The following is a 110,628-nucleotide window of genomic DNA, read 5'->3' on the forward strand; positions in this document are numbered from 1 at the left end:
TTTCTAGATATTCGCTTAAAACCTTCAGCAATCCGCCGCTATATTTCTCAATATCAGTGCTTCCTATTGGAACACAGTTGACAATTTAATGTAAATTCCTCGATAGACCTTTAAACAGCCAATGACAGTTCATAATGAAACTCACTGTGAGCCTGTACTGCTCAAAATCTTCCATCTCTCTCTCTAGACCTGTAATTAACCTCCAATCGGATTATGAGAAAAATCAATAACAGACAGACAGATCCGCTGATATGAACTGGTGATAGTATTTCCATAGTGAGGTCCACGTTATAATGGCAGTGTTTGATTAGCAATGGTATTGCTATCCTTGTCTAGCATTCAACAAAGCAGATATCGATATCTCTTTCTCGCTTTGCTCTGTTGCCAGATCTTCTTTCAACAATGTGGAATTAATAATTAATAAACAAAGTATTTCATCTTTATTATGAAAATTCATTATGAAATTATTGAAAAATATAATTTCTTGCTTGACAAAATATAATTGATTATTTTAAACGAGAATGAACAGTCAATATTACATCAATAAACCTGTATCAGCTACCGTCTATAGAAGGCATTGACAAGACAGAAGATCGGCAACGTTGTTCTCCTATCTATCTCCACTGCCATTATAACGTGGACTTCACTATAGATTATGTATTCATTTATTTATCTATTTATTAGGTAAGCACAAACAATACAAAGATCAGAGAAGAAAAAACAGGCTATTGCCCAAAACTTCTTCAATTTCCTAATTTTGTTCCAAATTGTCCAAAATAAAATAAAATGAACTTTGTGAATTTAAAGTTCACAGATGGAATTAACTGAGATATTGCAATTATTCAAATGCTAATGAATTGATTATTATTATTAAACGAAAATCTTTTTAATCAACTTTTTTCACTGCCATTATAACGTGGACTTCACTAAAGATTATCTATTTATTAGACAATACAACGATCGGGAAAGAAAAAACAGGCTATTGCCCAAAACTTCTTCAATTTCCTAATTTTGTTCCAAATTGTCCAAATATTATACATAGTTTATGTCCATTTCAATTCTTACACCAAATCATAATCTAAAAATATAAATTGGAATAAAACAAACAATTTTTAATTCAGATAGATTGATATTGAAACTTTGGTAAAAACATGGAACAAACTTTAAATTAATTATTATTATTAAATGAAAATCCAAATTAAATGCGGCAATTCACCCCGAAAACTTCTGCTACTGCAAATATTGACAACAGGGTAAACAGCCAGAGTAAAATTCGACCGGCAATTAGGAGGTACTGGGTTCGATTCCCGGGCTGACAAAAAATGTTTGAATAGTAGCGCTCATCGAATTTCCACCTACCTGTTAACCCTGTTGTCAATATTTGCAGTGGCAGAAGTCTTCGGGGTGAATTGCAGCATTTAATTTGGATTTTCGTTTAATAATGATAATTATCAATTTAAAGTTTGCTCAATGATTTTACGAAAGTTTTAATATCAATCTATCTAAATTTGAAATTGTTTGTTTTATTCCAATTGATATTTTTAGATTACGATTTGGTGTAAAAATTGAAATGAAAACATAACCTATGAATAATATTTGAAACTAAATTAGGAAATTGATGAAGTTTTGGGCAATAGCCTGTTTTTTCTTTTCCGAATTGTCTGTGCTAACCTGATAAATAAATGAATAATTTATAGTGAAGTCCACGTTATAATGGCAGTGAAGAAAGTTAATTAAGAAGATTTTCGTTTAATAATAATAATCAATTCATTAGCATTTGAATAATTGCAATATCTCAGTAATTTCCATGTGTAAACTTTAAATTCACAAAGTTCATTTTATTTTATTCAATAGACAATTTGAGACGTAGCAGATCTGAAGAACTCCCTCTCCGGGTCATTCATCAAGCTTTTACACGAGGTTCGCGTGGATCGAAGTGGCATCCATTCAGTTGCACGCTTTACGACTGGTTCAGCCCTGAACTTGCCCTTGTGTCCTACGGAAGTCGTAATTTTGGGGTCTTTTGGGATTTCGGTCAAAGAAGGGTCGTTGCCCACTGAATCTCCTTGTCCTTGGTTCGATACCCGTCGAATGTTTCCACTTTTCTGCGTTTTCCCCCACAAAATATTCGTTCTCGATCTCCCCAGACGAAAACTTGCCCTACGAACCGATACACCCCCTCAACACGATTTAGGGGGTTGATCAACCCCCCACTCTCGATTTGAACAACCCCAACCCCCTACAATTAATATTCATACCGTCACGTGGCCGTGTGTTTGATAAACATCCCTTTTTGCCTCCGTTCGGTGTCATAAAAATTTAATAGGATTTTCGATTTATGTGTTTACAGAACGTATTGTGAGGATTTCCGTGTCCGTTTATGGAAATAAACCAAATTCGAATATACATCATGAAGCAACTGTATAGAAAAAGCATACAAAAATAATTCTTGTGAATGGTCATTTGAAATTGGGTTTATCAATTCACTTTCAATACAGGAAGAACTTAGAATATACGTAATCCTGATTCAGAGTAAGAGTAGATAAACCATTCATTTGTGATTGCTTTTATCATTTATCATCCGATAGAAGAGGTGTTTGAAATGTATGTTGGCCTTATTCAGAGAGTAGATAACCTATTCATGTTTTGTGATGTCCGATAGGGGAGGAGTTTGTAATGTAGCCTACGTTGGCCTTATTCATAGAGTAGAATGATAACCTATTCATATTTTGTGATGATGATAGAATACGTTGTCATGTACTTCTTTGAACGTCTCGACATGATAATCAGAAACTCTGCCCATATTCAGGATTCTATTACTGGTCATATTCTATTACATCTTCATGAGTTTATTACTCAAGGATTTGGTAATTCGAATTCCAATTTATTGTAATAACATCTCATAATCATCTAACAAGCAGATATATGAGATTAGCCTCAGAAACATGGAACGAACACAGGAAAATTAACAAATAAATTAAATCACTTTTTGCTTTTAGAAATAAAAGATGGCAGAACTGCCGAAAGATCTCGTTGTCCAGTGAGTGATTAATTCATTTATTGTAAAATATCTGACTGCTAAACTGCGAGATAAATTACTTTTAACATGAAGAGGAGAAACCCATTTCTCCCTCCACAGTTTGTAGCGTAGACACAGACGGACATCCTGCGCACAATTGGATGCGCCGTGTCATTTTGCTTCATGTTCTTGTGATGAAAACATCTCTGTAACATACACAAACCAATATACCTGCTATTGCCAGCAATAGATGGAGAGGAGTGTTGCCGCGTCGCGTTACAAAGCTCTCTCACTCAGACACAAAAGAAGGAGAATGCTGCTAGGTAGTGGGAGTGATTAGTGGAGGATAGAGCATCGGACCTCTCCGTCTTCGACAAAGAGCCGTGTTAAAAGTAATTTATCTCGCACTTTAGTCGTTTTTTCTAAAAGCAAAAAGTGATTTGATAATAAGCAGTTCGTGATGGAAAACAACATTGAAGGAATAAATTAATTGAAAACTGATCATCTAGCACTGGAAAAAAATCTTCAATAGGGAGAGCTTCATTAATAAGTTATTGCTTTTTCAAAAACTCTCTAATAACTTCCTCAGATCGGTAATGTTTCTTCGATCCTGCGACACTGTAACATAGATCTTTTGTCCTAGGCCACAGTAAAATTACTTTCCGTGCCCTATTACCATAGGTAAGGAACGTATTGCTTTCCAAAAAAAATTAAGGTTTAGGGTTTCAAGTTTTCTATACGTTTCAAGGTCCACTGAGTCCAAAAACGAGAATGAACAGTTAATACTGCATCAATAAGCCAGTATAAACTACCGTCTATAGAAGGCATTGACAAGACAGAGGATCTGTTTTCCTATCTTTTTCCACTGCCATTATAACGTGTGCCTGTGGCCCGGTTGCACAAAATCCGGTTAAATTTTAACCGTGATTAATTTCATGAGAACCAATTAGAGAAGGCCTTTCTGATAAGATGCCTTCTCTGATTGGTTCTTGTGGAATTAATCACGATTACCATTTAACCGGTTCCTGTGCAACCGGCACTGTAGGTATCAATCATTGGCAAAACTACTATAGTGCGGTCCACGTTATAATGACAGTATTTGATCAACTTTGGTTTTGCTATCCTTGTCTATCATTCGACAAAGCCGGTGGTACTATCCTTTTCTAGGTCCACAACGATGACAATTATGTTTTTGACAGTGTTTAAATATAATTAATCAATGCAGAGAATTGGCATCACTATTCTTCTATCTTTATCTACTGCCATTATAACGTGGACCACACTATAATTATTTATTTATTTATTTATTTATTAGAACAGTCACAAACACAATATTTGGAAAGAGAAACAGGCAATTGCCCAAAACTTCTTCAATTCCTTGATTTTGGCACATAAATAGTCCAAAGTGAGGTTAAGTTAAAAATTTCTGTTTTCACCAAAGATTAACACTCAGAGAATACGTATTCGAGATATGACTGATGAATTTTGAATTTTGGAGGGTTGATGAGAGCCGGGAATAACACTAAACAATCCGAAAGTTTCAATAATATTGAAATAAACTTGAAAATTTTGAGCAGAAAAATTAAAACCACTATCACTGCAACTATCAGCTGATTTTTGATATAGTGTTATCATCATTATCATCGGTAGCATCATTATAAGCGTTGAGGAGCTAGAAAAGGATAGCGGTATCAGCTTTGTCGAATGATAGACTAGGTGGCATGGAGCTCCCCTAATGATTACAGCAGCATTGGGGGGGGTTTCCTTCTCGTCATGGTCGGCGTGACTCATCTAATGCAATCCAGCGTACAGAAGTGAGAGGGCAGATCAAACAGTGCGACAAGTGTGAAATAGGTTGATGCTCGGTCACAGGCTCCCTCACTCTCTCACACATTCTCTCTCTCACTCTCTCATACACTCGCTCTGCCTCACACCCACCCCTTCACCCACCGAATTGCACTTAACAACCACCTATAGTGATCCCTCACTCACTCTAACTCTCTTACAGGCTCCAACACTCACTCTCTCGTACTCTCACTCACTCACTCACTCTCTCTTTCTCTCTCTTTCTCTCTCTCTCTCTCTCTCTCTTTCTCTCTCTTTCTCTCTCTCTCTCTCTCTCTCTCTCTCTTTCTCTCTCTCTCTCTCTCTTTTGGTAGAGAGTTAGTGGGGAGGATATTTTTAATATTCTTTCCGAAGAATGGACATTGATATGTCCAAAGCTCCGCCAATTTATGTAGATGCATAACAATATGATTATTATCTATAGTTATTATATTACAAATTGCTTTTTCATATCATATACAGTTCATAATTATTTTCTTAGTCTATATTATGTAAATTCATCTATAATTTTGCTGTATTGTAAGCTATTGTATATAAGTGTATAAGCCAGTATATTGTAATCTACATAAATAAAGTACTCAATCAATCAATCAATCAATCAATCTCTCTCACTGTCTCTATATATCTCCCGGTCTTGAATTGATGGGAAGGATATTATTTTATATACTTCTTAGAGAATCGACAATTATTTGTTGAAACACCGCCGATTTATGAAGTTACATTACAAGTTTATATTACCGTTATTCTAATTTCATTTAATCTCTATTCTCATTGATTAATTTTTTATACTTTGTAAAATTCGTTGAATAATTAGCATTACCGTCACTTAATGGAAATTAGTGTATAAGCCAGTAAATATTGTAGCATACATAAATAAAGAAACCTAATCTCTCACTTCTTTCCTCACACCCACACTTTCCAACCTGTTCTCTCTCTCTCGCTCTCTTCTCATATATTATCGTTATTCTAATTGCATTTAATCTTTATTCTAATTGATTAATCATTTATTATGTGTGAAATTCGTTGAATAACCAGCATTATCGTCATTTAATGTGAATAAGTGTATAAGCCAGTAAATATTGTAACATACATAAATAAAGAAATCTAATCTCTCACTTCTTTCCTCTCACCCTCACTTTCCAACCTGTTTTCTCTCTCTCTCTCTCTTTTCTCTTATATTATCGTTATTCTAATTGCATTTAATCTTTATTCTCATTGATTAATTATTTATTATGTGTGAAATTCGTTGAATAACCAGCATTATCGTCATTTAATGTGAATAAGTGTATAAGCCAGTAAACATTGTAACATACATAAATAAAGAAATCTAATCCAATCTAATCTTCTTTCCTCTCTCCTTCACTCACCATCTGTTCTCCACCTCTTCACACACTCTATCTCACACACACTATCTATCCTTCTCTTCTGCCCTCCCACTCCCTCACTCTCTCACTCTCTCTCACACACACCCTCCATCTGTACTTCCTCCTGTTATCTCTCGCTCGATGCCTCTCCCTTTCTCTTTCTCTTTCCTGCTCTTCAAACAGTTCATTAATGCTGATTGAATTTTTATTGCTCGTCCATTTTATTGCCATTTACCCCTGATTCGTCACGTGTTTATTCAATGCTCATATCTCACCCACAAGCTGAATGTTAACGTTTTTCATTACATCCCTTCACCAGTGTAATCAGTTATTTATTTTGAGCCACTGATATTTGACTAAGTGCCGGTTGCACAAAAGCCAATCAGAGAAGCCGTCTTATCAATAAGGCTTTTTCTGATTGGTAGTCGTGAAAAAAATCACGGTTAAAATTCAACCGGTTGCACAAAAGCCGGTCAAGTTTTAATCGTGATTAATTCCATCAGAACCAATCAGAGAAGCCATCTTATCAAAAGTGCTTTTTCTGATTGGTTCTCGTGGAATTAATCACGGTTAGAGTTTGACCGGCTTTTGTGCAACCGGGCCTGAATGTTTGTGTTTACAAAAATCTTTTCAACAAACATGAACCCCATCCCGACACGTGTACACTTTTATCTTTAAAAATTCACGTTTAATGGAAGAACGTGACTCTTAATATTTATTGCCTATCTTCCAATATTTTTTGTTTCATCTCGCTCTTTGATCATTCATGACTTTCATTTTTCAACCATTTATTATATTCAATGCATATTTCCTCACAGTGAGGTCCACGTTTTAATGGCAGTGGAGAAAGATAGAAGAACACCCTTGCCAACTCTCCATCTATAGAGGATAACACTAATACCAGTATGATGTGGTATCAAAATGTTCATTTTTATTAAAAAATTTTATTCGTCAAGAAAATAAATTATTCACAAAAAATATCTGTTTTTGAAAATGAAATAACTTTTTCAGAAATTGGTATTTCGAGAAAATTGTTTATTCAATCAACAATAGCATGGATATTCCTCAATGAACAAATAATGTGTTTCTATAATCAAGATTAATATTATGTACATTTCTAGATTGTTAAAAAACGATCTGACAACTTTGCGGAGGTGGTAGAGGATAGCGCCATCTGCTTTGTCGAATGATAGACAAGGATGGCAACACCAATGTAAATCAAATACTGCCATTATAACGTGGACCTCACTAGGGCATAGAAATCTATAATCAATCCTTCTTTATCAATATAAATACCTGAAAATAATATTTAATGAATAATAAACAACCCCTCCTACTCTCTTATATTGAGCCTCAGTGGTTTTTCTCATCTAAATTAGAAATTTTTTTGTTGTTATAGTGAGGTCCACGTTATAATGGCAGTGTTTGATTAGCAATGGTATTGCTATCCTTGTCTATCATTCAACAAAGCGGATAGCGCTATCTCTTTCTCGCTTTGTTCTATCGCCAGATCGTCTTTTAACAATGTAGAATTAATTATTAATCAACAAAATATTTCATCTTAATTGAAAATTCATCATTGAAAATAGCTATTTATGTATTAAGAGCGTAATGCGCGTCTTTATCCCTCGCGCAAAACAGTTATAACGCGATGCGAAGCGGAGCGGGATAATTTTGCAAGAGCGATAAAGAAGCATTACGCTCGAATTACATACAAAATTTTTTCTACAACTGCCCAACCTGTTAAATTACTTAATATATCGGTGGAGTTACAATTGCCAACTTTTTAGGTTAAGATCTGACTTTTTGGCGAGCTGCTTACCATCAGCTGATTGGCGAGCGTAAAGAAACTCTTCTGCGCATGCGCGAAGAAAAGAAAATTTGCGAGCGTAAAGAAAATTTACTGCACATGTGCGGATGGTTAGCGAGCGAAAAAGTAGATTCTCCTCAGAAGTAAGCTGTTTTACGAGGAGAATTGAGTATGTAAATTCGTTTTTTACACGCAGTTGTAGAAAAATAATATTTAATGAATAATAAACAACCCCTCCTACTCTCTTCTCTTACATTGAGCCTCAGTAGCTTTTCTCATCGAAATTAGAAATTTTTTTGTTGTTATAGTGAGGTCCACGTTATAATGGCAGTCAGTGTTCGATTAGCAATGGTATTGCTATCCTTGTCTATCCTTCAACAAAGCGGATAGCGCTATTTCTTTCCCACTTTGTTCTATTGCCAGATCGTCTTTTAACAATGTAGAATTATTAATTAATCAACAAAATATTTCATCTTAATTGAAAAATATAATTTCTTGCTTGATAAAATATAATTGATTATTTTAAACTAGAATGAACAGTTAATATTACATCAATAAACCTGTATTAGCTACCATCTATAGAAGGCATTGACAAGACAGAGGATCGGCAACGTTTTTCTTCTATATTCCTCCACTGCCATTATAACGTGGACATCACTACGGTATCTTCGTGGGAAAACACTTGGAAGAGTACCTACCCTCCATCTTTGATGATTGATTAGAAAAGACACACTGTCAACTATGGACCCTCTAAAAGCTTTACAAGAAAGGAAGAGAGAAAAGGCTGAGTTAAAATGTGAGAAGTACTTGTTATAACATGATGGGAAAGGAGTTTCCTATATCTTACAAGGCTCTTCATTCTCTCAAAAATTTTAAAGTGATACTCAAGTGCGTCTGGTAATCCAATACTTTATCTTGTCATGAAACACTCTGTTTTAGTAAAATGGAGAGAAAATAGTGTAAAGTTTCAGCTATTTTGAATCATTTAGGAATGTTTCATTTCGTCAAGGAGAATCGTTTACAATTATTATAGAAATGAGAAAATAAAGATTATCATAAAAACTGCCCCGTTTTGGAAAGCCAATATTCTGACTTCAGCTGTTCAAAGTCTAGAACTTAGCTAAATCCCGAGTTCAAAAGCCGTCCCTTAATTGTACTTGCATTAGAAATATTCAGGTTACTGTAAGAATGTAGAGTTTTTTCGAAGTACAGATTTAAATATGGATGGAAAGTGAAATTTAATTTTCCTCCACCTACTGCCTAAAGTACTTACTTTACTCCACTTTACGTCACTTTTTCGCTCTCGGTAGTAAAAAACAGAAAAACTACCTAGGGAGGAAAAGTGACTCCATTTAAATAACATGGGAAGCATCTCTATTTTAAAACTTACATTGTAATAGGTTAGAAGGTCTAAGCTCAGATGAGAAAGCATAATAGAGGTGTATGTCATTGAGTCGACTGAATTCAATACCACAACCAGAAATTTGATCAACTCATGAAATAAATATATGTTTGTATGATATTATATCCTTAATATTAGTAGGCCTAGATGATAAAAATTTATACAATTTTAAAAATATTTTATTCTATTCAAAATACCAGCCAACAAATATTTTTGATCTGCAATTTAAATGATCTGGAGTCAGCCATTTTTGGTAGACGCCCAGCTGATATAATTGTTACAGCTTTTGCCGATAGATAGCGCAATCGGCAGTGCCAATCAGACGACCGGTTTTTGGGTTTCAGATTTTAGGTTATGTTGTTAGGAAACATTGTCACCAATACGTAAGTTATTAAAATGATATTATTTGCAGTTTCTATAAAAAAATGTAGATGGAGGAAAAATGTTGTGTAAATCACGAGCGAAAAATACGTTTTCTCCCTCAGGAAAACTGTTGCCCTCGGCTTCGCCTCGAGCTTCAAACTTTTTCCCACAGGGAGAAAAAGTCGTACTTTTCACTCTAGATATACAAATAACTATTTCACAAGCTCTATAAAATTCTCGTTACTTATTTGTAACTCTTCTATAGCAATGTAGACCCTTACTTTTCCAAGTTGTGTTGATTCATTTAGATGTCTAACATGTTTAATTTTGGATTCAACTTGAATCTTGAAGGTACAATCCTACCTGAAAATGGAAAATGAGATGAAAACATTTTTGTCAGTCAATGTAAAATGTAGAAAAGACAACTAAATAAGAAAATGTGATCCAAGAAAAGTATGTAAAGTTTGGAGAAAAGTTTGAGATAAATTAGATTCTCTACTTCATAAGTGGTTAAGTGGACATAACTGCCCAAACTTCACCACATCATCAAAAACTCATTCTATTCTATTCATAACTACTATACTTTTTGAATGGAAAAAAAGACTAAGAAATTGTCAAAAAACCACTGATTTATTGATAATTAGAAAGACCTTACTATACTTTTGACGTTATTAAAACTAAAGTTTTCAAAATCGCCCATTCAACTCAAACGTTAAAAAATCTTGAATTCAAGGAAACTTGACCAATGTAAAGGCAGCTTAAGCACTGAGAATTTAGTAGGGTAGAAAATTAGATACATTATTATTTTAAATTATGCACCGAATTGTGTTTGCATCATGTGAAGGAAAAGAACGAAGGAACATGCTATTGCATGCTATTCATCTTACATTATTCTATCCAGTAATATCGCGTACTGGCACGAATAATTCAGCTCTTGTTGTGCAAATTTTAAGCCGACATTATTCCCCTTTAAAACATGCATGCACGCTATCTTCTCAAGCAAGACAAGCTTCTTTCGATTTTCGCTGCCCAGTTCAGATAGAAAGTTCAGATTTTCAGTTCAATACACTGAACTTGAAATCTCAACTTTTAAAAAAGTTCAGTAAAATACCCAAGGAACGATTCATATTATTTAGGAGTTCTTCTTCTTCTTCTTCTTCTTCTTCTTCTTCTTCTTCTTCTCTTCTTCTTCTTCTTCTTCTTCTTCTTCTTCTTCTTCTTCTTCTTCTTCTTCTTCTTCTTCTTCTTCTTTCAATCAGGGATTAGGCTATTTCCTTTTCCGACTCACATTCAGCTTGTAATTAGAATAAAAAAATAAATAAATAAAATCTATAAATTAATAACATCAATATAATCTAATCTAATATCATCATAAGCATCACTACAATCTACTGTTTTTATTTTATAATAAATATAATGATCATTGCCATCTTTTTCGTGGCCTGCCTATGTCTCTTTTGCCTACCGGTTTATACTTGAAAATTCTGTGAGGAAGCATATCAGCTGACATTCGTTCCACATGCTCTTGCCATTGCTGACGATAAGATGCAACTATCTCATTCAGGCAGAAGATATTCAGCTCTTTCCGTATATCCTCATTCCTGATGTGATCTGCTCTGTCACAGCCCTTAGTTCTGGGAAGAAATCTCATCTCAGCTGCCTGCACTTGACTCTCAAGTGGCTTTGATGTTACCCACGATTCACTACCATAGAGTAGTAGTGGAGCTGCCATTGTCTTATAAAATTTCATTATCGTGCTTGTGGTAGCTTTCTTTCCCAATGTCCTACTGATACTTCCACAAATCATTTGGAATCTTCCTACCTTCTTCTCTACATCCAATTCATCTTTATAACTAATTTCACAACCCATATAATTATGTGAACTGAGACACCTGCTCCAATACCTTGTTGTCTATCACAATCTTCGATCTTATTGGGTACTTTCCTTTGAAAGCCATGATTTTGGTTTTCTTCTTTGATATCTTGAAATTATATTCTTTACAAATTTCATGCAGGATATGAACTGATTTTTGGAGGTCATTTTCGTTTTCCAGTACAACACACAAATCGTCTGCAAACAACAGAGCATTCAGGTACACACCTTCACCAATATCAATTCATAAATCTACTTTACATTTCCATTTTCGGAAAATGTGGTCCACATATTATCAAATAAAGTGGGCAAACTAGAAGTGGGCAAATAAAGAGTTCGTCCCTGTTTGATACATAATTTTAAAAAAAATTATAAAAGGAATAAACTCTATTTATTTTGTAGTTTTACTTCTTTACTATTTTGAGAGCAACAAGTTTGTACCTTTAAATTGCAATTTAAATGTTATATTGAATTAGGATAATTATACAAAAATATTATCTACAGATATGTTTTAAAGAGGTGCTACCTTTACTATAGTGAGGTCCACGTTATAATGGCAGTGGAGAAAGATAGGAGAGAACAACCTTGCCGATCCTCTTTCTTTTCAATGCCTTCTATAGACTGTAGCTGATACAGGTTTATCGATGTAATATCAACTGTTTATTCTCGTTTAAAATAATCAATTATATTTTATTAAGTAGTCTTTCAGATCTACATAGGGACTGGAAAACAGCTGCTTTCTGTGCAGTGTGGCGAAAACGTTTTAATCATACAAATGGGGAAATAAAGGTGATCATAAAAACTGCTTCTACGCCCCATTTCGGAAAGCCAATTTTCTGACTCCAGCTGTTTTAAGTCTAGAGCTTAACTAAATCCCGAGCTCGGAAACCAGCCCTTAGACTATTCATTGATAAATGCTAGGTTATTCAAGTTTGAAAACCATGTTTTTTATATTGAACAATTTATTAACAAGCTGGGTTTACACCAAAGTTATTAACAAAATGTTAATAACTTAATCCTTACAGATTCTATTAGATTGAACGGAGCTTAACAAACACATATGTTCATAATGATAAGTTATGTTGAATCTAATAGAATCTAAAAGGATTAAGTTATTAACATTTTGTAATTAACTTTGGTGTAAACCCAGCTTTTACGGTCCATTAATAGAACATTTTACAGTTTCACCAATACGGCACTCATTGAAAACGAGGTTGAAACAGAACGAATTTGTAGAGAGTGTAAAGGAAATACTCAGGAGATCGATGAAACGAATTACAGAACAGCGCCGCGATTATCGAGTCAACTCGTTTGTAGGTAATCGAATGTTTTTGAAAGCAACTTCGTGAGGAAGGTTTGAAAAGGGTTTCTTCAAAGTTTGCAGAGAAAGATCTCCCGTTCTTCAACCCTTTGAAACCATCGCTAGGGACCTAACACACTCACACATACAAAGGACTGACACACAAAAAAGAAGAAGAAGGAGAAGAAGGAGAAGAAGAAGGAGGAGGAGGAGAAGAAGACAAGAGAAGAAGAAGAAGAAGAAGAAGAAGAGAAGAAGAGAAGAAGAAGAAGAAGAAGAAGAAGAAGAAGAAGAAGAAGAAGAAGAAGAAGAAGAAGAAGAAGAAGAAGAAAAAGAAGAAATAGAAGTAGTAGAAGAAGAAGAAGTAGATGAATGAGATGGAGAAGAAGAAGAGAGAAGACTGACTTACACACACATACAAAGGACAGTCGAGTTTCTGGGAAGAATACAAAATCAGAGCGATCCTTTCTTGAAACTGATCTCCGAAGAAGACTTGGGTATAGGATGAGTATAATACCTGTTGTGACTCTCAAAACATCCCAAGTTGTAGAGCTTAGAACACGTTCCACTGTCTTAAGTTAGTCAAAGGACACTAGAGTTTCCCGAGATACTCTTCTAGTTTGTCTCGATAAATAGGAAAAGTTTCTGATTTCAAGCTGATTATAGAAAAAGTGGATTGATTGAAAAACGTGTTTAGACATATTTATTGGGTTCCTTTCATGGAAAATAAAAATTATTCATTATTTTACTAGAAAGTTTACTCAGGTTAACGTTTCTAATCTTTGAGACAATGAACTTCAAAAACATTTCCAAAATTACCAAACAAACAAACAGAGATTTGAACAACCTGGCATCTACAAACTGAAATGTAATGATTGTAATAAACTGTATATTGGACAAACTGGACGTGACTTTCAAACAAGATATAAAGAGCACATCAGAGCTAATAATAAACAACACAGCCACTCAAACTTTGCAGACCATATTATATCAACAGACCACACATACACCGACATAGCCACCAATCTTGAAATCCTCCATATCTCACAAAAAATCAGAAAACTCAATGTATTGGAACAATACGAAATTTACAACCACACGAAACAGTCTCCTAAATGATCTAATAAATTTCTCTTTCCACACACTCTTTGACAAAATAGTCCACAGTTCAAAATTAACGCCCCACTAAGTATCCACCAACCCCCACCACAACCTATTCCTCCACCTTCATCACTTACCACACATAACCTTGGCATCTGAGTAAATTCCCACAGTCTGATGATGACCAACAACAGGTCGAAACGATCGTCACTACAAAAGTAAGTGCATTTCACTCCAAAAGTGTTTTTTTTTTCTAAATTCAAGTTTAATTTTAACAGTGAAAAAGCATGGATATACAACAGAGGAACTGGTTCCTCAAGGGTTCATTTTTAGGTTACCTTCGTCCTTTATCAGTGAGAGGGTTACTAGATCATGATTGAAATAATTAAGTGATACCCTTCATTCAATTGCAACTCTACTAAAGTGACAGTGGCAGTGTTTGATTAGCAATAATATTACTATCCTTGTCTATCATTCAACAAAGCAGATAGCGCTATCTCTTTCTCGCTTTGCTCTATTGCCAGATCGTCTTTTAACAATGTAGAATTAATAATTATCTAACAAAATATTTCACCTTAGTTATGGAATTATTGAAAAATATAATTTTTTATATTTAAAGGGTAAGAGTACCCTTTCCGGCCGCTGAATTTCAAGTGTGCTGAAACAGCTGATCAAAAAACTTTTCATTATTTGAGTTTATCATTCAATAATTAAAACATTCATAAAAATATCATCTTATTGTCATTTGAAAGAATAAAAAAGTATAAACTCAACCTCCCACATAATTAATTTTAGGTTATTTAGACAAATCAGAATAAAAAATAGAAATACTTGGACAATTTCCTGATATTCAGATTACCTCAGATTTGCTAGAGCTATGACCTTCCACTTTTGCTTTCGGAAGTGCTCAATAAACAATTATTCTCATATATATTGTTTATTTTTCTGTGTGGCGAAAAATAGCGTTCGCACCACGGGCAAAAATGTTTTTCCGGCTCTCAATCTTTTCTAGTCCTCGGCCTACGGCCTTGAACTTGAAAACCGATTTCGAGCCGGAAAAGTCTCATTTTCGGCCCTAGGTGCGAAATATACTATTTTCCTTGACAAAATGAAACATTCCTAAATAATTCGAAATAGCTGAAACTTTACACTATTCTCTCTTTATTTTATTTTGTGGTCAATTTTCCAGTTTTTCGAAATTTAATTTAAACGTGGACTGCGACCACGCCCCGTTTTGGAAAGCCAATTTTCTGACTACAGCTGTTCAAAGTCTAGAACTTAGCTAAATCCCAAGCTCAGAAACCGACCCTCAATGTATGTATATTATTTTTTAATAATGAATTATTATTTTTACTTTATAGGGAACTAGCCGTCAGGCTCGCTTCGCTCGCCATATCCGTCTAGCCAGGGGGCTCCGCCCCCTGGACCCCCGACTGGATTGTCCAAGAATGAGATTAGCAGGCTCGCTTCGCTCGCCTGCATTTTTATCATGTTAGGACAATCCAGTCGGGGGTCCAGACTAAAAGTCTGGCTGAACGGATATGGCGAGCGAAGCGAGCCTGACGGCTAGTAATATAATATTCCCAGGATTGAAGTAGCAGTGCCCAATCAATTTTTCCTCGATAAATGCATTTAAATCTTCAACTTGGTGCCAACCTAACAAAGTCAACTCAACTTAATGCCAACCTGACAAAATTATTAATTTAGTTGCCAGTTAACAACTGTTTCGAAGAGGTACTCTATCTATATAATAGTTCTATAGTAACATATGATATGGAAATTTCAATTATAATTAAGAGATTGGGAGAAGAAGAATATACATGCTAAAAGACGAACTTTAAACCCTTAAAAACAAACCTTAGAGTTAAAATATTGCCAAAAGATTTCTTAGTGCGCCTCTAAAGGGTCAACTGAACATACCTACCAAATTTGAACGTTTTTGGTCCGGTAGATTTTTAGTTATGCGAGTGAGTGAGTGAGTGAGTGAGTGAGTGAGTGAGTGAGTGCCATTTCGCTTTTATATATATAGATAGAAGATGGACAGGTGAAACTTTCCAATCATTGTGATTATTCAATTATTATCCATGGATTATAGTTTATCCATTAATGAGCTGGAAATATTTCTTTTCGAGTTATTCTATTTCAATCTATTCTTTGAAAATAGTTGTGATAATTAGTTTAAGAATGAAGCTTTCTCATTTCGCCAAGTCCTTCATGCAGTAGTGTTTAGAATAATAAATGTAAAAAACAACATAATATTTTGTAACATTCTCCTGAAATTTTCTCTTCTTTCCAAATAGATTGAAAACGCCATTTTATGACTGAATTTGAGAGTTTTTTCCAGGATGGACTTCCTTATGAGAACCTCCAGCATCATAATTCATAAGTGACCACTTTGTGGTTTAAAATAGTAGAATAAATAAATTACTAAAATAACTAGTAGTTCTGTGAACGGTAGACCTCGCGCAGTTATAAACCGTAGCCTCCTCTTATACTGTCCATCAGAGTAAATCCTGTCTTTATGTCGTGTCGACGAGATATCGGTGTGAAAACGGCTAATGGCTGTTGGGGTTGGTGTATCAAAAATGCTAACATCAAAAGCTAATCTCCTTCAAGACATACTGGCATCAGGACAGCCCAAGTTCAAAGCAGAGAAAGTTCGAGAGACAATACTATGTTATTTTAGTTATTAATTGCATGCATTATTGCACGCAATCAATAGTTCATTTATTTATTCATTTATTCACAATGGAGACCACGGGTTTCTCCAAATATGTTTCCTTAACAATAAAAATTGTACAGATACAAAAGAAAAAAAATAATAAATATAATACGAACTTATGCAATGATAAATAATACAACAACAAAAGTACCACCTAATTCAAAAATTAAAAATACAAAGATTTCAAATACTTATGAAAAAAAGTAAAAATAAAACAAATTGGGAATTCAAAATCCATATTGAATTATATTAAAGAATATAATAACAAATAATGAACAAAAATTTTATCAATAGAATAAATAACATTCATAATATTTGGACAATTTAAAACTAAATTAGGAAATTGAAGAAGTTTTAGGCAATAGCCTGTTTTTTCTTTTCCGATTCTTATATTTTTTGCTAACCTTATAAATAAATAAATAAATAACTGAACGACTTCCCAAACCATAAGCACATCCACACTGAACATCTGCACATCCAACTATTTATTTGATCAGATCATGCTTACACAAGATTTAATTATCATATAACGCTTTCCGGAATTTAGCGCGAGAAAACCAGAAGACATCTAGACGCCTAGACAAGCTGTTATAAGTTCTTTGCATCCTATTTAATAGTGCATAAAAATTCTAAGGAATTTATAGTCTACACAGCTGCTGATTTTTTGCCAAGTTACATTGAGATATTGAATTTGCATGCGTCATGGCATGCGATTTATAATCCACTCGACAGCTGATTTATGATGAATAATTCTATAGTCTGATTTTTACTCCAATATTGGCGTATGAAGGAGGCTCCTTTTTCCATTTATATTATCCTTGACATGCAAAATTTCCAAAAACCTTGTATATACGTCGACGCGCAATTCAAAAAGGAACAAACCTGTCAAATTTCATGAAAATCTACTACCGCGTTTCGCCGTAAATGCGCAACATATAAACATATAAACATTCAAACATTTAAAATTAAGAGAAATGCCAAACAGTCGACTTGAATCTTAGACTTCACTTCCCTCGGTCAATTAATAAAATAGTAATTGTTTCAAATTTTTGAAGAATTCACTGGATACAATTATCTAAGAAATTGCTATTGAAAAGACTACATTTTACACCACTCTCTAGTAACTATTCTGAGATGTGATAGGACATAATATTATAATAATACGATTATAATTTATTAATCTCTTATTCTATACCTCTCTAATATTCCTCGGAGTTTTAGGCTTGCTCCAAGTTCCTCATACTAAGGCAAAAAAATTAAGGATTTATAGTGATATGTAAAACTCATAGGCATGACAATTTCTCAAGGACTCTTTAAGTCTTCCTAAAATCTGTTGGATTCACAGACTCCATTCTATTATAAAGAGATATCTTCATGAATTCAAACCCAGAAAGCACGTGGTGTAATATCCAGAGCCCTTGGTGGTCTTGGCTTATACCACAGCCTACCTACCACTGCTCTGAAAAAGAGGGGAGAGCAATATATCTCAATGCTGTCTTAATTCGGTCTGGAGGGAGCACAACTCCCTTACTTGCTATCTCTCATTTCCCCCCGCCAACAACTCACTACCCTCTATAATCACTACTCTTGATGACGGAGAATTTTCATGTCTCTCCCACTCTATCTCTATCTTACTAACTTTGTTGATGACGGGGAATATTCTCCTCTCTCTCTCGAACCTCCTCGCTTATTCTCTCTGTCACTCTATACTCTATATCTCTCTTCCTCACTCTCTTGATCATTCACTTTCTGTCTCTCACTCTCACTCTCTCCCTGACTCTCTCATTCTCTCTCTTTTACTCTCTCTCTCTCCCTCTCCTCCCGGAACAGTAGATTACACCGACTTGAGTCTTAAGTGTACATTACGATCTGAATCTTTCCCATACTCCAAGATCAATAGCAGTGGAACTGTTGGAAAAACTACGTTTTAAATACCCATTTTGTCTCTCGTTCATTGCTAAAATGTTGAATGCTGTCTATCTACAAGACTTGACCTATCTCGGACTATGTGTAACCTTATCTAAATTTGGGAGAGGAATAGCACAAGGTTTCATTATTTTTTTCTTTCCCTATCATTTTGATGATGTAATTATTGTATCAATCAATAAAGAATAAAGATAAATTTTTTTTTTTGTTTGGATAGTACCGTAATAATAATAAAAATAATAATAATATCATGTGACCTGGCTGGCTCAGGTCTGGTGTCAGAGTTTTCAGGTCGCAACTGATCAATTTCAGGGCCTCTGACATGACCTAACGACTGCTTTTTAGGCCGCCGGGACCGACAACTTAACGTGTCCATCCGAAACACGATAGTACAGTAAACTAGATCAAATGAAGTTCTCCTTAAAAAAAGTGTGCTACTGTTGAAAGAATTACGTTTCAAAAATTCATTTTCTCTTCTGTTGATTGTGGAAAATCAGCCTGCTGATTTTTGTATCTGGTTTGAGTAAGAACATAGAGAACCAATAGCGTAAGTAGATATCCCATGGTATAGGGCTTTTATGTCGCAACTTTTACTGTTATCTCAAGCCGATTACTGTTGATTATTGTCGAATTTTACTGTTTTGTTGGGGTGAGAGTGTATGAACGGCACAATATGAGAGACTACCAGTGTCACACAGCTTCACGGGAAAGAATTACATGAGCTATCGGCTTGAGATAACAGTAAAAGTTGAGACATAAACGCCCTATATCATGGGATATCCACTCATGCTATTGCTACTCTATGGTAAGAATCAATTGATGGAGTTCAGATTCTCTACTGTCAAGATCAATAATTATTATTAAAGTAAAACTGATAGAGAAACTAAGTCTAGGATATCTAGCTATTATGCCTTCTTTCGGCTGCTAAATTCAAGCCGATACATTTTTTTTTCAAGTTAGATGATATTTTTTGAAGCAACAATAAGGACCCAACCTAACCTATCCTTGATTCTTTTCAATAATATTATGTTGATGTAATGAAAATTATTATCGTTTAAAATTACTTTAATAACTAACCTAACCTAACCTTGATTCTCTTCAATAATTATGTTGATGTAATGAAAATAATTATCGTTTAAAATGACTTTAATAATTAACCTAACCTAACCTTGATTCTCTCAAATTATGATGATGTAATTAAAATAATTATCGTTTAAAATGACTTCAATAATTAATAATCGTAATTCAAACTGAAAATGACAAATCACAGTGTGTGATGACCATTTTTCATTTATTCAGTTATATATTTATTGATTTAATGATGCATCATCATTATTCATTGAAATAATTAGGGGAGGATCAACAGGCATACCCCTAAACTGTTGAATTTTGATCCATACAATTGTCCAGAAAGTCGATTATATATTCCCAGTTTATAAAATCTAGAAAAGAATTCATTCACTGAGTGTTAATAAACTATATTTCTTCATTGTTAAAAACGATCTGGCAGCGTCACGAAGCTAGAGAAAGACTGTGCCATCTAGTTTGTCAAATGATAGACAAGGATAGCAGCACCAATGTTAATCAAAAACTGAATTTATAATGTGGACTTGATTGTAGTAATGTTGCACTGGACAAGGGAACTTGATCATTTTCAATAATCATTAAAATTATTATTGATGCTATTATTAAAATTATCTCAGTAATCATTTTAATAATCAGTAGCCATAAATATAAGAGTGAAAATTGTGTTTTCTATATTTCTATCCTTCCATTCCTCAATCACTCCATCTCTATCCATTAATTTGACCACAAATCATGCAACTGTGATCTAAATTTTGACTTTTTCTTTCTGTTTCAGAAATGATCTGGCGCACAGATCTGGATTTCCTGCTGGGAGAACGAGACCGTCTGGTGCTGAGCTTCATGATCACCCCTCCCGCCCTCGCGTCTGCCACCTCCAACACCTCCTTTTTACCCTCCACTCCCCTCTCCACAATGCCGCCCCCCGCCCCTCACTCACTGCCCCTCAGCATCAAGCATCCTGTGCGGGAGATCGCTATCAACGGTCAGTTATTTCTAATTACATCTTCATTGTAGACTGTGTGTTTAATCATAGATAAAAAATAGCATAAGAAGATATTCCATGGTTTGTGTTCCAAAATTCAACCTGATTTTTGCTAACTCAAGCCGATTACTGTCGACTACTGTATATTATTACTGTTTTAGCCTGGTGAGAGTGTAAGAGAGGTATAGAATGAGAGATTACTGTAAAGAGGTCGTTATAATGACAGTCTTTGATTAGCAAAGGTATTGCTATCCTTGTCTATCATTCAACAAAGCAGATAGCGCTATCGCTTTCTCACTTTGCTCAGTTGCCAGATCGTCTTTTAACAATGTAGAATTGATAATTAATTAACGGAATATTCCATCTTAATTAATATTATGAGATTATTGAAAAATATAATTTCTTGCTTCATAAAATATAATTGATTATTTTAAACGAGAATGAACAGTTAATATTACATCAATAAACCTGTATCAGCTACCGTTTATAGAAGGCATTGAGGATCGGCAACGTTGTTCTCCTATCTTTATTCACTGTCATTATAACGTGGACCTCATTATAGGTAGTTTGTGTTCCAATATTCAAGCTGATTTTTGTTAACTCAAGCCGATTACTGTCGACTACTGTATATTATTACTGTTTTGGCCTGGTAAGAGTGTAAGAGCGGTACTGTGACTAGGTAGTCTACCAGCGTCACATAGCTTCAAGATAATAGGCTCACGCTAACAGCGAAATTTGGAATACAAACGCCCCATACCATGGGTTATCTTCATATGCTATATCTCCCTTATGACAAAACTAAGAAAACAATTTTTAAAAATTGTTTTGATCGGATCGATTAATCAATTGGGATACAAATTTGTTACTTTCCATTTTTGATTGAAACGTTATTGACCATTGTTTACTTTGGGATAAAGTGGGCCTAATCGAACATATTTATATTATTATTGGAAAAGCTGATTTAATCCTAAATAATGAAGTTCACTTTCCTCAATTTGAATAGAACAATAGTTGTAGAATATTTTTGGAAGTTTTGCAGATTCGAACTTCTTCTCAGAGAAATTAACAGAAAATTTCACGTTTATTCCAAATTTCAAATGTTATAGTTGAGGGTAAAAGCTTCGATCCTTTTGATCAAGAATTCAATAAAAAATTATTCTTCATTTCTATTTGTGTGAAATTGACAAAGACTTATCCTTTTTTTTAGTTATAAAAATTGAGTGACTGTCTCGTTCATATTATTGAACAATGTACAATAGTGCAGAGCTTCAACCACAGTTGTTGAGGCTGTGCAAAGGCTAAAAATAAACTCTCTACTCGTGATGTTTTTCCAAGTTTTTCGATTTGTGTATCATCAAGCTATCAAAATTGAAAAGTTTTCTCAGGAAAACATTTTTTTCCGATCATGACTTTTCGAGATGTGAGCGCCTAAAGTTTAAATTTTTGGGACAGTACATTTCAAATTTGGTAAGAGATAAATCCATGAGATCTAGTGGATGAATTCTTCGTGGTATTGTTGATATAGAAAAATAAAAATTTTCTGAAAATATCAATTTTTGAAAAAGTTATTCAATTTACCAAAGATAACAACTAAAAGTTATTTTTAGTAAATTGAATAACTCTCCTAAAAATTGATATTTTCAGAAAATTTTCGTTTCACTAGATCAACAATAACATGAAGAATCTATCCTCTGAAGCTCATGGATTTATCTCTCACCGAATTTGAAATGTTCTGTCCCAAAAATTTGAACTTTAGGCGCTCATATCACAAAAAGTAATGATCATAAAAAAATGTTTTCCTGAGAGAACTTTTTCATTTTGATAGCTTGATGATATACAAATCGAAAAACTTTGGAAAATATCACGAGTAGAAAGTTTATTTTTAGCCTTTGCACAGCCTTAAGCTATTTAAGTTCATTTTTTCCATCATGATACTATTTCTATATAATAATTCCATCGTAAGAATATTTGTAAAACATGTCAGTGTTGTAAATAAATTTCAATTTCAATTTTCAATCTCCATAATTATAATGCTGTTGCTCAACGTTAGCGGAATATCGCTAATACTTTAATGTATTGTATTGAATTTAAAATTCTGATTGTATTACATTTTTTGGGCTGACATGTAATGATACAGAGGCTGTAATTAGTGTCAAATAATTTGTTCAATAGAACATGAAACATGAAGATCAAAGTGTGAACTACAAGACTTGACTTTTTTAAATTTGGGAGAGGAATAGCACAAAAGGTTGCCTTATTTTTTCCACTCACATTATTTTGATGATGTACTTATCGCTGTATAAATCAATAAAGAATCAATATTTTTAATTCTCAATATTCAAATGTAGAGGCAACCCATTTGTATAGTTTATATCAGCAATGTACGAATTAATTGAAATTCATAAATAAATAAATTCTATTATGTTTCAGATGAAACTCAATGGGGTCCTGTATCGGCAGAGATTGTAAACTTCGCGATAGCTCTAGTAGTTTACACAATACGTTACCCGGCCGTGTTCTGGAATACGAACAAATGGTTTGGCATCCTATTCTCCATTCAACTACTCGTCAACAGCTGTCAGATATTGTTGGTCTACGCTGGAGTATGCGTCATCTACAAGGTATAGTACCAATAACAGAATAGTAGATTAATTGAAGAAGTTTATTTGGGCTGGCACGTTTTTTTTTTCATTTTGCAATTGTGTTTCAATGTATGGATAGATAAATCTGAGACCAAAGTCGAAAGAATAAATATATAAGAGAGGAGAGGAATACTTGCTGACTTTTGTTACTGAATCAAAGTAACTGGAATCATAGAGAAACGATAGCATAAGTAGATATCCCATGGTATAGGGCGTTTATGTCGCAACTTTTACTGTTATCCCAAGCCGATAGTTCACGTAGTTCTTTCCCATGCAGCTTTGTGCTGTGTGACACTGGTAGTCTCTCAAATTGTGCTGTTCATACACTCTCACCCCAACAAAACAGTAAGAATAGAGAAGACACGTTCCACATTTATCAGGATCAAGAATTTACTGACATCAAGAGACATCAAGCTTGAACTCCGAATGCGTCTACTTAAATGTTTCGTGATTCCTGTACTATTATATGGTGTGGAAGCATGGACATTGAATAGATGGGGTGAGGAGAAAATAGAAGCAAAAATAAAATAATAATAATAATATCGAGTGACCTGGCTGGCTCAGGTCTGGTGTCAGAGTTTTCAGGTCGCAACTGATCAATTTCAGGGCCTCTGACATGACCTAACGACTGCTTTTTAGGCAGCCGGGACCGACGGCTTCAAGTGTCCATCCGAAACACGGGAGTGGCCCGAGATAAATATCTTGCCCGGGCTGGGATTTGAACCCGGGCCTCTGAATCATAAAGCCAGCATCTGATCCACTCGACTACGGCTACTCCTGAAAAAAAACTAAGAGAAGGAAACAAAAAGAAAATCGAGAGGAAAATACAAGCCTTTGAGATGTGGACCTATCGCAGAATGCATCTGATAATCTCGTACACCGATCATGAAGAGGTTCTCAGGAGAATGGGTAAGAAACTGCAACTCATTGGTGAAATCAAGGAGCGCAAATTAAGGTACCTGGGTGACATAATGAGAGGACACAAGTATGGAGTATTGCACCTCATTATGCAAGGCAAAATAACAGGTAGGAGGTCAGTGGTGCGAAGAAGGTATCTTGATTGCGCAATTTAAGGGATTGGTTTAAGTGCACCTCAAATGAACTTTTCAAGTCAGCTGTAAGCAGGGTGGAAATTGCCATCATGATAGCCAACCTACGCCAAGGAGACGGCACATGAAGAAGTCCCCCTATTTTTCTCCACTGCCATCATAACGTGCAGCTCACTGTACAAAGACCCATTAAATAATTGCATATTATTCCATCGAAGAATTCATATTTTTAGCATGAACTATCATATTTATTTGCCAGTACAATGTGTTTTCGAGTTTCAATGTATGAATATGAGTGTTCCACCAAGGTTGTAACAGCCGTTGACCATAGATTCTACTCGAAATTTCTGACAAAAACTGTTCAGTAAACATTTTTCCTATCGATCTTAGTTTTCGAGATATATCGATATTTTCAGAGTATGCCTACTTCTGGTCATTAAATACTCAATAACTCGAAAACTACTGGTCGAAAAAAGTCATATCATTGTAGAATGTTAATATTGAACGATTAAACTGTGAATATTGTCAGAGAGAAATCAGGTGATGGGTGAAATCACCACTTGATGCTTGCTGTTTGTGAATTTCCTCATTTTGAAGGTGTTCATCCCAGATATTAGCAGTTTTGAACACTTTATCATGGAACTTACCTTTTCGAATTCATACTCATTCGAAAGCTTATGAAATGGAGAAGTTTTTGAAATATTGAAACCACTATAATCACCCGGAGAAAAACCGAGAAAAAACGGTTTGAAATTTCACTTTGAATTTGAAGAATAGCATTTTTTCAAGTTTAAGTCCTAATACAAAACTACAAAATATCTTACAACAATTAAAATTACATTAATCTTGTTTGAATTTTTTTTCTTCAACAATACCCTTGAAATTGAAATTCGACCAGTAGTTTTCGAGTTATTGAGTATTTAATGACCAGAGGTAGGCATATTCTGAAAATATCGAAAAATCGATATATCTCGAAAACTAAGGTCGATAGAAAAAAGTTTACTGAATAGTTTTTGTCAGAAATGTCGAGTAGAATCTATGGTCAGCGGCTGTAACAACCTTGGTGGGACACTCTGTATAAATAAATCAGAGACCAAAGTCGAAAGAATAAATATATAAGATAGGAGAGGAATACTTTGCTGTCTTTCTTACTGAATGACTTTGTTATGCCAAGTTGTATATTTTATGAAAATAGCCATGAAATGTATTATTTGTTGTGACAATAAATGGGTTCCATTTTGATGTTTTCAGGTTCACGTGATTGGGCCGACTGAAGCCCTGCCTTTACTGCAGCATCGCTCCACCTTATCACTGGGTATTCCACAGCATTTTCTGCTGAATGCCCACATCACACTGGGTCTATTCCTCATGTCCACTCTACTAGTCACACTCTCCAGTATGGTGCTCTATCTCTATGGCTATGGAAGGTAAACATTGTCTACATACAATCAAGGTACCTAGAATAGATTAGAATGTATTGCATACAATGGTTTGATATCAACGTTAGTAGACAGAACATATTTGTCTACTAACTTTGGTTTGATACCATTCTAAATTTGGACAAAGCCTGAAAAAATAATCCAATTATTGCTAAAACACAATAGTTTAGATAACTTTTGACGGTGACGGTGAGAGGGCTCGTTTAAAATATAGATTGAAAAACTTATTGGAGAGATACGGAATTTTCCAGTTTTTTTCAGATCAAAGTGATGAGAAATATGGTTGAACGGAAAAATAAGTTAAACAAAACGTAAAAGTATAGCTAAATAATAAGTTAAGCCAGAGGTATAATAGACGTAATAAAATAAACAACAAAATGTATAGAAGAAGGAACCCGTGACTGTGTCTTGAATTTTAAATTTAAAACTAATTACGTTTAGATACATAAGGTACCAAATAAAACGGTAGAATTTGACAATATATTTGTGTTTTTATTTCATTAGACATTTTTTGTTGCAAATATCATTCAGAATGTATGGTCTTCAGCTGTTATACATTTCATGGGACACTGTATAAATAGTTGGAGGTGTCAGCAACTTCTTTCCTTTAAAATAATGTCCTAAAGTAATTCACTAATAATAATAAATAATAAATAAATAATTTTCTTTCCATCATAAATTTCATTTGTCATTCATTTTAAGTTTTGGAAATTATATGACCACTTTGACAAGTTGTGTGGTCAATTTTAGTAATGCAACTGTAATTACTGAATGATTGTAAAGACGTTTTTTTTTTTTGAGTTTAGTTCATCACTTTACAGACATTTTAGCGCACGACGTCTGTAGCATTCTGTAAACTTTAATTACTATCCCTAATTACTAATACACTCATTACATTTAGTTACTTTATCCAATTTATTTCTCATTATTCGACCATGTTTGTATCATTGAAGAGAAAATAGATGAATCTATAGTGAGGTCCACGTTATAATGGCAGTGGATAAAGATAGAAATACAGCATTTCCTGTTCTCTGCCTTAATTAATAATATTTCTACATTGTAACTTATCATCGTGGGTTGAATGGAAGAGGGGGCTTCTATCACCTCAATTTCGCCTGCATCACTTTTATTGTAAAGTGTGAATAAAAGTCATTTATCTATCTATCTTGTCAAAAACAGATTTGGCATCGTTGCAGAGCTAGTAAAGGATATAACAGCCTACTACCTGCTTTGTTAAATGATAGACAAGGATAGCAACACCAAAATTGATCCAACACTTTTTGTGTAGTTGAGAAGTTGATATTGTGGTAATTATTCATATTGAATGAAAAAGTCTAAGAAATTTTCAAAAAACCACAGATTTATTGATACTTAGAAAGACCGGTTTCGGTTATCACACCATTGTCAATCTCTGATAAGTTTATAAATAGTGAGTAGGTTTTTTATTTTGTATTCGAATTTTTCAAATAAGTGCAATATTTCTAAAGTTTTTAATTTATTGTGATTCATATTCTGTGATTCATTTAGAGTATACAATCAACCTTCAAAATTTTAAATCATAATACCTGGACCTAAAATCATGGACGAAGCAGTGTGTGATTACATAACCTTATCTCTTGGACAACATTAACATTTTATCAAAATTTTTGGAGAGAAATAGTACAGGCTCAGCCTAGTTTTTCCTCTAATGTCATAATTGTATTATGATTATAGTGTTTTATACAATAAATGAATGAAATCTGTGGTTTTTTGACAATTTCTTAGTCTTTTTCATTCAATTACTCAAATACTGTCATTATAACGTGGACTATATCAGTACTTATTGGATATAAAACAGAGAAGTATCTTTTGGAATGTCAAGATAACAGATTTGAAGTGAGTCAAAAATCAAAAATATTCAATTGAATTTAATAAAACAAATATAACTTGTAGCACCCTTGTTTATTATAAAAACTTAAAATATTTGAACACGACTAGTTTCGGTTTTTAAAAACCATCCTCAGGTTCTAAAATGAAACTAGTCGTGTTCAAATATTTTAAGTTTTTATAATAAACAAGGGTGCTACAAGTTATATTTGTTTTATTAATTTAAAAGCAGCCCATTTCAATAAGTGTTTTAATTGAATTTCTATTTCATTGTATGAATTGAATTGAATTTTATTTGTACGTTGTCCGGCAGGCTGAACGCATTCATGAACCGGCAACGTTCCCGCAACGTGATCACCCTGGGCTCCGGGGAGGGTAGCGGCCACGGCTGGGGGTACTTCTCGCACTGTGCCGCCCTCAGTGTGCTGGTGGCACTGGCCGTGTGCCAGGCACCCCTGCTCTACGACTGCACCATCGTCTATAGGGGTAGTCTCAGCAGTGCAGTGCTCGCCTGTGTTTGTGGCAGCTGTCGTCCATCTTTTTCTATGGGTTCTTCTCTGGCTTGCACTCACTCTGAAGCAACATTGGGTCAGTATTTTATGAACTATATTGATTCTTATTGGTGTTTTCATACAATTAAATCAAAATAATAGCATTGGACCTTATGAAAGTGTTCACATTCATTCGCAATTCGCATCTATTCCTATGGGTGCTGCTTTGGGCCTTTGGCTAGCACTCACTCTGACGCGGCATTGGGTCAGTATTTAATGAATTACATTGTTTCTTATGGGTGTATTCATACAATTTAATGGAAAGAATACCATTGAACCTTATGAAAGTGTTCACATTAGTTCGCATTATATTCCTACTGGTATTATATTCCTACTGGATTTTGGCTGGCACTCACTCTTAAACAACATTGGGTAGGTATTTTATGAATAATTACATTGATTCTTATTGGTGTTTTCATACAATTGAATGAAAATAATAGCATTAGTCCTTATGAGAGTGTTCACATTCATTCGCATCTCTTCCTATGGGTGCTGCTTTGGCTAGCACTCACTTTCAAGCAGCATTGGGTTAGTATTAATTTTATAAATTATATATTATTTCTTATTCATTTATACATTGATAGTTACAATATCATTCATTGTCAACTATGAATGATTGGGAGAGGAGAGCAACAGGCTTAAAGCCCAAAACTGTCTCTTTCCCAAATTTGGATAGAAATTGTACAAAAATAGATTATGTTTGTGTTATATTAGTGTGCTCATAAAATTGAATGGAAAAAGACCATTGGACCTTATAGGAGTGTTCACATTCGTTCGCATCTTTTCCTATGGGTGCTGCTTTGGCTAGCACACACTCTGAAGCAACATTGGGTCAGTATTTTATGAATTACATTGATTCTCATGGGTGTGTTAATACAATTTAATGAAAAGGATACCATTGGATCATAATGAGAGTGTTCATTCACATCCGTGAAACAGATGGTGTTAGTTAATGGAATAGCATTAGGTTGGTATTTGAAGAATTTTATTGACTTTTATAGATGTGTTCAAACACATGAAATAGTTGGCACAAAAAGAGTATACCATTAGATCTTATAAGAGTGTTCACAAAAAGAAATGAAAATGATACCATTCGTTCATATGAGAATGTTCATATACGTGAATAGAAAAGGATATAGTGAGATCTTATGACAGTGTTTTCACACGTTAAGAGATATTTTTGACAAAATATTTGACGAAATGGTTTGAAAAATATTCACCAAATACAACAACAATTAAAATCCAGTTGCATCACTCATTAATTCAAAAAACCACTAACTTTTCATGTTTTCTTCCCGCAGCTCTTCAAACTTCAAGAGGACAGTGTTAGGAGAAATTTTGGCAAAATATTTGACGAAATTGTTTGACAAAATAACCATGAAAAAATACTACAGCAATTCAAATCCAGTTGTATCAGTAATTAATTCAAATAAGACACTGACTTCTCACTCTTTCTCCCGGCATATCTTTAAGCTACAAGCGACACTGACCTCTTACTCCTTCTTCCCTCAGATCTTCTTCAAGTGACAGTGTTGGAAGATATTTTTGACAAAATAGTGTGACAAAATATCTAACAAATACAACAATTCAACTTCAGTTGTATTAGCATTGAATTTAAATAAACAACTAGCCTTTTACTTTTTTTCTGTCAGATCTACAAGTGACTTCGGTCTTCAAATGACGGTGTTGACAGATATATTTTTGAAAAAAAAACTTCTAACAAAATACTTATTTGACGAAATTGTTTGACAAAATATTTAACAATTCAAATCCAGTTTTATTAGTCATTAATCCTAATAAACCACTGACTTATTATCTTTTTTCTTCAGGGCTACTTTTAATATAAATCTCAGCACCTCATATCTCATCTCAGTATATCATTAATTTCCGAAATATGTTGTGACAAAATAATTTAAAATGATACTGAGACTTATATTTTTATTTAAACCAATGACGTTTTACTTTTTTGGCAGATCTTCAAGCTCCGCGTGACCGTGGGTCGTGCCGCAGTTAGATCAGCCAGATCGATCCGCCTGGTGACTGAAGTGGATCTGTTGTCGGCGACTGACGCGACTGCGCCGCTTCTGATAGTCGGCAACGGACGCACCTACACTGTTGCCGAGACTTCGCCCAAGAAGGCCATCATGACTGTCATCCACAAGTCCATTCAGGACAAGCGAGGCAAGACAGGTACTGTATTGAAAATATTGGAAATAAAATTACAGTATGGAATGAAACAACAGCGGCGCTAGCCCAAAACTTCTTCTGTTCCTAAATGTTGTTCAATAAAATGTAGATAATGATGGCTGTAGATAGAATCGACTAATGGTGAAGATGAAAAGCTTTCGAGTAGGTGATGACAAGCGAGGAAAGACTATGGATAATCATTACTGTTGATAGAATTGACTTATAGTGAACATTAAGACTTTCAAGTAGGTTTGGAAAATTTTCTAGTTTGTTTGAACTCCACTCAAAGCTTGAATAAATTGTGTAGTCAAACAGAAAAATGTATAGGCCCACTGAAAAATGTAAAGCTAGAACGGGTAGTCACTCAGAAAAATGAAGTATGACATTAGTTATTATTATTATTATTATTATTATTATTATTATTATTATTATTGTCATTTGTTACGTGAAGCCACATATCTGAGCAGAGCTCAAGTGGCATGTAACATGTCATGAACATTTTTCTATGCAAAGTGCATAAACTCAAAGTATGAAGGCACCACAACATTCCTCCATTGTATAGGGACACGCTTCCACAAGTACATTGGTAATTGAAGACAAGAAAAGCCTATGACTACCACATAACCGTATTCTTTCAGGTAGACAATTGAAGAGCTTCAGTCCCGAATAATATGGTCCTTTTTCCAAAAGTGTCAGTCTGTGAGCGGGGTACTGATATACAGCTGAACTCTTTGCTCTTGTGCTATAGCCATGGCAAACTACATTTCCTTCAAATCTCTCTGAATTTCTGAAGACAAAATTTACAGTCTCAAGGAAGTGCAATGCTGGGACCGTGAGAAACCTGTATTTTCTAAAAATGGGCCTACATGAATTGGATGGCCGCAAGCCCTCCAAAACACGAACAGCTTTCTTTTGCATCTTAAATATTTTATATAAATTATTTTTACTATTCCCCCCCTTTTTACTATTAGTAAGGCCCATAGACGGCTTAAATTATATATTCAGGCGGTGGGACCTTCCCGCAAGGGACTCCCCACCAACAAAAGCCATACGAATTTACTTTTTACTCAGAGAAATGCATACAGTGGAACCTAGATATAGTACAACCAGTTATAATATATTATAGTATCGTACATCACCTGTTATAATACAAATCTCAAAGTAGTAACTACATTTTTTCAGCGGTTCCTTGAGATGAAATCGAGGCGCCACTGAAATCAAAATAATTGTATTGCTATAATTTGTAGTCATGCAGATGAGAGGTTGTCACTTTTATTTTCAGGTCTACTGAGATTTTTTTTTCATTTCATTTCATTTTTCATCCCACTGACCACCTATGAAAGGGGTATGAGGATTTGTCAATTATAATCTATGTCGTCAATTTTTGCATTCCATAATGCAAAAAGAATTCCTGGCTGGAATAAGGACAAACCTGCAGCAACTCCTCCCTCACCTTAATTCTAAACTGCTCACCTGTAAGAGCCATAATGCGTGTTGACAATGAATTATAAAGCCGAATTACTGCACTCTTTATCCCCCCCTCTCATACATACTAGTTCGATGAATGTCGTCTCTGAGGTTCTGTCTATATTTGGTATTGTATGAGTGGAACAACTCTCCTATATTGAACCTATCTTTATTCTTATCAATAAAACAAAGAGCCTCCAAAATATATACACCTGGTAGTGGGAGAATATTTAACTCTTTGAAATAATCTCTACAGCTTGCTCTAATAGATTATTGAAACACCTCATATTATAAAAACCCTTTATATTTAATCAAGACGCAACTATAGTGTGTTTAACATTATAATGGCAGTATTTGATTAACATTATTGCTGCTATCCTTGTCTATAATTTGACAAAGCAGATAGCGCTATCCTTTTCTAGCTCCGCAGAGTTGCCAGATCGTTTTTCAACATAGATCTTGAGAGTATCAAATTTAATGCATGTAAAGGTTTATAAAAATATATTTAAAAGGTCCTTCTATAAGACCTTGATGCATGTAAAACAGAATAAATTGGTTGGTTCAATAGATAATGTTTAAATACTGCTCCAATAGTTGTTTTCATGATCTAAATAGAATGAAAAAAACTAATCTTATTGATACTTTGAAAGACCGGTTTCGGTTATTACACCATTGTCAATCTCTGATAAACAGATATTGACATTGTTTATCAGAGATTGACAATGGTGTAATAACCGAAACCGGTCTTTCAAAGTATCAATAAATCTGTGGTTTTTGACAATTTTTAGTCTTTTTCATTCAATATGAATAATTACCACAATATCAACTTTTCAACTACACAAAAAATCTAAATACTTATTAATTTGAGTGAAATATATTAATATAATCTATATGCTAAAGGAAAGTGAAATTGAGTACTAATAAACCATCAATCGAGTTGAGTTTAATCTACAAAAAATTTGAGTCTCTAATAAATGTTTGTTTTTTCTGTTTTAGGAGAACACAGAAGCCAGTCACGTGATTGGTTGGAGAAGGACGACGAGCAAATCTATTGGCTGAGGCCGAAGCCACGATCTCCCAAGAACTCTCCTGATTCGTCCACATCGACTCGCATCGATTGGATCAAAAAGCCCGCCCCAACCAAGCACAAAGTCACTTTTGATCCATCCTCCAAGTAAGCACTTCATTTATTCTTCAGCTGTTACACCTTTCGTGGGATATCCTGTATATTGTGATTCTGATTTAAATATATTGTTTGGATACGTAAGAGAAGTCCACAACAATTTTTCAATTCGAAATTTCCCTGTGCTAAATACATAGTGCCCCAAAAACCTCGTATTTTCGGTTCATTTTCCTGTTCTCAGCTATTTCCCCCAAATCCAGTCATTGGACAGAAAAATTTACTCTCTCATGTGACCAAACAATATTATTTATATTAAAAATCAAAACTGCAATATATAGTGCAAGCACCAATGATAAGATAAGATAAGATAATTTATTTTTGTCAAAGAACAATTACAAAATTGCATTAGACAATGTCAGATAATTTAAAAAAAACATTACATTAATAATTTGGGTGGAGACCCACTCAATACAAATTTATACCATCTAGGTAACTCATAAATAAGAAATATAATCTTATACACATACTAGTAGGTCCTATAATATACAGTATTTTATAGGACAAACATTAATTGAAGGAGTTTTCATAAAATTCAGTCAAACTATAAAATGGGTTGTCACTTAGGAATTTGTTTATTGTCTTTCTGAAACTAGGATAAGGTAGATCTCTGACATATGATGGCAAATGATTAAAAAGTATTATTCCCACATTAAAATGGCTTCTCAAAGTCCTTGATAGCCTTACTTGAGGAATATGTACATTTCTATAGCTCCTCGTATTATGATTGTGCACATTAATATTACAATCAAGGTTTCTTTCCTTCAATTTTATATACAAAAGCAACGTATATATATACAAACAAATGACAGTCATGACTCTAGTTTTGACAAATAGCGGTTTGCAGTGAGCTCTCACATTTGAGTTAGTTACTATTCTTATCGCTTTTTTTGCAGAACCAAAACTTCAGACACCCGTGAACGATTTCCCCACAGAATAACACTGTAACTCAAGTGGGAATGAAACAAAGCACACATTTAAAACATTTAATACACATTTAAAACATAGTTGAATGGAACATGATATTTTAGAGTCTTCAACAAATATATAGAAGGGTAAAATATATAATAGGGTCACATGTATATAGTTATTGGACTATAATAATAGTGTCACATAATTCACAAAAGAATACCAGCAAATACAACACATGAAACAATAAAATGAGTAATCAATATTCAATTTTTATTTTGGAGCTACTAAAATTACTGAAACACAACAATAATTATTATAAACTACATTTTCAGTTTATCACAACACAACTAGTGTCTACTCTTCAACAGTTATTTGAAGTGTAATTCACTCTATGAGTGGTTGATAATTGTTAATTTGTTCCAATGAGAAACATTACAAAAATGTTATATTATAATCACACATATAACAAAATAGTTCCAAATTCAATTGAATAGGGTCACATGACCCTATACATACAATATTTGAATTCAAAGAAATAATACAAATAATAATATTATAATCATTCCTGGGAGCAAGTACAAAGACAATATTGTACCATGAAAAGAAAATATTATTTTATATCTACTGTAGCCTACATGTTGAACCTCTGATATCCATCTAACTACTTTAAAATGTTTTCTTTAAGCTTTCAAACTATTATTGTATGTTTTCTCATAGACATTTCTGATCATTTTAAAGAGCTGAGGCTTTACCTATCTTTAAGACCTTATTAAACTACCTTTTTGTATGTTTCTTCTCATTGAAATTTATTTTTCTCTACTATTTTAGGAAGCTAGAGAGAGATGAAGATGATGACGGTGACTATGCAAGACTGAGAGAGTTGCCACTCCTCACAGCATCTGTTGACCCTGGTGATGACACTGCTTCAGAAGATAATAAGGTATGTAACTCATTTTATCAATACAAAATAATTCTAAAACTATGAAGATGCTGAGAATAAAAAAACTATACATATCCCTTATTGAAATTATTTACATTGATGATAATAATAAAGAGGAGACGATGACGATTTTAATAACCTCTAGTACAATTTGATCAAAATATTCTTAATGTTCTTGTTTTATGAATATACTGAATATGGAAAGCTGTTTCCCAACATACAATGATTTATCATTGATATACTGAATATACTATATACTATAGAAGAAAGCTAGTGTCTTTAATGTTGAGGTGGTATAAAGATGATAAATTTAGGAAGCTATATAGCCTACTTCTTAAAATGTATGAATACAGGGCTTCTTTCTTGTATTTATAAAATAGAATTATAGTATCCTTTATGAAATTGAAATTATAACAAAATTATTTTTAAAATTATAACAAATTATTTGTATCCTTATTCTATTATTTTATCAATTTCAAAGGGTACTATAATTCTATTTTATAAATAAAATAGCTATATACTAATTCGACATTTTACAGATAAAAATACATTTTGATCTGAATGGAGATGACAATAATTATGAAAATATCATCATTGGAAAGTTACCGTTTCCACAGCTTTATACTGGTGAACTGGCCTCTGATTCTTTTTGCTTTTCCTTACTCACTATCTTTAAGGCTTCTTCTAACCATCCATATATTAAAGTTATACAAGCTTTCTTCAAACAGTTTTCTATTCGCATAAATTGATTGAAGCTTATTTCGATCAGTCTCTATACACACTAATCAAGCTTATGCTAACTACTTTCCCCTTCACTAAAAAAAATCATTCAATTTACTTGCAACCATTTCATTGTTCGAATATAATTATCTACTCTTGTTCATTCCAACTTGGGCCCTATCGCATGAGAAAAAACAAGCTGGTATTTTTGTAATTTTCTATTATAATATCCAGTTGACTACAAGTATTATAAGTTTGTATTTTCTCATACAATAGGCCTCTACTGTCCCAGTCTGGAACCCCGAATTGGTCAATAAATCAGACAGTAAATGGCATGCTTCAACTTATTCTGACCATTTAAAAAAAAAAACATGAATCCACTCTAACCAGTTTTTTTCTCGCTCATGAATCTATGTGAGCGTATTCTAAACAGTTTTTTCTCACTCATAAATTGAAATTATCTTTATTCTTCTTCTTAGAAAGTACAAACAATACACAATATACATATACAAAACTTGAAGAAGGTTCCTCACATGGGCAATCCCGGTGTGCGAGGAAATCTATTGAAGCTATACAAAAAAATAGAAATCCAAGAACCCTTTTTAAAATTGTTTAGTGACAACAAGTTTTGGCTATATGATGCCATTATCAAGTCTTAATGATACTTTTTATAAGGATTATAAGACTAATCGATAATAATCATAAGACTTGATAATGTCATCATATAGCCGAAACATGTTGTCACTAAACAATTTTGAAAAGGGTACTTAGATTTCTGTTTTTATTTATATTCAAGAGTAGCCCGCCTAGAGGAAAAAGACAATCTATTGAAGCTTATACTAAGCAGTTTGTTTCTCACTCATGAACCCATTGAAGATCATTCTAACCACTTTATTCCTCATATGAATCAATTGAAGCTTTTTCTAAGCATTCTGTTGCCCACTAACCGAGATCTTGTCTTGCTATATGTTGCCAAACTGTTACCCACTAACCAAGAGCCTGTGTTGCTATGTTGCCAATCTGTTTTCCACTAACTGAGAGCCTGTGTTGCTGAGTTGCCAAACTGTTGCCCATTACTGTAACCGAGTTGCTATGTTGCCAAACTGTTGCCCACTAACCGAGTTGCTATGTTGCCAAACTGTTGCCTACTAACCGAGATCTTGGGTTGCTATGTTGCCAAACTGTTGCCCACTAACCGAGTTGCTATGTTGCCAAACTGTTGCCTACTAACCGAGATCTTGTGTTGCTATGTTGCCAAACTGTTGCCCACTAACCGAGTTGCTATGTTGCCAAACTGTTGCCTACTAACCGAGTTGCTATGTTGCCAAACTGTTGCCTACTAACCGAGATCTTGTGTTGCTATGTTGCCAAACTGTTGCCCACTAACCAAATGCTTGTTGCTTTGCATGGCAGCTATTGGAGTGTGTACAGATGGGCGTGGTCACGTATGCGAGCACCAATCGCGACCTGCTACTCCCTGGCGGCGGATCGAGGGACTACGAGGATCCCAGTCCCCTCCTCACCCCCGACAGGGATGACTTGCCTCCTCCTCCCAGTCCTCCTCCGTCCAACCCCTCCCCTCCTCCACCACCGCCTCCTCTGGCCAACCCGGGTGCGGTTAGCGTCGATACTCCAGTAAGATTTCCTCAAATTTTCCAAGTATTGTCATGTTGTAGAGACTTGAGATTAATAGATAGAGGTTTGGATAGATAGATCGTAGTAGATATCAATAGATGTTGTAGAAACTTGAGATTAATAGATAGAGGTTTGGATAATAATAGATAGATTTGTAGATAGCGATAGATGCTGAAGAAACTTGAGATTAATAGATAAAGGTTTGGATAGATAGATATCTAGCCTGACAGATAGAATAGAATAGAATAAGATTCATTGTAACCATTTCTGAGGTCCACGTGCAGCTAGCGTGGATACTCCAGTAAGATTTCCTCAAATTTCCAAGTATTGTCATGTTGTAGAGACTTTAGATTTATAGATAGAGGTTTGGATAGATAGATCATTGTAGATATCGATACCGGTAGATGTTGTAGAGACTTGAGATCAAGGTAAATAAATATGATTTTATTGTCGTTAAATTCTTAGAACAATAGGCAAAGTCAAATATTAAATACAGTAAGACAAAAGATAAAATCAAGTTTTACAGCAACTATACACACAAAATTACATTACTGAGTCTCAAAAATAATACATCAAATAAACTGTAAGTCAATTGGATTTTTCAAATACATTAATAAAATTCATTTGAATACACAAAACATATTCCTTACAGCACAACTTGACCCTTTTGAACAATACATAAATACAAATAAAAACCTCTTAACTCTAAGCAACAATATTATTTCACTCTCAAAGAACTCTACAACACTATAAAAAGGATTTATCACGAGCCAATTCAATAATCTCGTCTTAAATTTTTTCTGTCTTTAATATTAAATCTGTAGGTAATTTATTGTAAATTTCTATACCAAATGTATCATTACTTTTGGCTGTTTTGGATAACCTATGATAGGGATCGAACATCAATCGTATGACAATTTCTTGTGTTATAGCTATGAGTTTGATGCCTTGATTTTAAATTGGATGAGTTTTTTTAACATGCCACAATACTGTATAAATGTAAAAATTCACTATTGTCATTATTCTAAGCTGGACAAAAAGAGGCTAACAATGTGCTAGTCTATGAGAATCAGTTAAAACCCTGACCAACTTATTTTGCAATAATAAAATATTTTCTGCATGACTATGGTATCTAAAATACCTTGTATTATATACCAATGAATTCTAGATACCTTGCTTGAGATTAATAGATGGAGGCTTTGATAGATAGATAGATCTAGAATGCCTTAATTAAATTAATATTGACATATCTTACAGGCTTAATGATGAAAGATTATGAGTATTTCACCTGCTGTCTATTATTCTTAGTGAATAAATAAATGAATAGTAGAAACTGAAGTTCAAGTACGGTATTTTTCCAAAGGTTCTTTCTTCAAAGTATCACAAATCTTCTTGCATGTATCACATCCACTCTCTGTCTTAACACTTTTAGACAATTTCATCTAAAATTTCTGTATATTTTTCTCCAGATAACTAGCTTTTTGTATAACTAATAAAATTTGCATGTATGTGGCTTGGAGGTTTATTAATTTGATCCCAGTTCCTCAATTTTTACTTCCCAAATTACTCTGTCACTCTATCTATTTTGTTTCTCCTTTTTTATTCATTTAAACAATGAGTACATTATCAAAATGATAGGGAAAGGAAAAATAAGGTAGCCTTGTGCTATTCCTCTCCCAAATTTAGATAACACATAGTCCGAAATAGGTTGAGTCTTGTTTTCTTGTAGTACTTCAATTCACAAAATTTTCAGTCCTCAAGTATTTTCACAAAGTAGATTTTCAAATTTAGATGCTTCAAAACTAAACATAGAAGAAATATTTCACATTATTGTAACTAAAAAAGGAAATATTCACATATTAAGAGAAGAATTACTGAATTTTTTATCTTTTAAAGCTTTAGCTTATTATAATTATTTAAAGTTTAAGCTTATTATATTATATGTATGGCCATGGCAGTAAGTAAGTTTATTATAATCTCTTTTTGCATTTACTAATAGGACTTTCTTGCATGCTGCTTGACTTGTGGGTTTCATTAAATAATATTTCTCAACTATTTTCAGTCCCTACAAATCGCATCAATAGAGCCTACTAGTATTATGATGTTACCACAGGATTTAGGTTACGATACATAAATGTATTAGCCTCTCTGATTTTTCCAATAGATCTTCCAATGCCCTGTTAAAATACAAACTGTAAAATACAATGTTGTTGCTTTGATAAAATACAAACTAATAATACTTATTAATTACTTATTAATGGCTTTGTATGAAATGAGCGCTGCTATCCAGAAATTGTCAGTTTGGTGTAAGAGTAAGCATTCCTGACCGGCAATTAGGAGGTACTGGGTTCGATTCCCGTGCTGACAAATAATTTTTGTATAGTAGCGCTCATCGAATGTCCATCTAGGTGTTTACCCTGTTGTCAATATTTGCAGTAGCAGAAGTCTTCGGGGTGATTTACAGCATTTAATTGGGATTTCGTTTGATAATAATTATAGCACGTTGTTTTGTGACCTGTGCGTATAAATGGCATGTATAAATGAGAATAAAAATCGACTAAGTACTCTTTTTAAAATTTTCTACTCTCAACATGTTTATGATAATGGAATCATAGCCGAAAAATGTTGTGAGTGAACAATTTCAAAAAGGGTACTTGGATTTATATATTTTTTATGTTATATTCAAGAGTAACCCTTATAGAAAAAGTACAAATCTCATGTATTATTCAAACTGATATCACTCCTTAATTGTTGACCTGTGAATGGGTAACACCTGCTCGTTCTAAGTGAACTTGACTAATGTAAACACTACTTTCTTGGTTGACCTGTGCAGGCTACTCCACGCTGCTTGAGACGAGCCGACTCAGGTATGCCTGGGGAGGAGGGCCTGACCCCTCGCTCAGACTCGGTGAGCACTGAGGCATCCGGCAGTGGGGGGTCCCCACCTGACAACAGTGAGACATCCAGCGGCGTCCACTCCAGCTCCAGTCGAGAGTCGGCGCAACAACAACAGAGGCGCTCCACAAGTGTCGACGATCTGGCAACTGATGCTGCTAACAAGGTTTACGATCATTCACTTCATTTCATTTCATCTACTGACTTCCTACGAAAGAAATATATATGGATTTGTCAAATTTATACCACAAGAAAATATGTGCTATCTTCTTAACCTTCCAGCAGTCGCGCTGTTGTAAAAAGTACAACAGTGTCAGTTTTCTTGCTGCACAAAACCATTGAGTGATCCATGGTCTAGTGGATAGAGTGATTGCGTAGCAGCATAGAGATCCCGGGTTCGAACCCTCTCACAACCAAAAGTTTTTTAACCAGATCACTCCCGTGCTATCGGATGGGCACGTTAAACAGTAGGTCCCGGCTGAAGTATGACAGTCGTAAGGCCCATTGACGGCTCAAATTATATATTCAGGCGGTGGGACCTTCCCGCAAGGGACTCCCCACCAACGAAAGCCATACGAATTTACTTTTTACCATTGAATGGTCATGGTGTCAGTGGATGAGTCACCTATGCATTCCAAAACTCTCCCCATCACTCCACTGAGTTGCAGTATCAACCGAGCAATGGTTCAGTCTTTAGGTGACATTTAGTCGCGACAGTGCATGAGTCGCACCGTGCATAAGATAGGGAAAGACTGTACACGGGGAGTGTAAACCAACCAATAACACAGAATTGATGGCTTTGCTTGGTGTACCTTATATTGGGCTATGAAATGGTAATCATTCAAATGTTCATAGGCGTAAAATAATCCAAGAAGATGGAGAAAGTAATTATACTATTAATTAATATGTTTTGACAGTAAACAGAGTACAACCATAGAGAAACGATAGCATAGATATCCCATGGTATAGGGCGTTTATGTCGCAAGTTTTACTGTTATCCCAAGCCGATAGTTCACATAGTTCTTTCCTATGCAGCTGTGTCATGCTGGTAGTCTCTCAAATTGTGCCGTTCATACACTATCACCCCAACAAAACAGTAAAAATTGACAATAATCGACAGTTATCGGCTTGAGATAACAGTAAAAGTTGCGACATAAATTTCCTATACCATGGGATATCTACTTACGCTATTGTTTCTCTATGGTACAACTGTGTCAGTTTTCTTGCTGCACAAAACCATTGAATGGTCATAGTGTCAGTGGAAAATTAGATGTTGTACAAAATACAACACGCGACTGCTCGTGTGATTGAGTAGGGCGCGACTACCGGAAGGTTAAACCTCCAACTTGAAGTTTGTAATATTCATTGAACTCCTCCACTGTATATGCACCAATTTACAGCAGATCCCTTCTCAATAAAATTCTAAATTTCCTCCCTGATAATTCTTTCAAGTGAGATGGCACTCTTTTGAGTGAGATATCACTACTTATAGACTCTATGTTGAGAAACTATATGACCATAGTGAGGGACAGAGCGAGCTTCCATACGAGGAGCTCCAAAACAACGTCATAACCCACTTATAGTCATTTGGCAGCAGCATTTTATGAAGAGGGTTCTGGTAGGCTGGTTCACTGGTATGACAAATGCCTCAACCTTCACGGCAATTATTTTTTCCTACAGTTACGTTGAAAAGTGGCCATTGCTGCACTGATTACAGAATGCAAAGAATCACTTTTCCGCTCTAGTGCGGGAAAAATTTTTCTGCACTCCAGATTTGCAACATAGCAACGCAAAATACTTAGTAGGTTATATGGAGCAACAGTGCAGCAAAATCAAAATGAAGTTGGTAACAGTGACTGCTGTGGCTGCTATAGTGAGCAGACGTGCAACGAAGCACAACGCGCTAATTATTATTTATTATATATTATAACCAAGGACAACGAGGACTTTAGGATTTTAGGATTAAGGTTTTTATCATTAATAAAATTACACAGAAAAACATTTGATGGATTTCAGGCAATTTTACCCATAATTACCCACTTTTCATACCCAATGGTAACTGTAGGAAAAACTTAATGTGAAATACGTGCGCAAAGTTCCTCTGCTGCACTCAACAAACCATTCCGCCCTCGCCTACGGCTCGGGCGTAAACGTTTCTTTCGGTGCAGCAAACTGACACTTTGCGCACTAGTTGCACAAATAACTATTAAGTGTAATCATAAGTGTGAGAAACGTTTATTGAAAGTATTATTTTTCTGAAAATAAAAATCCAAGTGCCTTTTTTTTAATTGTTTACTCACAATAGAGTCTAGACTTGCTCACAATAGAGTGAACAAATTCAAGGAAAAGGTACTTTGATTTTTATTCCTATTCAAGAGTTGCCCTGGTATATTCGTCTTTCATTTATGACCAATCGGAGGATGGAGAAATGACACTCTCAAATTTTATAATAATCTTTTCATGGTTGATTATATTATTAATATATTTCCTAATAATAATAATATCGAGTCACCTGGCTGACTCTCAGGTCTGGTGTCAGGTCGCACCTGATCAGATTCAGGGCCTCTGACATAACCTAATGACTGTTTTTACAGAGCCGGGACCGACGACTTTACATGTCCAACCGAAACATGTGAATAGCCCGAGAAAAATATCAGGTGATGTACTGTATATTCAATGATATATTCAGACGATGAGGGACTCCACGGATCCCAAGAGACTCCCCACCCTCAAAAACTATACAAATTTACTGTTTACTAATATTCATTTTGTTTTATTCTTTCACTATCACACTGGAAATCTCATTTTTATTTCTACTATCACTCTTCAAATCTCACTCCATCTTTGTTTAGGTCCAGCCACAATGGAGGAGCTTCTCGCTGCAGCGAGGGGTCCAGCCTCCCCAGGCACAGGATATCGTCCACTTTGGCCAGGTGCGCATGAACGGCAACGCCACTGCGCATGCGCCGGAACCCATCTACGGCCCCTATCGGCCGCACCAGCCGGCCGAACCCATCTACCGGCCGCACCAGCATCTGCTCGGGCCCCACGGTCTCCTAAAGAGTCCGCCGGTTATCAATGAGGTGGCCGAAGAGGACACTGTTGTCATCAGGAGGCGACAGGTACAATTAATTGATTAATATGGCACGGTTTCTAAAACACTCATTAAATCTTAAGAACTATTAAACCTGTAGAATGATATACAGTATAATAATACACATTAAACAGTCCATCATATTCAATAAGGGTCCTATAGTGAGGTCCACGTTATAATGGCAGTTTTAATTAACAATGGTATTGCTATCCTTGTCTATCATTCAACAAAGCGGATAGCACTATCTTTCTCTTGCTTTGCTCTGTTGCCAGATCGGCTTTTAAAAATGTAGAAAATTAATAATTAATTCAGAGAATCTTAATTATGAAAATTCATTATGAAATTATTGAAAAATATTATTTCTTGCTTAATAAAATGTAATTAATTATTATAAACGAGGAAAACAATTAATATCACATTAATAAACATGTATCAGCTACCATCTATAGAAGGTATTGACTAGACAGTGAGGAACGGTGAGGAACGGCAACGTTGTTCTCCTATCTTTCTCCACTACTATTATAACATAGACCTAACTATAGAAACCGGGTCCACGTTATAATGACAGTGAAGGAAGATAGAAGAACAACGTTGCCGATCCTCTGTCTTGTCAATGCCTTCTATAGACGGTAGCTGATACCGGTACAGGTTTATTGATGTAATATTAACGGTTCATTCTCGTTTAAAATAATCAATTATATTATAGCCTATTAAGCAATAAAATATATTTTACAATAATTTCATGATGAATTTACATAATAAGGATGAGATATTTTGTTCATTAATTGTTAATTTTACATTGTTTAATGTCGATCTGGCAACAGAGCAAAGCGAGAGAGAGATAGCGTTATATTATCAGAACTTTTTCAAAAATTCAAAAAATGTCTCTTTCCAAACTAAAATATTTTATTCCCCATATCGTTCATAACTAGAAAAGTAACATTTTCTGTAAATTCGATAACTTTTTTATTTTTGCATTAATCGCGAAAAAACGCATATTAGAACAAAGACAATGATATACTGAATGTATTAAAAAAAACTCCAATGGAAAATTCGAAACCGTTTATGATCTGGAAAGAAAACGGAGTTAGTACTTCAACAACCCATAACTCGCTTATTAGACCACTAAAAAATTCCAGTTACCACTTTTTCTCACTCTTATAATGATCATAACAATAATTATATTGAAAAAAATTATTCAACTTATATGAAAAAATCTGGTGTGGCGCACTCACACAACTTTCCTCGCCGTTATGAAAATTGATCACCTAACGCTACGGTAGTGTGCCCGTGCATCTCAAGTCTACTATTCAAAGATTAGAGCCAGCTGGTGACAGGGTAATAACGCTGGAGACACACGAGGTCTGCTATCTCTTCATAGTGAATCATTTAATAGAATCAACAGTTGCCAATAGTTTGCAATTGGATAATCACATTTTCTCGATTTTCGAGTTTATTTTTAATTTCAGGTGAAAATGTTACTGGAAATTAATTGTAGAGATTCTCATGCTCAATCTATTCCACTCGAAATTTTTTGTTTAAATTGTATCTGAAGCTTGATAATTAAGAATCTAAAATCAAACTTTGCATAGATAAATCAAACTTTGCGCAGTTGATAGAGCTTATCGATGACTATTTCAGGTATAACTTTAATCAAAATCGTTGGAGCCGTTTTCGAGAAAATCGCGAAAAACCCTGTTTTTGACAACATTTTCGCCATTTTAGCCGCCATCTTGAATCGCATTTGATCGTAATTGTTCGTGTCGGATCCTTATATTGTAAGGACATCATGTTCCAAATTTCAAGTCATTCCGTTAATTGGGAGATGAGATATCGTGTACACAGACGCACATACACACACACACACACACACACACACACACACACACACACACACACACACACACACACACACACACCACACACACACACACACACACACATACAGACCAATACCCAAAAACCACTTTTTTGGACTCAGGGGACCTTGAAAAGTATAGAAATTTAGAAATTGGGGTACCTTAATTTTTTTTGGAAAGCAATACTTTCCTTACCTATGGTAATAAAAAAAAGTGTTTATTAAAAAGTGTACCGAACAGCCTCAAACTCTAAAACAATTCCAAAACCAGTTCTGTACCTCATTTCATTAATCATATATGAATTTCCAATGTTGTAAAGAAACTTTTTGAACACTCTATATAGTTCCCACTCAGACTGGCTGAGTGAATATGAACGTCTCATATTATAATAACTCATGTACCGGACATATTATATAATATTCTGACTGTACCGGACATGTTAAGAAATATTCCTTTAATCAGGCATCCCTCCAAAAATGTCACACTGTTTCTTCTATCTTCCTCTCACTCTTTCTTTCTCTATTTCTCTTTCATTCCTCTTTCACACTCTCTCTTTTAGAAAAGGAAAAACACTGATACTGATATTTTGGGAGTCTAGCTTTAATGAATAAATAGGCAACGGGTAATTTGTTGATAAATTGTTTTCAAAAAGATTGAACTAGCACAAATAATTTGTATTTTGCTTTGGTCAAAAAATAGCGGAGCAGTGAAGGTAAAGTGTATCAGAGAAGGTTTCTGAGAGTGTTGAAAATAATGCATGTGTCATATACATATACAGATGCAATGTACAGATTTACGTGCCGCGAACATGAGCAATTCACTTTTAATCAGCTGATGCCAAGCTTTTTATATCTGTATCTTACCGTTTCTGTAAAAATACAGATATAGTCAGCTGATTAAAAGTGAATTACTCATGTTCGTGGCGCATATATCTGAACGCACCTTAATAATTATGTGTCATGGATATGTCTCAGTTGTCATCTGAAGGCGAATAAATAACTTGATAAATGAATAGATAAATATATGAATAAATGGATTAAGGAATAAATAAATCAATTGATTTTCGAATCTCCTCATATGAATTTGAACTATTTTGAATTTTTTATAATCTTCCTATTTTCTATGTATTTGATAACTCTCTTGCTCCTTTACAGTGCATTATTATACTGTGTATTAATAGTTTACTATATTATCTTGTGTTGGTGATGGCTCTCTTCTCTCTTTCCATAACACACTTAAACCATAAAATTATTCTGAGATTGATACATTATTTTGGCTACTCTTTCCAGTTCAAAACTTATAATCTTTCAATTTTCCAGGTATTTGTTATTTTTTGACTGCACTATCTATTTTCAGCTTGTATTGATGATGGTTCTCTTCTTCTAAGATATTGTTTTCTTTTCATTTAGATTCTCAATCTTTAGACACAGTATACATCTTTAAACTTTACAGTTTCTTCCAGTTGTCTATGTAGGTATCAGCCTGGTGTTTATGAGTATTATTTTACTCATTTCACATAGAAATCTCGAACAGTTTTAATTTGAAAACCTACAGTTTTCTATGTACCGTAGACGATTTCTTTGACGTTATTTTCTCCAATTACACATTATTTGTAACTGATACAATGAATTGTCAACACATTTCATTTAAAATCTTCCAGTTTTCTATGTATTTGTTTGGAATTTTATATCATTTCATTTCAAATTTATTTTTATTTTAACACGGTGGTGGTCCTTTCTCAAACACTAAGGCTCGGTTGCACAAAAATCTGTTAAATTTTAACCGTGATTAAATGCCTCGAGGAGAAACAATCAGAGAAGCCTTCATTCAACTAGATAAATAATTTATTGTCAAAACCATAAAAATGTCATAACAACGTCATCAATCTTAAAGTTATATAAATATAACATTATATAAATATAACATTTCATTTCCATTTCACATTCCACAATTATCTTAGAATATGTTTAGGAACGTATTTTCAGTATTTTAAGATAGTCCTTTTGAGTTTTAAGGGCTATGATCAGAGTTGATCATAGTGGGTCACCCCAGGACACCATATCATGGGGGAAACACTAATTTGACAATTCCCCAGTCAATAGACTGTTACAAAGAAAAATCTTGACTAAACTAACTGATAACTTAAACTTCTCTTATGTGGCATTCAATCATGGTTAAAATTTAATAGACTTTTGTGTAACCTGTCCCTACACTTTCACACAGCAATTGACCTCACTGTCTTATGTTGACACAATTTCAGTCTTATGTTGCCACAATTTCAGTTTTATGTTGACACAATTTCAGTTTTATGTTGACACAATTTCAGTCTTATGTTGACACAATTTCAGTCTTATGTTGACACAGTTTCAGTCTTATGTTGACACAATTTCAGTCTTATGTTGACACAATTTCAGTCTTATGTTGACACAATTTCAGTCTTATGTTGACACAATTTCAGTCTTATGTTGACACAATTTCAGTCTTATGTTGACACAATCTCAATTCATTTCATTTTAAAACCTTTAGATGATGAACATACCGGAGGAGACAGAGAGCGCATCTGCCTTACAACACCACCATAACCAACAAAAGCAAATGCACCTGCAAAATCAACACAAAATGTTGCACCAACAAACCCAGCACATGCTGCACCAACAAAACATGTTGCACCAACAAACCATGTTGCAAGATCAGCGCTACAACCAGTATTGTTCCCAGGGGCAAGCGGAGACGTCGACAAGTGGCGGCCACACAGTGGTCGCAGTGGGAGGACTCGAGCCACCGTTCGGCCGCTCCACCAACATGCGGATGACATCATTCACCGACCGACCTGTGACGTCACACACGGACCGTCCAGCCACACTGCCCCACTACCCTACACAGAACATCGGTGCGGCCTATCCACACTGCTCCACCATGCCGCTGCCGGTGTCAACCGGTTCTTTGCCGCCCGGTGTGAACCATGCCGCCTCGTCCGGTGTGAACCATGCCTCTTGTCACTCGTTCCCGCGTCAGCATACTACCATACCGACCCATCACAATGGGGTCAGGTTGTTTAATCCCAACCCCTACACTAAACGCATGCCTTTCACGCATAAAGTGGCGAATGGACATGTAGGGGAGCATCATTCGTTTCCTCAGATTATGAACCTTGTCAAGCATAAAACCGAGAGGGACTCGGCCAACTTTTCGCTCGCGTCTAGTGGGGACTCTGACTCTTGTATGCCTCACACATAGATGTAATAATAGTTGCGTTTCAAGAGTCTAACTTAAGAACACAATCTCTAGTGTATTTTATTCAATTCCAGATTATAATTATATGGGTCTTGAGTCTTTTAGGGCAAGTTTCCGAGCTCGAGATAACTTCTAGACTTTAAACAGCTGGAGTCAGAAAATTGGCTTTCCGGAACTGGGTGTAGTCACAGTCCACGTTTAAATTGAATTTCGAAAAACTATAAAATTGAACACAAAATAAAATAGAGAGAAAAACGTGTAAAGTCTCAGCTATTATGAATTATTTAGAAATGTTTTATTTCGTCAAGGAAAAACGTTTCCAATTATAGAAATGAGAATAAAGATTTATTTTGCTGCAACTATCTACTGCTTCTACGCACCGTTCTGGAAAGCCAATTTTCTGACTCCAGCTGTTTAGAGTGTGGAACTTACCTAAACCCCTTGCTCGGAAACCGGCCCTGAATTTTCAAAGAGTTGAACCTCAAGATATAATAATCTCTATGCCTGGTTGCACAAAAGCCTGTTGAATTTCAATCATGATTCAATGCCACGAGAACCAATCAGAGAAGACTTCTTTGAAAAGGAGGCTTCTCTGATATGTTCTCGTGTCATTCAATCACTGTTAAATTTCTACAGGCTTTTGTGCAACCGATCCTTTCGCTTTTCTGAGATCTCAAGATCATCTAAATGCTTTGTAAATTTGAAAGAGACTCAGCTAATTTTTCGCTGGGGTCAATTATTGAGGATTATGCCTCATGTATGCTTCACATATGAGTTTAGAATCATTATTTCAAGAGTCTTATTTCGAAAGACTAGAGTCATCTATCAATATTGAGCAAACTTTCTAGTTTTGATTGATCGATTTATATTCCAAGTACAGTATTCATATTAGAAATATGGGAGGTCATAGCCTACATATGTTATTGCAAATATAATTGCATTGGAGAAAAAATACAGAAAAAATATTATAATTTTTTTGGTCCTGTATAATGAATATTGAAGAGACTGCTACAGTACCGTATCCTTTTTGAGACTTTACATAGGTTTGAAACAAAACAATAATGAAAAAATTCAAGGGTTTGATTTTGAGGTTCAATAAATGAATTTTAGGTAATCACTAATAAATATTTAAAGGGTTTAATTTTGAGTTTTGATATGTGTCTAATTTGCCAATTTATCATGAATCTAGCTAAACCTAGCCTACTCTGGGAATGTAACATATTTTGATTATCATAAACAAGCTGTAGTACCTATCTAAATTCTTGAGTAGGCCTACTGTATCCATATCATTCAAGTTAGTACATATCATGAAAAATATTCAAATGCATTTCAACGTGAAAGATATCAGAAAATATTTCGAATTGATTTTTAAAAACTATTCAGCTATCAATTATTGGAATTACACTATATACTAATAAAAAATATTATTGGAATATTAATAAAGGAACTTTATTACAAAAAAAAAGATTACGACTACCTAAAAATTGAAATGAATATAATTTTATAAGTGAAGCATAGATACTTGAACGAGTTCCATAAAAAGACTTTATTATTGAATTTTTAATATTAGCCTACCTATTCAAATTACAAGGGTACCTCATTGGATCAATTTTAAATATTCTGAAGCATGGAGTAAACCTTTTAAAAGTGACGCAATTAGCCGAAGTATTATGTTGTGCTTTAAAATACGGTCCAGTAATTGATATATTTGGACTTGAATAATTTAAAACTTTTATTGATTGATGTGAAATCGGCAGTTTGATTGTGTAAAATGTTTCACTTGTTGTGGAATGTGTATTTTTAACTGAACAATAGACCATTTATATTGATATTGTACCTTTTGGAACAATAATTATAACAAAACTCTGTTAAAACAAGGCTTTCGCTTGTGAAAAAGGAAACGTTCTATGTCATGCTTTTCATGCTATTCTTCCTCTGAAAGATGTGATTGTAATAAGATAGTCTTGATAGGCACCCCTAGTGAAAAAAGTGGCGTATTGAGATTTTTTACAAACAAAACTCACACTTTCACAAAATAAAATATGTATTTCGAACTTGATAATGTAACTTTTTCAGTGTTACATTAGTTCTGTAATTGATACATCAAGTCTGATTTTGAGTCATGTTGTAAATTTTAAGCTATGACTGCAAAATTATTGTCGTTTTTTCTCAAGATCTTTTCATTTTTTTTCTATTCTTCATTAATTCATACAATTAGTACATGATAGGGAGAGGAAAAATAAGGTAACCTATTAAGGTAGCTATTCCTCTCCCAAATTTAGATAAGGTTACACATGGTCCGAAATAGGACTATTTAATCATTATAATAATTATCTTCATAGATAATGACAAGTCAGTAGTAGAAATTAATATTCAATTAAAGTGAAAAAACTCTATTAGACTTGAAATTGATTCCATCTGATAGAGCAAACAATTATCATGGTTTTCTACCTTGGTTTTCATACATTTTTCTATAGATATTTGAGTAAATTGATATACATAAGAGAGTATAGGAAAGTTATGGAAGTACGGTATTAATATTTTTCAACTAGTTCAAAACAAAAATTGCCTGAAGCTATTTGTTGATGAGCTTGGCAACTGCCAAATAAATAATCAGAAAATAAAAATAATACAGAAATAAAAATAATAGTATAATATTATTATACTGGGTCATGACGAATTAAAAAAATGGATGTATATATTAATCACTGTATAAACAACATACTTAGCTGATATGAAACATAATATTTGTATGTATAAAAAGCCATATAAAATACTTTAATTTATCTGATAAAATTTAGAGGAATGAATATGAACAATGAATTTATTTCCAATGAGAAAGGTGTGTTCTATCCATCAGTAACTTTGAGCATTTCAATAAATTAAAACCTATCGTATTATTATCAATTTTCATATAATTTGTTTCCTTAAGTTTTTGAATAACATTATCGAACACATGTGCCATTTTTAAAGAAACTTAGGAGTGATGAGGAATTGTTTTCAAAATGATCCAGTTATTTATGAACAAGAGGACATTGGCAAAAATGTTTGACAATAAAGGAGTTTAACTTTTTTAAATGGAATTTTAGATTAGTTTTTCACATTTTATACAGACAATATTTTATAAAATTTCAAGAGAATGTTTTCTACATGGAATTGAACTTGTAGTCAGCGCTAGATAACATTTAGAAGAATGTAGAGTTTTCTACTAAGAAAAAACCATGGTTCAAGTTTTAAATAAGCTGTAATTTATTATAATTTCCAGAGAGTCTAGACAAGACTATTGTATATTTCTATGATTTCCAGACCAGAGAGTCTGAAATTATGTTGTATTATTATCACTAGCGTAAGAGAAACATGTCTCATGAATCTTAAAATTATTATTGTATTTCAATACAATTTTGAATGCGCTAGTAAATTTTGTGTTAACTTTTTCATCAAATTGAAAATAATATTCTACACATAACATCAAAAATATTTTTCCCTACAGTTCCCTTGAAAAGTGACCATTCCTGCACTGATTACAGAACGCAAAGAATCACTTTTCCGCGCGCAAAGTATTACTTTGCGTACTCTTAATACATTGCGTATTATCTTGCAGCCATCCCAATCAGCTGTTGACATTGTTGACGTATATTTTGAAAGCAAATTTGTTCTATCTATCTTTTCAAATAGATAAAAATGAGAACTCATTAAATTTTTTTGAATATTATTAATTATTCATTATTTCAAATAATATTTTTTTCATTCATAAATTGATTGGTTGAAAAATTATTTAGAAATTAAGATTTACTCAAAATTATTCAAATTTTCAAATGAATTGAATTCATTTAATTTTTAAATTGAATAAATTATCGATTATTGATTTTCAATTGGATTATCAAGTTTAAAATTAATTAAAGTTGTTATTGATAACAAAATTATACAGACAAACATTTGATGGATTTCAACCATCATTTTACCAATAATTACCAACTTTTCATATTCAATGGTAACTGAAGGAAAAATTTAATGTGAAATACGTGCGCAAAGTTCCTCTGCTGCACTCAAGAAACCATTCCGCCCTCGCCTACGGCTCGTGCGTAAACGTTTCTTTCGGTGCAGCAAACTGTTACTTGCGCACTAGTTGCACAAATAACTAGTCTGATATGACAACCATAACTTATGGTAAATGTTACATTCTTTTCCCTTTAAAACGTATCGAATTTTAAGAATCTCTCCCATGCTAAGGACCATTTTTAAGAAGAGCAGGAGACTATATTATATCGTATTTCTAGTCTTCACTATCAAGCATAAAGTTATTTTAGTGCAGCTAGTTTCTATGAAGTAATAATTCTAATACTCTAAGGCCCGGTTGCACAAAAGCCGGTTAAATTTTAACCGTGATTAATTTCACGAGAACTAATCAGAGAAGGTCTTTTTGATAAGACGGCTTCTCTGATTGGTTCTCATGGAATTAATCACGGTTAAAATTTAACCGACTTAGTGATGCTTGATTCTGATATACTTTTCCTTCATGTCAGTTGTTACGGTACCAAAATTGTAAAACCCAATTTCCATTGATTAGATCTTGTGTTAACAAGAGGAAAGATAGTATTATATGCTATATTTTTGTCTGTGGCATTGTACACCCTACAAAGTGTGTAATAATTACAAATTTTTTTACTGCCATATCATTCTGATAGTATCAATTGAATGAGTTCAATCTTTCAATATTTTCTATGAATATTTCAGATAATATTGTGTAAGTCATAAACTCATGAAAGATCAACAGTCAAGTATGAATTATTAAGCTCGCAGAAAACATAATTATTATTGAAAAATTCTTGCAAAAACATCACGGTATTCTACACTCATTTGTAAACCTATAGAATAATTTATCAAGATTACAAGTTGATTGATGTTAGGTTGAAATAATTTGATTTGTATAAAGACTGATTAGGTGTACATAATGTTGTAAAGTACGGACCTTAGTTCAAAATTGTATAAACATTCTTGTTCATAAATGGAACCAACAAACATGTGTTTGTATCTGTGTGAATGGAAAATAAAGTAAAGTTGAATAAAATTTAAAATCTGTATATTATTTTTAAGCTATCGAACATTTTATGACTCCTTTTTTTACTTTCCTTGCCCTATTACCATAGGTAAGGAAAGTATTGCTTTCCGAAAAAAATTAAGGTACCCCAATTTCTAAATTCCTATACGTTTCAAGGTCCCCTGAGTCCAAAAAGTGGTTTTTGGGTATTGGTCTGTATGTGTGTGTGTGTGTGTGTGTGTGTGTGTGTGTGTGTGTGTGTGTGGTGTGTGTGTGTGTGTGTGTGTGTATGTATGAGTGTATGTGCGTCTGTGTACACGATATCTCATCTCCCAATTAACGGAATGACTTGAAATTTGGAACTTAAGGTCCTTTCACTATAAGGATCCGACACGAACAATTTCGATCAAATGCAATTCAAGATGGCGGCTAAAATGGCAAAAATGTTGTCAAAAACAGAGTTTTTCGCGATTTTCTCAAAAATGGATTCAACGATTTTGATCAAATTTCTACCTAAAATAGTAATTGATGAGCTATATCCACTGCCACAAGTCCCATATCTGTAAAAATTTAAGGAGCTCCACCCCATCAATGCAAAGTTTGATTTTAGATTCTCAATTATCAGCCTTCAGATACAATTTAAACAAAAAAAAATCAAGTGGAGTAGATTAAGCATGAAAATCTCTACAATTAATGTTTTGTAACATTTTTACCTAAAATTGAAAATAAGCTTTAAATTCGAGAAAATGTGATTATTTAATTGCAAATTATTATTGTTGATTCTATTAAATCATTCACTATAAAGAGAGCAGACCTCATGTGTGTCTCCAGCGTTATTGCCCTGTCACCAGCTGGCTCAAATCTTTGAATAGTAGACTTGAGATGTGCGGGAACACTAGCGTCAGGTGATCAATTTTCATAACGGCAAGGAAAGTTGTGTGAGTGCGCCACACCAGATTTTTTGCTGATTGTGATGCCCACATGAGCTCCAGGCTTTTGCGTGGGTGATAAGAGATGAATAATTGATCTAAAGTTTTAGATGCTGAACCAAAACTTAACAAATTATTGATTCCTTCAACCCTTCACCATGTTCTCTATTAATTCATCACCTTAATTTGAATATCTCAATCAGTATTGACATTGCATATTGATATAGTTCAGTTACAATAAAAGCTCGCACAATGCACCAGCCTTATGAGGACCAAACATTTCTTCCGATTGAATTATGTTTTTTTATTGTTGTTTTCCATCACGAACTGCTTATTATTAAATCACTTTTTGCTATTAAAAAGAACGACTGGCAGTCAGAATTCTGAATTAAAAGTGAATTATCTTTGATCAGGCGATTCGTTATTACATGGGTATACTGAATAGGTATACTCGTTATTTTATACTCAATGAAAAAGATTAAGAAATTGTAAATTCTTTTTATAGTACTACATATATTGGATTGATACTACAAAGTTTACTACATAGGTATTTTATACTACAAAATTGATACAAATAAACTATGAAGTGAGTAAATTACTGTCACTGGGGTGACAATGATTATTGTTACTTGCTGATGTGTGCAAACGCTATGTGTGACTTTATAATAGTATTTATAAAGTAACCTTTTTAATAGAGTTGGCAACTGAGATTTCAACAATTTGTTGCCAGTTTCTTAAATAGCACAGCAACACTCAAAAAGTATTTCTATTAATATAAATAATATGATATGCTGGCTGTTCTATACACACCTATTTATACTGTAGATGGAAACATAAATATATTAATAGTAATTCAAGGTAAGACAATGGTTATCAAACAATAGGGAAATTGTGGAAAAGCATGCCCCTGTGAAATGATAATTTTTATTTAAATAAAGTGGGGTTTGACAACATTTCAAGTCTCTTCAATAATGAAAAAGTGATTGCTTTGCCAAGGGCTTGTCAGAACAAATTTAAAATTTTCGACTTCGTATCTTCGTTGAGACTCTTCATCATTTTTAGATTACTTCGACGTTTAATATCTTCAATCTTCAATCTTCATTTGTATGACCATTAACCAGCCAGATGAGCTGGGTAGGTCATCACGTCAAAAATACAATTTCACACAGAAGTTTTTGACAACACTGTCACGTCAAAAAATAAAACATAATGGCATAGATGGCTAAACACGGTGATGGCCACCGTGATTATGTCATAATTAATTATCCAATAATAAATTATTGAAATTGAATAAATATTCCGCAACAATTCTTCTGGATGAATTAAGTTTTGAATAAATGAAACGTGAATTGGATAATGTTGTTAGGCTTACTCTTGAAGTCCGCTCTAATTTAAATTTACCGCAAAAGTCAACGCTCGATTATATAAACATCGACACTCGACTTTGATCAAAAATATCGAATTGCTTTACTTTCGACTTTTGTTCTGAATGTTCTCTGAACTCTAACCTAAAATTTAAATCCTTGACAAAGTTTATTGCAATCAATCTGACGTTTTTAAGATGATTTAGTATAATTTATGTTTCATCTAGTGAATTTATAGATTTTCTCAATTAAAATGTCAAGATATTCTAATCATTTGATGTATATGACTCCTTTTGAACAACATAAGAGGCTCATCAATGTTTATGTTCTTCAACGAAAAGGAAGCTCTGAACTTCTAAAAAGAAATACGTGAGTATTCTTTTATTAAACTTGTTCTTTATTCATAAAAATTGAAGAGTTGATCACCAATAACTTACAGCTTTTTATGTATTATACATATCAGTATATGCTACTATTTAATTCTATGGTTAGTATCATCAACATAAAGCATCAGGATTCCAGTTAGTTTAGTTGACTAGATATTATGAATTATTGTTTCCATATCATGAGAACTAACTGTTCCTAATCACAGTCATGATAAATGAGCAAGGAATCATGGTTCCTCTCTGTCCAGAAAGAGTTTTGGAGGCGTTTGTGGAGCATCTTTAATACCTTCTGCTTTATCCACACTTAAGGAATTGATAGCGTCATTAAACTCAAAACACTTAATTCAATACATAACCGCACAGATGACAGCGATTCGGTGACCGATTTCAGCAGAAATTTCAAATATCACCCATAAATTTATTTACACTACAATGTGCCGTGTCTTGTCGCAGCGGCTTCTGGACAGTTTACTTGAATGCGGCCTGATTCAACTGCTTCACACCAGGAGACAGCTTGTTAAAGAGTTTCAGGGCAGAAATTTTTTTACTGCCATATCATTCTGATAGTATCAATTGAATGAGTTCAATCTTTCAATATTTTCTATGAATATTTCAGATAATATTGTGTAAGTCATAACTCATGAAAGATCAACAGTCAAGTATGAATTATTAAGCTCGCAGAAAACATAATTATTATTGAAAAATTCTTGCAAAAACATCACGGTATTCTACACTCATTTGTAAACCTATAGAATAATTATCAAGATTACAAGTTGATTGATGTTAGGTTGAAATAATTTGATTTGTATAAAGACTGATTAGGTGTACATAATGTTGTAAAGTACGGACCTTAGTTCAAAATTGTATAAACATTCTTGTTCATAAATGGAACCAACAAACATGTGTTTGTATCTGTGTGAATGGAAAATAAAGTAAAGTTGAATAAAATTTAAAATCTGTATATTATTTTTAAGCTATCGAACATTTTATGACTCCTTTTTTTACTTTCCTTGCCCTATTACCATAGGTAAGGAAAGTATTGCTTTCCGAAAAAAATTAAGGTACCCCAATTTCTAAATTCCTATACGTTTCAAGGTCCCCTGAGTCCAAAAAGTGGTTTTGGGTATTGGTCTGTATGTGTGTGTGTGTGTGTGTGTGTGTGTGTGTGTGTGTGTGTGTGGTGTGTGTGTGTGTGTGTGTGTGTGTATGTATGAGTGTATGTGCGTCTGTGTACACGATATCTCATCTCCCAATTAACGGAATGACTTGAAATTTGGAACTTAAGGTCCTTTCACTATAAGGATCCGACACGAACAATTTCGATCAAATGCAATTCAAGATGGCGGCTAAAATGGCAAAAATGTTGTCAAAAACAGAGTTTTTCGCGATTTTCTCAAAAATGGATTCAACGATTTGATCAAATTTCTACCTAAAATAGTAATTGATGAGCTATATCCACTGCCACAAGTCCCATATCTGTAAAAATTTAAGGAGCTCCACCCCATCAATGCAAAGTTTGATTTTAGATTCTCAATTATCAGCCTTCAGATACAATTTAAACAAAAAAAAATCAAGTGGAGTAGATTAAGCATGAAAATCTCTACAATTAATGTTTTGTAACATTTTTACCTAAAATTGAAAATAAGCTTTAAATTCGAGAAAATGTGATTATTTAATTGCAAATTATTATTGTTGATTCTATTAAATCATTCACTATAAAGAGAGCAGACCTCATGTGTGTCTCCAGCGTTATTGCCCTGTCACCAGCTGGCTCAAATCTTTGAATAGTAGACTTGAGATGTGCGGGAACACTAGCGTCAGGTGATCAATTTTCATAACGGCAAGGAAAGTTGTGTGAGTGCGCCACACCAGATTTTTTTGCTGATTGTGATGCCCACATGAGCTCCAGGCTTTTGCGTGGGTGATAAGAGATGAATAATTGATCTAAAGTTTTAGATGCTGAACCAAAACTTAACAAATTATTGATTCCTTCAACCCTTCACCATGTTCTCTATTAATTCATCACCTTAATTTGAATATCTCAATCAGTATTGACATTGCATATTGATATAGTTCAGTTACAATAAAAGCTCGCACAATGCACCAGCCTTATGAGGACCAAACATTTCTTCCGATTGAATTATGTTTTTTTATTGTTGTTTTCCATCACGAACTGCTTATTATTAAATCACTTTTTGCTATTAAAAAGAACGACTGGCAGTCAGAATTCTGAATTAAAAGTGAATTATCTTTGATCAGGCGATTCGTTATTACATGGGTATACTGAATAGGTATACTCGTTATTTTATACTCAATGAAAAAGATTAAGAAATTGTAAATTCTTTTACAGTACTACATATATTAGATTGATACTACAAAGTTTACTACATAGGTATTTTATACTACAAAATTGATACAAATAAACTATGAAGTGAGTAAATTACTGTCACTGGGGTGACAATGATTATTGTTACTTGCTGATGTGTGCAAACGCTATGTGTGACTTATAATAGTATTTATAAAGTAACCTTTTTATAGAGTTGGCAACTGAGATTTCAACAATTTGTTGCCAGTTTCTTAAATAGCACAGCAACACTCAAAAAGTATTTCTATTAATATAAATAATATGATATGCTGGCTGTTCTATACACACCTATTTATACTGTAGATGGAAACATAAATATATTAATAGTAATTCAAGGTAAGACAATGGTTATCAAACAATAGGGAAATTGTGGAAAAGCATGCCCCTGTGAAATGATAATTTTTATTTAAATAAAGTGGGGTTTTGACAACATTTCAAGTCTCTTCAATAATGAAAAAGTGATTGCTTTGCCAAGGGCTTGTCAGAACAAATTTAAAATTTTCGACTTCGTATCTTCGTTGAGACTCTTCATCATTTTTAGATTACTTCGACGTTTAATATCTTCAATCTTCAATCTTCATTTGTATGACCATTAACCAGCCAGATGAGCTGGGTAGGTCATCACGTCAAAAATACAATTTCACACAGAAGTTTTTGACAACACTGTCACGTCAAAAAATAAAACATAATGGCATAGATGGCTAAACACGGTGATGGCCACCGTGATTATGTCATTAATTAATTATCCAATAATAAATTATTGAAATTGAATAAATATTCCGCAACAATTCTTCTGGATGAATTAAGTTTTGAATAAATGAAACGTGAATTGGATAATGTTGTTAGGCTTACTCTTGAAGTCCGCTCTAATTTAAATTTACCGCAAAAGTCAACGCTCGATTATATAAACATCGACACTCGACTTTGATCAAAAATATCGAATTGCTTTACTTTCGACTTTTGTTCTGAATGTTCTCTGAACTCTAACCTAAAATTTAAATCCTTGACAAAGTTTATTGCAATCAATCTGACGTTTTTAAGATGATTTAGTATAATTTATGTTTCATCTAGTGAATTTATAGATTTTCTCAATTAAAATGTCAAGATATTCTAATCATTTGATGTATATGACTCCTTTTGAACAACATAAGAGGCTCATCAATGTTTATGTTCTTCAACGAAAAGGAAGCTCTGAACTTCTAAAAAGAAATACGTGAGTATTCTTTTATTAAACTTGTTCTTTATTCATAAAAATTGAAGAGTTGATCACCAATAACTTACAGCTTTTTATGTATTATACATATCAGTATATGCTACTATTAATTCTATGGTTAGTATCATCAACATAAAGCATCAGGATTCCAGTTAGTTTAGTTGACTAGATATATGAATTATTGTTTCCATATCATGAGAACTAACTGTTCCTAATCACAGTCATGATAAATGAGCAAGGAATCATGGTTCCTCTCTGTCCAGAAAGAGTTTTGGAGGCGTTTGTGGAGCATCTTTAATACCTTCTGCTTTATCCACACTTAAGGAATTGATAGCGTCATTAAACTCAAAACACTTAATTCAATACATAACCGCACAGATGACAGCGATTCGGTGACCGATTTCAGCAGAAATTTCAAATATCACCCATAAATTTATTTACACTACAATGTGCCGTGTCTTGTCGCAGCGGCTTCTGGACAGTTTACTTGAATGCGGCCTGATTCAACTGCTTCACACCAGGAGACAGCTTGTTAAAGAGTTTCAGGGCAGAAATCCTATAACTGGCTTGTGATCGGTGGAGACATCTCCTATAGTGAGGTCCACGTTATAATGGCAGTGGAGAAAGATGGGAGAAAAACGTTGCCGATCCTCTGTCTTGTCAATGTCTTCTATATACATTAGCTGATACAGGTTTATTGATGTAATATTAACGGTTCATTCTCGTTTAAAATAATCAATTATGTTTAATTAAGCAAGAAATTATATTTTTCAATAATTTCATTACTTGATGAATTTTCATAAATAAGATGAAATATATTGTTAATTATTAATTCTACATTGTTGAAAGACGATCTTGCAACAGAGCAAAGAGAGAAAGAGATAGCGCTATCCGCTTTGTTGAATGATAGACAAGGATAGCAATACCATCGCTAATCAAACACTACCATTATAACGTGGACCTTACTTACTTACTTGAATTCTTCGTCCTTGACCGGGAGAACCGGATAGACTGTGTCAGGGAGTTCAGGGGTCACCCCTCAAACTCTGCGATGGCGGCTGTTCGTGTTTGAGTATAGGGGCTCATCCACTAGTTCTGCCAATGAGTATAATGGCCGTTGTATTAGGCGTTCTTTCAATATTTGCTTAAACTTTCTGACTTCGCATTTTTTTATATATTCAGAGAGCTGGTTATACAGTCACAGTGCTGATATTTCAAAACTTTTTTGAGTTGCTGTAAGTCTGCTTCGAGGTACATCCAGGTCTGCCGCATTTCGAGTGTTTTAGGTACGGTATGTATATTGCCTCTCTTTGTCACGTTGTTTGCTTTGTTCTTTATGAATAAGAGTGAGCAGAGTACATAGTGGCTAATGATTGTAAGTACTCTCAGCTTTTTGAATAGTGGCCTGCAGTGTGCCAGGTGGTCAGAGAATGTGATTATTCTAATGGCCTTTTTTTGTAGCAATAGTATATCTGAGCTGGCTGAAGCATGTCCCCAGAGAAGGATTCCGTATGTTATGTGACTGTGAAATAGCGAATAGTAAGCTGTAATCAAGTATTCTAGAGTGACAACATACCTTAGTTTTTTTAGGAGATGAACTTACTATTGGGACATCTAACAGCTCATGGTGCCTGGTGTTGTGGTAGTGAATGTCACTACGGGCAGCCAGAGTATGCTGTATCTTCTTGACATACACCAAACACAGGAGGATGGAATGGCTGATGACCGTCAGTACACCAAGGCGAGCAAAGATAGGCTTGCAGTGGGCAAGATGGTCGCTGACAGTTAAGATTCTTACAGCCCTCTTTTGTAACCTCAGGATATCAGCTGTGTGACCCCACAGGAGCAATCCATAAATGATGTGGCAATGGAAGAGAGCGTGATACATCATTATAAGATACCTCTCATTCACCAGGCTCCTCATCTTGAGAAGCAAATGCGGGAGAGTCGGCTGGTTACCTGCTGTATATTATGACTGTTACAGCTGAGTTTGCAGTCCCAGACAAAACCCAGCAGCTTCACTGGATTCTGAGGGTCACGCAGTTCTCGTGACAAGCTGCAGATGATCTTTGATCTGCTACTTTGTGTTTTATTGCCAATCGATAAATTAGGACAAGACCCATAGGATCATCTACAAGCATTTTGTCACTATAGTGAGGTTCACGTTATAATGACAGTGTTAAGCTGCGTCCACATGTAGCTGAAGAGCTATATAGCTCTGATTTATAGCAGAGCTATATAAACTTTGAGCTACATATAGCTCTGTCAGCTACATATAGCTCTGCTAGATGTAGCTCTGCTATAATTAACTTTGATGTCATTACTTGTAGAAGAGCTACATATAGTTTGGAATAAACCAGTATTCACTGCTCAGTTCCCAGCCAGATACCAAAGAAGGTAGTTCTTGCAGCAGCCGCTGCTTTCGCCGCATATTTTTAGCACAGAGAAGAGATAGAAGAGATTGGATAAGACCCCTCCCTTCAGGCTAGGAAACTATACAGTGGTATTGACCTTTTAAAAGACCTAAATGAGGATGATAGAGATGACTTGACCTATGAAATTCATTCGCAATACTCAGTAGCCTACCAGCACTCTGACAACAAATGAGTACAGTATAATCTGGTGTAAACCCAGCAGGCACTAAACGGTTGCAAACAACAGTAAACAGCTGCGGCAGCCTTCCTTCAAGTACAGAGCAGCTACATCTAACTCTACTATGAACAAAAATTGACATGTAGCAGAGTTACATATAGTTCAGATTCTCTTTGATGTTTACCGAAAATTTTGGATAGCTCATTTTCTGCTATATAGCTGAGAAAATTGGCTAATACTACGGCTATATAGCAGATCTCCAGTGTCACTTTTTGAACTTGTAGCAAAGCTATATAGCTGTGCTACGTGTAGCTCTTCTATATAGCTCTGCTACATAGTGTAAACCTAGCTTTAGATTAGCTAGCTCTGCTATATTAACTTTGATATCATTACTTGTAGCAGAGCTACATATAGTTTGGACTAAACCAGTATACACTGCTCAGTTCCCAATAGTATTGCTATCCTTGTCTATCATTCAACAAAGCGGATAGCGCTATCTCTTTCTCGCTTTGCTCTGTTGCCAGATCATATTTTACCAATCAAGAAAGAATTAATCATTAATTGATAAAATATTCTATGCTAATGATGAAAATTCATTATGCATTTATTGAAAAATATAATTTCTTGCTCAATAAAATATAATTGATTATTTTAAACGAGAATGAACAGTTAATATTACATCAATACACCTGTATCAGCTACCGTCTATAGAAGGCATTGACAAGACAGAGGTTCGGCAACGCTATGCTCTTATCTTTCTCCACTGCCATTATAACGTGGACCTCACTATAGAACTGCGTGACCCTCAGGATCCAGTGAAGCTACTGGGTTCTGTCTTGGACTTCATCTCAGTTGGAGCAGTTATAATAGTAGGTATAACCATAGAGAAACAATAGCATAAGTAGATATCCCATGGTATAGGGCGTTTATGTCGCAACTTTTACTGTCATCTCAAGCTGATAGTCCACGTAGTTCTTTCCTGTGAAGCTTTATGACGCTGGTAGTCTCTCATATTGTGCTGTTCATACACTCTTACCCGGTCAAAACAGTAAAAATCGACAGTAATCGGCTTGAGATAACAGTAAATGCTGCGACATAAACGCCCTATACCATGGGATATCTACTTGGGCTATTGTTTCTCTATGGTATAACCAGCCGACTCTCCCGCATTTGCTTCTTTTACTTTTACTTTACTTTTTTACTTTTCTTGTTCGTCACAATTACTGAACTGCATTAAGGGAGCAACGATCCCGCAGTATATGACACGTCAAAGTTTAATCTAATATCTACCATCCCTCCTATTTCAACACAACAGATCCCACATAACATACATCAATCAAACACTATTCAACAAGGAAGTCTGCTAACCTGTACGGACACAATACAATAAGGAATTCCCTGAGTGTTTTTTAACTCCTTCAAGCCATCAATTTCTCTTATGTGAGATGGGATTGAATTAAATATTTTCAATCCCATATAAAACGGGCCACCCTCCAGCAGGCTTAGTCTGTGATGTGGGTAAACAAAACCTCTAAATCGTGTATTATGGGGATGACTCACCTGGTTCTCCTCATACATTCGTCTATTTTTAAAAACGAAGATTGCTAAATCTTATACATAAATAGCAGGAGCCGTCAGCAATCTCTTTTCTTCAAAATAAGGTCTGCAAGAGCGCATTGTATTAATCTTATAAATTATCCTAATGGCTTTCTTCTGCAGTATAAATATTCCATTATTCTCTATATTTTTTCCCCAAAAAATAACTCCATATCTCATAACTGACAGAAAATAAGCATGATATACAAAAAGAACAGTTTTTTCACTCCCTACTCTAGCCATTACTCTTAATGCAAACAAGGCTCTATTCAATTTACCAGTGACATGAGAAATATGTAGCTTCCACTTCGAATCACTCTCCACCATCAGACCCAAGAATGTCGTGGAATCAGAAGTTTAAACTCTACTTTGAGTATTCAAGTTTATTCAAAAACTTTTATAGTCTCCTGCTTTCCAAGATGAGGGGCCTGGTGACTGAGAGGTATCTTTTGATGATGTATCACGCTCTCTTCCATTGCCACATCATCTATGGATTGCTCCTGTGGGGTCACTTACCTGGGGCATAGAATAAATGATAAGTTTCTCCGGAAGGGGCTTCTGATATCCTGCGGTTGCAAAAGGGTGCTGTGAGAATCATAACAGACAGGGACATCTTCCCCACTGCAAGCCCATTTTTTCCTAAAACTAAATCCTAGGAAAGTGTAACCATAACCCTATTTCGGACATTTAAAATGTTATCTAAATTTAGGAGAGAAATAGTACAAGGAGTATCCTTAGTTTCTCTCTCCCAATCAGTGCTACTTTGTAAAAATTATAAATAAATAAATAAAATAGAATAGTTATTTGTGCAACTAGTGCGCAAAGTGACAGTTTGCTGCACCGAAAGAAACGTTTACGCCCGAGCCGTAGGCGAGGGCGGAATGGTTTCTTGAGTGCAGCAGAGGAACTTTGCGCACGTATTTCACATTAAGTTTTTCCTACAGTTACCATTGAATATGAAAAGTGGGTAATTATGGGTAAAATTGCCTGAAATGCATCAAATGTTTTTCTGTGTAATTTTATTATTGATAAAAACCTTAATCCTTAAATCCTAAAGTCCTCGTTGTCCTTGGTTATAGTATATAATGTAATAATAATTAGCGCGTTGTGCTTGGTTGCACCTCTGCTCACTATAGCAGCCACAGCAGTCACTGTTACCAACTTCATTTTGATTTTGCTGCACTGTTGCTCCATATAACCTACCAAGTATTTTGCGTTGCCATGTTGCAAATCTGGAGTGCAGAAAAATTTTTCCCGCACTAGAGCGGAAAAGTGATTCTTTGCGTTCTGTAATCAGTGCAGCAATGGCCACTTTTCAACGTAACTGTAGGAAAATGTATGAAGCATGCACTTGCACAAACGTCCATCCAATGTGATCATACCCTTAAGATGTAGATCCACAAAATCTAATCAGCATAATCCGTCTCATTTCCCACTCACATTACTATAGTGAGGTCGACGTTACAATATGGCAGTGGAGAAAGATAGGAGAACAATGTTGCCGATCCTCTGTCTTGTCAATGCCTTCTATAGACAGTAGCTGATACAGGTTTATTGATGTAATATTACCTGTTCATTCTCGTTTAAATGAATCAATTATATTTTATTAAACAAGAAATTATATTTTCCAATAATTTCATGATGAATTTACATAATTAAAATGTAATATTTTGTTAATTAATTATCAATTCTACATTGTTAAAAGATTATCTGGCAACAGAGCAAAGCGAGAAAGAGATAGCGCTATCCGATATGTTGAATGATAGACAAGGATAGCAACACCATTGCTAATCAAACAATGCCATTATAACGTGGAATTTACTATAGGCCATTGACTTGTGGATGGATAAATAGATATACTTATCAAAGTTATCAGCTAATAAAGTAATGCCATATATTTTGTACCGGTATGTAAACAATTATTCATTCAATTTATATTTGAGAGACATTTATAGACAGATATTGATATAAGACATTAAATTATATCTGATAGACCAATGATTTGGCAATGAATAATATGTATTTATCAACTCATCAACACGCAAACATCCATCAATTTATAGATTTTCAAACATTGATTGAAATTTGAAAAATAGGTTTTTTAGATCAAAAGAAAATGCAGGGAGACCTACTTCGTCTGATCGATTTCCTTCAATTCAGAATCGAATGATTCAGCTACTGATAAAAATTCTTCAATTGCTTCTTGTAATGCATCTGGAATTCAGAGATTCAAAGATTAATTTAAAAATCATCAATTCATCAAATATTTAATTGACATTGTATTTTTCAATAATTTAATAATGAATAATTTCATAATTGAGATGGAATATTTTGTTAATCTACATTGTTGAAAGACAATGCCTTGTGTCTTGTCAATGCCTTCTATACACAGTAGCTGATACAGGTTTATTGATGTAATATTACCTGTTCATTCTCGTTTAAATGAATCAATTATATTTTATTAAACAAGAAATTATATTTTCCAATAATTTCATGATGAATTTACATAATTAAAATAAAATATTTTGTTAATTAATTATCAATTCTACATTGTTAAAAGATTATCTGGCAACAGAGCAAGGCGAGAAAGAGATAGCGCTATCCGATATGTTGAATGATAGACAAGGATAGCAACACCATTGCTAATCAAACAATGCCATTATAACGTGGAATTTACTATAGGCCATTGACTTGTGGATGGATAAATAGATATACTTATCAAAGTTATCAGATAATAAAGTAATGCCATATATTTTGTACCGGTATGTAAACAATTATTCATTCAATTTATATTTGAGAGACATTTATAGACAGATATTTGATATAAGACATTAAATTATATCTGATAGACCAATTGATTTGGCAATGAATTAATATGTATTTATCAAACTCATCAACACACAAACATCCATCAATTTATAGATTTTCAAACATTGATTGAAATTTGAAAAATAGGTTTTTTAGATCAAAAGAAAATGCAGGGAGACCTACTTCGTCTGATCGATTTCCTTCAATTCAGAATCGAATGATTCAGCTACTGATAAAAATTCTTCAATTGCTTCTTGTAATGCATCTGGAATTCAGAGATTCAAAGATTAATTTAAAAATCATCAATTCATCAAATATTTAATTGACATTGTATTTTTTAATAATTTAATAATGAATAATTTCATAATTGAGATGGAATATTTTGTTAATCTACATTGTTGAAAGACGATCTGGCAACAGAGCAAGGCGAGAAAGAGATAGCGCTATCCGCTTTGTTGAATGATATATAAAGATAGCAATACCATTGCTAATCAAACACTGCCATTATAATAACGTGGACATCACTGTAGATCTCATGTGGGCATCATCTGCAGAATAAAATTCAAATTTGTTGATTTCTCTACAAACTGTCATCATCTCTCATGAATGTTATAAATGCTTTCAATTCAATAATTACTGACATTTTAGAGTGAGTCGCACTCACTTACTCGGTGCTATCCCACTAGACTCAACTAAAACTAAAGTGCGAGATAAATTACTTTTTCCTCCACCTACTGTCTAAAGTACTTACTTTACTCCCTGAAACCTAATACTAAAGTGTCACTTTTTCGCTCTCGGTAGTAAAAAACAGAAAAACTCCCTAGGGAGTAAAAGTGACTCCATTTAAATAACATGGGGAGCATCTCTATTTTGAAACTTACATTGTAATAGGTTAGAAGGTCTAAGCTCAGATGAGAAAGCATAATAGAGGTGTCTGTCATTGAGTCAACTGAATTCAATACCACAACCAGAAATTTGATCAACTCATGAAATATATGTTTGTATGATAATTATTATATTCTTAATATTAGTAGACAATAAAAATTTATACAATTTTTAAAATATTTTATTCTATTCAAAATACCAGCCAACAAATATTTTTGATCTGCAATTCAAATCTGAACCGCGTGATCTGGAGTTTCAGCTGATATGGTTGTTACAACTTTTGCCGATAGATAGCGCAATCGGCAGTGCCAATCAGACGACCAGTTTTTAGGTTTTAGATTTAGGTTATGTTGTTAGGAATCATTGTCACCAATACGTAAGTTATTAGAATGATTTTATTTGCAGTTTCTATAAAAAAATGTAGATGGAGGAAAAATGTTGTGTACATCACGAGCGAAAAATACTTTTTCTCCCTCAGGAAAATTGCTGCCCTCGGCTTCGCCTCGGGCTTCAAACTTTTTCCCACAGGGAGAAAAAGTCGTACTTTTCACTCTAGATATACAAATAACTATTAACATGAAGAGGGGAAACCCATTTCTCCCTCTTCAGTTTGTAGCGTAGACACAGACGGACATCCTGCGCACAATTGGATGCGCCGTGTCATTTTGCTTCATGTTCTTGTGATGAAAACATCTCTGTAACATACACAAACCAATATACCTGCTATTGCCAGCAATAGATGGAGGGGAGTGTTGCCGCGTCGCGTTACAAAGCTCTCTCACTCAGACACAAAAGAAGGAGAATGCTGCTAGGTAGTGGGAGTGATTAATGGAGGATAGAGCATCGGACCATCGGTCTTCGAGAAAGAGCCGTGTTAATAGTTATTTGTATATCTAGAGTGAAAAGTGCTGTTTTTTCTCCCTGAGGGAAAAGTTTGAAGCCCGAGGCGAAGCCGAGGGCAACAATTTTCCTGAGGGAGAAAAAACATTTTTCACTCGTGATATACACAACATTTTTCCTCCACCTACATTTTTATAAAAACTGCATATAAAATAATTTTTAAAAACGTATTTGACCAAACAATGTGTTACAAAATAATCTTAAACAGAAACAGCTGACTTGTAATCACAGTTCTCCTCCTACAGCACTATCTGTCGGCTAAAGTTGTAACAACAATGACAGCCAAAACTACAGCTATGATGAAGTTCCCGTTTCAAATTTGATTAGTTAATAAGTAATATTCGTTGGCTGATATTTTGAATAACATGGAATAAAAGAAAAAATATATATATATTTTTTAGTATAGTGATATGAAGTTTGTAATAATAATTTCAGCATACAAACATAAATTTTATATATCGATCAAATGTCTGGTTGAGGTATTGAATTTAGTTGGTTTAATGACTACTCTATATGCTTCCTCATCTGAGCTTAGACCTTCTGACCTATTCCAAATGTATGTTTTTAAAATAGAGATGCTTCCCATGCTATTTAAATGGAGTCACTTTTACTCCCTAGGGAGTTTTTCTGTTTTTTAGTACCGAGAGCGAAAAAGTGACACTTTAGTATCATGTTTCAGGGAGTAAAGTAAGTACTTTTGACAGTAGGTGGAGGAAAAAGTAATCTATCTCGCACTTTAGTACTCTACTATGAACGTTTTCATTGGGAGAGTTTACAAGATATTTAGTACTTGCCCAGGGAACTCTACCACTCTACCACTAACTCTACTAATAAAAACCAGGCTTAAAGGTACAATAATTCAATCTAAAAATGAAGAACAGAAATTTCATTTTTCCACTAAAACTTTTTTTCTTACCATGTTTCAGATCCAGAGACAAACGCGACATAGATGTCATTCGCGAAAACCATTGTTTTCTGTGGGAAGACGACGTTGAGCCGAATTCATGGGAGAAAAGACTGGCCAAAAAGTATTATGACGAACTTTTTACTCAAATAATTCATCCATTATGGCACAGTGCTTCAACTGTAAAATAAATCTCGCTGAAGAGGATATCTCAGTGAAGTGTAGTGAGTGTGCGAAAGTGTTCCACCCTGCGTGTACTAGACTGGAGTCCATCGATAAGTTTAAAAAAATGAACTCGCAAGCCAGAGCTGCGTGGAAATGTGCGAGCTGTAAGCAGGATAAAAATAACGCAGGTCAGTCAGACATTACCTTAAAAAAATTATCCTCTGATCTAATAGAGAATCTACGTAAGGAAATAAACGATCTGAAATCCTTCTTCAACTCAAAATTGGGCGACCTGGACACGAAATTGGAAAAGTTAAACACCAAAACAGATGCTATAAAAACGCAACTCAACACCCTCACGGAGGATCATAATTCTTTAAAACTAAAATTTCTCAATCTCGAAAAAGAAAACTTGGAGGATGAAAAACATGTTCAGAGGCTAGAAAAAGAAATTCACGATCTACAACAATATACTAGAAAGGACAATGTTGAAATAGTAGGTATTCCCGAAACCCAGGGTGAGAATTTACATGTCGTCATGAAAGCCGTCGCAAAATCGTTGAATGTGGAGTTCAAGAATGAAGACCTATCTATTGTCCACAGGATGCCAACCGCTAAAGGATCCACTTCCATCGTGGCCAAATTCAGTTCCAGATTGAAGAAAACAGAATGGATCACCGCGGCACGCAAAAAGAAAGGCATCAAATCAACCGATGTATGCGACAAGCTGCCCTTATCAAACGTATATGTGAATGAACACCTCTCTCCCTACTACAAAGGACTACTTGGCAAAGCTAAGAATTTAAAAAAGGACAAAAAACTAACCTTTGTCTGGGTCCGTGATTGCAAAGTTTTTGTTAAAAAATCTGAAAACTCTCGCACTCGGAGAATTATGAGCGATGATGATTTAGTAGAATATAATTATAGTATTTAATTATACAAATGTCCAATATTTCCTAAAAATATTCAAAATTGCGCAGTAGGCTGGTTATAATGGGTTTTTCTTTTAGTGAACTTAAAAGTTTTGTTTTTTTTCAATTTAACTCTTTTCCTCTTCTTTTTTTTTTAATCTCATTTCTGTTATTGTATTATAACTTTCCTTATTTCATTAACGTTACTGATGAATGATGAATATGGCTTTGATGGGGTGATTGATTTGGAATGTTTCGATACGATTGAGAGCGATGATATTTTAAATTTTGATCCTAACTCTCATTTAGATGAAGTAATATATAATGTTGTCTCTTTTAATATTATACACATGAATATACGTAGCTTAAGAAAAAACTTTGATGAATTTGTTTATACTCTTCAAAACTGTAAAATAAAATACGATGTAATAGTTCTAACTGAAACTTGGATGACTGAAGATAATATTTTTGACTATAGCATAGATGGATATACAGTTATAGATAAGCCAGGCCAACTAAATAAAAGTAACGGTTTGTGCATTTTTGTGAAGGAATCGATTGATGTACATTATCTTGACTGTGAAAATTCGGAAGCAGATATAATCATGATTAGATTAGAAGCTTTCAGCTGTCCTTTTACTCTTATTGCAGTCTACAGATCTCCTTCTTCTAATATTGAAGCATTTCTGAATGAGTTGGACACAAGTATGTCTAATGTTCAAAAAAATGAAAATATAATCATGATCGGAGATCTGAACATTGACATTCTGCGGAATAATAATTTATCAAATGAATATAGTAGCCTATTACAAATGTATGGTCTGAGATCTCTTGTTAATAAACCTACTCGCATTTCATGTAATACAAAATCATGTATTGATCATATATTTTGGAAAAATGTGAATTTTAAGGAAAGTCATGTTCTTAGCTCCATACAAAAAACATACATCACTGATCATTTCTGTACAACTTTTCACATAACAAAATCTATCACAAATACAAAAGAAATTAGAGAGATATTTACTAAAAAAATTAATTATACAAAATTGATTGACTATTTAAAACAAGAGAATTGGCAAAATGAAACTAACTTGTATGATGAAAATTTAAATTTAGATGAAAAAATCAGTAATTTCTATGACAAATTAATATTCTACATAGAACTAACCACTGAACAGATAAAATTAAAAATAGAAATAGACCACTGAAAAAATGGATAACTCCAGGGCTGATAAAATCAATCAGAGAACGTGACAAAATGCACAAAAAAATGAACAGTCAACCGTTAATATGGAGCTACAAAATAGGTATAAGACTTACAGAAATATTTTGAATAAACTTATTAAAAAAACAAAATTTGATTATTACAGGACTAAAATATCAATTACAAAGGTAATAGTAAGAAAACTTGGAACTGCATACAGGAAATTTTAGACATACAACGTACACATAAACCACCCGAAATCGACCAGACATTATGAATAAATATTTTTCAGAAGTAGGAAGAAACTATGCAGAGAAAATCCTCAACAGGTCCACACGAAATCCAGTTAACTTACAGTATCCACCTTGTGCAGCGGCTGACACTCCAAAATCATTCTTTATGCATCCAACAAGTTATGAAGAGGTACTAATAATGATTAAAAGCTTAAAACGTAACTCCTCTCCGGGAGTGGATGGAGTAGGCAACATATGTTTGAAAAATAGCAGAGTTCATAGCCAAACCATTGTCAATTTTGTTTAATAAATGTTTCGAGTTAGGCCATTTTCCTTCACATTTTAAAATAGCTAAAATAATTCCTCTCCATAAATCAGGTGACAAAAAAGCTCCCGAGAACTACCGTCCTATCAGCCTTATAAGCAACCTGTCTAAAATATTTGAAAAGATAATAAAAAAACGAATGGTCGAATATCTTGAAAAGTACAAATTTATTGCTGTAAATCAATTCGGGTTTCAGGAGGGTAAATCCACCGAAGATGCAATGACTGAGTTGGTTAGAATTGTAACGGAAAACTTTAAAAACAGTAGAAAAACTCTGGCTGTGTTCTTGGACCTGGCAAAGGCCTATGATACCATTCCTCATAAAGTCCTTCTACGTAAGCTAGAGAGAATAGGTATCCGGGGAACGGTGTTAAATTTATTTAAAAGTTACCTGCATGAAAGAATACAAATCCTTGACACCAGTAAACTGCCCTCGGCTTCGCCTCGGGCTTCAAACTTTTTCCCACAGGGAGAAAAAGTCGTACTTTTCACTCTAGATATACAAATAACTATTAACATGAAGAGGAGAACCCCATTTCTCCCTCCACAGTTTGTAGCGTAGACACAGACGGACATCCTGCGCACAATTGGATGCGCCGTGTCATTTTGCTTCATGTTCTTGTGATGAAAACATCTCTGTAACATACACATTGCTATTGCCAGCAATAGATGGAGGGGAGTGTTGCCGCGTCGCGTTACAAAGCTCTCTCACTCAGACACAAAAGAAGGAGAATGCTGCTAGGTAGTGGGAGTGATTAATGGAGGATAGAGCATCGGACCTCTCCGTCTTCGAGAAAGAGCCGTGTTAATAGTTATTTGTATATCTAGAGTGAAAAGTGCTGTTTTTTCTCCCTGAGGGAAAAGTTTGAAGCCCGAGGCGAAGCCGAGGGCAACAATTTTCCTGAGGGAGAAAAAACATTTTTCACTCGTGATATACACAACATTTTTCCTCCACCTACATTTTTATAAAAACTGCATATAAAATAATTTTTAAAAACGTATGTGACCAAACAATGTGTTACAAAATAATCTTAAACAGAAACAGCTGACTTGTAATCACAGTTCTCCTCCTACAGCACTATCTGTCGGCTAAAGTTGTAACAACAATGACAGCCAAAACTACAGCAATGATGAAGTTCCCGTTTCAAATTTGATTAGTTAATAAGTATATTCGTTGGCTGATATTTTGAATAACATGGAATAAAAGAAAAAAATATATATTTTTTAGTATAGTGATATGAAGTTTGTAATAATAATTTCAGCATACAAACATAAATTTTATATATCGATCAATGTCTGGTTGAGTATTGAATTTAGTTGGTTTAATGACTACTCTATATGCTTCCTCATCTGAGCTTAGACCTTCTGACCTATTCCAAATGTACGTTTTTAAAATAGAGATGCTTCCCATGTTATTTAAATGGAGTCACTTTTACTCCCTAGGGAGTTTTTCTGTTTTTTAGTACCGAGAGCGAAAAAGTGACACTTTAGTATCATGTTTCAGGGAGTAAAGTAAGTACTTTTGACAGTAGGTGGAGGAAAAAGTAATTTATCTCGCACTTTAGTACTCTACTATGAACGTTTTCATTGGGAGATTTCACAAGATAGTTAGTACTTGCCCAGGGAACTCTACCACTAACTCTACTAATAAAAACCAGGCTTAAAGGTACAATAATTCAATCTAAAAATGAAGAACAGAAATTTCATTCTTCCACTAGAACATTTTTTCTCACCATGTTTCAGATCCAGAGACAAACGCGACATAGATGTCATTCGTGAAAACCATTGTTTTCTGTGGGAAGACGACGTTGAGCCGAATTCATGGGAGAAAAGACTGGCCAAAAAGTACTATGACAAACTATTCAAAGAGTACTGCATCTGTGACTTGAGTCTTTACAAAGAAAACAAGGTATGATTATCAGGAATATCTTAATACCGTATTATTATTTCTAAACGAAAATCCAAATTAAATGCTTTAATTCACCCCGAAGACTTCTGCTACTGCAAATATTGACAACAAAGAAAACAAGGTATGATTATCAGGAATATCTTAATATTATTATTTCTAAACGAAAATCCAAATTAAATGCTGCAATTTACCCGAAGACTTCTGCTACTGCAAATATTGACAACAAAGAAAACAAGGTATGATTATCAGGAATATCTTAATATATTATTTCTAAACGAAAATCCAAATAAATGCTGCAATTCACCCCGAAGACTTCTGATACTGCAAATATTGACAACAAAGAAAACAAGGTATGATTATCAGGAATATCTTAATATTATTATTTCTAAACGAAAATCCAAATTAATGCTGCAATTTACCCGAAGACTTCTGCTACTGCAAATATTGACAACAAAGAAAACAAGGTATGATTATCAGGAATATCTTAAATTATTATTTCTAAACGAAAATCCAAATTAAATGCTGCAATTCACCCCGAAGACTTCTGATACTGCAAATATTGACAACAAAGAAAACAAGGTATGATTATCAGGAATATCTTAATATTATTATTTCTAAACGAAAATCCAAATTAAATGCTGCAATTCACCCCGAAGACTTCTGCTACTGCAAATATTGACAACAAAGAAAACAAGGTATGATTATCAGGAATATCTTAATATTATTATTTCTAAACGAAAATCCAAATAAATGCTGCAATTCATTAGCATTTGAATAATTGCAATATCTCAGTAATTTCCATCTTAGACTGGCTGGCCGCTATGGCTTCGTATAAAATGCGCGCTGCTATCCAGAGATTGTCAGTTTGGTGTAAGGGTAAGCATTCCTGACCGGCAATTAGGAGGTACTGGGTTCGATTTCCGGGCTGACAAATAATTTTTGAATAGTAGCGCTCATCGAAATTCCATCTAGCTGTTTACCCTATTGTCAATATTTGCAGTAGCAGAATTCTTCAGGGTGAATTACAACATTTAATTTGGATTCTTGTTTAATAATAGTAATAATTAATTTATTAGCATTTGAATAATTGCAATATCTCAGTAATTTCCATCTGTAGATCTTAATAAGTTGAATAGTAAGGCTACAAATACACTGAAAGCGGAGCGGAGCGTGACGTGGCGTTGGGGAGCGTCGTGAACAATATAATATTAAGTAATAAGCAAAAACACACAGGAAGCGGAGCGGAGCGTGATGTGGCGTTGAGGAGCGTCGTGAACAATATAATATTAAGTAATGAGCTAAAACACACTGAAAGCGGAGCGGGACGTGACGTGGCATTGGGGAGCGTCGTGAACAATATAATGTCAAGTAATGAGCTGAAACACACTGGAAGCGTCTACTCGCAGAGCGGAGCGGAGCGGAGCGTCAAACTTTGGAACAAGCTGGTTTGTTTTTTGGAGCGTCTACGAGCGGAGCGTCAAAGCGTGAAAGTGCAAGTGCCCTACTAATATACATACTAGTGGTCTACTCTTGTACATAACAATGCACTTGTTTCACTAAATTTTCCCACCATCTAGTACACTAGTATATTTAATGTTTGCCCAAATTCCCCTGTAATGTGTATTATTTGATTATTAAAAAAATAAAACTCATCTATTACATTTTGAAATCAAAAGTAAGACATTCATATTCCTATGAAATTTTAAAAATCCATCAATTCTCTCACCATCTAGTAAATGTTGTGGGGGGAAATTTGGTTCATATTTTTTCCCCGTGCTGAATAACACTGAGTCTTAGCTAATATCCAATACTTTAAGCTATTATTCTCACAAAATAATGTACGTTCAAACTTGGACAACGCCATTTTCTAGGCTCTTGACGCTTGACGCTCAGACGCTTCCTGTGTGTATCATGAACGCTCCGACCACGTCACGCCACGCTCCGCTCCGCTTTCAGTGTGTTTGTACCCTAATAGACTCAAGTATGTTCTGGAGCCACTGACAAGCATCTTCTCCAGCAGCATGAACTTCAATCAGCCCTCCATGATATGAGTGTTGTGGACACTCAGATATCAGGTGTTGCATTTATTGAATTTGTCCACATTGGCACAGAGGTCAGAGGTGTATACCCATGCTGTCGTCAGCTCAGCACACCTTCCTACCTGCGTCCTGAACCGGTTAAGGCTGTGCAAAGGCTAAAAAATAAACTTTCTACAGGTGATATTTTTCAAACTTTTTCGATTTGTATATCATTAAGCTATCAAAGTGAAAAAGTTTTCTCAGGAAAACATGTTTTTCCCGGTCATTACTTTTCGAAATATGAACGACCAAAGTTTAAATTTTTGGGACAGAACTTTTCAAATTCGGTAAGAGATAAATCCATGAGATTCAGAGGATAAATTCTTCATGGTATTGTTGATTAAATAGAAAAAAAAATATCTGAAAATATCAATTTTTGAGAAAGTTATTCAATTTACTATAATCGACCAAAAATAACTTTTAGTTGAGCTATTTTTGGTAAATTGAATAACCTTCTCAAAAAATCATATTTTCAAAAGATTTTTGTTTCATTCAAACAACAATAGGCCTACCATGAAGTAATTTATCCTCTTAATTTCATGAATCTATCTCTTAACGAATTTGAAATTTTCTGTCTCAAAACTTTAAGCTTTAGGTGCTGATTTCTAGTTTACTTATTTCTGGACTGAAAAGTGGACTCAATTCAAGTGGATAGCATAACCTATAATTTTCATTCATTCATTCATAACTCTACCTTCATTGTATTATCATTCATCCCATCATCATCTCCTAGGCTTAAAATACTTCTAGAAAGTCGCCTTTGTAAAATAATAAATAGCTCAACAAGTAATGATCGAAAAAAAGGTTTTTCTGAGAAAACTTTTTTATTTTGATAGCTTGATGATTTACAAATCGAAATACTTTGTCACCAAATAAATACAAACCGAATATCTAAACCAAAATATAAACCAAATAAATATCACCAGTTGAAAGTTTATTTTTAGCCTTTGCAGAGCCTTAAGGCCACTCAGCTGGGTGCCAGGGACAATGCCAAGACATATCTTCATAAGCAACTATGTGAATTATTTTATTTTCATAGGCCAATACAAAAATTTGAAACACACAGGAAGCGGAGCGGAGCGTGATGTGGCGTTGAGGAGCGTCGTGAACAATATAATATTAAGTAATGAGCTAAAACACACTGAAAGCGGAGCGGAGCGTGACGTGGCGTTGGGGAGCGTCGTGAACAATATAATGTTAAGTAATGAGCTGAAACACACTGGAAGCGTCTACTCGCAGAACGGAGCGGGGCGTCAAACTTTGGAACAAGCTGGTTTGTTTTTGGAGCGTCTACAAGCGGAGCGTCAAAGTGCGAGTGCCCTACTAATATACATACTAGTGGTCTACTCTTGTACATAATAATGCACTTGTTCTACTACATTTTCCCACCATCTAGTCTTCTTCTTGTGCCTTATCCCATTTAAATGGGGTCGGCATTCCTTCCTCTTAGTCTGCCTCTCCACAAAGCCCTATCCAATGCTTCCTCTCTCCTCCAACCGCTCGACGGTTTGTTCTACCACCTTTTCCACCATCTAGTACACTAGTACATTAATTAAATGTTTGCCCAAATTCCCCTGTAATGTGTATTATTCAAAAGAGAACTTTCATCTATTGCACTTTGAAATCAAAAGTAAGGCTATTCTAATCAATTTCATTCATATTTCTATGAAGTATGGATACCTGAGTGTTATAACAAGTCTTTCTTCAGTAGATATTGGATTTCTCCAATTAGTGACTTTTCCCAAATCAGGCTTCACTCTCATCAAAATATAATCAAAGGTTGAAGTTGACTTTTTTATGTACTCAAAAAATTGGGACTTTCTTAACACATTAAACAGATGGTGATATTCAACAAATAGTCGACGATTTAAGTCAATTTCACTCTGCCCTAGCAGGCTTAGCTAATATCCAATACTTTAAGTAATTATTCTCACAAAATAATGTACGTTCAAACTTGGACAACGCCATTTTCTAGGCCCTTGACGCTTGACGCTCAGACGCTTCCTGTGTGTATCATGAACGATCTGACCACGTCACGCCACGCTCCGCTCCGCTCCGCTTTCAGTGTGTTTGTACCCTAATATGGCCCTTAGTAATCAGCAAGAATTTAATCTAAACATCTAGTCATTCGTTACTTATGCATTTATGTGTTATCAGAATATATATTATACCGTAATATATTCGGTATTCGGATAACATATTCCCGGGCTCGGCAAGCCTCGCCCGGGAAACTATCCTCATACCGTAAACACTAACTTTCTGTGCTTGTAGCGTAATATACTATTTCAATCGTGTATGCACATGGGAGCGGCAAACGATTTTACTATTTTTTTTCATTTGGTCTTAAATGGATGATTTCGTTGATAATTCAGTTGATATGAGAGACGTGTATACTAGCATTTTGAAGATTTTAGTTCTGATTTTAGATAACTGTTCTCAATCAACATAATTTATTTTATCGATTTTCAGGTTGCTATGAGATGGCAGACTGAACCCGAATTGATCTCAGGAAAAGGTCAGTTTGTTTGCGGTGAGAAAAAATGCGCAAATAAAGAGACGTTGAGATCGTGGGAGGTGAATTTCGGATACATTGAACATGGAGAAAAGAAGAATGCTTTAGTCAAATTACGTGAGTATAATTAAACTAATATTGATATAATTTTGAGTATCATATAAAAGGTAAAATAAAAGAAATGTTGTCATTTTCATATAATTTATTCGAGCCAAACTAAAGTTTTAATGCACTCAAGAAATCCTGATGCCTTGATGATGGTGCATTGGAACTTTATTGTGGCTCAAATAAATTATGTAAAACTGGCAGATTTTTTTATTCCACCTTAATTTGGAGAAATTCCACAAAATCTCAGTTCATAGTGTAAATTGTATTATATACTAGCAGGTAACTTGAGCTCCGAAAGCGTCTAATTAAAAACTTGACAAACTGAAAACTTGACTTACTGAAATCTTGGAGAATTTAAAATAGGCCTATAACCATCCTCGGTAAATTAAGAATCTATATGCAAAATTCCAAGTTAATTAGTCCAGTAGTTTAAACGTGATGATGCGTAATTCGTGAATTTCCCATCCCGTACGTGTATAAGCCAATTCTTTCCCACATTATATTATAGACTGGCAGGTAACCCGTGCTCCGCAAGGCACAAGTGTACGATCAGAAACTGGACTAACTGAAATTCGAAGAATTGAAAATAAGCCTATCTGTAAATTGATAATCTATTGGCACAATTTCAAATTTATGTCCAGTAGCTCAGACATGATGTAGCGTCATTCGTTAATTTCCTATCCCGTACGTGTATAAGCCAATTCATTCCTTGATTATTATTTTATATGATAGTTCATAGTACTCCATTTGTATGAAGTAGACTTTCTGAATAGATTATAGTTCTATAATTTTACCTTTTTACTTTCCTTGCCCTATTACCATAGGTAAGGAAAGTATTGCTTTCCTAAAAAAATTAAGGTATCCTAGTTTCAAGTTTTCTATACGTTTCAAGGTCCCCTAAGTCCAAAAACATGATTTTTGGGTGTTGGTCTGTGTGTGTATGTGTGTGTGTGTGTATGTGTGTATGTCTGTGAACACGATAACTCCATTCCTAATTAACCGATTGACTTGAAATTTTAAACTTAAGGTCCTTATACCATGAGGATGTGACAATAATAAATTCAATAAAATTGGATTCAAAATGGCGGATAATTACTAAAAAACCATGTTTTTCACGGTTTTCTCGAAAACGGCTCCAACGATTTTCTTCAAATTTATAACATAGATAGCTATTTATAAGCCCTATCAACTGAAATGAGTCTCATTTCTGGAAAAATTCCAGGAGCTCCGTAATATTATTGAGAAAAATGGCGGATAATCACTAAAAAACCATGTTTTTCACGGTTTTCTCGAAAACGGCTCTAACGATTTTCTTCAAATTCATACCATGGATAGCTATTTATAAGCCCTATCAACTGACACGAGTCTCATTTCTGGGAAAATTGCAGGAGCTCCGTAATATTCTTGAGAAAAATGGCGGATAATTACTAAAAAACCATGTTTTCCACGATTTTCTCAAAAATAACTTGACCGATTTTTTTCAAATTCACACCCTGTATAGTTATTTATCAGCTCTATCAACTGGCATGAGTCTTCTTTCTGGGAAACTAATGAGGGTCCACCCCATCCTTGAGAAATAAACTTAGTAACCTCCTTCTCGTGCATGAGGAAGGTAGGTAGCGCAGTTCATAAAAAGAACACAAAGTCGAGTTATTTCATCTGTAGAACAGCTGTTTCGACGACTTTAAAAAAATGACGACTAAAAAAATCATCGAATTTCACAGTTTACACAAAGGAAAACAATTATATATAAACATATATATTATACAGAAGTCTGATCGTAGTTTCAAATATGGGCAAGGAAAGTTGTGTGAGTGTACCACACCAGATTTTTTGTTAGGGCTACTCTTAAATATCAAGAAATGACAATCTAAGCACCCTTTTTTCTTATTTTTTCACTCACGACATATTTCGACATTTAGGTCATTATCAAGTGAGTGAAATCTTGATAATGACATAAATATTGAAACGAAACATGTTGTGCGTAAGACATTTTTAAAAAAGGGTACTTGGATTTTTATTTGTTAATATTCTATGATTTTGTTATTATAGATACCTCAATAAATGAATTGTAAATCCAAATATAATACTGTTTTGCAGGATTATGTCCACACTGCTCAGAGAAACTGAACTACAAAACGAAAAGGAAAGAAGTGAAAAAGAAGAAACTGAAGCGACTGAAGTCCAACAAAGATAGGAAACGTGAGAAGGTGTCGTCAACTGATGCACAGAGTGAGACAGAAGTAGACCAGCCACAGACGGAAGACACAAATTGTGAGGAAAATGAAGATGCCGAGGCAGTTAGTATTGGAAGCAGAAACCACCTGACCTTGAGGAACCTTCCAGAGATGAGGAGTTTGAGGAATATCTAGAAGAGCTTCTACTTTGAACTGAAGTAGACCAAGGACTGAAATACTCTTGAACGTGACAGAAAACCTGGTACTATAGTGGGGTCCACGTTAAAAAGGCAGTAAAGTCGAACCTCTGTATAACGAAGTCGATTATCCCGACAAAAAATTCGCTGCAGAGAGGTATTCCTTATTGAGAGGTTGTTCTGTCAAGAAAAATGCCACGATCTGATGGATCGTGTAATATCGTATCAAGACGGTAAATAAATGAATATGGGACAAACATTTATTTCCAGAAAACTTGATTTGTACTATTAGTTGAGTATAATCAAAGTAACTCAGTAGCAATATTTTCATCAATTTCATTCATCAAAGTATTTTACTAATTTTCACACTACTATTAGATTGAACACAAAATACGGTAATTTTTCAATAACTTCACTATAAATACTATAATAACTCAACTCTCCTATTCTTAATGTTTTATTTGAAGAAGTGAGTATTTTCCGGTTGAATTCTTCATTTGAATAAAACATCATGATCAATAAACAACTCACATCTATTCAAACAGTCGAACATGTTGTCTGGTACACTATTTTTCAGTTTTAATCCTTGCTTGATAATTTTGAACGCTTCTAGAATTCTTGATCTGACGGATTCTTCTCCTCAGGTTCGTCACAGCTATCATAGTCAGTTCAAAGAATTGAAATGTGTGACAAAAGCAAGAATGGGAAAGTCCAGTCGTTTACCTGCCTGGTCTACAAATGACAAGTTCTTGGAATTCAATTTCCGACATGTGTTTCAACCTCTATTGACTGTCTACCACCCTATCTTCTTCCTACCTGATTTGCCATTATTTTTAGTCTATAATTGACCTTTCTGCTGATCCTTGAAAATGACCGTCTGCTTCCTATACACAACACTACATTTTGTATGTTGGAGTCTAGAGAAAACTGTTGTTGAGAGGCCCGAAATTCGTTAAATAGAGGTAAATAAGCTGTCAAACTCTAAAATGTCATGGGACCAGGTCAAAATTCGTTATGTAGAGGATTTCGTTGAGTGTAGGTTCGTTATAGAGAGGTTCGACCACGGTATTTAGATGAAAATATATCTTCTTCTATATACCGTGGGTTCGACTGTATGTGATTAACATTGGTATTGCTATCCTTGTTTATTATCCTTGTATCATCTTCGTACCATCCTTGTATTATCTTTATCTAGTGAGGTCCACGTTATAATGGCAGTATTTGATTAACATTGGTGTTGCTATCCTTGTCTATCATCCTTGTATCATCTTCCCACAATGAGGTCCACGTTATAATGGTAGTATTTATGTTGCCATTATAACGTTAAGTGCAATGTGCTATTTTATAACATTATAATTATTGTATTACAGTTATAATTATTGTATTTATTTGTAATTATTTTTTATTTGTATTTAATTGTAATTATTGTATTATTACAATTATAATTATTGTATTTTTTATCCTGTTGTCCTTCCAATACCAACTCAATCATTCTTGTATTTTTCTACTGACCTTGATTATTGTCTAGAATTTTCTAGAAGGTGCCATCAGGAAATATAGGTACTGTATTCCAACTCATAAAGAAGCCTTCATCCTGTTGCAGTATTGAATATTTTGATAATTTAGTGGAACTATTACTTCATCAAGACAATGCTCATTTTTAGATCTGTCTGAACCCAGATTATTGTATATTAATGTAACTGATTTTGTAGATATTGTGACAACACATTTCATAAGCGGGCTGGCATAGCTTGAATTCATTCATTCATTTATTCATAGACAATAGATACAATGCAGGTAAAAACAACAGGCATTTGCTCAAAACTGCTTTAAACCTTAATTTTTTGGAATACACGGTCTAGAGGTTATGTAAAAATGATAACATAATTCACACACTATTTTGAGTCCAAAAATGTAAGTACTACAATAATTTTGAATTTATCAGATTAATTTATTTCAAAATACAAATCCAAACCAAAATCTTCCTTCACAATCACAAAAAATATTAAAAATTTCACATTAATCCACAAAATTATACTCATGTTAGAATTCTAAACGTCAAAACATCTGATTCTTGTTTGTCAGATAGCGAGCAGTAATTTTGATAAGATAAGGTACTCACGCAGCTTTAATACAATAAATATTTCATTTCAATTCTGTGTTATTATAAATGTAATAATGTTTCTTGTCAAGTTATATTTTTAATTATTTTTATATCCTCTCTCGGAAAGGTGTTCTCTGAATTACCCCTCTAACTCTATGCTTATTCGGTTTTGCAGAGATTATACTTTCTATCTTCGTCAATTGAGGGTTCATACCCCTCACCTCCACAACTTTGGTGAAGTATCTTATCTCTTATTGTAACGGGACTCTCTCCCACAGAGTGGATGTGCCATTGTTTGTTTAGCTGAGACTTGGCTCAATGAGTTGAAATACAAATCTATAAAAATTGAGAATATTATACTATTCCTGCTAATTTCCATAGAGAAAACAAAACCGGAGGTGGAGTTAGTTTTTTACACTCAATACATAACTCTAGTAAATTAATTCAAGTAGCCAAATTGAAAGAAGTTTGTGTCGAGGAAATATTTGAATGTTGTGGTGTAATTGTAAAAAACGGTAAGCACAGTTTTATATTAATAAATGTATACAGACCACCCTATCGAACTAATTTCCTACAATTCACGGACATTTTTGAAAATACTTTATGCATGGTCAAAAACTCATACTTTAATCACCAAATTGTCTTATGTGGCGACCTCAATATTGACAACCTTATAGATAGCTCTGAAAGGGATATTCTCTATGACTTAATTGGATCTTATAACCTGCATGTGACTTTCGAGCAGCACACTAGAGTGAACCACAGAACATACCGTCACAGCCAACTTGATCATTTTATAACTGATATACCTAATCGACACCACAGAACAGAAGTACTGCCTCCACTCCTCTCTGACCACAATATTATAATACTTGACTTGAATTTAAAGTCTCTTAGTATCTTGAACAGAAGAACCGAAAAAAGAAGTTTTACCAAACCGTATCAAGACCTGTTTAAATCATTAGTCTCAAACCAGGATTGGAATTCTTGCCATATTTACGATGCAAGTGAAAGCTTTAAGCTCTTCTACAACAATTTTCTACATATGTTTGAAGTCTGCTTTCCTAAGATGATCTACAGAGAAAGGGAGGACTCACTCAATGTTGGATGGATGAAGAGTGAAATTGTTGAAGCAAGAGATGAGTTGAAAGAATTATACTGGCGTACACACAGGTATGGAGGACAAAATCTAGAAAATGAGTACAAAGAAGCTAAGAAGCAATTACTCCTACCTGTGTAAAACAACCAAAGAAAATTCTACAGAATAGAGAAATCAAAAAATGTAAGTAAAGCTTCATGGAATGTTGTGAAAAGCTTAACAAATGATGATATAACAATCTGCTACAATATATGCTTGAAACAAGATGAGAAGGTTATAACCGATCCTGGTTTGGTGGCAAATATTTTCAATAACTATTTCATATCCGAAATTCGAAAGTTAACAGGCACCACAATTGAGCCCAACATTGATACAGCCCATGAAATATCAGATAGTGACTTCCAGCTCTGGCCAACTACCTCAAAAGAGATCAAGTGCCAAGTCTAGCTCTGGTGTGGATGATATTCCTTGTAGTTTGATGCAGGTATGTGTAGACTCAATAGCCGGACACGTATCAACCTCGATAAACAAATCTTTTGACCAAGGCCAGTTCCAATTAAAATATCGAAAGTAATACCTGTCCATAAGAAAAATGAGAAAGACCAAGTAGGCAATTATCGACCCATTGCAGTTCAAAGTGTTTTTTCTAAAATATACGAAATTTTTTTTTTGTTATGTAGTTGAGAAGTTGATATTGTGGTAATTATTCATATTGAATGAAAAAAAATACTTCCCTTTTTCATTCAATATACGAATTTGCTTTTCTTAGGAGACTTATACCCTACCTAGAAAAAATAAAATTGTTCAATGAATAACTGTGTAGCCCGCTCAAGATGTCTCGACAAAGATAGTTTAATATTTTAGGCGTAGTTAGTGATAATAATCTCAAGAGGAAGTCACACATAGATTTGTTGCATGGCAGGCTGTCTAGACGTATTTTTCTACTTAATCGTTCAAATTTTATTGTCAATTCTCATGTGTTAAAAACTGTTGACTTGGCTCACGTGCATAGTCTTTTAGCTTACGGTGTTAATGCATGGGGAAATGATACTACAATGTTACAAAACTGTTTGTTTTGCAAAAGCGAGCTGTTTGAATTATTGCTGGTGTTCCTAGTCGGTCTCATTGCAAACCATTTTTCAAGCATTATAAAATTTTGACAATTCATGCTATTCAATATTTATGCGCTGGAATGTTTGTTATACATAAAACACCCACACAGCCCAAGGAGATCCTGTGAATGTCCAAGGGACATCCCAATGGGATATTGAGGACTTCCCTTGAAAATCCCCAAAAGTTCCCAAGGATATCCTGTGGACAAAACTTTTGTATGGGCAATGTCAAAATCTATGAAAAATAAATATTCATAGATGATGTTAATTTTCACTGTTACAAAGTTAGTAGGATAACAATTTTAAGGTATACAGTGTAACTATTACCAAGATATTATTCTTTAGGCCATATTACAGTACTTTTTCCCTTTTTTTGTGGTATCAAAATACCGTTTACCGGTAGCTTCTGTCGATAGCAGAAGTTTGAAAATGGCGCTGAAATAGCCACAGCGTCCTTGATTGCGATGTAAGTATGAAGTCATCTCTTCGTTTATTTTAAAGTTATCTTCTTTTTCTAATTCTTTATTCTAACCTCAACCAATTTGAAGTTTGTATGCATGCTTGTCAGTGAATGTAATCTTCTTTTGTATATATCTTTCAAGTAATAATAATTTGTATCAGTGGTAAAACAATTCAATAAACGCAAGATTTATTCTTACAATAAAACACTGCAATCATGGCTCCCGTGAAAAAGACTAAGTTCTCCAAGAAAACAAAGAAGGCATGGAGATTCACGGATATAACAGACGTGGAAAATTTCTATGAAGATAAATTACACGAGGAAAGACTTGGGTAAGTTTTAAATTATCATGCAATCTCAATATTTATTATTCTTCCAGTATCTATTGGCAACTATTTATAGGTAGGCCTATCTAAGCTTGTAAATGTCAACTTGGACTAAGGAATAATCATAATCTTAGTCTACCACCAGATCTATTTATGCTATTATAATGTCTGTATTTTAAAAACTGCACTGCTGTGGGTAAAGTTTATTAGTAATCCGATTTTTATTTTTAAATAGTTGATTTGTCATCCATTTTGACTGCTAAATCAATAAAACTTATACATTTTCATTGAAATGTTCAATAAGTTCAATCTTGAATTGAAACTGTATGGGTTCTTATATTAGGGTCACCACGGTCACCAGCCGTGACACCAAATATTAGTCGCCGGACACCAGAAAATGGCTGCCGACTATTTGGATGAAATATTTTGTTAATTATTAATTCTTCATTATCAAAAGACGATCTGGCAACAGAGCAAAGCGAGAAAGAGATGGCGCTATCCGCTTTGTTAAATGATAGACAAGGATAGCAATACCAATACTAATCAAACACTGCCATTATAACGTGGACCTCACTATAGAAGGCCTATAGTAAAGTCCACGTTATAATGGCAGTGGATAAAGATAGAAGAATAGCAATGCCGATTATCTGCATTAATTAATTATATTTCTACACTGTAAAAAACCTAATTGGTATAGTTGTGGACCTATAAAAGGATAGTACCACCGGCTTTGTCGAATGATAGACAAGGATAGCAAAACCAAAGTTGATCAAATACTGTCATTATAACATGGACCTCACTAGAGTTTTTTTTGGTGAAGCTATGTGGTAGTCTCTCATACTGTGCCGTTTTTACACTCTTACACTACCAACACAACACTAATAATAGACTGTAGTTGACAGTAATCGGCTTGATTTCACAAGACATCGACTTGAAATTCGGATCATAAACATCCTATATCATGGGATATCTTCTTATGCTATAATAATCGATTTGAGTTAAGCTGGGTTTACACCAAAGCTATTAACAAAATGTTAATAGATTGAACGGAACTTGACAAAACACATAAATGTTCATCTATTATAATCTATAAAGATTAAGTTATTAACTTTGGTGTAAACGCAGCTTTAACAAGACATCGGTTTGAAATTTGGAACATAAACATCCAATACCAGGGATATCTTCTTATGCTATATTTCCTTTTTGCTATAACTTACCTCATTTTTTAAAAAACTGTATTTCTTTCAGTGGTTCTCTTTCCGAAAAACATGACGACAAACTATTCGCTATCGATAAAGAGGCACAAGATACGAGCAAAAAGACTTCCGTTGTCTTTGTCAGTGCAAGAGAGAAAAAGAAAAGAGCCCAACAGCCTCCAAAGTGCTTTCAGAGTTTGGAGAATGAATCCAAAGTTGAAGACCCCATCTCGAAAAGGTGAGTAATTCTTCAATCGTTGTTGATAGCGCATCAGATTTTTAGAATGGATTAGTTTTATTGATCTACAATTATATAACATCCACATGGATATTGACAAGTTGGTCAGGTACAAGAAAGTGATTGCCATTTATGAAGATGACAAAAGTTGGATACATTATTTATAGAATAGTGTTTGAATTCAAGAGTAATCTTCACTCACTTGTACATCTTATGATTATGTAAGTTTGATACATTATTTATAGAATATTGTTTGAATTTAAGAGTAATCTTTACTCACTTGTGAATTTCATGATCACATAAGCTTATACAGAGTTGTGCTGAGGAAACGCATGTTTTTCGAACAGCCAGTACTCGTCAACGGGAGAGGTTATTGCCCTGGAACGAATGTTGGCAGACGACCCATACTATGTCATTTCAGTTGCTATGAGCGTTGGAACGTACAACATCGTGTGTTCACTGTTGAGAAGTTTTTTTTTATAAACAATGAATCTGTAGTCACAGTGCAACGCTTTTTCGTCAATATTTTAGAGTTGAGGGTCGAGGTGCAATGCCCGATCGAAATATTGTACTCCGATGGGTTGCAGCGTTTAGGTGTACTAGTTCTGTGATGAAAAAGAAACCACCTGGTCTTTCCTGTTCCCCGGAAAGTGTAGACCGAGTCAGTTCGGCAGTTATTACTAGTCCTAGACGATCGACTCGACGACACTGACTCAGTCTACATTTTCAGGAGTACGAACTGAACGGGGAAGACCAGGTGGTTTCTTTCTCATCACAGAACTAGTACTCCTAAACGCTGCAACCCATCGGAGTACAGTATTTCGATCGGGCATTGCACCTCGACCCTCAACTCTAAAATATTGACGAAAAAGCGTTGCACTGTGACTACAGATTCAATGTTTCTAAAAAAAATGGCATAGTATGGGTTGTCTGCCAACATTCGTTCCAGGGCAATACCCTCTCCCGTTGACGAGTACTGGCTGTTCGAAAAACATGCGTTTCCTCTGCACAACTCTGTAGAATAGATACATTATCTATACTATTAGCATCTGTTCTCTATAATAGATACATTATGTATAGTATGTTGTTTGAACAGTAATCTTCACTCACTTGTTCATCTATTCTCACTTTCAGGAATATACTAAGAACTAAAGAGAAACGACAGTCTGTAATTCAGAAAGACATTGAGAGAAAACGTAAAGAGAAAGAGGCAGCTACTCAGGAGAAGCTGCCAACTAGGAAGCAGAGGATACAGAAAATGAAGCGTAAAAAGAAGCTCGAGGAAGCGCGACTTTTCAAAAATAATGCTTGGCTTAAGAAGGAAGTTGGTGAGTTGTTCTTATTTGAATTCAATCCAGATGTTTATATATTAATTTTATCTTACTCATTTTAGTATTCATCTAGTTTTAATTCTACAAGTGGCGGCAGAACCAATTCCGATTAAGCAGTATGCTTCGAATGACACATGAGCTGTGTTAGAGTTGAAATTTAGTCCGTGTCAATAATTAATCATTTCTCGTGGTAACGAGCTGTTTGACGATAGTTCAACATCCATGTATTATCATCGTTCCTAATGCCAGCACAGAACGGTCCTGAGTTCGGAAGCTGGAGGGAACTGGTAGTATACTGATCCATTAGAACATGAGCAAGAAAATGTGCAGAGGATGAGAACAGCAGTCCAAAGATCACAGGAACGTTCAGCTCGACATTCTCATTGTTTTGTATAATAATAATAATATATTTATTACCATTCGGTTTACAATAAACATTGGTCATCGTCACAAGTATACAAAATAATACAAAATAATTAACAATACAAAAGTCTACACAGCTAAAACACAATTACATCTAAAATTTACTTATTAAACAAGATTACAAACTAAGTTTACACAGCCTAAAAATACACAATAGTAACAGATTTACATAGACTGTGAAATTTTATAAAATTCAGGTACCTTGTAAAGTCCACCTCTTATTAGGCCTTTCCTAACTCTATCTTATATTGGGTGGCATCTAGGTCTCTTACCAATGACGGAAGGGCATTATAAAATCTGAGAGATTGGGCCCTGAAACTTCTCAATGATGCGCTGGAAGAGCACCATTCGACACCTATATTACTTGCCCCTCTTGTATTGTATGTATGCCTATCAGAGTTGAGGCTAAATTTATCCAGGTTCTTTTTGACATAACACAGACATTCCAGGACATACATAGAAGGAAGAGTCAGAATTTTATTCTCAATAAACAATGGTCTACAATGACTACGTGGCTCTTCATTGTGTAATATTCTAATGGCTCTCTTCTGTAGCAGGAAAAGTTTACCAGCCAAAGGACTATTTCCCCACAAAATTATACCATAGGCTAGGTGACTGTGGATAATCGCAAAGTAAACTGTTTTCAAGACCTCTATTGTCACACTTCCAGCCAACCTTCTCAACATAAAAAGCCCTCTTAGTACTCTATTATATATATTTCCTATATTTCCTATAAATACCTATTGGGTATTTAAAATTAAATTTATCTTAATTAAAATTAAATTATTTCAGATCGCAATTTAAAAGGGATTGTGCATTTATGATTTGGATTTCTATCTTTTTAAATTAATGTTTGCTTGATAATAAAATTACGCCCAGCAGATCACGGCAACCGACAAAATCTATGTAAGCAAAAATGCTTGATCCCTCCAAATGCAACTTTCTTTAGTAGTAACGAGTCACATTCTGATTTAAATAGATAAGTCATTAAGGAAACTTTCTCCACTTGGTTAAAGAAAACCCTCAAAAGTAGTAACGAGTCACATTCTGATTTAAATAGATAAGTCATTAAGGAAACTTTCTCCACTTGGTTAAAGAAAACCCTCAAAATTATCCATGAAAAACCTCAAAACAACAAATTATTTGTTGAGTAAATGCCATACACTGCGACATACGTGCAAGAGCTGCTGCAAAAAACTTCAAAATAGTCTCTTGCGGGGAGGTCCCACCGCTTGAATATATAATTTAAGCCGTCAATGGGACTTACGACTGTCATACTTCAAAAATCGTCTTCAACAATGTATTTATACATTATTGATAAACAGGGTGTCTGATAAGTCATACTTCAAAAATCGTCTTCAACAATGTATTTATACATTATTGATAAACAGGGTGTCTGATAAGTCACTCCATATTTTTATACAGCTATAGATTCTCTATTTATGAATCAATTTTGTTAGAACTACATTTGTTAGATACAGCAATCCTTGAGGTCATGTTAACACCAATTTTTATTTGTTTCACTTTAAAAATGCCCCCTCTCTTGACTGGAAGAACGAGCCAAAATAGCAGCTCGTTATGTGGTCTGAGGATCTGTGGTGCGGGTACAAATATGGTGGAGGGATCTATGCAAAACTGGATGCAAAATCTGTTGAAAATTCCCATTCCAAATTACTAACAAGAGGGAGTGTCACTGATGCAAGACAATCAGGAAGACCATCAACGTCAAGGACAGAAGAATGTTGACAGAGTTCGTGAAATGTTCATGAGGAGTCCTGAGAAATCACTGCGTCAAGGATCTCGTGAAAGTGGTCTTTGACGTTACTCTGTTGCAACGATTCTTAAGAAAGATCTCAGTGGTTTTGCTTCCAGTTTGCATAAATCCTCGTTCAGCCCTCCACCATCTTTGTACTCGCACCACAGATCCTCAGACCACATAACGAGCTGCTATTTTGGCTCGTTCTTCCACAGTGAAGAGAGGGTGCATTTTTAAACTGAAACAAATGAAAATTGGTGTTAAACACAACCTCAAGGATTGCTCTATCTAACAAAATTGGTTCATAAATAAAGAAACTATAGCTGTATAAAAATAGGGAGTGACTAATCAGACATGCTGTATATTAATGTTATGTGATGAACGCCATAATTTTCAAAACCTAGTCAATATAAAATGTGCCTCTTTACGGATTAATAAAATGAAAAGAAATCTTCTCTATCTCATAAACTCTAGCATTTTGTGAGTAATTCCATTAGTGGTTTGTTAGTGTTGTGCTTGTTTTTATCATGAATGAATCAATTTTAAATGGTATTTTTATTTAGAAACAATTTACTTGACTTCACCCAACATTCGGACCATAAAATTTATTTATCCACTTATTTATTGATTTATCTATTTTTATAAATTGTACAGAAAAAAGGTGTTATTTGTCAATTTTATTTATCTTTCCATTCATTCATTTACAAAGGCAACTCTCCACAATTATTTAAAGCCCAGTTGATGAATGTTAATACTTTTTGTGTAGTTGAGAAGTCTATATTGTGGTAATTATTCATATTGAATGAAAAAGACTAAGAAATTGTCAAAAACCACGGATTTATTAATACTTAATTAATACTTAGAAAAACCGGTTTCGGTTATTACACCATTGTCAATCTGTGATAAACAATTTCTGTTAATCAGAGATTGACAATGGTGTAATAACCGAAACCGGTCTTTCAAGTATCAATAAATCTGTGGTTTTTGACAATTCCTTAGTCTTTTTCATTCAATATGAATAATACAGTACAAATGTCATTATTTGTGATGATTTGATGAATGGATCAATAGAGAGATGATCATTAGCTGAAATTAAACTTGAGAATGAGTAGCTGATAAAAAATGAAAGATAAATGAAACCTGAATCACCTGTTATTTTATACTAAGAGCCCACTTGCTGCTTACAATTATCTTGTAGAAATTAATATTATTTTATATTTTTTCTGCCTAGATGTCGGCGAATGGTTGGAAGAAGACACTACCCGACATCTGCTGACCAACACCGGTCAGCTGGATGTGAAAATCCCCAAACTGACTCACCTGAGACCTTCACATCTGCCCAGCATCGAGACCCCCCACCCCGGTCTCTCCTACAACCCTACCCGTCGCGCCCACTCTGATCTACAGAGGGTGGCTGCTGAACAAAGAAAGAAGCTGAGAGACGAGGAGAAACGATTGCACCGGTTGACGGCCAGTCTCACCAGGATGAGTGCACAGAGGAGGGAGGTGCGTGGTAAATCTTTAATTGATTTGTTTGAATTCAAGCATGGTTTTCACCAATAGAGTAAGGGGGGCTTCACACTGGTGTCGTAGACATGATTTCTACGACAAATCTCATGTCCGAGGCATGTCGCATATGAAACCAACCTGTGTTGTAAAATCAGAGCTTACTCACTGCTTGCGACAGATGTTCGAGGCATCGCCTGTGTATCGGACAGGTTTCGCACGGAACCGGTTTCATGCGACACATGTCGCGTGAGACATCACTCCGAGCATGCGCTCTAGCCACTGTCTACTGCCAGCACTGAGCACTCTTTGTCACTGCTCATGCTCAGTCTGTAATACAGCTTTGTAACAACCGAAAAACACGAGACATGCGACAAGCGACAGAGACATGCAAAAGACATGCATGTCTCATGAAACTTGATAAGACACGACACGTGTCTTGCGACACCAGTGTGTAGCCCGTCTAAGTGTTCGTGTAACTAGCATACTAACTCTACCGAGCTAACTTGGTCAACTTATTTGGTCGAGTAACTGTTTTCACTACTATTGAGAATTGAGTAAAGTGTTTTTGAGTAAAGTGAATTGAGTAAATTGACTACAATTGAGTAAAGTGTGTTGTCTAGTGAACAGAACTGACCTTAAAATGTCAAAACTTTTTGGTACATTAACACTTAATATCGGGCACCGAGCTTCGCTCCTTATTTTTATTTATTGATAAACAGAACACAATTCTCCAAAACGATCGTGTTTATATTTCACAGCTGGCTATACGTCATCTTATGAATTCCGGGGATGTTTCGATTTTTCACATTCTCACTTTTTTACTATCCACAGCTGTTTCAGCCAAGGATAAATTATCCTTTTAATATCGTGCAGCGAGTTTTCTCAAGGATGAGACCTAGTGCAATCGAATCTATATCATAAACCTACTATGTTCCAAATTTCGTGAAAATCGTTAGAGCTGTTTTCGAGATCCGTTAAACATAAATAACCAGATATATAAATACAGAAATTGCTCGCTTAATATAATAGGAATAACACTTCAATAAATTAATATGTTTTAATAATTTTAATAAATTAATACTTTTTCATAAATAACAATACTTCTCAAACTAAAATGCCAACGGCACGACTCTACTAAAGTGAGGTCCACGTTATAATGGCAGTGTTTGATTAGCAATGGTATTGCTATCCTTGTCTATCATTCAACAAAGTGGATAGCGCTATCTCTTTCTCGCTTTGCTCTGTGGCCAGATCGTCTTTTAACAATGTAGAATTAATAATTGAAATATTTCAGCTTAATTCATTATGAAATTATTGAAAAATATAATTGATTATTCTAAACGAGAACAGTTAATATTACATCAATAAACCTGTATCAGCTACTGTGTATAGAAGACAGAGGATCGGCAACGTTGTTCTCCAATCTCTCTCTACTGCCATTATAACGTGGACCTCACTATAGAGGGATTTCAAAATATTTTGAAAAGTGAAATTTCTTGCTTATTAAAATATGATTTATTATTTTAAACGAGAATGAACAGTCAATATAACATCAATGAACCTGTATCAGCTACCGTCTGTAGAAGGCATTGACAAAACGGAGGATCGACAACGTTGTTCTCCTATCTTCCTACAGTGCCATTATAACGTGGACCTCACTATAGAACATGCAGCCATGGAGAAAATATAGCATGAGAAGATTTCCCATGGTAAAGGTCGTTTATGTTTCAAATTTTAAGCGATCACTTAGTCAAACCGCTCCCCAATAAGGATTTGTTTCCACTGTCATTATAACGACGACTTCACCATAGAAAAATATCACTAGAATATAAACAGATGTTTCGCTTTTTGTTGAAACAGGCCGATTGGATAGCTGAAATGTCGTCGGGTCTGGAGGAAGCGAAAAACAAAGAGCCTGAAGTGGATGATGGGTTGCAGTACAAAGCCGTCAATCCTCCCGCTAAACTCAAAATAAAAACACTCAAGAAGAAGAAGCGAGCAAAGCAAATCAGGAAAGAGGAGGTTGAGAAAAGAGAACGGAAAGTGGAGAAGAAGAAGATGGCGGATCTGTATAGGTAAGATTCTTGATGAGACATAGACAAGTTGCGCCCAGCGGTCAAATAGGAGTGATACATGGCTCCCTTACACAAGTACACTGTTCACGTAGTGACGTCATCACTGCCAGTCCCATTGTCTGTCCTGCTCACACTCTCTCTCTCACTGTCGAAGAGATACCGGTATATATGATTTTCGATAACCATCTGCTTTATAACGACAATTCCTCCCTATTCGCCTTATCCGTTCAACCTAGACCTCCTGCTAAATTATCAAGAAATAAGACCAGCAAGCAGGCTGGCTTCGTTTACCTGCATTTTTCATTAGATACTTTCAGGCTTGTAGTCCAGTCAAGGAAAGGTTATAGAGGGAAAAGTTGGGAAGACAATTTTCGACCCCGCAGTTCTGTTTAGGGTAGTGAGGAGGTAAACTATCAAAAGTCCCCACCCCTACCCACTGTGCTAAGGGGGTGGGGTTGGTTTAAAAATACAATTTTTTGGTTTCTCACATAAAACTCAAAAATCTGGTGTGGCGCATTCACACAACTTTCCTTGCCGTTATGAAAATTGATCACCTGACGCTAGTGTTCCCGCGCATCTCAAGTCTACTATTCAGTGATTTGAGCCAGCTGGTGACAGGGTAATAACGCTGGAGACACATATGAGGTCTGCTATCTCTTCATAGTGAATGATTTAATAGAATCAACAATAATTTGCAATTGAATAATCACATTTTCTCGAATTTAAAGCTTATTTTCAATTTTCCATCTACTCCACTTGATTTTTTTGTTTCAATTGTATCTGATGTCTAATAATTGGGATTCTATCTGCATTGATGGGGCGGAGCTCCTGAAATTTTTACAGATATGGGACTTGTGGCAGTTGATAGAGTTTATCGATGACTATTTTAGGTATGAATTTGATCAAAATCGTTGGAGCCGTTTCCGAGAAAATCACAAAAAAACCCTGTTTTGACAACATTTTCGCCATTTTAGCCGCAATCTTGAATTGCATTTGATCGAAATTGTTCGTGTCGGATCCTTATAGTGAAAGGACCTTGAGTTCCAAAATTCAAGTCATTCCGTTATTTGGGAGATGAGATATCGTGTACACAGACGCACATACACTCATACACACACACACACACACACCACACACACACACACACACACACACACACACACACAACACACACACACACACAACACACACACACACACACATACCGACCAATACCCAAAAACTTGTTTTTTTGGACTCAGGGGACCTTCAAACATATAGAAATTTAGAAATTGGGGTACCTTAATTTTTCGGAAAGCAATACTTTCCTTACCTATGGTAATAGGGCAAGGAAAGTAAAAACTATGTATCTTAAGGACTGTCATATAACAAATTGAACATCAATTCTAAACAAATTGAACTTGTCTTTCACATAGCCTCAGAGAAAGAAGTCACATGGCGTGAGGTCTGGTGATCTTGGTGGCCACAGCAAAAGTTGTAGGTCTTCCTCAGACGCGTGTTCTATCCAGCGTGTTGAGTTGAGGTCACGTTGAACGTCGTTATGAAAATGGGCAGGACAACCGTCTTGCTGGAAAATAAAGTCATTTAATAGCTGAGGCATAAGCGACAATTAAGGCGATAATTAAGCGATAAGGTATATGCCTGCACTTTTTAAAAGATGATAAAGAAGATAATTTTGAATAAAATTTAGAATTTAGAAATAGGCCGACACTTCTAGAAAATACCTGAGTCTATACCTAATTCATGCAGGTGAACGGGCTAGAGTCAAGAAAACTTCAATTAATCTTGCCATGCCTGATTTAATAGGTTTATACTATAGAATAACACTACAATTTGAAATAATTGAAAAATACAAACAGCTTCAATAAACATTGGCAACTAAAATCGAACAACAGAAACAACAATTTCATGTTACTTTGTTGACATTCTTCATCTGATTCGGGGGCGCATTCCTATCCCCTTTTAGATAGCAATACGTCACAAAACCAAACAATATTAGTCATCAAATAACAAGTTAAATTCAACATAAAATTACTCAAGAAAGAAAAGCCCGTTGAACCCAAGTTTCGTCGATAGTAACCCATATAACCCATTTCATAATAATTTTGAATCCCCACTTTTGATTGACATTCTCGAATGAACCTTTGTTTCACTACACTGCACTTTCGTTGGTCTGTACGTTGCTTTATCGTCGGGGTTACAGTACCTTGTTTTTGGCGGTGAACTTTTACCGGTTGAATTTGGCTTGACGGCGACGTCCTCTTACGTCCCTAGACCTGTCGTCTGAACGGGTGTCTTGAAGCGGTGTTACATAAAGTTGCGGAACCAAAGGGGTGGTAGTACAAGAAGTTGGTTTGGGGACACACATGAACCGCTGTAAATAAATGTATTACAGCATTAATTTCTAACTCTTCCTACAATTCATCAAAAGCTAAAACAGGAGTTATTCAATTATTTAATTTAGATTTTATCCTGACGTTCTGATTTCATTCTCAAAATTGAATTAAAATGGATTTACTTGCCAGAGTGTCATTAATATACAATGCAACATTTATGAAAATACCCGTAATAAATTAATATAATGCTTTTAGAAAATGAATACTTCATTAATTATGATGTTAACTTTTATATAAATTGATATAATACTCTTAGGAAAGGAATAATTCAGATTGAAATGATGCTAACTTATATGATATTTTTCGTTTGGTTTGCAAAATCAAATATAATTTTTCATATAGTAGCTCGACTAGTATTGTTGGAAACTTGTGCGCTAGCCAACGTTTATTAATATTAATTTCATGGAAAAGAAAAACTTTCTTCTTCGTCTATTAAGATTTCTATCATAAAAATTTACTAAATCATTCGAAAGCCTTAATGACATAAGAAAACAGAGTCTGAAAAATATAAATTTATAAAATGTCATAAACTCAATATGAACATAATCTTAAAAATTTCATTCCAATTTAAAGGCTATCTTCCTGACTTTCAGCAATACTCTACGATAATATCTCCAGAAACAATAACTCAAATGTAACGTAACTGAAAACTTTCTATACTTCTTTAGAAAAAATTTATAAGTATCTTCCATCACTAATAAAATCAAAAGGATTATTCTCAATCAATATTATTAACTTGAAAAATAACAGGCTTTGTTGATAAAATCTTTTGATTGAAGTTTCAATTAATTAATTTCCCTAAATTATATTTTAACCTTATTTTACGTACCTTTATTTGAAACAATTATTCGTACATGATGAAGAAACACAATTAAACCTTTCAGGACATGGCACTACTAGAAAATTTAAACATTAATAAAAATAAAACTAGCTCCTACATTAACTAATAAAATAAACTTATAAACTTGCCCAAAAAGGGCGAAACATAATGACTACATCTTTACTCTCGTAGTGCTCCTAGCAAAGTGTCCTCCGAAACGTAATCTGGTCTCGCGGTTGGGGAATCCCCCCACTACTGTATTTAGAAACAGGTCTCCTATTGGGCGAAGGGAATCAATTTGACCAATCGTCGCGTGGCTTCTAGAACCTTTGGACCAAATAGTAACTGCAAAATCGGTAGTTTGTTATAATTTCAATGCTTGCTGTTTTCCAGCTTATCGCACTTTATGTCGCGACAGGAAGGCTAAGTTTTAGAGATAATTCCATAATCTACATTCCTCGACGACTCGGAGCCACAATTTTTAAATATCTATCATGGGAAACTCGAAGTCATGGCCGTTCATAATAGAGAGAGAAAATAATTTATTTCGCTAACTCACTTACAATAATGGCTCTAGTCTATTGCGTATTAAATTTACTATTATAACTTGGGAAAAGGCCTGAATTAAAAGGAGTGCTCGGCACAGGTATAAGCGATAATTGCAACATGTCCAGTTACGTCATGCCGTTTACTGTCGTTTCTGCAAAAAAAGAACGGCCCATACACTGCCATTTGGTGGCAGCCATTTCGTACAGTACTTGTTTCATTTGAGTGGAATAGTTTTTTTGTAATCAATTTTTGTAACCCCGAAGAACGTTTTGAAACTCCCTGTATTTTGAGAGGTTATTTCAGAGGTTTCATCTATTAGATCATTATTGATACAGTATTGACCTATGATAAATGCAGTAAAAAATCGCTTCAACTTTAAAATCTACTTCCCCTTGAACTATGATTACTTTTGATACAATCTATTCCTAAAATTATTTCTTTAATATGTTAATATTTCCTATTTAAGTGATAATAATGTGAAATATTTCTTCTATGTTTGGTTTTGAAGCATCTAAATTTCAAAATCTACTTTGTGACAAAGAATTGAGGCGGTATACGGGAAAAGGGCACATAGAACTATATAGTTCTATGTGCCCTTTTTCCGGAGATTGCTTTATTAGATAGGCCATCTTGTTCTGCATATAACCTGAAAATCTCAAACAAAATTCTTGAAAACTGATGTTGGTACAACTGTTTATAAACAGCTGTGTCAATGAGGGATTTGGTGGTCAGTGAGACTATTTCTTCCTATGTTTCTGTCCAAACCCTCATCAAAGTCAAATTAGTTCTCTATCATATTATAAGATTATTATAAAGATAAAACAAAATGGTTCTTTGCTGTGCTCTGAAAACTTCAATTCTGTAAATTTCAAACCATTCAAATTCTTGAATTGTCCTGTTCCTGACATTCAACCACAAGTGATGCCCTACCCCTCTCTCTCTTGGGTTAACAGCCGTAGGGCTGGTTGGCAGCAGCTCTCCATGCTTTTCTGTCGTCCGCTTTCCGCTTCAGCTCGTAGTATGATCCACATCTCATATCCCGTAGCAATTGTTTCATATACTCCAGCCTAGGTCTTCCTCTCATATTCCTTCCCTCAACCATTCCCTTCATTATCCTTGTCAGTAGAGTGTCATGTCTGATGATGTGGCCAATCAGCTGGGCTCTTCTTTGCTTGATCCACTTCAAGAAGTTCCGGTTCTCTCCCACTCTTTCAAAAAATAGGTGATGCCCTACCCCTATTTTAATAGAATGATCGAAAACTTTTTTATATGTATACAACTTAAATTTAAGAGAAATATAGCATTTAGCATTGAATAACATGTGTTTTCTAGTTTATCAAACCCAAATTTGTACAGAATAAATTTGTCTTTGGAATAAATTAGAAATATAATCATGTATCATTCTTAATCAACATGAGATCAATACATATATTGAATTTATTTTATTATATTAAATTTGGTACTAACAGAATGTTTAATTCAATCATAAAATACCTTGATCCATCCAAACCAAAAACTTATGCGTTTTTCTCAAAACACAATTTTGCTCTATGTGCCCTTTTTCCGTATACCGCCTCAATTAAGGACTGAACATTTTGTGAAGTGAACAACTACAAGACTTAACTTATTTCGGACTATGTGTAACCTTATCTAAATTTGAGAGAGGAATATCACAAGGTTACCTTGTTTTTTCTCTCCCTATCATTTCGATGATGTACTTATAGTCTCCAATCTGCCATGAACCCTGAAAGATTAAGCTGACCCTCGCTCCACCACGCGCAGGCACACACGCCCGGCCTACCTGCGCCATTGATATATACTATGTATACTACGTAGTATACAGATAGGCAGACCGTACCTTTACTCACACACACAAGGAGACTGCGCTTGTGTGTGTGAGTAGTAGGAAGGTCGGCCTAATCGTTCAGAGCTCATGTCTGTTTGGACAGAGTATATTGTATGAATCAATAAGGGCCGGTTTCCGAGCCCTGGATTTAGTTAAGTTCTAGACTTTAAACAGCTGGAGTCAGAAAATTAGATTTCCAAAACGGGGCGTAGTCGCAGTTTTTATTTTCTCATTTATATAATTGAAAACGTTTTTCCTTGACGAAATTAAACATTTTTAAATAATTCAAAATAGCTGAAACTTTACACTATTCTCTCTTCATTTTATTTTGTGTTTAATTTTCTAGTTTTTTGAAATTTAATTTAAACGTGACTGTGACAATGACTACGACTACGCCCCGTTTCGGGAAGCCAATTTTCTGACTCCAGCTGTTTAAAGTCTAGAACTTAGTCAAATCCCGAGCTCGGAAAACGGCTCTAAAGGTTGTATTTTGATAGGTTATTTCAGAGTTTTTATCTATTAGATCATTATTGATACAATATTGACCTCTGATACATGCAGTAAACAATCGCTTCAACTTCAAAATGTACTTCCCATGAACTACTATCACTTTTGATAAATTCTATTACTAATTTGATAAAAAATTGATACATTCTAGGTTTTTATAATGCAGTTGACGGTGCTCATTCCCCATACCAGACTTGTTGTCTTTGTGGGGAATATTCACTATTTATATAATGTTTCTGCTGCTGTATTACTTTTTTTTTGTGAATAAAGATCATTTGAATTTGAATTCTATTCCTAATGTGTGATTACATTAGATTCCTGATTCTAATTTGTGAAATCCATTTTTGCATTTCAGACTGAGATTTTTGGAGGAAGAGATAGCCGATGAAGAAGCGAAGAGCGCCGTAGCGAAGGAGAAACGGCTGAAAAAGAAGGAAACGAAACTTTTGAAGACAAAAGTGTTGGGGTCGATCAAGTTCAGGGAGCCGCTGGTCGAAGTGAAGCCGAGAATTCAGTTGAAAAATTCGAATCTGCGCAAGTTGGCCCCCAAAGGCTGCTTGCTGGCTGATAGGAGTGTCAGTTTGCAGAGACGAAACATCATTGAGCCACGTATTAGGACTGGAAGGTCAGTTATTCTATCTATTACTCTCAAATTCCACTTTATTATTATTTATTACCCGCGTGTTTCGGAGGAACACGTCAAGCCGTCGGTCCCGACTGCCTAAAAACAGTGGCGTAACGTACATCCCCGCTGCCCCCGTGGCGCGGGGGGGCCCGGGCTAGGGCCCGGATAATATGTAGGCTAATATAGGTTTTCTGAAAAAATTAAATTACCCGGTCTAGGGGGCCCGGGTTAGGGCCCGAAATGATAATTATATATTGCATACTTTAAAAATAAAAATTAAATAATCATGGACGTAACTTTTGATAAAAAAGCAGAAGTTTTATTGTGGAAAATGACAGGTTTCATTAATTGTGTAAGAAGACAACCAAAGGTAGGCTACTAATTCTTCTGATCATTTTTTTCAAATCAATAAAATAAATAATATTATCAATCGAACTCTATTTAAAACCTTGAAAAATTTAAACTTCTTACTAAAACTTAAACTTCTTTAAGTGCGCGAACAAGAAATCAGAATACAAACATGTGAGAGAATAGACATGTGGGAGAAAGAACCAAGGTGCTACTGTACCCAGAAAACAGTGATTGCAGAACTAGGAGGCTTATAGGAGACATCAAATCAAAGGTTTTCATAAATTATTATCTTTATTATTTTGATAATTCATGAATCTTAAGACTAGATACTACTTGCTAACTCTAGTTCTGGCTCTAAAGGTTGGATTCTATATTTGTAGCTTGAAACATAATTCTTGACTTGAATTGTAGAATTCAATCGAGAACAAGTTTTATTATTTCAACTAAGCTATGTAATATATAATATATATTATAATATTATATTATAATATTATATTATATTATGGCTCATATTTCAACATGAAAGATGTACGTTCACATTAGAGTTTAATGCTTGGGATTAAGGGAGAAGGGGGTTGGAGAAAGGTGGTACGATTTTAGAAGAGGGACCCGGATTTTTTTTTGCGGGGGGCCCGGTTTGGAAAAGTTACGCCACTGCCTAAAAAGCAGTCGTTAGGTCATGTCAGAGGCCTGAAATTGATCAGTTGCGACCTGAAAACTCTGAAACCTGACCAGAGTCAGCCAGGTCACTAGATATTATTAAATTATTATTGAATTTATTGCCAAAAATTACAAATATATATTTGTACAATATTAATAACAAGAGTATACAATACAAATAGACATTGATTTCAACTTGAGTATAACAACAATATTATCAATGTAATATTTGGCACTGCCAACATAAGAAACCTTGTGTGTTGGCAATGAGTTGCAGTTCACTTATTCTGCTTCAAATACTTTTATTTATTATTTATTTATTGCGTTAATCTGCAACAAATAGGAGCAGAGCTACCTCTACTAAAGGGGATTAGAAGTTAGCTACGGTGAGGTACATGTTATAATGGTAGTGGAGAAAGATAGGAGAACAACGTTGCCGATCCTCTGTCTAAGGCGTTGACAAGACTTCATAATTTAAGATGAAATATTTTGTTAATTAATTCTACATTGTTAAAAGACGATCTGGCAACAGAGCAAAGCGAGAGAGAGATAGCGCTATCCGCTTTGTTGACTGATAGACAAGGGTAGCAATACCATTGCTTATCAAACACTGTCATTATAATTATCTTACACCTCTCTTGTACAGGTACAAGTGTGTGATGCACATTTGTGCTTCATGTGTGTAATTAATTTCAATGCACTTATGATATACACTTGGTACCTGTCTTGTTAATGCCATTTTGACGGTAGCTGATACAGGTTTATTGATGTAATATTAACTGTTCAGTCTTGTTTGAAATAAACAATTATATTCTATTTAGCAAGAAATTATATTTTTCTATAATTTCATAATCAAGATGAAATGTTTTGTTAATTATTAATTCTACATTGTTAAAATACGATCTGGCAACAGAGCAAAGCGAGAAAGAGATAGCGCTGTCCGCTTTGTTCAATGATAGACAAGGATAACAATACCATTGCTAATCAAACACTGCCATTATAACGTGGACCTAACTATAGCATGCAATAAGTCATTCTGTATTCTATGCTATCATGTACCCCTATGCTATTTACAGTTTCTTTGACCCCTCCTATAGGGGAACAAGTTGGGTAGAAAATCAACCTACGCGATCTCTGGTGGCAAAAGCTCCAGGCTATAAGCCTGGTTTTCACTAGTGGAGTTTAGTGGTCGAGTAACTGGCATAACTAACTCCACTCTACTTACTTGGTCGAGTAACTGTTTTCACTAAAATTGAGAATAGTAGGTAAAGTGTGTTGTCTAGTGAACACAACTAACCTTAAAATGGAATGTCAATACGGAACATTCATTATCGCCGTTCAGCCAAAAAAGTTTTACAAAAAGCATTGATATATGATTAAACTGATAGTTTAGGCTGTCGCGTTGTTGTAAAAAGTACAACAGTGTAAGTTTTTTAGCTGCACAAAACTATTGAATGGGGTGGTGTCAGTGAATGAATCACCTATTCATTCCAAGACTTTCTCCCCATGCACTGAGTTGTAGTATCAACCGAGCAATGGTTCAGTCTTTAGGTGCCATTTAGTCGCGACAGTGCATAAGTCGCACTGTGCATTAGGTAGGGAAAGACTGTATACGGGGACTGTAAACGAACCAATAACACAGAATTGATGGCTTTGCTTGATGTACCTTATTGGAAATGGTAATCATCCAAATGTTCATAGACGTAAGATAATCCAAGAAGATGGAAAAAGTAATTTTACAATTAATTAATAAGTTTTGATAATAAACAGAGTACATAACACTTGGAAAATTGGATGTTGTACAAAATACAACACGCGACTGCTCGTGTGATTGAGTAAGGCGCGACTACCGGAAGGTTAAACCATAGAGAAACAATAGCATAAGTAGATATCCCATGGTATAGGGCGTTTATGTCGTAACTTTTACTGTTATCTCAAGCTGATAGTCCACGTAGTTCTTTCCTGTGAAGCTTCATGACGCTGGTAGTCTTTCATATTGTGCCGTTCATACACTCTCACCCGGTCAAAACAGTAAAAATCGACAATAATCGGCTTGAGATTACAGTAAAAGTTGCGACATAAACGCCCTATACCATGGGATATTTACTTATGCTATTGTTTCTCTATGGTTTAACTTGATAGCCTACGGCACGACTCTACTCTACTAGCTCGAGACTGTTTTCATTAGCATAGTAGTGGTAGAGTAGAGTGAGAAGCGGTGGTGGGGGGAGGCAAGTGGTAGAGTACTATCCCACGGTGCTATCCCACTCTACTCTACTAAAAACTAGTACTCTACCACGACTCTACTCTACAATGAACGTTTTCATTGGGAGAGTTCACAAGATAGTTAGTGCTTGCCCTGGAAACTCTACCACTAACTCTACTAATGAAAACCAGGCTCACATCTTTTCCATGGAAGCGTTAAGCTCAACTTACGCGACTCAAGTCGAGAAGAGACTGCGACTCTAGTCTCTTCTCGACACAGCAAGTGTTTTCAAATGGTGACACTGAGACCAGTCGATTCTAGTCTCTGCGACGTCACCATTTGAAAACACATGCTGCGTTGAGAAGAAACTGGAGTTGAGTCTCTTCTCGCCTGAGTCGCGTAAGTGTGCCTAAGCCTAAGGCCGGTTACAGAGCTCAACCGACCGTCAGTGCGTACGTCAGTCGCGCTTGTCTTTTCCATAGATATTCCATGTATCCGTTCAGAGCAGGACTGACGGCACGCATGCGCACGGTCAGGACCACGCGTTTTATACAGCGTACGAGGACCATCGGTCGAGCTCGTGCGCATCCGTTCCATCGGTCGACTGACGCGCTATTGAAACAAATAGAAGCTTTCAGAGCTGTACTGATCAGTAGCCCGATCACAACATAACCAATGTGCTGACACCTCTGTCCGACAATCAGCTGATATTGAATTGAATAGCATAATGAGTGATTCAATTAGTATTGTCATATTTGAATTCAGATTTTTTCTATACATTTCTTCAATCATTTCTAAATTTTCTATTGAAAAAATCATATATTATTAATATTATCTTCATTTATTTGATCCGTAGCTTAAAGTGACTGCAAGTATTCCCAATGGTGATACAAGCTCGAAACAACTCATCAAAATTTCTGATGGAAATTCTGAGGTAGTTGAAAAATGTATCTTCACCCCAAGCAATGATGTAGATTAGATTAGATTAGATATTTATTAAGCCATAAACAATACAAGAAAGTACAGGCCAAGTCAATATTTACAATAATTTAAAAAAGTCAAAAGACAATATTTACAATAAATTGTAAAACAATACACAAAATCTATAAAAAGATATCACAAAAACTTAACATATATCGTCAGAATAATTCAAAATAGCCTAAAGAATGTCATATGAATAAGCATGTCACAGCCAGCAATCCAACCACGTGTATTAAATACTACAGACATTATGAAATAAACAATATTTATCTATCAGTGAGGAACTCTTCCACACTATAATATGCTTTCTCCGCAAGAAAAGTATGCAGATCTTTTTTAAAAGTTGCAGATATGACATGAACAGAGATCTAGGTAGCTTATTTAATAGTCTCAGACCATAGGTTCGAAGGTCTTTGTCGGAAAACTTCAATCTATGCTGAACAATACATGGATTGCCACTACCTCGTGTATTATAGCCATGCATATCAGAATTAGTTTTGAATGAATCTAAGTTATTAGCAATAAAAAGAACAACTCTGTAGATGTAAATACATGGTAAAGTTAGAATTTTTAAATCTATGAAGGCATCTCTACAGGGGTGATTGTAATCAAGCTTAGCCAAATACCGTACTGCACGCTTCTGTAAAATGAAAATTTTTTGAGTGTTTCCAATAGATGTACTTCCCCAAAGCTCAATACAATAGACAAGATGAGTGTAAATCAGAGAAAAGTATACAGATTTTGCTACGTTTAATGGTACATACTTTACAATATATCTTAAGACAAAGAGTCCCTTACTAATTTTACCCACCACCCTATCCACATGCTCATTCCATGACAATTTGTCATCGACAGTTAAACCTAGCAAATTAACTACATTAGCATTTTCTACAATGCTGTTAATGGTACTAAATTCCCTTTGAAATGCTCTTTGGGCGACCATCGGGTGAACTTGATATCTATGTCTTTTAATCTTTCGTTTACGCAGATAATAAGCTGCAATAACAATCTGTAAAGGCGTCCATTTTGTGAGTCAGAAAAACTGATGTATGGTCAGGATGGTGCATACGCACTGACGGTCGGTCGAGCTCTGAATGTGTAAAACTGATTCATCGATGCGTACGGTCAGGATGGTACATACCATACGCACTGACGGTCGGTCGAGCTCTGTAACCGGCCTTAGTGTTCAAGTTTATGACAATACTTGTAAAAAGTTGCTTTTGTAAATAAATAAATATGATATCGAAGTTGTTTAATGTGTTATTTTGTTTTGAAATTCGCAGATTACACAAGAAGGTTGGCAAAACTTACTTCAAGAAAGGATACAAGATGGATGAGGAGGCGGAGTTGAAAAAATACACCAGCAAAAAGAATTAAAAACAATTTTATCTTCATGTTAATAAATGGTATTGATAAAACCGTTGAAGTCATTCAGCCAAGCCTTCATCAGCGAAATCGTCATTTTTATTTGAAAAACTTGATAAAAGGTAAGTCTAGGCACACACCAGTTAGACAAGACAAGACAAGACACGTTTAGTCACAATACTTCACATAGTTGCTTATGAAGACATGTCTAATTGCAATGACTAATCGATGTGTGTTGCTTCATAAGCAACTATGTGACTAATCGTGAATAGTCTTGTCTTGACTAACTGATGTGTGCCTACCCTAAGTTATATTTTTTTACTTTCCTTGCCCTACTACCATAGGTAAGGAAAGTATTGCTTTCCAAAAAAATTAAGGCACCCTAATTTCAAGTTTTCTATACGTTTCAAGGTGCCCTGAGTCCAAAAACATGATTTTTGGGTGTTGGTCTGTGTGTGTGTGTGTGTGTGTGGTGTGTGTGTGTGTGTGTGTGTGTATGTGTGTGTGTGTGTATGTCTGTGAACACGATAACTCCATTCCTAATCAACCGATTGACTTGAAATTTTAAACTTGAGGTCCTTATACCATGAGGATCTGACAATAAGAAATTCAATAAAATTGAATTCAAAATGGCGGAAAAAATGGTGGATAATTACTAAAAAACCATGTTTTTCACGGTTTTCTCGAAAACGGCTCTAACGATTTTCTTCAAATTTATACCATGGATAGCTATTTATAAGCCCTATCAACTGACATGAGTCTCATTTCTATGAAAATTTCAGGAGTTCCGTAATATTCTTGAGAAAAATGGCGGATAATGACTAAAAAACCATGTTTTTCACGGTTTTCTCGAAAACGGCTCTAACGATTTCCTTCAAATTTATACCATGAATAGCTATTTATAAGCCCTATCAACTGGCATGAGTCTCATTTCTGGGAACATTTCAGGAGCTCCGTAATATTCTTGAGAAAAATGGCGGATAATGACTAAAAATCCATGTTTTTCACCGTTTTCTCGAAAACGGCTCCAACGATTTTCTTCAAATTCATACCATGGATAGATATTCATAAGCACTATCAACTGGCATGAGTTTCATTTCTGGGGAAATTCCATGAGCTCCGTAATATTCTTGAGAAAAATGGCGGATAATGACTAAAAACCATGTTTTTCACGGTTTTCTCGAAAACGGCTCTAACGATTTTCTTCAAATTCATACCATGGATAGATATTCATAAGCACTATCAACTGGCATGAGTCTCATTTCTGGGGAAATTCCATGAGCTCCGTAATATTCTTGAGAAAAATGGCGGATAATGACTAAAAACCATGTTTTTCACGGTTTTCTCGAAAACGGCTCTAACGTTTTTCTTCAAATTTATACCATGGATAGCTATTTATAAGCCCTATCAACTGACATGAGTCTCAATTCTGGAAAAATTGCAGGAGCTCCGTAATATTCTTGAGAAAAATGGCGAATAATTACTAAAAACCATGTTTTTCACGATTTTCTTAAAAATGACCACCGATTTTTTTTTCAAAGTTATACCCTGCATAGTTATTTATCAGCTCTATCAACTGGCAAGAGTCTCCTTTCTGGGAAACTAATTGGGGATTCACCCCATCCTTGAGAAATGGACTTTTTAACCTCCTTCTCGTGCATGAGGTAGGTAGGTAGAGCAGTTCATAAAAAGAACACATAGTCGAAATATTTCATCTGTAGAACAGCTGTTTTGACGACTTTAAAAAAAATCATCGAATTTCACAATTTACACAAAGGAAAAAGTACTCTGAAGACAACTATATCCACACATATACAGAAGTCTGATCGTAGTTTCAAAAAATGTTGCCGCCAATCGTCATTATGTTATTCCCCTAAATTATTATCTTTTAAGAATGAGGCTTACAGTTCAATGAGCAGGGAAAGTTGTGTGAGTGCGCCACACCAGATGTTTTTTGGGATGAGAGTGAAAGAACAGCACAGTATGAGAGACTACCAGCATCTAATAGCTTCGGGAAATATGACTTCCATAGTGAGGTCCTCGTTATAAACGTCAAACACTGCCATTACAATGTGAGTCTCCCTATAGAGGTAATGTTTGCTTAAGCATTGAATCACGTCAATAAAATAGACCGATTAAAATACAGGATCATTAGCTTTGTTAGTTAACTGATTATTATAGATTATGACCTTGAGATTATAGTCGTTTACCTTGGCTTTGAAGATTATTAATGATCACAATAATTCAATATACTTGATGGTTGTATTCATTTTAAACTGGCATCATTGTGTTGAATAAGAAGCATTTCGTGTTATTCATAGGAAAGCTGACAGTTGAAAAAAAAACTACACCTTAGGTAACCTTATAAGGATTGAAAAAATCTGGTGTGGAAATCATTTCTGGGAAAATTGCAGGAGCTCCGTAATATTCTTTTGAAAAATGGCGGATAATCACTAAAAAACCATGTTATTCACGGTTTTCTCAAAAACGGCTTTAACGATTTTCTTTTAATTCATACCATGGATAGCTATTTATAAGCCCTATCAACTGACATGAGTCCCATTTCTGAGAAAATTGCAGGAGCTCCATAATATACTTGAGAAAAATGGCGGATAATTACTAAAAAACCATGTTTTTCACGATTTTCTCAAAAATAACTTGACCGATTTTTTTCAAATTCATACTCTGTATAGTTATTTATCAGCTCTATTAACTGGCATGAGTCTCCTTTCTGGGAAACTAATGGGGGGTCCACCCCATCCTTGAGAAATGGACTTTGTAACCTCCTTCTTGTGCATGAGGTAGGTAGGTAGAGCAGTTCATAAAAAGAACACATAGTCGAGATATTTATCTGTAGAAGAGCTGTTTTGACGACTTAAAAAAATGACGACTAAAAAAAAAATAAACGAATTTCACAATTTACACAAAGGAAAAAGTACTCTGAAAACAATTATATATACACATATACAAAAGTCTGATCGTAGTTTCAAATATGAGCATGGAAAGTTGTGTGAGTGTACCACACCAAATTTTTGTAACTATAGATGGTTCAGTCAAGTGATAAAGCACGTTCTCCCATACGGCTGCTGCATTTAAATGCTTTTTGTCGTGATTGAGGGAAATATTTATTCATTTACTACAGTAAACATATTATTCATCATCTACGTAAGACTCTACAGCTCATGCATAATATTCAGAGGAATTGGCACAAGTGGTCACACTAAAGCTGTTAATAACAGTGTTAACAGTTAATAAGCTCTTGTTAATAACACGAGTTATTAACTTGACTGAATCGTCAAAATTTCTCTTGACAAAAGTTAATAACTCATGTTTCTAACAGAAAATTCCTTGTTATTAACATGATCTTGTTATCAATATAATTGACTGCCATATGATTTCATTTAACGAGACTATTCATATGATATAGCAGC

General features: G+C 34.7%; 3 protein-coding genes across 3 annotated transcripts; all 3 read left to right on the plus strand.

The window, feature by feature from the left end:
• The first annotated feature begins 20,591 nt into the window (after positions 1-20,591).
• Positions 20,592-48,675, plus strand: LOC111055774 (protein tincar). The gene is given in 12 exon segments (XM_039425498.1): positions 20,592-20,793; positions 23,224-23,414; positions 25,736-25,911; positions 28,103-28,313; positions 28,315-28,377; positions 30,314-30,530; positions 32,991-33,168; positions 34,915-35,026; positions 37,160-37,381; positions 40,215-40,442; positions 43,129-43,398; positions 47,756-48,675. Coding segments are annotated over 12 exon segments (2,721 nt in total). The 5' UTR covers positions 20,592-20,651; the 3' UTR covers positions 48,467-48,675.
• A 10,846-nt stretch (positions 48,676-59,521) lies between these two features.
• Positions 59,522-82,498, plus strand: LOC111055772 (protein FRA10AC1). Its single transcript, XM_039425499.1, is given in 6 exon segments — positions 59,522-59,758; positions 74,025-74,190; positions 78,738-78,897; positions 80,989-81,192; positions 81,195-81,362; positions 82,479-82,498. Coding segments are annotated over 5 exon segments (729 nt in total). The 5' UTR covers positions 59,522-59,642; the 3' UTR covers positions 81,278-81,362; positions 82,479-82,498.
• A 3,566-nt stretch (positions 82,499-86,064) lies between these two features.
• Positions 86,065-107,250, plus strand: LOC111046176 (ribosome biogenesis protein NOP53). Its single transcript, XM_039425501.1, has 7 exons — positions 86,065-86,369; positions 87,612-87,797; positions 88,932-89,125; positions 92,539-92,813; positions 94,677-94,891; positions 101,365-101,634; positions 107,116-107,250. The coding sequence occupies exons 1-7, from the start codon at positions 86,254-86,256 to the stop codon at positions 107,207-107,209; spliced, it is 1,350 nt and encodes a 449-aa protein (XP_039281435.1). The 5' UTR covers positions 86,065-86,253; the 3' UTR covers positions 107,210-107,250.
• Positions 107,251-110,628: the final 3,378 nt, after the last annotated feature.

Source organism: Nilaparvata lugens, chromosome 4, assembly GCF_014356525.2.
Source record: "Nilaparvata lugens isolate BPH chromosome 4, ASM1435652v1, whole genome shotgun sequence".
Taxonomy (NCBI): domain Eukaryota; kingdom Metazoa; phylum Arthropoda; class Insecta; order Hemiptera; family Delphacidae; genus Nilaparvata; species Nilaparvata lugens.

Bases quoted from the DNA above. Each gene is read 5' to 3' on its own strand.
- LOC111046176 (XM_039425501.1), top strand. From the start codon at position 86,254: ATGGCTCCCGTGAAAAAGACTAAGTTCTCCAAGAAAACAAAGAAGGCA. The intron at 89,126-92,538 runs GTGAGTTGTTCT...TTTTCTGCCTAG, and splicing joins TTGGCTTAAGAAGGAAGTTG to ATGTCGGCGAATGGTTGGAA. The intron at 92,814-94,676 runs GTGCGTGGTAAA...TTGTTGAAACAG, and splicing joins TGAGTGCACAGAGGAGGGAG to GCCGATTGGATAGCTGAAAT.